Source organism: Mytilus edulis, chromosome 12, assembly GCF_963676685.1.
Source record: "Mytilus edulis chromosome 12, xbMytEdul2.2, whole genome shotgun sequence".
NCBI classification, from domain to species: domain Eukaryota; kingdom Metazoa; phylum Mollusca; class Bivalvia; order Mytilida; family Mytilidae; genus Mytilus; species Mytilus edulis.
The window spans coordinates 14,289,162-14,433,340 of record NC_092355.1 but is presented as its reverse complement, the minus strand read 5'-3'; the positions used below and the strand labels follow the sequence as shown (position 1 = coordinate 14,433,340).

The following is a 144,179-nucleotide window of genomic DNA, read 5'->3' as shown; positions in this document are numbered from 1 at the left end:
TGTGTAGTGATATTTGACACATTTCTATGATAAAAAAATTACTGAGCTGAACCACTTGTGTTAATTCAGACAGTAAGGGAACACAGAATAAATGTGTAAAAACTATGTCGCTATTAAATGTGTTCAAAGTATTAAATTTTTAAAGAACTTATTGTGTCAAAAATTTGATTTTTTACCATGAGGAGCCACATCGCAAAAGGATACTCGGGGTTTGCTAATTTACGGGAAAATGAATCACACTTCGTACCCCGAAATGTCTCAGCTTCGAAAAAGCCATCATACATATACAAGTTTTTGATATGGGCTGAGCAACAGAAGAAAACGTTACCATTGCCGCCCATGTAAAAACAATTGCGCATATTACCCCATATCTATTATACTCCCAATACTGTGGGTCAAATTTGTTAGCCAGCATGACAAATTAAAAATCAAAGAATTCAATTGTATATACTAGTAATCTAATATAGGACAAATGTGTTGTTTAAAAATTGCACCATTCCTTGTCCCATTGTTTTCCACAGAAGTAATAACATCAATAGTTAACAAGTTCAAGGTCGAACCCGATACCGGTATCAATTATATGTATATGTGACATGTAGTTTACGAGTTACCGGTAATTCTATAAATTCTTTCTCAATCAGTAGAACATAGAATTATTCCATTGAATTAATTGTTTTATATCTTGATATATGTAACTATTCAACAAATTCGTTTTCCCACATCATTTTAACAATTTGCTTGGTTAATCAATTACAAAATTAAAATTCAGTGGGTTTATTGTAGTACAAAAACATGTATGGGTTTAAACAGACAGAATTGAAAAGCATAGAAAAATGTGCACCTTTCAATGACAATATAAACTGTTGACAATAGACATTTAGATATTGTTTATTCTTCTGGGAATTTTGTAAGTTAGCTTCTCCTTATAGCTATTCAACATTTTGATATTGTAATTTATTACACTGCTTCACTCTGATCCTCCTTCATAAGACCAAAACAAATCAATTATTGTCATGGTTTATATGCTATGAATGTTATAAGGGCTGATGAATGTTAAAATTTTTGCAGGTGTCATACCCTTTTAAAACCTTCACTTACAAAGTTATTGAATTCAGATGAAAAACCTTAAAGGTATCAAACTTATTTATCTTTCAATTCTGAACTCCTGTAGGGTTGAAGATATAAGGAGATTTATTGTCCGTACCAATTTAAATTTAAGAATAGATTCCATGGATCAGTATATAATAACTTTAACAAAATTCTCCAGTGATGTAATCAATATTTTAGAATGAACATGTATCTGATTTATTGAAGTAGGAACTTAAGTTATTAAATGATAACAAAGATACATTTGAAAATGTCCCAAGAAAAATTAACAAATAAGAATATGAGAATAACTTATATTTATGTAAGGCATCCATACAACTAACAACCACGTGTTAACTGAAACAGAATGACGCAAGTTTCAATACAATGTATGTGCATTATTAGAAAATAACCTCCATGTATTTGGTAAATAAAAGTGTGTGTAAGCAATTAAAACAAGAAAAATTTTGTCGTCTACAGCATGGACCTTTCCTCCTGATTTATAGTGTGAACAGAAAGCCTGTGTTTGCCTGTAAAGTTCTACAATTTAAAAGTAAACGCTAAAAGTTATATTTCTAACATTTGTACAATTTTAATATGAAACACAAAAATGGGAACACAATCAACAGTGATATAAACAATAATTAATTTCAAGAAATTAGACAATATTGATACAGCTCTATAACTACATTAATAAATTCATCATAGATACCAGGACTAAAGTTTGTATAAACGCCAGACTCACGTTTCGTCTACAAAAGACTCATCAGTGACGCTCGAATCCAAAATAGTTAAAAAGGCCAAATAAAGTACGAAGTTGAAGAGCATTAATATTGAGGATCAACATTCCATATTTCATTATTAAACGTTTTTTCTCATTGTCTAACAGCAATCACGCGTCATTCTTCATTTTAAAATTAATTGCACGAATTGTAACATACATGATGACACACGTTTCCACATTAAAGTGCACAGGCATAAAAAAAAAGAGTAAAATTTGATGGTTATCGTGTTTTCATGATCATAGCGAAAAATGTAATTATAAGTATTGAATGCATCATTTAGTACTTTTAAAGGGTTGTAAAGGTGTTGACAGTGCGTACACTTCTTTAATGAAGCGCTTCCGTGCTTCATACAAAATAAACTTCGGTCAACGCTTTTGCACCCCCAATGGATTTTTAAAAAAGATGCATTCAATTCTCAAGTATACTGAACTTTAGTGTAAACGTTTCGGCCTTTTAAACTTTTTTTGATTCGAGCGTCACTGATGAATCTTTAGTAGGCTCAACGCGCGTCAGGCCCAAATACAAAGTTTCAATCCTGGTATATATGTTGAGTTTATAAACGTATGTATTATTGACCGATCGCGGGATAAAACAAAATCCTGAATTAAGGAACCATCTTTAAAGGCATCTAATAAATTGCATGCGCTATTAGCTAAACATGTGGACAAACGGGTGACTAAAAATACCAAAAGGAGATTTGAAACGCATGAATCGAAAATAAACTAAAAAGGCCAGGGGAAAAGAAAAAAAGTAAACAAAACACAGCAAATTCAAAACGGAGCCACACGAACCCCACAATAAACTTGGGTTGATCTCAGCTGCCTCGGGAAGAGTAAGTCGATCCCATTACACAATGGAGTAGACACACATATCAAATTGTGTACTCAATTATTTCTATCATGCAACACACGATACCGGAATCAATTGATAGTCATGTACTAGCAGTGAATGAAAACAACCGTTCAAAAACTCGAAAGAGACACCGACAAACAAAACTGTCACCATCAACACGTTATGCGACAGGAGAACGTAAACAAAAGAATTTGAAATATTTGATAATTAATTGATGCACAGTGGTGTGGACATAAATATCACACGTGCATCAATTTAAACCCTAGTATTTTTGTAATTTTCATTTAGGAAAAATTTATGTTTTCACAGAAAAAGTCTGAAAAGTACAGTTATAGCTTAAAATTTCCGAAGAGAATTTATATCAGTATATTTCATTTTGACAGTATTCAATTTTGGTTTACATGAGGTTCTGAATGAAAATAAGTGTATATTAAGAAAAAATATCATTATATCAGATTTTAAAGGTATAATAAGAGATGTATTACAAATTCTATTTCATTTTGAATCTAGTAAATTATCACAGTTCAAGCAGTTTTAGTTTTTTAAGATTTATGAACTCAGAAAATGTAATATCCGTCATTGACTACATTAATTGTAACACTGCGCGTATGGATATGTTATTGTTATTGAACCTTACATTTACATATGATTTATTAAAGTAGTTCCTAAAATATAAACAGTGGTTGTTGGTGCGGCCAATACGTAACATTTATATTGATAGTTAAAAAGGAAGTTTTTTATACATGATTCGTAACACAACAAATGATTTGTTTGTTAATGTTTGTGTCATTTTGGATTTTTTGTGGATAGTTGTCTCATTGGCAATCATACCACATCTTCTTTTTTAAATGAGGTATGTTGATAAAACTAACTTGATTTACGGTGACATGAGTAACAACGATATCACTCAGATTACAATTCTAACTTGACAGGTAACTTTGTATTTAGCCTATATAATACTTATTTAGCCTTAAGAATTGAAAGGTCAGTTTATCCCATTCAAACAATAGAAGTTGATAAATTTGGCTTCATGCCATTTACCTTGTTCAAAATTTAGGTCACTTTATTGTTATTGTGATATTGTTAAAATAAAAAAGAACCCTATATTCTGACCAATACTTAAAATTTGTGCATCTTGATTTAATTGTTCAAAATCTGTTAATGTTGAATATTTGAGGTTATTTTCGGCCTTTTATTTGCATGTGCATCATAAATGTTTCCTTTGCTTCTAATCAATACATTGCTTCAACAGGTCGAGAACTCTAGATTTTCTGACGTCAGAATATATTTGCATAGTAATTTCCAAAACACAAGGCCAATATGGCCTTGAAAAACTTACCAATCGATTCAATGAACTGCTATGCATTGGTGGCTACTACGAGTAAACTACTACTTAAAACTCGTGGAATTAGTGGGAAAACAGTCAACTGATATATTGTCTGGGACTCTCATTACCAAAGTTTTCATTCTGAAAATATATTTAATGTAAAATATATAACGTAATCTTCAATTTGCATGCTCAGATTAAAAAAATATTGTTTATTGGCTTCACGATTCGACTTTCTTTTTCGCCTTGCAAAAGTAATTGAACCGGTTTTGTGCATTGTTATGAATTAAACCTGCATTAATTTCACTACATAACACAGTGAAATATACAATGAAGTGACCACTGTCCAGTAAGAAAATCATTTGAGCTCTTTTAAACCTGTATAATGTCATTCCAAAATCATTTCATTTCTGCCTAGAAAAACACGAAAACTTTCATTGAAGCACTTCTTTCTGTACTGAATGTGTATTTTTTTTTTTATCAGGACCTGAACTAATAGTAAGAACATCATAGTATTCAGTATGCTAAAAATTAGTATTATGAAAACGGCAGGGGCGGATCCAGTCATTTTAAAAGGGGGTCCTAACCCTGGACAAAAGGGGAGGGGGTTCCAACTACATGTTCCCATCCAAATGCACTGATCGTCCAAAAAAAGGGGGTCCATCATCCGGAACCCCCGCCCCTGGATCCTCCACTGAGCGGGCACGGTATATAACTCAATACATTTTTTATAGTTTCGTCCATCGATAATATCCGTTTGTTGCTAATTTTTATTATCACAAAATATACCTCAGAGGTTTTTTATCGTTCGGCTGCTGTCCTGTTGACATATGTAAAATATCTTCAATATTTAAAGTATCTGGATCATAGTGGGTGCCATATTACATTTTTTTCTTTCTAAAACGTGCTTTGTATATAGAAATAAGAAGATGAGATATGAGTGCCAAATGAGACATCTTTCCAACAAAGACATAATTTAGTAAAGTAATCAGTCATAGGTTCAATGCTGAAAAGTAAGCTAATAATGACCCAAAAAATTACTTGTGTAAAACAATCCAAAAAAAAGAAGAAAAAACGGCCCAATCAAATATATAAAAGGACAAGAAATCTATCCCATCAAAAAAACATATATATTGTATAGGAGCCTGTATTTCAGTGGTTGTCGTTTGTTTATGTGTTACATATTTGTTTTTCGTTCATTTTTTTTTATATAATTAAGGCCGTTAGTTTTCTTGTTTGAATTGTTTTACATTGTCATATCGGAGCCTTTTATAACTGACTATGCGGTATGGGCTTTGCTCATTGTTGAAGGCCGTACGGTGATCTATAAATGTTAATTTCTGTGTCATTTTGGTCTCTTGTGGACAGCTGTCTCATTGGCAATCATACCATATCTTCTTTTTTATTATAGATACAACGCTGCAATTTTCAGAAAACGTATCAAATTTTCCACCTTGTCGCACATACATATGGATAAAATCAATACAGCTTATTTCCTAATGCATGTAGAGCAAAACTTTTGTTAGCTTGCTTGCTTTGCTTGTATATTGTACAAAATATAAAATATACAAATTAAACTATGCCTATAGTATATATTGTTTAAAGATGTCAATTTTATTTTCAAAGCTTGTATAAACAACTATGCAAACAAAGCAAGCAAGCCAACCAAAGTTTTATTTTACAGGTATAAGAAATCAGCTGTAATGATTTTATTCAGTTTGGCAAATGTCCGAGCCCGTTAAAAAACGAATAAACTGAAACTACAGTTGCTGACTTCACTACCTTCAATTAAGGTAAGGGAACAGTGTGGAAGTCCCATATACTGAAATGTAAAAAACAAAAATATTTATAGACTTTGTTAACACTGCCATGTATGTAAATATTTCTTGTTTGTCTCATGGGTAATTGTGTTTTTTCGCTGTTGTTTCGTTGCTGTCTGGTGGACAAATACATAAAATCTCTGTGCCATTATCAAACATGTTAATGGCTATTTATCGGGTAATTCAAACCCTTTTTACTTCGCATAGAAACAACTCTTCGTTAATCTGAGCATGGAAGTTATACTTTTTATTGTATAGCAATATAATATTTCCCACAGAACGTAACCAAACGTTAGGGTGCAATAAATTCTAATATTGCACTAGTGCAATAAATCTTCAAAATTCATGACGTCATCAACGTTTAAATCTTGGTTGAAACCAATTTTTACTTTCAAATATTATATTGCTATACAATAAAAGGGTTATTGCATGAATATTGGGGAATATTGTCCCTCGTGCAATATAAAATTCTACTCGGGACAATATTACCCAATATTCATGCAATAACCCTATAATATCACCAACTATAAACGAGGATACACAAAATGAAAAACCAAGCGAAATTGTGATTCCCGCATTGCACGAAAAAATGTGTTGTATGTCAGTAAATAACACGTGTTCTTGGTTGATTGTAAACACGGAGTAGTCCGTCATGCATTGTGACTCATTTAGTAGATTGGTCAAAAACCTAGGTCAACATAATTGCGTAACATAAGTATGCTAATTTATGCATTTCCATATAAGGTAGTGGTCCCGACCTGTTCAATGTAATGTCATTTACTGAGGAAAATAATCAGTATTGAATGTACTAAAAATGATGGTTGAACATTTTTACGTATATTCAATGTTATATTTAGAAAAGTGGTCTTAACCTATATTGAGCTTTACTAGTTGTTAATAAAGAAGCGATAAATGAAATGATTATGGATATATCAACATTTTATAAGTAATGTTCGATTTTTTCATTTAGTTTATAAATCAAATCCAGTGATCAAATGTGTAATAATAATTAATTTAAGACGACGATATGTGTTCGTCAATATATTGATATATTGTGAGAGGTCAACCGTATAGATTAAGTTTTAAACCAGTCAGCTTATTAATTGTGTGCATGCACACTACATACTCCTTTAATTCAACATATTGTAGAAATGGCCCAGGTGTTGGCTAAACCAGGAGATGTACGACATAGATTTTCTATATAAGCAAATTCAACCATGACTAACTAGTTTGATTTAAATGTTACCTTTGCTTCTTATCAAGATATTGACTTAATGTAATAGCATTTACTGAATAACAAAAAATAAGTATGGAATGTACTAAACATTATTATTGGACATGTTTACGGCCATTTAATGCAATATTGTGTAATGGTGGTTTTAAACCTGTTTGGGGCTTTGCTTGGTGTCACTAACGATGAATGTCATCGAATATGGATAAGTAATGTTTGATTTTTTCATTTAGTTTATAAATCAAATCCAGTGACGAAATGCGTAATTATAATTCATTTGTAACGACATTATGATATATTTTGAAAGGTTCAACTCATAACTTATTAAATTATTTTTAAACGAGTATGTGAAGTATGAGCGCACTATAAACTCCTTTATTTCAACATATTTTAGAGATGGCACAGGTGTTGGCAGTACCAGGAGATGTTAGACATGGATTTTCTTAGGTCAATTTAACCATGACTTCGGCCGAATTACTGGAATAGCAGCTGCAATAAAGGGAAACATTTTATTATGTGACTATGTTAAAAAGAAACTCATATTAATTGATCCACTGGGAAATTATTTACAGAACATTGACGTAAACAGTGAACCATATGATGTGGCTATCACAAGTCAAAATATAGGCTATGTAACACAACCGAACTCTAATTCTGTCCTTCAAATAGACCCTGACAGAATGATTATACCCAACAAATCAACATGCAGTGACTTAGATACAACTGTCTTTTGTGTGTCTGCACCCAAAAAACTGAAGGACAAGTTTCATGTTTTCTAAGCATGAACAAACGTAAAGTATATATTCATTCGTATGCAGTTCCTCTCTTTTACAATGATATGTAAGTTTTTGTCAACATTACATCTAAGTGTTCATTGGGTAGACCTCGTTCCCCCGAATCAATTTCAAAAAGAGAGACTTGAGACAACTATCTACAAGACAATAAGCAACTTTATCTTATTCATTAGTATTAAGCAACAGCAACCAACGACAACTAAAATGTGACTGGATTTATTATGTCTGTTAACGCCAAACTACCCTTTTTCCCTATCAAGTCACAGTTGATTGTTTCAACAAAATATTAAGACAGGAGTTGAACAATACGTTGGCTTGATTTTTCAAATTTGACGAAACACAAAGACACATGGTACCGTTTAAATACATGTAACAGCTAGTACAAAATCAAATAAATTTTACAAAAAAATGACTAAAAATGACATTCACTACACACCCAGCGAATTTTCTATAATCACTCAAAAAAATCAGGACATTGTGTACTTCTAAATATATATATAATATACTTATTACGTTTATTTTCGGGTTATTTGCAGAAAAGAACACAAAAAAAAAGCTTACGCTTTAAGATATTATCATTAGTTATTTAAAAAATAAAATAGTACCTAACTGAAATATTGTGAAAAGCTTATTTCAATGAGATAATTATCCTAATTTGAAGCGGTTCTGCTCTTCTTAATATAATTTACATATACAACAGTTGGTCATTAAGTGGTATGAGTTAAAAATGCATGTCCTTACCGTTTTTCTTTTGTTGTCATGTTATTTGACATATTTTATATTTTGAGTACGAGCGAATCAGATCAGTGTTTAGTTGTTATTATTATACATATATAATGTTTGGTAGGTTTAACGTTCTAGAAGAAAGACTTGTTAAGAATTGACAATGAGGGTCGGTTAAACAAAACTTTACGACAAAAGAGATGATTTCAGCTTTTAATTGTGAACTTTCCATTTCTAAGTAGCAACATTCCAGCAGCACCTGCATACGGCGTATATATCTCCCCATTAATAAGATATTCCCGTGCTTGCATTTCCTATCACGATTTTCTTGAAAAAAGGTTACTGCTCACAAGAAAGCTATTAAACCAAGAGTTCCAAATGGTGAAGTTGAAATCATCCCTTCGTAAATTTTACGGACGCCATCACGAGTTGGTTGACCGTTATGGAATAACCGTTTCACAAATGATATCGGATATGTTCCTTACGTCGTACCTAAAATCCCCTTCCCTTTCATGATTGTGACCTACCGAATTAGACTATTTACCGGATTTGTAATCACATAAGCAACACGACGAGTGCCACATGTGGAGCAGGATCTGCTTATCCTTCCGGAGCATCTGCGATCACCCCTAGTTTTTGATGAGGTTCGTGTTGGTTATTCTTTAGTTTTCTATGTTGTGTCATGTGTACTATTGTTTTTCTGTTTGGTCTTTTTCATTTTTAGCTATGGCGTTGTCAGTTTGTTTAAGATTTATGAGTTTGATTATCCCTTTAGTATCTTTCGTCCCTCTTTTGTTATAAACAGGCTTGAAAACTGTGTAGTCAATGCTCATATTAATTCTTGCCGATACCTTGCGCTACATGTTCACCTTTAAACAATAACACATATCGGTGATCTTTATAAAGGTGGAATGCAGAACATACATACATTGCAACTGGAAACTATATATAGCATATAATATTGGCATCATTAAAGGATTCCACCCAGAAGTTGTTAAGTATTAGTAATAATTATTATGCGGAAAACTAAAATGGTATTATTTCTAGTCAACACCATTTATTTCTGTATACAGTTGAAGTCTTTGATTTGTCGTTTATGTAATGCCGGAGAAGAAATTGAATCTTGTTCCTTTTGTAGTATATATAGTATATATATCATGTATATTACACACAAGTATAAATTTAAATCACCGTTCAACCTTTTTATACGTATACATGAGACACATCAGGGACGCTCTAATACAAAAAGTTAAAATGCCCAAAAAAGTGCGAAGTTAAAGAGCATTTTTAACATTAACCGAAAGACAAAAATAAAAATCCCAAACGCATTAGACTTGCAGGTCGAACAATGGGTGTTGGCGATTGCCAAAAAAAATTCACTAAATGTTACAAAATGGATCTAAATTATAATTCAATATCAATTAGAAAAAAATGAACTTTCGGAAAAAATGGTACATCACAAACAAAAAGTGTAAAATTAAGTATACCATATCCCGATTACCGACAATCGTTTTGGAATAACCGTTTCACAGATAATATCGGATATGTTCCTTACGTCCTCACTACAATTCCTTTCCCTTTCATGAATATGACCTGCTGAATGAGACTATTCACTTGATTTTTTATAACATGAGCAACACGATGGGTGCCACAGGAGCAGGATCTGATTACCCTTCCGGTTCATCTGAGATTATCCGTACTTTTTGATTGGGTTCGTGTTGGTTATTCTTTAGTTTTCTATGTTGTGTCATGTGTACTATTGTTTGTCTGTTTTTCTTTTTCATTGTTATCCATGGCGTTGTCATTTTCGATTTATAAGTTTAAATGTCCCTCTGGTATCTTTCGTCCCTCTTTCATTTTCTATTCAGTGATGTTAGCATTCGAAATGATATTTGACCTTGATTTAGGGAAGACTCTTGAAAAGATAAGATGTTGATGTTATATTTGTATTTAGAGAATTTTTGGATTTTTTAAATTTTTTATTATTATTCCAACAGCTTAGGAGCAGCATCTACAAGGAGAACTCCTATTGGTTCACGTGTTGTAAAGTTCCTTGTAGTTAAGGTAGCACTACAGTCTAACAATGATTTTTTGAAGATATTTTTTTATCACATAATTTTGAAGTTAGTACTATTCTGCACAGTTTGTAAAAATCCCAAAGTCATTATCATATTGCAACAGGGAGTAAATTGATAATTGACTTATGTAAATAAAAGCACATGGTAATTAATCTAAATATATAGGCATTTTTGGAAGAGGATGGTCTAACTCTTGATCTTTTTATGAACATGTTTTTTATGCACACTTCTCTTAATGTTCTAACTTATTTCAGATATAGTTTATTTCTTTTTTAAAATTCAAATGAAAATTATTCTTTATATATTGAGAATAAAGATGTTAAACATTGATTATATGCAGCTGGTCAATCATGTAATTCTCTTATCTTAGACTGTCTGGAAAGAGGCGGAGCTTTGTCTATCTTTAATTACAACATTATAGATATTGGTCAAATCTGTGACGTCAAACTCCCGCCAAATACCAAGTTAGTGTTAGACAGTTCACATATAATGCAAAATTTACAGCATTAGAGCATCAAAGACACAAAGTGTGTGGTTCTATTGATATAGTAATGGTATCAGAACACTCCTGGGATGTTCCCAGTGGAATTTGTGTATTTATATTGACTTTATAGAGGTGTTAAAGGGGAAATTCAGTTTTTAGGTCATTTCTCAGAACAATTTTTCATGAGAATTGTAATGAAAAAATGAAAATAGAATCTTTATGGGAACCCCCTTTGGCTTGACTTTGATATATATGATTAAAGGGTGTATTTTATACAATACCGTGTCCCAGTTTTTGGATAATATGCTTCTAAATGAATTTATTGGTCTCCAAAGATGAAAGGTGAAATGAGGTTTGGAACCCAGCAGTTAAATCAATATATCTTCTTACTGGAGGCATATATCAAAAATCTAAGACACGGTTTTGTTGATTTTATATGGTTGATTAAAGGGATGAAAACAAATTTTTACTACCATTTGACATGAATGTGCCATTTTGATCCAAGTTGGAAGACCACTTTTTTGGCAACTAATGAGCTATATTTTGAGATTAATCAAACCAAAAATAAATTTGTAAATAGATTAAGAAAGAGTTATATTTCAGCTTTAAAATGAGTTAAAGATTTTAAAAATCCATCGAGTAGTTTTAGAGAAATTAATCTTTAAAGACTGTTGATCGGAGTCAAAAAAATTCTGACTGTAGTGCTACCTTAATGAACGTTCTTTCTTATCTTGTTATGGCGGACAAAATGGTATCATGTGTATCAAGTCTGACGAAAATATAGTAAATTGTAACGAAATTTCTAGTATTGACACTATGAGTATACCAACAGACATATGCCCTGACGACTATGACCACATCTATGTCAGTGGACAGGGATCGAACAACATACACAGACTAACAGAAAGTACTGATTTTGCAGATTGGAAAGTATTAAACATACCATTGCATTCACACCAAAGAATCAAGGAACCTGTCGCCTTGTGCTTCAACAAAGATTATAGTAAACTGTATGTTGTCAATGAATGGGGGAAATCCGTTTTGATTTTTGATGTTATTTGATGATCGACCATAATTAATTTGGATTACTTTTTACTTGTAGAGTAGATATCTAAACGACGAGTTCTTTCAGATTTGTATGCAAACTTCGACAACTGACCTTGAACTAAAATATCTGAGAAAATGAATAAAGTTTCACAAATCTACAAAAATAATTAAAAAAAAGGAAAAAACTACAATACTTTTTTTTTCTATTCCTTATAAAACTATTCTATGTTGATTGTTATTCTAATAAAAACAGAGTCGTAAAAACGGCAAAACTTTAGATATTTGTGATTTTATACAAATAATGAACATCCAGTGTGATCGAAATCCAGCAAAATTATTTATCTCAAACCAGTGGAATTGGCCGTTTTCAACTTGCAGTTAGTTGAGACACATATTTTGACTTATATGTTAATGATCACTGTTTATTTGAGGTGAAGAAGGTCACACTCACTTTTCTTATGGTATGACTGTTTTTAATTGTATATACCATATACCATATACATTTATGCACTTATCCTATCTCCATGACAAATATGTTGTTGTCCCAGCAGATAAAGCCCCAATCAACTTCGTTTGTGTGTGTAAAACTCATTACATTAACTGCTTGATAAACGAATAAGGAATTGACAATGCACTTGGAAACTCAATGTAAACCCTCACGACACCAACCAAAGAGAAAATCCTGAATTATCATAGGTCAGTTTTATGTTCCTTTCGGAAATTCAACAAAAGATGAAGAACTGAAGCATCCATCACTGTATCAAATACCTAAAGTGTCCTTGCACACAATGATATATTGCTTGGTCTTCCAAGTGCTCTAAGAAACCTTTTTTCTGAATTATTTACTTCTATTCTATCAGCAATCAAAGCCGGGCTTCAAAATTATTGTGAAACGGCCTATTCTAGAGGTGGCGCGAATCAAATATGGATACTAAAATTCAAGAGATCTTATGGAGTACATACAATTTTACTCGATCTTTCATGTGCAATAGTTTTAAAACATTTGACTTTTCTACACTTCACACAAGTATTCCACATTCCAAACTAAAAGACAAATTGAAAGAGTTGGTATTTCTTCGTTTCATAAAGAAATACTGGTCATCGTAGATACAAGTATCTTGTCTTATGGAGGGATTAATCCTACTTTGTAAAGGATTAATCTGATCTAAACAAACAAATTCTCTGAAACAGACATTATCAAGATGCTTGATTTCTTGACTTCTTGCCGACTTGTCTCTTTTTTATTATGAGGCTGACTTAGACGAAACACGCGTCTGGCGTACTAAATTATAATCCTGATACCTTTGATAACTATTTACCGGATATTTTTATGACATGAATAAAACCGACAGGTTCCACATGTGAAGCAGGATCTGATTACCCTTCAGGAGCACCTGATAACTTCCTACATCAATGAATCATTTACCATACTAATGTGAATGGCAACATTTTGTAATGAATTTTTTGGTTGCTATACCATTTCAACAAACTGTTTTACTATACAACTATTCCAATTAGAAGATTTTTTGCAGTCTCTTAAGAAAAGATTTTACCTTGTATCCATGTAGTATTTGTATAACATTATATAGGTAATAAGAAGATGCGGTTTGAGTGCCAATAAGACAACTCTACATATAAGTCACAATTTGTTAAAGTAAACCACCATAGATCAAAGTACGGTCTTAACGCGAGGCCCTATAATTCATACCGAACAGCAAGCTATAAAGTGTCCCAAAAAAGACTAGTGTGAAAACATTCAATCAGGAAAAGCAACAGACTAATCTATAATATAGAAAAAGACAAGAAACATCTATGAACCACATCAACAAACGTTATATAACATCATGTTTCTGACTGAGGATGGATGCAAACAAATGCAGCAGGTTTAAACGTATTAGTAAGTAGGTAACGAAATTGATATGGGTCAAAATGGTGTATTTTCTATTTCAAATCAATAATTTTGTAGACTTTCTCAGGTCGAACATTATATTGTCTTAAATACGAAAATGTAAGTACAAAAAACTATACAAATACGGAATGACAGGTTTTTAATATTACAGCAAAACTTTTGGCTGACAAATTATTCGTTATTGCAAAATCTTGAACTTTAAATGTCTTATTTTCTCTCTACCAAGTATACCCCTATTACATATTAAAAAGTGTATATGTCATCGTTATTGAATTGATAAGTTATTATTAGTTACCTTCAAACTGTTTCCTTTTTTTTTTTTATAATAATTGATTTCCAATTAACATGAATAATACTAACTCGATTCTTTATTATGACTTTTTAACCTTTTTGATTCGTATAACATGCAATTTGCTTACTCAATTTCAATCCTGGTATCTTTTTTTAGAGTATATCTATTTGGTATATTCGGAATGAAAAAGTGTGTTGCTTATTAATTGTAGCTCAATACATATACATGTTTTATTTAGATAGAATATGATTTATTTAGTTTTATCATATTTGATTCCTTTTGTTTCTTTTGATACCCTATAGCATATTACATGTAAGTTCAAACTTGATTATTTGTGTTTATTATGACAATATTACTAGGACCAGTTATTACCGAACCCAATATAGATTATTGATTTTTCAATATTTTGTGTTTTAAGCACCTCTTTTTGGCTATTTCATGGATGCAAGTTTTTATTGGTAGAGGAAGCCAAGGTGCCTAGAGTAAAACCACCGGACTTTGATAGGAAAAGTGACAATCCTAGCCAATTAGAGGCGAGTGCACTCGCATCAGCAGGGCTTAAACTTACAACCTTAGTGTTGACTGGCAAGTGACTACAGAAGAGGCCCTATTCTCATTGAATTGTAAAAAAGTTTCAATGTTTGTTTTTGTTTGTCTCATTAGATATGATATGCATGTCATAATGGTTGACAAACCTTACCATTTTTCCTTTTTGTGTATTATATCAGGATTTTGTTTCAATTATTCTAATAAAAAGGATAATTAACAGAAAATAGTATGTTAATAGTACTCCTTCTATTTTTGAATGTGTTAATGTAATTACTGCTCTCAAGACTTATATTAAAGGAACAATGATAAAGTAAAATGAAAAAGTAAGAATATATTCCTCAGATCAGTAAATATAAACTACAACCAGTAAGATTCAGACGGATTCAGACTGTTCGAGAAAAAAATCCATACAGTCCAGTTCAAATATAAGTCATTTCAGCCTTTACGGGTTTGTGGTGATATAATAACTATGTCATGTGTTTAGTGATGTTATCAAGATTTTAATATGTATATAAATTTTCTTGAAGTAAGAACTACAAGTTAATAAATGTACACAAATATTAATAAATATCTAAAAAACAAAACAACTTTCTCACTGAGGTGCTTTTTAACATGAAAACATATCACATTCATTACAAACACTCAACAAATCAGCAAAAACAACCCATGTGACCTTTATAAAAAGTCATGTGATAACTTAAAAAAATAACATCATGAACATTTATTCTACAGAACAAAAACATTATAATTGCATTTCACATTTAAATTTAACAAGTATCACTATTAGACATTTGCGAAAACTCGCATACACCTACGATTAGGATTAAGATTACACTTACAGGTAACATTTAAACTTTGGTCGTCTCAAAATGTGAATACAAACTGTCGATTTAAACCAATGCTATCTCTTTTATGATGATTTTAAATGTTGAACAATTGAGTTTTCAAGCAAAATATGTAACTATAATTAACATATTTAATATTGGTCGTTGTGTTAAACTATAGTTTAAGTATGCAATACGTTGAAGGCCGTACATTGACTATAGTGGTTTACTTTTATAAATTGTTATTTGGATGGAGAGTTGTCTCATTGGCACTGATACTACATCTTCATATATATTTTATATGAAGAAATGAACGAACATCATTTCATAAAATGATTTGACAACTGAGATTTTTTTTAAGGAGAATGAGATTCAACAAGTTGTTGTTTAAGAACTACGTGTATATATATAATATTTTTTTCGTGGTAATTCCTTTCCCTTTTGGTAAATTTTTATAATCTTTAACTTTATTTCAATCGAGAAAACAGTTTTGTTTACGTTTCCTCTATCAATAAACATTCAAAAGTATACGAAAAAAAACACAACCTATTTTTTGGTGATTATATTTGTGTCGATCTTTCAAATATAGAATTTGAACTATAATTCATCATCGTCAGACTCTGATGAAGAGACACCAAGACTACGTAGCAACTTGGGAACCTTTTTCGTAAAAAACTTGCTGTAGGCCTCATGGTTTTTTCTAATCAAATTCATGAGCGGCATTTTTTAGGGTTTTGGTTTTTGTAGCTTGGCCCCCTTTGCCGGCTTGTGGTTGCTTTATTTTCTTCTTATTCGTGTCGTCTCGTTCTTTTGGTTCCTCTTTTAGTTTTTCCTGCTCTATATTTTTGTACTGGTGTAGCATTGGTTTTTGTTTTGTTTTTTTTGGGGGGGGGGGGGGTCGGAATTGGTTTAAGTTGCCCGTTATTATTATCTTCAGATGATAGATCCTCAAGTATCTTATCCCTTTTGTCATTTGCAGTTGATTGGCCAGGGACATTTTGTTGATTTGGTTTTTTTTATGCAACTATTGTAGAGATCTTGTGCATCGGTTGTCAGAATATGGATCTTTTCCTTTACTGTGTTAATTATTTTGTCCCACGAACACGGGTGTGTCTGATATGCCCTCAGCATAAGTAATAACTCCTGGTCAGATACTGCGACAATTTTCTTTTTCCGTTTAAGGAATTGAGGGTCCAGCAAAAAAAGGTCAAATAATTAAAGAAATATTAAACAAGAAACTGTAAAAGTTCTCAAAACCCGGATATATTTTTGATAGCAACGCTAGTTTGTTTAAAATTCTGATTAATATGCAGAGAAAATGTAGAAAGTTAAGTAGACTTGATAACCCACTAAAGAGTTAAGGATGAACACGCAATCGGAGAATTAAAAAATTATAAAGTTATGGGGACTTTGTGGAGCATCCAAGACAGCGATTAACATCTGTTGCGACCATATGCGCTGCCTTCGTTTGCCGCCGTAAAGACTTAGTTACATAATTAAAAAATCATTTTACTATGTATCTTTAATTAGGTCTTTCCACTTTTCTGTGGAAAGACCTATTGTTTTTCTTCTGATTATTTTTTTTTTTTTTTTTTTTTTCTTCCGCCTAATTTTGTTCTTGCGATAAACATTTGTTTCGCAATATGTCGCTTAGATATTTGGTATATGATATCGAACAGTTTATGCACTTTTGAAATTTACCCTGCGTAAACGAATACTTTTCTTTGTAGGAGTTATCTCCCCAAACACTGTTTTCCTTGTTAGCGCATCTCCTTCGCAACCGTAAAAGATTATGACAAATTTATTTTACAAAATTGCTCGTTATATCCTTCGCATGATTTGTCCTATTTTGACCGAAGCGATATGACCGCTCCATATGAGAGTTATTTCCCCTTATGCATCTGATATAAGTGATATGAATTTCTATCTTATAAATCATAAGTGATAGAGACCTAGGATCTTTTGATTTGAGGTCCTTGGTCCCAAAAAATGAAAATTAGGTCAAGGTCAAAGGTCAAGGTCATATTCTAATATTTGAATTTGGCTTATTTTCACATATATCCAAAGACTGTATAAGATATCAACAAATTATTTTTACTAAATTGTTAGTTGCGACATGTCGTAAGATGTAAATTTTGATTGCAAGCGTACGTTGAATGTAAAAGGGAGTTTTCTCCCCTATTGTATTTAAAAATACGCGTTTGGTGATATAACTCATTAACTAAATATAATAAAGACCTATGGTCTTTTGATTTGAGGTCCTTGGTTTATGACCTTGAAACTGATCTCAAGGTCATAGCTTAATTTGACGTTCTAGATTTTGACCTTTGCTTTTATTCTATATGTATACATGATAAAGATATACAACTTTTAGAAAAAGATATCAAACCATTTAACCTTGTAAAAAACAACCGGAAGTGACCTTTTGTAAACCGGAAATAGCTATTTTTTTTGTACTTTTTAATATAAAAGTATATAGAACCAGATATTTTTGGAATCAGTGTCAAGTAAATATTCAAATATAATCGGAAGTAACATTTTTCAAACCGGAAGTAACAAATTATCTCCCTTATTTAAAAAAAAATGTATGGAAACAATATATTTTTGGAATCAGCTTACTAGGAGCTATCATTTGACGATTGAAATGACATTTTAAACTTAGTTTCACAACTTTTCATATCAAAATACATTGTTTTGATGGAAAGACCTTCAATTGTTTTCTGAACAATTGGTTTTTAATTGTTTTTGTTTTTTTTTCATTTTGAGATGACCCTATGTTTTTCTTAACTGTAATCGTAAGTCTAAGGTGTAATCCTAGGTGTAGACCTAGTTTCCGCAAATCTCTATTTAGAACTAGCTATGTTAGTGTTGTGGACTGTTTCAAAATGTGACATTTTTGTAGTGTGGACTGTTTCAAAATGTGACATTTTTATTTAAGTTGTCCGCTGATAGATATTTGTTTTCATTAAAATCATGATCTTGAGTTATTAAAGAATACTATCTAAACTACTTAAGAAAAATGACTATGTAATGTAACGAATACAGAGAAAACATTTAAAATGCTGTAAAGTTTCATTTTGATTCCATACATCTCTCTAATAACAATATACAATGTAAGTTATAATAGACATTTTGAGACAGTCCAAGCAAAATGAACAAATGTGCAATGGAGAATAACTTCAATTTTTAAATAAGGCATCCATACTTTTAATGACCATGTGTTCACACAAAAACAGCAGGATGCAAGTAATCTCTTGTTTGCACACCAAAAAGATAAGAACACTACATCATTGGTTGAATGTTCATTGTTTAAAATGTTTTGAATTAATCATAACATTTTGATGTTCGCTTTTGAAAGTATTTATCATCATCTAGAATGCATTAGTTTCAGAAAAGGCAAATTATGTGCATTGTTAGAAAATAATCCTCATGGGTAGTCAAGGTTATTAAAACCCCTGTAGTTAGTAAATCAAATTGTGAAACATTAAGACACAGGAAAAGTATGTACGCATTACAAAGAGTTATCCTTATTTCTAGTGAAAAAATCATGTGTTCTAAAAAGTTATAAATTTATTTCTTGCACTTTAAAAGAGAATTATGAACCAAAAGTTCTTTTCGTATATAACATTTGTTATCTATCAAGTTATAATTCGTCGAATGTTTTCGTTTTGTAAAAGTAAATTGTATTGCAAGTTAAACTAAAATGCGCATGACTTTAGGTGTTGATATTTTTTTATAAATAAGCCTCATATACATGAATACTTTTTGTATATTACCATTATAAAATCCTATGTAAACCGTGCCTGGATGGAATGTGTAATTAAATTAACTAACAAATGATCAAAAACGTAAATGTCCTTTGACGATTAACAGACCTTAAGATTGCATTGGCCTTCCTATATCGTCATATATTTGAGTGTTATCTATTACCAAAATGAATACAGCTAAAATCAATAGTTATAGATAAAGAAGGAAGTAATTCTGATCTGTGACGCAACAAATAAGGTATGTATTTTAGTAAAATACATTTTTGAAATAAAACTTTAAAATCTGTACGTTGAATGTTTTTTTTTATAGTTTACACCCCCAGTTCTATTGTTATACTTCATAGTATCATTTTTCTGAAACAAGTGTAAACTGGACTTTGAGCACAGGGTGTGGCGAGTGGAGTTTCTATAAATTCCTGTTTATATATCTCGTAAACAAAGTTCATTGTTAGAATTTTTTTTTTTAATAGCATTAACATCGTAAGAAATTTCTTATAGTGTTCACTTCAAATTGCTGGGTTTTTTTTAAATTCAAAAAGCGAAAAAATATTTAACATCTATTTCAAATACAAAAATATATCATCAAAGTTGCTTGAAGGTAAAATATGTTATCCCAGTCATATGTCTCTATTCTAAAGCATATTTATATAAAAAAAAAAACAAGAAATGTCACTTCCGAACCCAATCATCCCGCGTTCCCCATTGACCGTTCCGGGGTGGAGGTTCTGCGTGTTGGACACGACTTTAACTTAAACGATCAATACATTTGAATGGTGAGACTTCCCTTATTTTTCTTGAATTGATGGTTTGATATTGTAATTAAATATGCTTTCGGGTTTTTGTCTCATTTAATGATCAATGTTAACAAATATAGGGTTTATAATCGAGTGTAAGTTTGATATACACCTCGGCCGACGCGGTTTCTTATCCCGACACACCTATAGCTCGGTGAATAACTATTACAGATAGTGGAAATATTATTCATCGTATATATTATATGCATACTAGCACATGTGTACTATTGTTTTTTTGTTTGTCTTTTTTATTTTTAGCCATGGCGTTGTCAGTTTGTTTTAGATTTACGAGTTTGACTGTCCCTTTGGTGTCTTTCGTCCCTCTTTTTTTGACATATATGTTTACAAACAATGATAACAGTACATAGCAGAATTACCAGTACAACAGACGGACCCCATCCATCACTTACATCAGACTCTTCAGAACAGATTTACAAAAAACTCTTTGTTTTAAATTCCAAGAAGCTCCTGTTAAAAGTTCTCAATTAATAAAAGAAAAAGCAGCACTGCTGGTTCGTATCGCCGGGTCAATTGTTTGTCTTAAAACAAGATATTTTTATCTACAGTATCCGAAGCTAGTTTTCCGTCTGAATTTCTTTTTATATTCACATATCACTTTTATTCATAAGTTAGATAAGCTTTATTCTTATCTTACCTCCTATACATTAAGAGGAATGTGATTGGTTAATAGCGACCTCGTGGAGACCGTGTATACTCAATATTAGGCGGGGCTTATTTCAATACACGGTTAGTAGTGAATTTACAACTTAGGCATTGTTTGATTATTAAAATGTATTAAAAGATCTGTTTAATATTGTTATATCAATAGATATTTGTCGATTACATTAGTTTTTTAGTGCAGACCAAATGAAGAAGGTTCTTAAAATTGAACACTTGAACACTTTTTATACAGAAATAAGAAGATGTGTTATGATAGCAAATAAGACAACTTTAGTCTAAATTCAACAAATTAAGATAGTCGGTAAGATATATTCTTTACATAGTGTGCTAGTGACCTAATATAATATAAACAGAGTAAGTAAATTTCATATGGAGTTCGAGTTTCGCTCTCACTTCATATGTAATTTACTGACCCTGTATATATCATATTAGGTCACTAACACACTATGTAACTAATAATATGGCGCACAATACAAATTAGTATTTTTATTCATAAATTAAATGATCTTTAATTCATATGACTCACAATACAAATTAGCATTTTTATTCATAAATTACATAAACTTTAATTCATAAGACACACAATACATGCAATACAAAATAGTATACTAAAAAAGTGATTACATGCATTTCAACGTCCCCGATGAATAAGGTCTAGCTGTCACGACCAACGGATTGCTGGCAAAATCTTCTAAGAAGCGCATGACAATTTAACTTTAATTGTGTCTAACTTGTATCAATGAAAGCACATGTTTACTTCAAAAATCAGGGATCGTCGAAGTCAGCTGATTAGCTCATAGTAGACTATGACTATGAATATGTCCGACATTTCAAAGTAATACAACTTGTTTTGTGTTTGTTTGCTGTTTATAGCGCTTCAAACACTGAGGAATGTCCTATTTTGAAGCCCAATGTATGTGGTTTCAAATGCAGGAGATGACATGTTTCCATGGGAGAATCTCAGATCAACGCATGGTTTGGTTTTATCAGTTAGATAATCTTTGTTTACTCTTTGGAGCAGGATATGCTTACCCTTCCGGAGCACCTGAGATCACCACTAGTATTTGGTGGGATTCGTGTTTTTATTCTTCAGTTTTTTTATGTTGTGTCATGGGTACTATTGTGTGTCTGTTTGGTTTTTTTCATTTTTAGCCATGGCGTTGTCAGCTTGTTTTAGATTTATGAGTTTGACTGTCCCTTTGGTATCTTTCAATGAAGTGTATCAATGAATCTTTTCGGTTTTTGTTTACTTTTTATGTTGTATGTCAGTTTACAACCTCAGAGAGGTCTTAAGAACCAAAACTGATACTCGGGATAGTGTTATGGTTGATCATTGTAGGTACACATTATATTTTTATCTAATTTCGTAATGTCAAAAAATGTACAAAATGTATATGTCAATAATTATTCCAATAAAGTCACTTACAAATATGTTTGTCCAATTATTTTAGGTATGGCACAGGTATTAGCAGTACCAGGAGATGTTAGACATGAATTTTCTGACATAGGACAATTTAACCACGACTTCGGCCGGATTACTGGGATAGCAGCTACAATAAAGGGGAACATTTTGTTATGTGACTATGATAAAAAGAATCTGGTATTAGTGGATTCTCTTGGAAAACATTTAAAGAAGCTTAACTTAGACAGTGAACCGTATGATATTGCTATCACAAGTCAAAATATAGGATTTATTACACAACCAAAATCAAGATCCGTCCTGCAAATCGACCCAGACAGAATGGTTGAACTCTTCCATGCAACATGCAACCAACTAAGCACTACTGTGTTGTGTGTTTCAGCAGTCCCAAATACTGGACGGGATTATACAGACAAAGTTCCTTGTTTCTTTGGTGTTAATATACATGGTTTGATGACCGCTGTTTCTGTCAATTACGAGCAGATGTAAGTTTTTATCAACAATTTGTTTTATATGTGTAGACAGCAAACGATGCTACATACAACAAATGTCTTCTTTGAGAACACACAACCTTATATTTAAGCGATTTGAAGGTACAATGCTACTATGGTGTAATGTCCATAGGTCACCAGAGTAAATACAACTTCTGAAAATTAACATGATTGGATCCAACCGAAGTCACTCAATGACTAAAAGGTGTATAAAGCCTATTTTTTAATGTTAAGTTCGGAAGCAGTCATTCTTCGTTTTATGAAGAATTTTAAAAAACAATGTCCAGATTTAGTCGAATATTATATACAAGTTTACATGATTCCCTGGTTAACATTTAGGTTAATATTATATTACAAGAACCAACATGTTATAGATTAAATTGTTCTGATTTTATTGTACGATGATCCGTAACTTTTCTTTGATTTTACGTCCTTATTGTTTTGATTCGATAGTAAACAAAATACATGCCTGGTATTTCGGAATTTTAACCAGCGTATTTTAATCTGGTAAAATCAATATTCTAGCGGGATATGCATGCTTAAAATACTGTGTACATTAGCTATTGCAGCTTATAGATCTTCAATCATAAAAAACGCTACTTTATCAAGTGACTTTGGTTTTTCTATTACCAAGTTTAATATAAACAGCTAGCTGTTATGAGTCGCTGGTTTGCCATTTTAAGATTACAGATATATCTCAATATTGTCCAGCAATATGTTTTTGTCCATTTATGGTTAAAAACAAATTTCAATGCTTGAAATAATCAATTCATTATCACTGAACTAGTATATATTTGTTTAGGGGCCAGTTGTAACTTGTGTTGAATCTCTTAAAACATCTTGTATGGTGGCCAGTGAGTCAAGTTTTCACCAGAAACCCTACAAAATGGACGTCATATATAATAGAGCAATTTCATTCAGCCTTTAACGAAGGACAAAACAGATATCGTATGAAAAGAAAAAAATGTTCCTTTATTTGATTGCATTCAAATAGGAAATCAGACTGCTTCAGTTATGTCAGATAAAGGAATCGACTCAGCAGATCGGAACAAGGCAAAACATACAACTAACACAGCATACATTTCTCATAGTACCTATCTAAACTAAAAACTTATTCATATTCAAATACATCATGTCTAGCTAGATGAATACCGTACGCATACACAATATTTAGGTTTAGATGTCATGTATAGTCTGAAAAATGCCTCACTTAAAGTATAAAAATTAAGAAAGAAATAATTTGTTGAAATCTGAATATCACTACCAGACGGTTCAGTTTCTGTATCATCTTAACAAAAAATAACCGATACAAAAATCTACTTGAGTGTTAATTTGGCAACCTTTAAGAATAAATTCATTTTAATGATAAATGATATTTCAAAGAGTGAATTCACGTTAATTGTATACACACCGTAAAATTCAGACACAGCAAAAATTGACCACCACAGCATGTTAAACTATTAAAGAATTAAGTAATCATTTTAAAGCGATGTTTTGCCACGATATCCTACGCTGGATCTTGTAATACTTATATATGTATGCATGTTGTGTTTACATGATTTTTTTTAGATTTTTTTTAAATTCCAGTAACCTTACAGACATATCGAAAACAAGAGACGTAATTGGTACACGTGTTTTAAAGTTCCATACAGTTGATGAAGATTCTTGCTTATTGTGTACAGGCGGTCAAAATTATATCACGTATAACGAAAACTGGTCATGTCGAGGTAAGAATTATAACATTGCCACCATAGATACACCCACAGACATTTGCTCTTATGACAACGGTCACATCTACGTCAGTGGACAGGGATCGAACAACATACACAGATTGATTTTGGAATCAAAAACGTCGAAGATAGAATATAGCAAGGGACGTACAAGAAATATACGGAAACAGGATTATAAAGTACTAGATATACCATTGCAGTCACACCATGGAATCAATGAACCTGTCGCCTTATGTTTTAATCAAGACTATAGTAAACTGTATATTGTCAACGATTGGGGGAAATCTGTTTTGATTTTTGATGTTATTTGATTATTGCATACAAATACAAATGTTTTGTTCAATATAATATTATACCTTGTATATATCAATAGGCTATTTGTAAATTATGCTTTGAATCTAAAAATAATATTGCAATGATAGTTCCCGCAAAGGTATGCATGCTATATGTTCAATATATTAGCAATGCGTAATCCACCAAATAAAACATAGCAAATCAGTGGAAAGGTTCATCTTGAACTAGCAGATAAGAGGTATTGATTTATGTGTAAGCCTAACTTATAAGTTTTAGCTGAAGAAACATTGTCATCATGCATGTATCAAAATATATAAATCTTTACAAAGCGCAAATAGACAAAATCTTGCTCTTAATGATGTTGGCTACTATTTTTAAAAATAACTAGCTTTTTAAAAGACTGTTATAAATTGAAAGTATATAAATAAAGAAACTAAAAAAGCAGAAAAAAATGAAGGATCCGTGTGATTGTTTTCCAGATATAAGCCGTTGAAAATCTGGCGGGAAGTACTTCTCTTTAGATTTTTCTTTCACTTAACATGCTTAACATTGGTACCTTTCTTGTTTAAAAAACTATGAAAAAATAACAAAGATTTCATTAGATTTTGAAATATGGCTTTTCAAATAATATGTGATAAAAATATGAAAAGAAAAGTAGGGTTAGTGGGCATTTTTTTAAACTCATTTTTGTTAATACATGGATAAAACCAGAGGATTCTGAAAAACTGGCAAAAATTCAAAAAGTAGAGGAGCAAACATCCTTAATTGCTGTGAGTTGTCGTTAGTAACCAAAAATCATGTGTTGACAAATCGTCCACAATCAGGACTGGGTAATACATGTATGTATTGTTGATTATGTTGTATTCAATAATAAAATGGTTCGGAAGATGTGTAATATGTTCTCAATTGACATTTCGACAACTAGTTGTTAATTTGTGTTTCTTATAATTATTTTAAAAAAATCAAGCAATAAATATATTAATGTAATTAATCGGACTTTAATTCAGCATAAGTATACTAGTACTGTTTACGTATGTTAAATTTGTATAATATTTTGACAACTGTAAGGATTGGGGAATATTGCTATTTTTCCGAAGAATTACGAGCAAAAAGGTCCTTATTTGGCCCAAAATTACTGCAAATTCAAAAGTTATAATACTTATTCTTAGAATGCTGAAAACTTGACTAATGTACAAGGTTTTCAGAAAAATAAAACAAGATTGGCATCGAACAAGTTACCATGGCAAAACATCATGACTTAATTTGCATATTTTGTAAAATTTTGTGATTTTCCTTGTTTTTAATGTATAATTTAGACTAAAAAAAGTATGTGCACACCCAAGAAACATATTTATATATGGTGAGATTATGTCAAAAGGTATAATAAAGTTTCTGTTAAATTATTTTGTTGTTTCTTGGCTACGCATGATGTTTCCACATTGGAAATAAAGATAGAAAACTGCATAAATCCTGTATTTTTCATCATTTTTGTGAAAACATTACATATTTTGACGTCATTGTGGCGTCATCAGATAAAAATCTTTACTTTATGTTTTTGTTTATGTTTCTTGATCCTATGCATTTCTCAACAAAATGTGCCAATTTGAAATAGTTATAAAACATTTTATTTTCTTGGGCCAAAACCAGGCCGTAATGCCCCTACTTCTAGGGTCTTATAATGGTCCTTTTCAAAACTACCTTCTACAGAAAAAAGCAATCAATTGAGATTAAAATATGTCCTTCAAAAAGAATATATTAACTACTTTGGTCCTTAATTATTTTGAACGATCGAAATATGATTTATCTGGATAACCTCTTTAAAAAACATGGAATATATATTCAAAAACAAAATGCCTTACATCTTGATAGCCGACTCATAAGGCACCGTCATACATAATGCAAACCACTTTTATTTGGTTTGGGAAACTAGTATCTCGTATCTGCCCTGTCTCTCAATCATTATGTTAAAATAATCTAATTCATTTTGTTGCCCTTTATGTTGTATTTTACCTGACATTTTTTAACTGTTTAAGTAGTTTTCTTTTTATAACAGCCATACAAATGTCAAACAAATTGTTTTCGTCTGCAACAGTTTTCTTTTTGTTTATTGATTTCTCTCTCCACGAAAACGGTACACAATAAAAGAAAGAGAGACGGCTTTATTGTGATGACTGTAAGACAAATCACATTGTTTTGAAAGAGGGACGAAAGATACCAAAGGGACAGTCAAACTCATAAATCCAAAACAAACTGACAACGCCATGGCTAAAAATGAAAAAGACAAACAGAAAAACAATAGTATACATGACACAACATAGAAAACTAAAGAATAAACAACACGAACCCCACCAAAAACTAGGGGTGATCTCAGGTGCTCCGGAAGGGTAAGCAGATCCTGCTCCACATGTGGCACCCGTCGTGTTGTTTATGTGATTACAAATCCGGTAAATAGTCTAATTCGGTAGGTCACATTCATGAAAGGGAAGGGGATTGTAGTTACGACGTAAGGAACATATCCGATATCATTTGTGAAACGGTTATTTCATAACGGTCAACCAACTCGTGATGGCGTCCGTAAAATTTACGAAGGGATGATTTCAACTTCACCATTTGGTTTAATAGCTTCCTTGTGAGCAGTAACCCTCTATCAAGAAAATCATGATAGGAAATGCAAGCACGGGAATATCGTATCAATTGGGAGATATATACCCCGTATGCAGGTGCTGCTGGAATGTTGCTACTTAGAAATGGAAAGTTCACAATTGGAAAGCTGAAATCATCTCTTTTGTCGTAAAGTTTAGTTTTCAATCGACCCTCATTGTCAATTTCTAGATGTAAGTCAAGATATGAAGCCGACTTAACTGTATCTGTAGTATCCTTTATCTCCAATTCGATGGGATAGATGCGTTCCACATAGTCACCAAATTTTGAATTGTTTAGTGAAAGAACGTCATCTATATAGCGGAAAGTGGAGTTAAAGGATATTGCTAACTTCTTATCTTTCTTCCTAAGAAGTTCCTGCATGAAGTCAGCCTCATAATAATAAAGAAACAAGTCGGCAAGTAGAGGGGCACAGTTTGTTCCCATTGGGATGCCGACAGTCTGTTGAAAAACACGTCCTCCGAACGTTACAAATATGTTGTCAATCAAGAAATCAAGCATCTTGATAATATCGGTTTCAGAGAATTTTTTGTTTGAATCAGAGTGATTCTTTACAAAGTATGATTTATCCCTCCCTAAGACAAGATACTTGTATCTACGTTGGCCATTCTTTTTTATTAAGCAAAGTAATACCAACTCTTTCAATTTGTCTTTTAGTTTGGAATGTGGAATACTTGTATAAAGAGTAGAAAAGTCAAATGTTTTAATACTGTTACAAGATGAAAGAGAGTTAGATTGTATGTACTCTAAAAGATCTTTGGAATTTTTAAGTATCCACATCTGATTCACGCCACCTCTAGAATAGGCAGTTTCACAATAACTTTGAAGCCCGTCTTTGATTGCTGATAAAATAGATGTTAATAATTTAGAAAGAGGTTTCGTGGAGCACTTGGAAGACCCAGCAATATACCGTTGTTTGTAAGGACACTTATGTAGTTTAGGTATCCAATACAGTGATGGAAAATCCAGTTCTTCATCTTTGGTTGAAATACCAAAGGAACAAAGAACAGACCTATGATTATCCAGGATTTCCTCTTTGGTAAGTGTCGTGAGGGTATATGTTGAGTTTCCAAGTGAATTGTCTATACCTAATTCGTTTATCAAGCAATTAATGTAGTGACTTTTACAGACAAAAACGATGTTATTTGGGGCTTTGTCTGCGGGGACAACAACATATTTATCATGGAGGTCGGATAAGTGTTTAGCAACATTTGGGTCTTTAAAGATTGACGTAGCATGGGCATTGATGGACCCATTCAGTTTCTTGATTCTGATTTGTATTAACGACCTCACTGCCTTAATCCATTCGGATAGAGTGTCTACGTCTTCCTTTTCACGTTTAGCCCATTGCCTGGCATAATCCTCGACTGAGTCCATCAAAATTTTAAAGTTGTATTTCCAATTGATGGATTTAGGCTCACGATATTTCGGACCTTTCGATAACACATTTCGTAGAGAAGTGTTATTAACAATGTTAAGGTCACCGGTAATAACGTGGCCAGCAGGATTATATATGAATTGGGAACTAGCACAAGTGCAATCAGGAGGTTTAGACTTGAAGTCGTCAATATCGAGATTCTGCAAAACGCGTTTGTAATTGAAAATTTTAGTTGCAATAGGTTTGGTATAGGTATAAGAAATTATTGGTACAGACTGGTCTTTGAAATAAGGAGGTATTTTCGATTGAACTAATTTATGATGAAGGATATTGCCTAGGTTGACGCCATCGAGACCTTTATTGGCAAAGGAAAGATTTAGAAAAGATCTTTTCTCTTTTTCATCTTTTCCAATGCGAACTGGCTTGAAAAGTCTGTGACTTGCAATATCCGAAATTATAGCTTGAAGTTTGTATTGGTTTGAATGAGGGTTTGTAACAGTGGATTCCAAACATAAATTGAACAGAGAATTAAGTTTTGAAAGGGGTAATGAATAAAGTTTCGTGCGAATGTGATGAATACCTAACGGCTTTTGTATGAATGACAGCAAGTCATTAATAGAGACACCATGCAGAGAAGGTGATGTATAATGACGATGACCATGACTGCGTCTACGTCGAGGAGTCGAGTTGAAAATATTCATCACATTCACCGAGTTACACGAAGGACTAGATAGAATACCTATACCATCAATTTTGTCATTGCAACCATACGGTGTTGCAGTTCCCAATTGTCTAATCCAGTAGTCTTCTTTTTGTCTACGGAGAGTCGTTGAAAGATTAGGATTGTTAGAGCTATGGTATATCTTTTCGATAATGCGAACTGTCATAGAAACGATGGAATGATCGGGCTGATTGAAATGCTGGTATAGAATGTCGTTAGCATTGAGGTTAATGTCTGATCTATGACCGCACATACGTTTGTTTAGCCTTCCTTTCGTTTCACCGACGTATACCAAGCCGCAAAGGTTGCACTCTAATCCGTAGACGACATTTATCGATTTACAATTCAGATCATCGTAACTTCTGGTAAAATATGACTTCTTGGTCAAATTGCTAGTGAATTCAGCATCTGTAATTAAAATAGCACATGTTTTGCAGCCTTTGGTCTCACATTTTGAAATGCGACAGTGTTGTACTGTGTCATCAAAAACCAAAATGTCTTTAAGGAGAACTGAACGTGGCTGTATATGTGTAATATTGCTATTGTCACTAGGACGATGATCTGAATGAGTCGTGTTTGAGATATTTGTCATGTCTGGTGATGAGGGGACACCTGCCATATCAGACGACACCGTGTCCATGGTGACGTCTGTTTCGGACCTTTTTATACTGGGCGACGTCCGAGCCAGTTTCCTGTTTGATCTTCGTAAGTTCATGCAATTGTAGTTTTGCTACTGGGCGGATGATGTCCTCGGGGACAAAATGTCCACCAGCAGAGACATCAACCCAGTGGTAATAAAAGAGGGACGAAAGATACCAAAGGGACAGTCAAACTCATAAATCTAAAACAAACTGACAACGCCATGGCTAAAAATGAAAAAGACAAACAGAAAAACAATAGTATACATGACACAACATAGAAAACTAAAGAATAAACAACACGAACCCCACCAAAAACTAGGGGTGATCTCAGGTGCTCCGGAAGGGTAAGCAGATCCTGCTCCACATGTGGCACCCGTCGTGTTGTTTATGTGATTACAAATCCGGTAAATAGTCTAATTCGGTAGGTCACATTCATGAAAGGGAAGGGGATTGTAGTTACGACGTAAGGAACATATCCGATATCATTTGTGAAACGGTTATTTCATAACGGTCAACCAACTCGTGATGGCGTCCGTAAAATTTACGAAGGGATGATTTCAACTTCACCATTTGGAACTCTTGGTTTAATAGCTTCCTTGTGAGCAGTAACCCTCTATCAAGAAAATCATGATAGGAAATTGCAAGCCATACATTTAGCTAAAACAACATAGATGACCCTCGAACCGATGACCTTCAATCAACAGTACCGTTTTGAACAATAAAACCTACCAATATCAAAGAGTAGACTTAATGTGACGTTTTCATTCAGAACAAATCAAACCATGCAACACGATAAAGATCTTTATTGACAACATGGATTGAGTTCTATTTAAATTACAAATAAGATAAGCCTCGATACACATACATTGGTTTTACAAACCAGGAAGTAATTAACACGATATGTTACGAGCACGATAAATAAGGTAGACAAATTTAACTTGATTTGAAATTTTCTTTTGTTTCTAGTCAACATATAATTTATTAGATCATGTCATTAGGTTACTGAAGTGCGTATCAAAATAGTTTAAACCTACATGTATTTACACCACTGGGTCGATACCACTGCTGGTGGACGTTTTGTCCTCGGTGGTATCCCAAGCCCAGTAGTCAGCCCTTTGGTATTGACATGAATATCAAGTATATGATCATTTTCATGAATTTACTGTTTGCAAAAGTATTAATTATTAAAAAAAAACTCAGGATTTTTGTATCCCAGGCAAAGATTACCATAGCCGTATTCAACACAATTTTTTTCTGCAATGCTATTTAAATTTGGGCTTGTTTGGATCTGAGCGTCAATGCTCAGTCTTATGAAGACGAGACGCACGTCTGGTGTATCAAACTATAAACCTGGAACCTTTGATAATTGTTCTCTATCTGGTTTTGTTAGAGTATGATGAAATAACATAACTGAAAATGGTTCAAAACCTTTCAATTGTTCATTGGTTTTTGTTTCCTTCTTTTTATTATGCAATGAGTCCATGATATCTAATGAAAAAGATAGTTAAAAAAAATGTTCTACCAAACATTGTAGAGATGGCACAGGTGTTGGCAGTACCAGGAGATGTCAGACATGGATTTTCCTATGTAGGCCAATTCAACCACGTCTTCGGTCGAATTACTGAAATAGCAGCTACAATAAAGGGGAACATTTTGTTATGCGACTATGATAAAAAGAATCTGATATTAGTTGATCATCTTGGAAATTATATGAAGAAGCTTGACATTGACAGTAAACCAAATGATGTGGCTATCACGAGTCAAAATATAGGCTATATTACACAACCTAACTCCAGATCTGTCCTACAAATTGATCCTGATAGAATGATGATACTCTTCAAGGCAACATGTAATGAACAAAGCACTACTGTGTTTTGTGTGTCAGCAGTTCCAAATACTGGACGAGATTTGTCAGGGAACGTGTCATATGTTATCTTGGCGTTAAAATTCATGGCTTTTCGTGTGGAGTTCCTGCCAATCACGATAAAATGTAAGAATTGAATTCCACAAATATTCTACAGGTCTTTCATGTATATAATCTGGTAATATTATATTCCTTTACATGTGGAATGCAGATTTTAAGATGACACAATAAAAGGATCATAAATGACCAGATTGAAAGGTTTATTAAAGGTTTGCATCTTAATCTATGAAGAAGCAAGTCTGAGTACCCTCCCGGAGCACCTGATATCACCCACAGTTTTTGATCTAGTTCATGTTGCTTAGTCTTTAGTTTTCTGTTTTGTCTTCTGTATTATTATTTGTCTGTTTGTCTTTTTTTATTTTTAGCCATGACGTTGTCAGTTTATCTTCAATCTATGAATTGACTGTCCCTCTGGTATCGTTCATCCTTCTTTTTCAATATTTTCTAATGAAGTCTTATTTTTTAATTGTTAATGATTAAAATGAAATTATAAAAATTCAAAGATTATATCGAAAGTAAATCCAGTAACCCCAAAAAAATCAATACTTACTGGTCTATCAATATGATTACAATGCAAGGCCATAATTGTTGGTGTCTCCTCGGATTTATTCAAGTATTACCCTTCACACGAAGGGGACTGATGATCTTGTGAAAAAATACATTTTGCAGTCGAGCTATGCATGATGTTCATTTAGTACATATAAAAAATGTGGAATTATTACCATTGAGGCATTTCTTCACAAGAGACTCAATGACACAGAAATTAACAACCATAGGTCACCGCACGGCCTTAAGCAATGATCAATGTCATACTACATCATGTACATAGTCAGTTACTGTTTTTAATTAATAGAACTGGTTATCTGGAAGGTGACGGCTTGCATTTGATACTGTGTAAATACACAGTATCAAACTCAACATTGTTTTACATATCATCAATTATCGAAATGAACAATGCATACGCAGGTATTGCTGTTATTTCATATACTTGTCGATGGTAAATAGTTTTAATGAAAAAATCTTAAAAAAGCTGCCTCAATATTTCTAGGTATCAATCTTTGTTACCGTTAAAGTTTAATTATCAAATACTTCTCAAGACTTGATATGTGTTGAAATATGATTAGTTGGTATAGCGTGAATAAGAAAAATATAAGATACAAACGGACTTGGATAAGTCAGCGTACAGCCTTCACAATGAGGAAAACACATATTGTAAAGTTATCTATAAAGGGCTCCAGGATGTGATACAGCTAAACCAAGAAAATCTACGACATGACTTATGCTAAAACAAACAAAAAAGAACAAAAAGGGACAGACACGGCAACCAAAGATTAACAGGCTCTTGGCTTTAGACATCCACATGATAAGTGTAGCGGGGTTGGTCATGTTTGTGAGAACTGACACAGAAACACATCACCATCCAGCTTTTTCCCTAACCCTGGTCATTTGGTGCAGCAGCAAAAATTGTTAGAATTGAAAACATGCAAGTCAAGAGCTACACGAAGCATAAAACACAATTTGCAGAACTAATTTTTTTCTATGAAAGCAGTTTTTTTAAACAAAATCGACTTGGTTTTTTTTTTTGTTTCTTTTTTCAGTAACCTCACAGACATCTCTACAACTTCAAAAGAAATTGGTTCATGTGTTGTAAGGTTTCATATACTTGCTGACCAGTCTTTTTTATCTTGTGCAGGAGGTCAAAATTATATCGCCTATAATGAAGGATGGGGTAATCATAGAAAGATTATCAACAATATTGCCACCATGGATACACCGACTGACATATGTTCTGACATCAACGGTCACACATACGTCAGTGGACAAGGATCCAACAACATACACAGACTTGAAAAGTATTCAAAAATCATTGACAATTCATACTCTAGGAGAGGACAAAAGGTACATGATTGGAAAGTATTAGACATACCATTGGACTCACGTCATGGAATCATGGAACCAGTTGCCATGTGCTTCAACCATGATTATAGTAAACTGTATATTGTCAACGATTGGGGGAAATCAGTTTTGATTTTTGATGTAATTTGATGATTGACTAAAGACTTTGGATTCAGTATTATGTATGGGGTAGTATTTTTTGTAATATTCTTTGGCATACTAAACTACAAAATCTGAATCTTAAACAAAGTATAAATGTTCTTAGACTTGCATACCAACTTCGGTATAGAATTTAAATAAATGAAATTCTAAAAAAAAATGCCTTTTTTCTGTTCAATATATTATTTTGTGTTGATTGCAATTCAAATAAATATAGCCAGGAAAACTTTAGATATGTGAGATTTATTTTCTATATGTCTTGTTTTACTTCCATGAGATTACTATGGTTAATGTAGTTTATAAGAGTTTCTTAATATTTAATATCATACATAATGAATTATATAATAGCATAATGTAATATATACTAGTAGTTAAACCGACCGTGCACGGGCTGTATAGCCAGTCAAGGTAGTTAAAAACTTCCATGCGTTGTAGTAGTTAACTGCTTATGCGAGTTCAAATTTTAAAAACGAGAAAAAAGTATGTGAAGTAGCAGATTCCTAAACTATCATCAACTAGGTATGTCAGTTGTAGTTAATTATCAATTCCCAATTCACTACAACTTTGGCTATTTCTGATTCGAGCGTCACAGATGAATAACTTATACATAAAACGTATGTCTGGTGTACAAGATTTCACTCCTGGTATCTTTGATGAGTGTATCTACTAATGAGTACATCCGGAACAAAATAGTTTATGGTTCAGTAATTATAGCTTGATATATTTATATGTTTTATTCACATATAATATGATATATTGTGTTTCATCATATGGAATTCCTTTTGTTTCTATTGAATTCCTAAAACTAAAGGTCTATTTGCATATTCAACGAAGGCCATAAACTGGATCCCTGTTTTTTTCACTTATTGCTTCCCTTCAGTGCTGAGATTTAGATGGTATGGCGGATCGACCAGTTTACCAAGGACATTCACCAACATTATGACGAGAATAGAATTATGACAAAAATCTGTATTACTTTGTATTACAGATCATTAAGTCTGTTTTCTTTCTCTCTGTCTTCTTTTATAGTTTTTGCTCAAAACACAAGAAGGTATAGTTTTTGCTCAAAACACAAGAAGGTATAGTTTTTGCTCAAAACACAAGACGGTATAGTTTTTGCTCATAACACAAGAAGGTATAGTTTTTTCTCAGAACACAAGAAGGTATAGTTTTTCCTCAAAACACAAAAAGGTATAGTTTTTGCTCAGAACACAAGAAGGTATAGTTTTTCCTCAAAACACAAAAAGGTATAGTTTTTCCTCAGAACACAAGAAGGTATAGTTTTTGCTCAGAACACAAAAAGGTAAAAAACATCTTTTTTAAGGACAATCACTCCTATGAAGAGTCACAGTCTATTAACTATATCATCAAATGTTTACTTATTATTCAATCTTGCCTTGCTGATCAATGTTGTGGTTTAAAGTGTCTTTTTATATTTTATAATTTTTATGATCTAAGGAAAAACGAAAAATATAACAATTATATTTACAATGTAAAACTCATAAAAATACACTAACTCCAATCATGATTTGACAGACGATTTACTCCATTAATTCTAGTTGAAGTAAAAATAGTATATATAATAGTAGCTGTAACTTAATTTACAACAGTTTCTTGTTAATTTTGACATTTTTACTGGGAAGACTATTTACATTTTGATGTTGCTAAATAATAAGTATACTGCTTTACTTTTTTCTTATACAATTATAAAACTGATTCAACTGTTGGCATCTTAAATAGGTTATGCATATTGTAAACGATGATGAATTTTATCATTTCTTGCAGGTTGTCATATGAGGGCTCTTTTAAAAAAAAATCATAAGAAAGGTATTTAATTCCGATTGAAAATAACCCTACAAGAGATTAAACTGGTTATTAACTTTCCAATTCTAAATGAATTGAGTGTTACTAAGGAGGTAACTCTCTTAATTACTTGTCCACAAGTTATCTGGGATCAGTAAATAATAACTGCAACAATTGTTTAGTGATGTTATCAAGATTTTAATATGTATATTAATTCTTGAAGTAAGAACTACAAGTTAATAAATGTACACAAAGATTAATAAATATCTAAAAACAAAACAACTTTCTCACTGAGGTGCTTTTTAACATGAAAACATATCACATTCATTACAAACACTCAACAAATCAGCAAAAACAACCCATGTGACCTTTATAAAAAGTCATGTGATAACTTAAAATAATAACATCATGAACATTTATTCTACAGAATAAAAACACTATAATTGCATTTCACATTTAAATTTAACAAGTATCACTATTTAGAGCTAGCTATATAATTAGTAGTGTGGACTGTTTCAAAATGTGACATTTTTATTTAAGTTGTCGGCTGATAGATATTTGTTTTCATTAAAATCATGATCTGAGTTTGTAAAGAATACTACCCAAACTACTTAAGAAAGATGACTATGTAATATAACGTATACAGAGAAAACATTAATAAATTCTAAAAAGTTTCATTTTGATTTCACACATCTCTCTCATAACAATATACAATGTAAGTAACAAAAGACATTTTGAGACAGTCCAAGCAAAATGAACAAATGTGCAATGGAGAATAACATCATTATTTAAATAAGGCATCCATACTTTTAATGACCATGTGTTCACAAAAAACCAGCAGGATGCAAGTATAAATACAATTCACCTTTTCAGAATCTAAAGGACTGTGGCTAATCTCATTGTTCGTACACCAAAAAGAAAAGAACCTGATGTCATTGGTTGAATTTCCATTGTTTAGAACATTTTAAACCAATCACAAATTTTTGGTGTACGTTTTTGAAAATATTACACAGAATGCATTAGATTCTGCATAGGCAAATGATGTGCATTGTTAGAAAATAACCCTCATGGTTAGTCAAGGTTATCAAAACCCCTGTAGTAAGTAAATCAAATGTGTGAAAAAGATTAGAAAAAGGAGTAGCATGTAGGCATAACAAAGTGTTTTCCTTATTTCTAGTGAAAATATCTCATATTTCCTAACAACGATACAATATTTTTTCTGCAATTGAAATGCATGTTACCATATAACATTTAATGATATACCAAGTTATGACCATCAGCAGTGTTATAATTCAGATAATTCAATATTGTTTTTGTCTTTATATTTAGGATTAATTTAAAATATTATTTTGTCACCATGTGTGTATGTGTGTTTGTGCCAAGATTTCACTCCTGTACAAAGCCCTTATGTAAAAAATATTTAGCCCCCCTCCCCCCCAAGTGATAACACATTGTGCAGGAGTTCTAAACAGTCAGGTTCAGCTTTCTACTTTTGCTTATTCTAGTTCTAGCTTCAATTCAAAATCTCTATTAACTATAAATATTGTATGGTAGAATTTGACAAATCATATTCCTTATATATTGTAAAATTTTAGGAATCTGCAGCTATAAATTATAAAAATAACAAAATTTAGACCAAATGTTCAATCCCTTTTTTAAATTAAGTATGAAATCAATTTGTAAAACACAAAGAGAACTGTCAAAATTAGTTCCAGTTGAAGGGGAATGCTAATATTCTGAAAGGTTTTAATATCAAAGCTTGATTATCACAAGCCACACATATGCAATATGTTTCTGTAATAATTTTTAAGGAAAATTTGACATGCTTTCTTTTAAATATGCTGCATAATGCAAAATTGTGTTCTTTTGGGTTGTGTCGACAGAGTTATGCCACATTTCATTGAGTCCTCATAATAGTAAAACTAACTAAACAAAGTGCTATCAAGCACTGTAGAATAGATTGCTTTTGCTTATCAGGAAATTTTAAGTTAAATATGCATATGCATTGGCAGTGAAGTATTGTAGAAATTACGGAACAAATCAAAGATGTTAGTATTTTATTTTAATTCATTCAGACCTATGTCCATTTATTTGGAAAGAATGAAATGATAGAATAAAACAAACAAGGATAAAAATATACATTACACTATGAAGTGACTCACTTGACATAAAAAATAATACCAGACACAATCATATAGCTTGCTTAGAAAATGAGTGTTTATATATATGTATTATGTTTAAAAAGACAAAGTATTGATGTATATCGAGTTTATATAGTATAGATACCCCCAAACTGTAGTATAATTCTTGAATGGGTAAATGTCCACCGTCAAAATCAATCTTGACCTTTATATTATGGTCCACTTGACCTTTATATTATGGTCCATGACATTGTGTTTAAATTCAAAAAAGATTCTGTCAGGTGGAACATTTACTATCATCCTGAAATAAAAGAAACACCCAATTAAAACTAAGGGGAATAATTCTTGATCAGAAAAGTCACATCTTAAAATAATAAGTTAATTATAGAAGAAACTTCAAAGTTTATCTATCTAGTCAATTTAAATTGTCTATCAGTGCAATGTTTTTAAGAGAATTATATTCCTACTTATACTTCAAGTTAAAATATATATAATAACCGAAATGTGTCAATATTCTATTCCACATGGTGTATATTGTGTCATGGTTTTTTTAAGATATGCAAAAATGTGTTCTTCTGAGTTATTCTCCTTCTTCCTGTACTTATAATAGCAAAATAAACTAATCACTGTGCTTGATAGTGCTGAAGAGTAAAAATTGCTTTTATTGAGCATCTAACTAAAAATGTAATATGCATTGGAAGGCAATAATTTGATCTTGAGATAAAATTATAGTTGGTTCAATGATCTGGAGATAATAATTTAGTTGGTTCAACTACAATTATAACTTGAATATCTGAGTGTATATCTATTGAATGAATAGAATGTTGTTATCAGTGCACTATGTTTTGTCTATCTCAAACTAGTAATATAAGTTTGGAAAATAGAAAACTATCAAGCAAACCACATGTAGTCTTTGACTGTAAAAATGCATCTTAAACCCAAAAACAAAGAGGAGGGGATTATCATTATTCCAAGTAGATTCTCAAATGATTGTCACTGAATATTATAGTTACATGGTTAATTCTTGAACTTCATTGGTTTAAAACTATTTATCAACAACTGAACCCAGATTGTCGCAGATTGACATGTAAAAATTGTTTCCCACTCAACAATTTGTTTTCTTCTTGTACACATCAATTGATTGTAGTGTATGAAATATTTTATCAAATGAACAGCTGAATGTTAAACAACAGCTTTGTTTCAATATTTTTGGAAAAATAGTAACTCAAGAACTACAAAAGTGTCAACCAACTTTCAATGCATCAGAAGTGTTATGGAGAAATATATTGAGGTTTAAGAAAAAAAATCATGATTTTTGATACAATATCCTTAGCTACAGAATAGATAGGTTTTAGATATTTTTGGTTTTCAATGTTTTCAAATTTGTAATTGAATTGTAAGTCAAACATGTAAGAGTGTTTATAGTTAACACATGTTTAGTTATTTATAGTCAGGTCGGTTTGAATGGGGTTTAAAGTTTAATGCACGAGTCACAAAGTGAATTCAGGTAGTTTAAAGTCATTCAAGCCATTGCAGTTAAAGTGACCAGTAGCACTTTTCCATTTAAATAATATAACAATTTTATTTTATTTATTTTCAGATTTGTTGACCTTTAGTATGCGGTAACTAGTACCAGCTAAGAATGTTCAGTGTATTTGCACAAAAACATTGATTTCATTATACAAATACGAATAATAAAATGTGCTCTTGTCTCTGCAAGTGGCGTCTCCCATGTGAGAGTTTGTGGTTATTTGATAAATATTTTATATTCGTTATACTATATTAGAATTTAATCTATTCTATAATCTTCAAGTCAACTTTCAAGGACTATATATGTGACATAGAAAGTTCAACTTATTCTTCAATTCATTTTTGCACCAAAGGGAGATAATTTGGAGTGTTTTCAATGATAAAAACATTTTAAGTCATCTGGATACAAAACAAATTGATTGTTTTGGTTGATTTTTGTACCATATCATAATGTAACATCTAATAGTGTAATAAATAAAATTTCTAATGTAAAAACAAATGTTTAAATTTTTGTTGAAATGTTTGTACCATCAAGTCTCCTCAAGTGAACCAAGTTATCATTCCTCCAGCATTTTCCACAATGCACTGTAATAATACTATAACTATTGATACCGATCCTAATTTCTAATTTCAAACATGTCTCAGATTAAAAAAAAACACCAAAAATCATGAAATAATTAGATTTGTAAGAAAGTGACAATGCAAATGTATGAAAAAGATTTTTTTCATATGAGCTAATAAAAAAACATAGTCTTGTTGGGTCAGAGGGCTATTTGTTTCATTAAACTATGCACAAAAGTTAGTTTCCTTCACAGGCCAACTGATACAGAGTTCTGTCTAGGCAAACTGATACAGAGTTCTGTTCTTTGAACACAATTTTTTTCTAAATTGTGCATAATCCTAATAATCATAATAAAATCTCTGTTTTGCCTGATAGTTCTCTAACCTTTTCTCCCATCCCTTAATACTAAACATTTCAGGATGTCAGTTTGTACTATACTAGGTCTTTCTTTCTGAAGTCTTATTTTCAAAGTCCCCATCCATCAAATATTCTTTGATATAGCATCTACATATACTGTGGATTCATTAATATGGATACTAATTTTTGTTGATTTTGTGGGTGAAACAGGGGAACAACAAATTTAAATATTCAATGAAACACAAATTTTCTACAGAAATGTATGCAAACTTTTCCAAAAACCATGAACTTAAATATCCACAAATATGCAAGTTTTCCTCAATCCATGAAAATTGGTACCCCCCCCCCCCCCCCCCCCGAAAAAAAATAAATCCACAGTATCCCCATTCATGTCTAAAAAAGCCCTACATACAATATATATTCATTTACGTATTTAAGTAATTGCTTAAGCTTGTAATGCCACAAAAATGTCCAAAATAGAACAAATAATAGGAATTAAAATGTGTATAAATTTTAAAAGGTACAATGTGCTTAGAGCTAATCATAGAATTATGTGAAATTGCATAACTTTCGACATCTCAAGCAGTGATTAAAAAAAGTTTAAGGCTCAAGTAAATGAAAATCCTTTCTGTGAAAATTATTTAAAAAAAAATATTAATCAAAGATACATAAGCCAAAGAAAAGGTTGAATGTAAAACAATAAATAAATAAAAACATTAAAACTACCTGTAACTGTGTATTTATTATTATAAGTGTGGCACATAACTTCATGGGTATAGGTAAACATCAAATTCAAGTTTTCAGATCAAATTTCCTATATTGTTAAAGTCACTTAAGGATGTACTTTTTTAGGATTTTTTGTCAGATGTTCAGATTCCTTGATTTTTCTCCTAAGATACAGGGTAAAATATGTTGCCCATAGCATTTCCATATATAAGAATTCAATAGCTCATAAAAGGGCATTTTCCCAAAATTAAGCAGATGCTTAATTTCTTTTCTTTTGATTTGAGACCCCAAAAAAATATATGGTAAAAGTTAAACCAAATCAGTCATATCCCGCCAATTTAAACAAAATATCTCGAAAAGGATTGAGCGCCTGGCATAATCAATTCATATGTTTTAACTAATTTTCTGCCTTAATTAATGCTTTTCTCATTGTCTGCTCTATGGTCAGGTTGTTGTCTCTTTGACACATTCCCTATTTCCATTCTCAATTTTACTTTCTGACATAGTATCAATTTATAATTCAAGATTTTTTTAATTTCACCTAAGTACATCCTTAGTAGATATGAGAAGAAGTGGAATGAGTGCCAATGAGAAAACTCTCAATTCAAGTCACAATTTGTCAAATGTAAACTATAAAATGTCAAAGTACATCCTTCAACACAGAGACCTTGCTCACACCAAACAGCAAGCTATTATGGCTTGTATTAAAAAAAGTTAAGAAACCACGAAATTAAGTATCCACATACTACAATTTTTCCTGATCCAGTAAACTGGTCCTACGAAAACAAAATGAATCCACAGTATTTAGATTTAAAAGTTGATCACGTTAACACATGTGACATGGTGATGAAAGATTAGTATATATAATGCTTGATGATAATCAACAGTTACGTATAAAGTCTAAATTTGAATTATGTTGTATAAGTAAAAAAGGGAAATTTCTAATATGTATAAATACTACGATCGCAGATTATTATTATTATATCCACTGTCGAGTGAAGTAGTTGAGCCTTTACGTGAATGTCCTAACGTTGATGTTGATGAGTGATGACCAACCAATGAGGAGCTAGTAAACAACTTGTACCAGCCAATCACAATGTTTGTTAAGTCTAAGTGGTCCAGTAGAATTTGTGCCACTCCCATGAACACTTTACGGTCCATTCTGCCATAATCTCCCCACACAGTGACCTATAAATTAGAAAATACACACACATTAACATGGTGTTATGTGAAGATTTTCTCACTTACTATACCCAAGATCAAAATATAATTTTTGGCATCTAAACATCAAGGACAAATATGTCAAACCATTTAGCATAACCAGATGAAGCACAGCGCCATGGATAAATAAAGAATCTAGGAGTGGTAGCTATTGTGAATATTATGTTACAAAAAAATGTTACAGACAGACAGAAGGATAGAATTGAAAATCATCATTATCGAAATATATACCTGTATTTTATTATCATAAACAACATGCGGCTGTCCCAAGTCAGGAGTCTTGTATGATTTGTAATTTTATTCATTTATATATTTCGGAGTTAAGTATGACGTCTATTATAACTAAACTAGTACACATTTTTGTTTAGGGGTAAGCTGAAGCACGCCTCCTGGTGCGGAGGACAAATTGGTGGCCTTTAGCTTTTTCTGCCTTTTGGTCAGGTTGTCTTCCCTTTGATACAATCCCCATTTCCATTCTCAATCTTAAAATTTGAAAGAAACACTTGTTGAAGTTCTCAAGTTATTCCAAAGAAACAAGTTCCTTTTTCCAATCAATCAAGGAATTCCTGATTGGTAGAAGCATATTATGTTGAGACACAAGTAAAATCTTACCTGTAAAATCTTTCCAATATACTGTTCTGTAAACACTAACTGTTGTTGGTATAGAGGGTCAAGGGTCCTTCTAGCCACTATTGTCTTCTGTTTTTCTATACAGTTCTTGCCATCTATCAAATATACTTTTACATAGGGGGCTGAAATAAAAAAGGAAAAGTCAAAACTTTATATAAACTATCAAATTTTACTTATGGAAATTACCATTGATAATCTAGTTCCCCTGTTCAAACAAAGACTGAATAAAAGTTTATCTAGCTTTGAAACTTCAGTTTTTGCAAATTGCTATGCAGATGTCATTTTTTTTATTCAAGTTTATGATAAATAAATAACTAAGAATTAATAACTAAGTTTGCATTAAAAATAAATTTAGCCTACAGAAGAAATGCTATTGTCAAAAGTTGACACTTTGTAATTAATATTTTATTAGTTTATCAACTTTATGAAATAAATCCTTCTTCTACAAACAGAAACTTTTTGCAATAACTTCTACCAAAATTGTCTTGTTGCCCAATCCTTTATTCAAAATCCTGCATACAGAACTGATTCCCATATAAAACAGGCTAAAGAGATGTATATCTTTTACCTGGTAATATCTTTGCTCCTTGCTTTGACATCAATCCACGAGCCCTTATAACTTCCACCTCAAGGTGGCCTTTCCTATCATACAGGCCTAACTGTATCTCTCCTAGACAGGGTGATCCTAATACCTGTCTGCCAACTAGCTGGGCAGGACCCAGACCTTCAATAAACTCTCCAAACTGTCCCTCTGGTCCTAATCTCATCCCTGTAGGCAACCATACACTGAAAAAGTATAAGTAGTCTGTTGTAGTAATATTCAGTACATTTAGTACACACTAGAACACACCCGTTATTTTAGTATTAGTATTGTCATCTGATAAAGTCATGCCGATTATAAGATACACAGTTTTTCTCTGCTTTCAAGTCTTTCTGTTTGAACCCGTCGAACTGAAACAATAATATTAATTATTTGGAAAACAAAAGGTCCTGGAATGGAGTATTTTTTAATCAACAGAATTGTCCTATATAAGTTATAAATAAAGTTGAATTCTTTGCTTCGCTATTTTACGTCATGCCCACTAACAAATTGAAAACTGTACCTATACGCCTTATTTTTAGTCAGATTTTTAGTATTCGTATTGTTATCTTAGAAAGTCTTACTGATTAAAATACTACAATAGGTAACAATTTGACAATTTAGTAGTGTCAACCCTGTGGTTATGACCAGTGTATATAGCATATTAATCCTGAATACAACGTTTGGTGGTGCGCCTGTCAGATGCGGAACGTACAGATAAGGTAATAGGTAACAGGTGAATATACTATTGGTATCGGTAGCGGACTCGACCCGGAACTTCTTAATTATTGGCAATATTAATTACGTGGAAAACAAAAGGGCCTGGAGTGGTGTAATTTTTAATCTACACCTTTGTACTATATTAGTTATATATAAAGTTGAAATCTGTGATTCGTCGTTTTTACGTGATGACGGCTGACAAATTGGACCTCGTAATTTTAGTATTATAGATATTTTCATTGAAAATAAGTATACATCTACTATAAAATCGTGCTTAATGGTCATTCAAACACACTTCAAAAATAAATACCGTGAATTCAATTATTTTTCGTGTGTACAAATTTCCATGGATTGAGGTAAACTTGCATGTTTGTGGATATTTGATTTCGTGGTTTTCCTATAGTCTGCAAATAATCATTCATCAAATTTTCTAATTTGTTGAACATTTAAATTAGATGTTTCTCTGTACCCAGAAAATCCATGAAAATTGATATCCAACGAATAATTATAAATCCACAGTAATGATGCTCTAAATTTTTTAGACTTAAATGTTGAGAAAATCACTACTTTTGATCAAGTGTGTCTTTGTACACATAGTCTCTTTATTTGCCTTTTGTGAACATCAGTCATTTAAACCTCCCTTTTCCCAGGCCACCCACAATAGGCAAGTAAAGAGACTATGTCTTTTCTATCATCTGTTGGGTGTAGGCTTAGAAGAGAGGTAATATGACTACTAACACACTACCAATGTTCCCTATTCTATCATCTGTTGGGTGTAGACTTAGAAGAGAGGTAATATGACTACTAACACACTACCAATGTTCCCTATTCTATCATCTGTTGGGTGTAGACTTAGCAGAGAGGTAATATGACTACTAACACACTACCAATGTTCCCTATTCTATCATCTGTTGGGTGTAGACTTAGCAGAGAGGTAATATGACTACTAACACACTACCAATGTTCCCTATTCTATCATCTGTTGGGTGTAGACTTAGAAGAGAGGTAATATGACTACTAACACACTACCAATGTTCCCTATTCTATCATCTGTTGGGTGTAGACTTAGAAGAGAGGTAATATGACTACTAACACACTACCAATGTTCCCTATTCTATCATCTGTTGGGTGTAGACTTAGAAGAGAGGTAATATGACTACTAACACACTACCAATGTTCCCTATTCTATCATCTGTTGGGTGTAGACTTAGAAGAGAGGTAATATGACTACTAACACACTACCAATGTTCCCTATTCTATCATCTGTTGGGTGTAGACTTAGCAGAGAGGTAATATGACTACTAACACACTACCAATGTTCCCTATTCTATCATCTGTTGGGTGTAGACTTAGCAGAGAGGTAATATGACTACTAACACACTACCAATGTTCCCTATTCTATCATCTGTTGGGTGTAGACTTAGCAGAGAGGTAATATGACTACTAACACACTACCAATGTTCCCTATTCTATCATCTGTTGGGTGTAGGCTTAGAAGAGAGGCAATATGACTACTAACACACTGTATATTTAAACTGTACATTCTTCATTATTCGTAGGATACCAAATTTCATGGAATTTATGGTAATCCAGGAACCATGTATGAAAATATCCAAAGGATTACAAGTTTTGTATAGAGAATTTATGCAGACTTTTGAAAAACCTCGAAATCAAATATCCACGAAAATGCAAGTTTTTACTAAATCCACAAAAATTGGTACCCACAAAAATAAATGAATCCACAGTATTTTATATAGGGACTTGGATGGAGACTTGTCTCATTGGCATTTATACCACATCTTCTTAAATCTATCCATAGGTTTTTATCTGGCCTACTTTGTGTGAGGAGGGGAGTCTGTCTAATGAATACTTACAAACTATCAGAATCACTACTAATGCTCCCTATACTGCCATTTGTAGATTCTTTACTGGCCTGATTTATATGAGGGGGAGGGGCCTGTCCAATGAATACTTACACACTACCAGAATCACTACTAATGCTCCCTATACTGCCATCCGTAGATTCTTTACTGGCCTGTTTTATATGAGGGGGAGGGGGTCTGTCTAATGAATACTTTACACACTACCAGAATTCCTTCTAATGCTCCCTATACTGTCATAGGTAGACTCTTTACTGGTCTGTTTTATATGAGGGGGAGGGGTCTGTCTAATGAATACTCAAACACTACCAGAATCACTACTAATGCTCATTATACTGCCATCCATAGATTCTTTACTGGCCTGTTTTATATGAGGAGGAGGGGTCTGTCTAATGAATACTTACACACTACCAGAATCACTACTAATGCTCCCTATACTGCCATCCATAGATTCTTTACTGGCCTGTTTTATACGAGGGAGAGGGGTCTGTCTAATGAATACTTACACACTATCAGAATCACTACTAATGCTCTTTATAATGCCATCGGTAGATTCTTTACTGGCCTGTTTTATATGAGGGGAGGGGTCTGTCTAATGAATACTTTACACACTACCAGAATCACTAATAATGCTCCCTATACTGCCTTCCGTAGATTCTTTACTGGCCTGTTTTATATGAGGGGGAGGGGTCTGTCTAATGAATACTTACACACTACCAGAATCACAACTAATGCTCCCTATACTGCCATCGGTAGACTCTTTACTGGCCTGTTTTATATGAGGAGGAGGGGTCTGTCTAATGAATACTTACACACTATCAGAATCACTACTAATGCTCTCTATACTGCCATCGGTAGATTCTTTACTGGCCTGTTTTATATGAGGGGGAGGGGTATGTCTAATGAATACTTACACACTACCAGAATCACTACTAATGCTCCCTATACTGCCATCAGTAGAATCTTTACTGGCCTGTTTTATATGAGGGGAGGGGTCTGTCTAATGAATACTTACACACTATCAGAATCACTACTAATGCTCTCTATACTGCCATCGGTAGACTCTTTACTGGCCTGTTTTATATGAGGAGGATGGGTCTGTCTAATGAATACTTACACACTACCAGAATCACTACTAATGCTCCCTATACTGCCATCGGTAGACTCTTTACTGGCCTGTTTTGATATTCTGTTAGAGAGGTGGATATCACCAGAGGTTCGTACTTCCTCACTTCTTTGTACACTACTTCTCTTTTTACTCTCTGAAATAAAAAGTAATTTATGTAGTTAAAACATTTTTTTTTTTCCAATTTCAGGGCTTATTTTGCAGAATTTATTTCTATATAGTCACCTCTAAGTCTTGAAAAGTGTGCCTGTGTTAGGGAAAATTGTTTTGCCATAAAAATCACTGACACTTTTTTATAAATTTTTAATCACATTGATCCATTAGGCATGGTCCCTTTCACTGATATTCTAAAAGAAACAGCCAAACCTGGATAATATGACTGTTTTGAAACAAAACAAACAACAGGATTGACACCTAGTGTTGCTATGTCATCCAGTGAGCATTCTAGGGAATTGGATGCAAAAATGCCTTAAATAAATTTAGTTTAGTTTAAACATATTTATTTATAGTGGATTGGGAATTGGGAAACAAGTTTTGCAACTTATATTAATCCCTTTCCACTTTGCGGGTGTGAGTGCTGCCTTGTAGCGGCATAAGCCTGCTCTTTTTCGAAATTTACAAGGGTGTCTTTAACATACCAGAGATATGGCTCTCTCTTAACACGGGTCAGCCATTTATTGTCCCCTTCCGACGGACTATCATCGTTTCCTCAAGACCATACTCACAAATGGTGTCAAGGAAGAGACGAAAATTCAGTCCCTGAAATTTTCATCCCAGACAGAAATCGAACCAGGAACCTTTGTGTTAGTAGTTCGATGCACTAACCACTACACCACGGCTCTAAATAAATGGGGTCACAGATGATGTCCCCGCTAGCATATAAGGCTGTAAAGGGACATACCTCAAGAACTTTAAAAGTGACACTTCCAAAAATTGAACTTAGACTCAGTTTTGTGGTAAAAAGCATAATATATACATTTTATTACAAACTCAAGTTAAAGAACCAAAACAAAACAATTTTTTTTCATTTGTAAAAGAGTATAACCAAAGTAATCACTGTGCTTGTAAGCACTGAATGGTAAAGATTGCTCCAATTTATCATTATGAAGTAAAGTTGAATATTGCATTGTATAAAGCATTGGTTGTAGTTGATTCAACTACCATTCTGGACAAAGAAAGATAACTCTAATTTTCAAAGAAGACTTTAAAATATTTTTTGAAAAAAAAGGTTCAAAACTGCTTTAATCATCAGTGGAAGCTAAGACAAAATTAAACATTGAATTGTATAAAGCATTGATTGTAGTTGTATTTTGAAAATTGCTTGATTAATATTTTAAGAAAAAAAAATGGAAAAAAATGTGTTTGTAAAGAGCACAACTCTAGAACAGTAAAAGTGACAGCACCAAAATTCAAACTCAATCTGTATATTTTTTTGTAATAAGCATTGTGTATAATTTTCATAACATTTGGTTGAGGCAAACTTAAGTTAGAGAATGGAAACAACAAAAATAGTCAATATAACCATTTGTAGAGGGGCATAACTCTAGAACAGTAAAAGTGACACCAAACAAAATTCAAATTTGATCTGTGTTGAGTGGTAATAAACATTGTGTATAAGTTTCATAACATTTGGTTGAGGCAAACTAAAGTTAGAGAACAGAATCCAACTTTGGGACATACTTATGTAAGTATGTAAAGACTGACAATGGTAAAACTTAATGCCCCCTCTGCTGCGTAATTAAAACTTTTAAAATTTTGGGGGGAAAATTCGTAGAAAAAACAAACACCCACTCTAATTATTTGACTGCCTCCCATGCCCCCACCACTATCAATTTATATTTATAAACAGCCTTAAGGATATATCATACCTGCCAGCTGAGTAGCACTATTACTTTTCCACGGTAGATTGACAAAGTTAGCCATCTTATTACTAATACTTGTTCTTCTCCTTGATCGACCTTCAGTGACTGGTGCACTTAAAGCAGAGTCTGACAAACTGCCATCTGACTTTTCATATCCTCCTTGACCATCATTACTACCAGACCTGGCTACCTGTTGTCGTCGCTGCATTGTGGTAGACTTACTCTCCATCTTTTGGGTAAATTCACTAAAAATATATTGATAATTCTTTCATTTTAAAAAGGACTGTATGTTATATCAGGTCATAGTATAATTCTAAGAATACTTAGAATTGTGGTCATGGTCAACATGAACTTCTCATATATTAAGGGAATAGGATACAGTTACAGGGGAGGTAATGACGTTGCTAACGTAAAATGTTATTTTCACGACGTCAAACTGTGACATATCGGGAAAAGATGCATTTTTCGACTGATTTTTGGATTTTGTCTAATGCTTAGTCCGTTGCTGTGTGTGTTACATTTTAATGTTGTGTCAGTGTTCTCTAATATTTAATGCGTTTTCCTCAGTTTTAGTTTGTTACCCTGATTTTGTTTTTTGTCCATAGATTTATGAGTTTTGAACAACGGTATACTACTGTTGCCTTTTTTATCATTCAAACTGATTTAATTTGAAAACAAGTGCATGGACCCCTATTTTTTAAAACAACTTTTTGTTTCATTTTGCAGGGAGATTATGTGGACCAATATGAGTTATTTCTGAATAAAAAATGCATAAATTTTTAGAATACTTATCAAATATAGAAATTAATAATTATTTAACAAAAACAATTTGTGCTTATCTTTTAAAACAAAAAAGTTATGGCTTTCTTTCGAAAGTAAAAATACGGCCACAAATCCAAATTTTGAGTAAATATACAAAATTTCGACCTCATTTAACTAAAAAAAGTAGCACATGAAGGTATATTTTCTATTACATATTTGATTTAATCAGGCAAAAAAAAGCCTATATGGAAATGTTCATCAAACTTTAAATACGGGACCAAAACTGTATTGTATGCCCTTAAGTAATTCAATGACAAAAGAGTAAGAAGATCTAAAGACCAAAGCATAACTTGTCATATATTGACCCCATAATGATCATGTGTACACAGTTCTAAAGACCAAAGCATAACTTGTAATATATTGACACCATAATGATCATGTGTACACAGTTCTAAAGACCAAAGCATAACTTGTCATATATTGACACCATAATGATCATGTGTTTACAGTTCTAAAGACCAAAGCATAACTTGTCATATATTGACACCATAATGATCATGTGTACACAGTTCTAAAGACCAAAGCATAACTTGTCATATATTGACACCATAATGATCATGTGTACACAGTTCTAAAGACCAAAGCATAACTTGTCATATATTGACACCATAATGATCATGTGTACACAGTTCTAAAGACCAAAGCATAACTTGCCATATATTGACACCATAATGATCATGTGTACACAGTTCTAAAGACCAAAGCATAACTTGTCATATATTGACACCATAATGATCATGTGTACACAGTTCTAAAGACCAAAGCATAACTTGTCATATATTGACACCATAATGATCATGTGTCCACAGTTCTAAAGACCAAAGCATAACTTGTCATATATTGACACCATAATGATCATGTGTACACAGTTCTAAAGACCAAAGCATAACTTGTCATATATTGACACCACAATGATCATGTGTACACAGTTCTAAAGACCAAAGCATAACTTGTCATATATTGACACCATAATGATCATGTGTACACAGTTCTAATGACCAAAGCATAACTTGTCATATATTGACACCACAATGATCATGTGTTTACAGTTCTAAAGACCAAAGCATAACTTGTCATATATTGACACCACAATGATCATGTGTACACAGTTCTAAAGACCAAAGCATAACTTGTCATATATTGACACCACAATGATCATGTGTTTACAGTTCTAAAGACCAAAGCATAACTTGTCATATATTGACACCATAATGATCATGTGTACACAGTTCTAAAGACCAAAGCATAACTTGTCATATATTGACACCATAATGATCATGTGTACACAGTTCTAAAGACCAAAGCATAACTTGTCATATATTGACACCATAATGATCATGTGTACACAGTTCTAAAGACCAAAGCATAACTTGTCATATATTGACACCATAATGATCATGTGTACACAGTTCTAAAGACCAAAGCATAACTTGTCATATATTGACACCATAATGATCATGTGTACACAGTTCTAAAGACCAAGGCATAACTTGTCATATATTGACACCATAATGATCATGTGTACACAGTTCTAAAGACCAAGGCATAACTTGTCATATATTGACACCATAATGATCATGTGTACACAGTTCTAAAGACCAAGGCATAACTTGTCATATATTGACACCATAATGATCATGTGTACACAGTTCTAAAGACCAAAGCATAACTTGTCATATATTGACACCATAATGATCATGTGTACACAGTTCTAAAGACCAAAGCATAACTTGTCATATATTGACACCATAATGATCATGTGTACACAGTTCTAAAGACCAAAGCATAACTTGTCATATATTGACACCATAATGATCATGTGTACATAGTTCTAAAGACCAAAGCATAACTTGTCATATATTGACACCATAATGGTCATGTGTTTACAGTTCTAAAGACCAAAGGATAACTTGTCATATATGGACACCACAATGATCATGTGTACACAGTTCTAAAGACCAAAGCATAACTTGTCATATATTGACACCATAAAGATCATGTGTACACAGTTCTAAAGACCAAAGCATAACTTGTCATATATTGACACCATAATGATCATGTGTACACAGTTCTAAAGACCAAAGCATAACTTGTCATATATTGACACCATAATGATCATGTGTACACAGTTTCAAGTTGATATAATCACAACCTCATACTATAAAACTTCCTTAACCTGATATGTGACTGCCTGACAGTTAGACTAATGAACATCTGCGCCACTAATTGAGGAATTCTAATTTACAGAAAAATTAATCACACTTAGTACCCTGAAATATAACCACATACGTGAAAATGTCTAACCATCATACATACTTAAGTTTACGATATGGACTGAGCTAGAGAAGAAAACGTTACTATTACAGCCTATGGAGAAACAATTCACAAGCCATCATACATACCAAAGTTTACGATATGGACTGAGCTAGAGAAAAAAACTTTACTATTACAGCCTATGGAGAAACAATTGGGCAACAGACAGACAAACAAGAACAGAAACATAATGCACCCTAATATTTAAACATTATGATACATTATGTATAACTTTTGTTTTAGACATTTTTTCTGATGACTTTGAATTTAACTTTGAAAACTTTTTTCTTTTGGTCTACCACTGAAAAATAATCAGACTTGCAAGAATACAGCAGTTTTCAGATACAATTTAATAGATTGAAACAATACAAAACTAAGCTTTTATCCACAACAAAATTTGTATTTTTGTTTTTAAAAAGATAGAAGTTCACAAAATGAAATTTTAAATGTTACCTGAATTTTCTTTGTGGTCTTTCTGACTGTGTAGACATGTAACTGTTAATACTGACTTTTGAAACTTCAGACATATCACTAGTTTCAGATGCATCACTGCCGATATCATCAATTTCAGGACTGAATTCTGAAAAGGAAAAAACATTTTTAATTTTACGTAATATATAGTATACTGTAATTTTGAATTGGTCCATCATGTTCATAGTTTAATTCTATTATTACCGAAACTGAAATCAGAAAGGTTTAAAAAAAAACCAAAAAAAACAGCACATTTTAAATTTTGATTACGTTATGTAAAAACAGCATTTTCAGATTTGTCCATTGTTCAACGATTGAATCCCTGAATATTGCTATATCATTGTTGCATACCCAACATATTCTTCAATTCATAGTATTGATTAACATTGTTTATAATTGTTAGGGTAGAACACTCATATACAAAAAATACTAAATCAAAAAATAAATTTCTCTACCTTTTCGTTTGGATCTGTGACCTCCAGGATGAACTCTGGCAAACTCTCTTCCTCTTTCCCTTTCATAGGAAAAATCTCCTCGGTCATAGGATGAACCCCTAGTTCTATCGCGACTGCTGGAGTTACGTCCTGGTCGGTAACCCTCTGAATCTGAAATGCGCCCCCTACGAGATTCTGAATCGGACCCAGGTGATGGTTTGATTCTCATGCGAATTTGCTGCGCTCTTTTTTCAAGGTCCTGTGTCACTGGAAAATTAAGCCAAAAATCTATAAGAGAATTAAGAGTATGTTCATAGCAAAAACCATGAAACAAATAATTTTATAATATCAAATAAGTATGAAATACCAACATTTTTTTTAATATCTGTAGTACATGTTTTATAACAAATTGAATTTTAGAATCGATAAACTTTTCCCTTCAAACAAATTTGGTTTGATTGATTTAACCCTATTCACTTTTTTTTTGATAAAGTTTTAAAGGAGTTTTTCTTAAGTTCACTATCCTTTTGATGTCCTCCAGTTATTTTTTTAATTTTAGAAAGGACTCCCAACACCTAGACATTTAAAATGTTGATATAAGATACAAATCTCCCTAGACAGTTTTTGTGTTCTTTAGTGGCAGTATTCATCCAAATGCAAGCATCAATATCAAGCTTCCTTTAGTAGCAGGAGCATCAGTGGCCAAGTGGTCTAGAAGTAGTCAAACTACTACTTTATCACTGGCCTGCTGTTAGCACTGAATTTGTGAGTTGGAATCAAGCATGTTGCAGATGCATTCATCACCAATCTTAGTTAATTAGGATAATTAGGATAATTATTTTTTCTACCAAAGGCCATAAGTTCTATCCTGTCACTCTGGCTTCTACAAAATAGCACAATAGTGCTGAAATAGGTGCTAAATACCAATCAATCAATCAATAAATCAATCCTATAGTACAGTCAAACCTGATTAAACCGGACCCTGAATAAACCGGTTTCCTGTCCATTCCGGCCGAAAATGAAAGTCCCATATTTTTCCATTCAAAGTCTTTGTTAAAATACGATTTGTAAACCGGACCCTGTGTATTCCGAATTCCGGTCTAATTATGAAGTCCCAATACTCTTAATTACATTAATTATTACCTGTCAAAACCGGTTTGTCTAATTAATTTTAATGATCGATATGCAATCAAAACATATTTGATATTCAATTAGTCGGGTGTCAAACTGTGAACCTACAATCGTACAGTAGTTAGCTGTATTATTTATTTAAACATTATAAATGTGTCAATTAAACGAAAAGACACACCGAATATATCTCGGATTGAACTTACGTTTTAGTAAACTTGGATAAACAAATTAAAATCGCGGAGTAAGAAATTCACATCATGATTTCGAAATCCTGGGTTCCCTGTTGTGAACCCCTAAACAAATTACCTTGATAATGAAAAACACCCGGATGACAACAATCAATGGATATTGTACACTGTACGACAACGCTTCGAAAGTGATGAAATTACGTTTCATAATATTCTGGCTTTTTAATCTGCCATTCCAACATTTCAAATTATTGATCATGGGAGTAAATCAAAACTTTCGTCTTACAATCCAAACAACGCGAGCAATTATGATGCAAATGCAAACAATGAAAGTATTTTAATTTATCAGATATAATTTACAATCAGAGAGAACTTTTACATGCAAAATGTCGGACGTCACAAGTCATTAACTTCCGGTCAAAACGGAAACCTGAATAAACCGGCTCACTGTCCAAACCGGCCCTTTTTCATAGTCCCGTAGCCGGCCGGTTTATAAAGGTTTTACTGTAGTAAACATATTTTGACACAGCTTTTCTAGCCCGATGTATCTGCTGTCTTTTATTACTTTGTTTAAATAATTGGTCATTCTGTTTAGTCAGTGTTTGTTGTTAATAAATTGTGTGTGTGTGTGTGTGTGGATCCATCACATCAAAGATGCATGTGAAATAAAGTTCAAATATGCAGTGAATGACATGCTTTTTACAATAAATTCATGATAGTAATATTTAAGTGTAGGATTTGAAAATTGCATACAAAAAATATCCCCCACACATTCCTTTCTCCATAAAAAATTTGCAGAAACACAAAAATTGCTTGATTTTGAAATGTGATAACTTCATTGCAAACCTTTTGTTTAGATGTCAGTGAAAAATCATATTCAAAATAATGCAACCATTTCCTACCTTCACTTTGCAAATATGCTTAATAATATAAAGATATATCAATTTGTTGTTTAATTTCCATTATAACTTTATATATATGTCATAATTCAGAATTCTTCAATAATAACATGTTTCTAGCTGTGTATACCATCCCTGATCATGGTTGAAATTTTAAATGTTGCAACAATATGAAAATAAAAAGTTCTGAAAACCTAAATGAATTTTCAAAATTATACAAAAAAAAATATATTTGATGTCTAGATATTTGGCAAATAAGCAGTAAATTTCAAATTTAAAAAATGCTAGTGTACTGGATTCTTCCACACTGGTTAATTTCCTGACATTACAATCCTTTTATTACATCTGTAATTCTATAATAATACCTGTATCCCCTCTCTAATATCACCACAGAACCTATAAACTATAATACGAACCTCTATAAACTATAATTATACCTTTATCCCCCCTCTAACACCACCACAGAACCTATAAACTATAATAATACCTTTACCCCCCCCCCCCCCCCCTCTAACACCACCACAGAACCTATAAACTATAATAAGACCTACCTTTATCCCGACTTCTGAGCTGTGCCTCTAATGGTATTGATGGTAATTGACGTTTTTTGGGTGATGGCGTACTGGAAGGTGATGTTCCAACGAGCCGAACTGGTGAACTTGAGGTTCTATAAAAAGATGAAAGTAAAGCTCATATTGAGGTGTAGGTGAAATTAACATAAGATCAAAGTGTGATGTGGGAAATTTTTTCAAGGGGTTTATATTTTGTGCTGATCTTGCAATTAAAATAAAAGCTTAAAAATATCACAAAGCTAAAATATAATTTTACAGATTACCAGAACAACGTTTTGCCCAAGACATTACCATATTATAATAATCTATTTTCATGAGATCATGATATTGTCAAACAAAATGTCATAAAATAGTCATAAATGGTTTGGTTTTATTTTAAACACAGTTGAGTTGCCTCCCCTTCTCTTTTAAAAAAACAATGGTACAAATGTGACCTTTATTATGTCATTTAGGGTTAGCTTTTTTCAGCCTACTTTTGGTAATTTGTAACAAGAATGTGTCCCCAGTACACATATGCCCCATCCGCATTATCATTTTCTATGTTCAGTGGACCGTGAAAATGGGGTAAAAACTCTAATTTGGCATTAAAATTAGAAAGATCATATCATACGGAACATGTATACTAAGTTTTAAGTTGATTGGACTTCAACTTCACCAAAAACTTCCTGGACCAAAAAAATTAAGTTGAAGTAGGACAGATGAACCAATGGATGATCGAACCGACAACAGACGCACAGATCAGAAAACATAATGCCATAAATGGGGCATAAAAATGCAAAATAAGCTTTCAGAGACTGTACTATGTTGGATTTTGGTTTTTTTTTCTGCCATATTTGTTTTTCTTCGTTTATTGTTTTAGAATATATCAGGCTGTTGGTTTTCTTGTTTGATGTTGTTAACATTTTGTAAATTCATTTGGTATTTTCATGAGCTATAACACAGTTTGAATTTTCTCATTTAAGGCTGTACAGTGACCTATTGTTGCTAACACCCATATTCTTTTTTGTTCTCCGATGGATTGTTATCTTTTTGGCAATCAATATAACATCCCCTTGCTTTTACATTACCAGGTATAAAGTAAATCACATGACCATCAGCTGCCTTAATGTAAATCACATGACCATCAGCTGGCTTACCTAGCAGGAGACAGTGAGCGAGATACATTTTCAGGCACATGGTGAAAAGCTGAAGGAGACCTTGATCTATGACGTGAGCGTTCTGGTTCTACAGGAACTGGTGACCTTGACCTGCGTGAACTTTTATCACCAGGAATGTTGAGAGTTTCTCCTCTACGCGATCCTCTGCTTCTTTCATTTAAATCTTCTTGACCTTTAAAATATCAAACAAGAGAATATTTCAGATTTATTGCTTGAACAATGAAACTTTATAAAGATAATGGAGCTGACAATTATTATTGTAATTTCGATAAAAGTCTTGCTAAAAACAAACACTTTTGATATAACATGCTAATATAATATAAAGTCTGTACTTCTATTCTATATATTCAGGAACTGTTTTGGTGTATGCCGCAAACTATAAAATATTTAAGTGGGTGTTACTTTCTATAACATTTAATGGTCTGTTGATCATTTAAAGCTTCTTGTCTGCATTTCAAAATTGCTGTCTTGGATCATTTAAAATCTGTAAAAGCTGGTATGAAATTATAAATATTTTTAAAAATATTTTTTAAAATAAAGATTCCCCAAGATTTGTCCTACCTCTCTATGGATAGATTGAGACTAAACAAAATGTGTCCATAGTACATGAATAGAAATGTCCACCTAGCAATATCATTTGTATGTTCAGTAGACTGTGAATTTGGGGTTAAAACTAATTTTGCATTCAAATAAGAAAATTCCCTATTTTTGTGGATACCAATTTTTGTTAATTGATTAAAAATTGAATTTTTATGAATGTTTAATTTAATTTTTGCAAAAGTTTCCATATAAAGGGTCATCCATAATTGTCAACCATTTTCCAAAGTGTACAAAACATACACTTTTCAGACCCCCCATCCTCCCTAAAAAAGTGTACATCAACCATTTTCAGATTTCAAGACAAGAATCAATAATTCTTAATAAAAAAAAGATCCTGTTTATTATAGTTTAGTTTAATATAGAAATTTGCATCCAAAAAAAAAACTGAAACATATCTGACTGTTTTATTTCATTTGATGAAAAAAAGCGTAATGTAAAAATGTTGATTTTTTAACCCCCTCCCCCCAAGTGTACGTTTTGTACACTTTGGAAAATGGTTGATAATTATGGATGACTCCTAAGTATAAAGATAATTCAATTTTAATTTAAAAGAAAAGCTACTCAGGGGATTCATTTATTTTCGTGGGTACCAATTTTCGTGGATTAAGGAAAACTTACATGTTCGTGGATATTTAAATTCATGGTTTTGCGTAAGACTGCATACAAGCCTATATGAATTTTGTAATTTGTTGAACATTTATTTTCATGGTTCTTCTGTGCCAAAGAAATCAACGAAAATCGGTATCCCACAAATAATTATGAATCCACAGTAAACATGCAATTATAGGTATAACAATAGAAAATTCATTTTTTTTTTTTTTTTTTTGGTTGATATTTTCAATTAGACAATGAAAAGTAAGTTGATGTGTTTAATTATTTCTAAAGTATTGACATATATATATATCAAATAGAAAAAAAGAACTGAAAAAGACCGACACCACAATATGAAGCTTAGGAATGGGAGATAACTTGTGTCTGCAAATTAAAAAAACAAAAACATTCTAAGCCAGTGACAGTAACCATGGTGAAATAGTTAACATGGAAACAAAGTCCATCAAGCCAAGCTCTAACTAATGAAATAACATTGATTTTTGCCATTTTCTACCTGGGGACTTTTTTTCATAGGGAGAAATTTGCTCCCTTCCGAGGCCTCTGAGCTCACTTGCATCCGAGAAATCTTCACTACATGGTGTCGGACTTGTCGTGCCTATTGAACTTTCCTCATCACCTCGTAATAAATAATTTGCACCTAACAACAAAGATTTTCCATCAAATCTTGATAAAAGTTTCAATACATAAAAGTTGATACATATTTTCATGACTTAAAATTGTATATGACCATAACCAATTAGTGTTAAGCTAAAACTTTGATATATTCTAAGCAGTATATAAAGAGAATTCTTGAAATAGCTATACTCTACAATGAATGTATACCAAACAATTTCATATATTTTCCTGCAACATAATTTGAATAATCATATATTCAATATTCTTCTTACAAAATAAAGGTTCCCTTGCTAATATTTCTATTTTTAAATGTGTGAAGGTTCTTGATATTATAAAAAACTTCTTTTTCTAGCATATACTGAAACTATCATTCTTTATGTCAACTGGTTTATGAAAATGTTCTGTTGAATGCATTTCAGAAAATAAAAATACAAATGGAGGTTCCTGGCTTGTTATTTCACACAATATTGCAGCATTTGGATGATTTGTACAAATAACTATCCTGAATTGAATTAATTGTACAAAAGTTATCTCCCCCTGAATATTAATTGTAATAAATCAGTTGAAATATATACTTAGGTAAAATAATTTAAATAAATTCATTTCCAAGAAAATTTATCTGTAAACTTTTGTCTCTACAATTGCAAATCCTCAAAAACAAATCCAAGATGGCAGCTTTAAAAAAAATGACTAGCTGGATGCTTTTCTACCTTAAATCATAGATTAAATAACTAAAATCCTATTTTCTACTTTTAAAGAACATTTTTAATGTTAAAGCTGAACAAATTAAATTTAAAAGCATCTTTCTACTTTAAACTGACTTTTTGTTATGCAAATTTCATTTATGGGGTCATAAAAATCAACAACAAAAAATATCATTTTCTACAAGATTTTTTTTAACTACTCTAAATTTACAAGAATTAAGCATGCTAATTACCTGGTATAACGCCAATGCTGTCATCAATGTCAAACTCTGACACATCGCTATCACTGAGGCCACGGGAACTGGTAGGGGGAGATAAGTGACGATGACGGAGATCGTAAGGATCTTGACTGGATTTCTACAAATATCAAAAAACCTTGTCAATAGTTGAAGACAATTCTGCAATAAGTAAACCTCTTGAAAGTTCTTAATTAATCCTTTTTCCAAATTATATTGATTATGATTAAAATAACATGTAGTTTTTATTTCACAGCTATTCGACAGTAAACAATTTATTTTGATGAAAAAATCTTTTATGGTCTTTTGTTTCACTTCTTTGACCAAATGCTATCATGTCTGGTGAGGTCAAGCAGAAAGAACATAGCCTTTTTTCAGATTACCAAACTATATGCCTACTCAATATCAAAACTTTATTACAGACATTGAATATGATATTTCTCAAATCAGCTGAATTAAATTTTGAAAATCTGATAAAATGGTCCAAATACATCTAGTTGGATATTATTTTCAGTGGCAGATCCAGCCATTTTAAAAAGGGGGGGTTCCCAACCCAGAGTAAAGGGGTGTTCTAACTATATGCTCCCATTCAAATGCATTGATCGGGCCAAAAAAAAGGGGGAACCTGATCGGCCAAAAAAAAGGGGAGGTTCCAACCCCCGGAAACCCCCCCCCCTGGATCCGCCACTGATTTTTCCAGTGAAAATTCCATTGGAATATCAGAAAAAAACTTCATTGGAATACCACTGAAAATCCCATTCAAATACCAGTGAGAACTCCTTTGGGATACCAGTAAAAATTCCATTTGGGGTACGAATGAAAAATTCATTGGGATTCCAGTGAAAATTGCTTTGGGATACCAATGGAAATTCCATTTGGATACCAGTGAGAACTGCCTTGGGATACCAGTGAAAACTTCCTTGGGGTAGCAGTGAAAATCACTTTGGGATACCAGTAGAAATTCCATTGGAATACCAGTGAGAACTTCATTTGAATATCATATAAAATTATTAGACTTACTGTTCTGGGAGATGACTGTGGCAGTGGTATACTGGAGTTGTCATGGTGACTAAGATGGTACCAATAAGGATCATCAATCATATTGGCTGTATTCAAATCTATAAGCACCTGGAAATATAAGATTAAAAATAAAATCTGAAAATACCTATTTTTTATCAAACATTTTGTCAACTTATATATGTGCTCAATACTTAATGTTAATTCAGATATGTTTCTCAGGTTTTCATATTTGAGAAAATTGCAAGAAGACAGGTTTCACAAAATCTAAATACAGCGATTTAAATTTAAAAAGCATCACTTGTATGCATCATATCCTGAATTTGCAATAATTTAATTCAAATTTTTGTCTATCATTTGTCTATTGTTCAGTTGATAATTCTCCTAATTTTCTTATTTCCCCAAAAATTGAATTTCAACAATTCTGTTTAGATTATGCTGTTCTCTGTACCTCCCCTATAAATCAAAAAGCACCTTAATCGTTATTTTTATGACATTCTCCTTACCTCCACAATAAATTGACTAACACCATATTTTTAATAATTCAGCTGTTCTTCTCACCTCCCCCATAAATTGACTAGCACCTTATTTGTTCTCATTATGACATTCTCCTTACCGCCCCCATAAATTGACTAGCACCTTATTGGTTCTCATTATGACATTCTCCTTACCTCCCCCATAAATTGACTAGCACCTTATTTGTTCTCATTATGACATTCTCCTTACCGCCCCCATAAATTGACTAGCACCTTATTTGTTCTCATTATGACATTCTCCTTACCGCCCCCATAAATTGACTAGCACCTTATTTGTTCTCATTATGACATTCTCCTTACCTCCCCCATAAATTGACTAGCACCTTATTTGTACTCATTATGACATTCTCCTTACCGCCCCCATAAATTGACTAGCACCTTATTTGTTCTTATTATGACATTCTCCTTACCGCCCCCATAAATTGACTAGCACCTTATTTGTTCTCATTATGACATTCTCCTTACCTCCTCCATAAATTGACTAGCACCTTATTTGTTCTCATTATGACATTCTCCTTACCTCCCCCATAAATTGACTAGCACCTTATTTGTTCTCATTATGACATTCTCCTTACCTCCCCCATAAATTGACTAGCACCTTATTTGTTCTCATTATGACATTCTCCTTACCTCTCCCATAAATTGACTAGCACCTTATTTGTTCTCATTATGACATTCTCCTTACCTCCCCCATAAATTGACTAGCACCTTATTTGTTCTCATTATGACATTCTCCTTACCTCCCCCATAAATTGACTAGCACCTTATTTGTTCTCATTATGACATTCTCCTTACCTCCCCCATAAATTGACTAGCACCTTATTTGTTCTCATTATGAAATTCTCCTTACCTCCCTATTTGTTCTCATTATGAAATTCTCCTTACCTCCCCCATAAATTGACTAGCACCTTATTTGTTCTCATTATGAAATTCTCCTTACCTCCCCCATAAATTGTCTACCTCCTTATTTGTTCTCATTGTGACATTCTCCTTACCTCCCCCATAAATTGACTAGCACCTTATTTGTTCTCATTATGAAATTCTCCTTACCTCCCCCATAAATTGACTAGCACCTTATTTGTTCTCATTATGACATTCTCCTTACCGCCCCCATAAATTGAATAGCACCTTATTTTTTCTCATTATGACATTCTCCTTATCGCCGCCATAAATTGATTAGCACCTTATTTGTTCTCATTATGACATTCTCCTTACCTCCCCCATAAATTGACTAGCACCTTATTTGTTCTCATTATGACATTCTCCTTACCTCCCCCATAAATTGACTAGCACCATGTTTGTTGTAATCCCATACAGTAACTTCCAGGATATGGTCTCGAAAGTCTGATTCTTTTATTGGATAATACATAAATGTTTGATTCCAGGTCGGGTCGTTAGTACTTGCAATGGTTTTCGTTCTTCTTTTGCTTTTCTCACTGTTAATAAATAAAGTTTAAATAAGAAGGTTAATCAACTCAAATCAAATACATTTATTGAGGTACAAAAAATAAGCAACAACAAATTTCTAACATTTTGATGAAAATAAAGAGGAGAAAAAACAAGAGGCTCTCAAGAGCCTGAATCGCTCACCTTAATTCTTTTGGTTAAATCTCTCATCAATGATTATTTTGGCTTTTCAATTTATTTAAATGTTTTTTTGGATCGTCCTATTTTCTTCAAAAGCCAAAAAAAATAATCATTTTCTCCTATGTTCTATTTTAGCCATAGGAGCTATGTTTCTTGACATACAAGGAAATAAAATATAAAATTTATACTAGATACTCTGAAACTCATTTAGCCTAAGTTTGGCTGAAATTGATACAGCAGTTTCAAAGGAGAAGATTTTTTAAAGTAAGTCAACATGATGAACAAATTGTGAAAAAAGTCTTTAAAGGGCAATAACTCCTAAAGGGGTCAATTAACCATTTCCATCATGTTGACTTATTTGTAAATCTTACTTTGCTGAACATTATTGCTGTTTAAAGTTTATCTCTATCTATAATAATATTCAAGATAATAACCAAAAACAGCAAAATTTCTTTAAAATTACCAATTCAGGGGCAGTAACCCAACAACAGGTTGTCTGATTCATCTGAAAATTTCAGGGCAGATAGATCTTGACCTGATAAACAATATTATCCCATGTCAGATTTGCTCTAAATGCTTTGGTTTTTGAGTTATAAGCCAAAAACTGCATTTGACCCCTATGTTCTATTTTTAGCAATGGCGACCATGTTTGTTGATAGATCACAACTTCGGATACAATTTACAAACTAGATACCCTAAGGAACATTCAGTTAAAGTTTGGAAGTATTTGGCCCAGTAGTTTCAGAGGAGAGGAGAAGATTTTTGTAAAAGATTACTAAGATTTACGAAAAATGGTTAAAAATTGACTATAAAGGGCAATAACTCCTAAAGGGGTCAACTGACCATTTCCGTCATGTTGACTTATTTGTAAATCTTACTTTGCTGAACATTATTCCTGTTTACAGTTTATCTCTTTCTATAATAATATTCAAGAAAATAACCAAAAACAGCAAAATTTCCTTAAAATTACCAATTCAGGGGCAGCAACCCAACAACAGGTTGTCTGATTCATCTGAAAATTTCAGGGCAGATAGATCTTGACCTGATAAACAATGTTACCCCAAGTCAGATTTGCTCTAAATGCTTTGGTTTTTGAGTTATAAGCCAAAAACTGCATTTGACCCCTATGTTCTATTTTTAGCAATGGCGACCATGTTTGTTGATTGATCAAAACTTCGGATACAATTTATAAATTAGATACCCTAAGGAACATTCAGTTAAAGTTTGAAAGTATTTGGCCCAGTAGTTTCAGAGGAGAAGATTCTTGAAATAGTTTACGACGACAGACGACGACAGACGACGACGGACGACGACGGACGCCAAGTGATGGCATAAGCTCACTTGTCCCTTCGGGACAGGTGAGCTAAAAAATATTAATAAAGGAATGCAATAAGTATGCGTATGCATAACTTCAATGCTATCACAGCTAAAGTTTTCAATGGTGGTTGCCTCCCTTGGACTATTGAAGAAGAAGATATTTACATAGCAAAAATACCGTCATAATTATAAAAGTAAACAAAAGGTTCACCTTGGTCTCACCAGATCGTACATAAATTTCTAGGCTGATTTAACAAAATAACTGTTAAATTTATTACAAAAAATCTCTTGTTTTATTCTGCATGTGAATTTACAAATATTTTTCATGGTTATAAAAGCAGACCTGCTAAATATCCCAATTTATAGGCGATATCCCTCAATAAAAGGTGTAAACCTGAATTTTTTAATTATCTATTGTTATAACTGAAAGAAACCAGAAAGTGCTACAAAAATCTCATCATTTATTGGTTTTAAGTTCTGCAGTCCAATTTCAGACAAAAATAAGTAAAAATAAACATAATTTTGTCAATTACTGTAAATTTAGATTTTTTTTACCTGCAAATACCAAACTTATCTTGCCACATTTCAAAAACATTGCAAACATCTTTATTAACATTTAATGGGTGGTGTTTTGTTCAGACAGTTAACCTGTTGGTTTTATTTTCAAAAGCCAATGTTTTGAATTTTGTTAAGGGGCCAGCTAAAGCCTGACTACAGGTGCAGGATTTTCTTGCTGTGTTAAAGACAAACTGGTGGCCTTCGGCTGTTTTCTGCACCTTAGTCAGATTGTTGTCTCTTTGACACACTCCCCGTTTCCATTCTCAATTTTATTCTGGAGTCTTAGTACATAAAATTTCTACGACTTTTCTTTAAAATTTCCTACACAGTTACAGGCTGACTCACCTTCTGTCTGGCAGTAGATATAACTTGCAGTATGGATTACGGACTTTGCCTTGCTCCGTAAAGGGAAGACCAGCAGCACAAATGATTGTTACTATCAGTTCAAAACTTTTATGGTTGTACCACATTTTCAGCTAAAATAAACGTATGTAAGATGTTTTAAGAATTTAATAATAAACAAGAGTGCACACACTGAAATGTCTCGCCTTCTTTACTAATCATTGATATTATGTTGATACTCCTAAATATTAAGCTTTATTACGACTGTCACATAAACTTAACATGAACCATGAAAATGAGGTCAAGGTCAGTTGAACCATATGCCAGGCAGACATGTACAGCTAACAATGCTTCCATACACAAAATGTAGTTGACCTATTGCTTATAGTTTAAGAAAATAGACCAAAACACAAAAACTTAACTTTGACCACTGAACCATGAAAATGAGGTCAAGGTCAGATGACATCTGCCCGCTAGACATGTACACCTTACAATCATTCCATACAACAAATATAGTAAACCTATTGCATAAAGTATGAGAAAAACAGACTAAAACACAAAAACTTAACTACAACCACTGAACCATGAAAATGAGGTCATGGTCAGATGATATCTGCCCGCTAGACATGTACACCTTACAATCATTCCATACAACAAATATAGTAAACCTATTGCATAAAGTATGAGAAAAACAGACCAAAACACAAAAACTTAACTATAACCACTGAACTATGAAAATGAGGTCAAGGTCAGATGACATCTGCCCGCTAGACATGTACACCTTACAATCATTCCATACAACAAATATAGTAAACCTATTGCATAAAGTATGAAAAAAACAGACCAAAACACAAAAACTTAACTATAACCACTCAACCATGAAAATGAGGTCAAGGTCAGATGACACCTGCCAGTTGGACATGTACACCTTACAGTCCTTCCATACACCAAATATACTAGACCTATTGCTTATAGTATCTGAGATATGGACTTGACCACCAAAACTTAACCTTGTTCACTGATCCATGAAATGAGGTCGAGGTCAAGTGAAAACTGTCTGACGGGCATGAGGACCTTGCAAGGTACGCACATACTTAATATAGTTATCCTATTACTTACAGTAAGAGAGAATTTAACATAAAAAAAAATCTGAACTTTTTTTTCAAGTGGTCACTGAACCATGAAAATAAGGTTAAGGACAATGGACATGTGACTGACGGAAACTTCGTAACATAAGGCATTTATATACAAAATATGAAGCATCCATGTCTTCCACCTTCTAAAATATATATCTTTTAAGAAGTGAGCTAACACCGCCGCTGCTGCCGGATCACTATCCCTATGTTGAGCTTTCTGCAACAAAAGTTGAAGGCTCGACAAAAACTGTGGATTCCTTATAAATGAATATATTGAATACCAGTTTGCATGGATTTTGTAGGTCTAGGTAAACCAGTCTTCACTTAATGTTGTTATTTTAGCAGTATTTTTAACATTGTCATATAAATGGGAGGTTTGGCTAGCCATAAAACCAGGTTCAACCCACCAAATTTTTCATGAAATGTCCTGTACCAAGTCATGAATGAGGCAGTTGTTATAAAATTGTCCGTTTCTATGTATGTTGGTGTTTGTTTTTGTAGCAGTTTTGTATTTTGGTTGTTCCATTGTTTTCCTCTTGTAGTTGATGTGTTTCTGTCAGTCTTGGTTTGTGATCTGGTTTTGTTTCAATCAATTGTTTTTATAACAATTGAACAGTGGTATACTACTGGTGCCTTTATTTATTCACACTAGATCTTTGAATCTACATCCCCCCAGAGATTATGTTGGCCTGTAAAGATGAATTTTACAGGCTCTGGTGGAATTTTACAAGCATGGGCTGCTGGGCCTGTAGCTGAGTGAGAAGACTGGATAAACCATTTATTGAAATTGATATGTGTTTGTATGCAGACTTTGAAAAATAGTACAAAATCAAATAGAACCAAATTTGCTAAAGCCATGAAAATTGGTACCCTGAAAAAATAAATGATTCCACTAAAAGCATACCGGTAATAAAAATTTCAGATTTTTTAAATTTAAGGATATTACAAAAATTATGATAATTGAGTCAACAATGTAGGCTTTATTGAGTGGCTTCGCATAGTTTTTAAATTTTGGTTAAATATATGGTTATAGTAATCTTACTTGGAACCAAGAATCTACTAGTAAACCAATGAAATGATTTCTAAAAAGTAAGGAATCTTCTTGAAAGTAATAATTTCTAATTGGTGTTAACTGGTGTCTTCAAGTCAGCATGAATAAGGAATAAAAGTTGATTTTCTACAACTATTCACTTCAATTTTTCTTTGATATAAAGAAACCAATTTATGAATACAATTATACCTGTAATTTTCCAAGTGACATCGGTGACTGATGACTTCTCTGACTTGTTGAAGAAGCAGGGGACATAACTCTTAGATTTGGTCTGTTTCTGTCATTTGAATCCTCTTTGTAACCTGAAAAATACATTTTGACCAATTACGGCATAATCCCTGGTACATTTTTAATTCACTGAAACTTCATAAAGAGATTAATTTCTCTCAGAGTTCATTTCACTTATATTTTTTTTTATTTTGAACTTGAGTTTAATGGTTTTTCAAAAGTCTGTATACAAGCCTATAAAACAACATTCTTAAGGGACATATTAAAAACTATTTATATTAATTTAAAAGAACTATGCTTGTCTTTCAAGATATCTTTAATTACAATTCTTAGAATGCTGCAAAAAACAAAAAAAAATAACTCCCCCCCCCCCCCATTTTCCCTTCATTTATTCATTACAGGATAAGACCATATGATGATTGGAAGCCTTAAACAAGGAAAGCAACGTTGAAATATATAGAGGTTCAAAAACTGTTTCTTGATGTGTTGCTTTATTTTGCATTTTCAAATTTTTAATATGCTTTCATATTTAGCAAGGTTAGATTATCTATTTCTTTATATTAGAACTGAAGACATATTTTGCAGATTTTATTACAAAATGTATAAGCTATCTATGTTAGTTTTCAGTTTTCAAATGTTATGCATATATATTCAGCTTTGTTAGATTATATAGTTTATTTATATTTTAATAAAACCCATTTTTTCAGAATTTCATTATGAGCTTTCAATGTTATTTTCAAGGTTATCAGTTTTGTTAGTAATCAAAAGCTAGAATACACAAACATTATTCGTTTAGTAGTTAAAAGAAAAATGCACATAACTAAGCAAGTTCTTACCGGTTTCCTAAAAAAAAGAAAACATAATATTATCAACAGAAGACATACTTTGTAACTTTACATTTATCAAAAGAAATATTTTGCAAATTTTATTCTTTATAATTCCTTTATAGAGCTTTCCTATTTGCCCAAGGTTTTCTATTCATGCATTGTGATGGGAATTACGTTGTTATAGCTCTCTCAGAGAAACTGCAGATTATTTACATATGAAGACCTACCTTTTATGTGGTCAACATGGACCCCTGGTGGTACTTCACCATTACTGAAAGTAAAAAGAAACAACAATTTTGTAATATCAGTTACTGATTATATCAACTTTATATTTGTATTCTGTAGTAAGCAGGAAATTGTGTACCAAACAAACTTCCATTGGTCAGTTCTATCTTAATTTTACAGAAATAGTGAATAATTTCACAATTTATTGATCTATCTTTCAATTTATGTATTACTATTTAGATATTAAGGTCCCAAAGTCATTCACCTCTCACCTCTGGGTATTTAAACACAAAATATAAGAATCTGTTGTCAAATTATTTTGTTTTTCAGTGTATAAAAATTTAAATTCCAAAAAATTTAGATCTTTATGTAGCATGGCAAAACATGCTTTTTACAGATTTTATACACAACAAGAATGTGTCTCCAGTACACGGATGCCCCATCCCCACTATCATTTTCTATGTTTAGTGGACCGTGAAAATGGGGGTTTATCTCTAATTTGGCATTAAAATTAGAAAGATCATATCATAGGGAACATGTGTACTAAGTTTCAAGTTGATTGGACTTCAACTTTATCAAAAACTACCTTATCCAAAAATTTTAACCTGAAGCAGGACGAATGAACGGACGAACGGACCCACATACCAGAAACCATAATGCCCCTCTACTATCGTAGGTGGCCATAATTAACAATGCAAGTGAAAGCTTTTTTTATATATATATATTGGTATTTTTGCTCAATGATTAAACTTGTATATTATTTTTTTTCTTTTTTGGTAGCTGATTTGTGTTATGATTTTGTTAAGATATGATATGCTCTTTATAATCAGACTATACAGATATACATGTAAATAAATCTTATCTTTATCAGTTTAGTTTTTTTTATTGATACAATTGAAACGTTTAAAACTGATGTTTATAGCAAGTATAAAGATACAATAGAGAGTATGTTTACATGAAGCCATACCTGACACTTCTATGCACTATAAGTTCTACTTGTGGTTCTTGTTTAGATTCTAAGATAATGTCATGAACTTCCTCAAAAGTAGCTCTCTGTAAACATCTACCATTCCATTCAACCACTTCATCACCTAAAAAAAAGAATGTTGGTTTAAAATACAAAAATGTCCTGTAGAAGAAGAAAATTGTGTACATGTGTGTTTGCATATATATTCATCTTTGTTAGTATAACTTTTTATTCATTCAATGCATGTGTGCCACTATCTTTAATAAAATTTGTCTTGCAAGTTATACCATGTGGTACCAGTATTCTATAACAGATTAAAGGAGGTGAGGGAGTCAGGAGCCTGTAATTCAGTGGTTGTCGTTTGTTTATGTGTTACATATTTGTTTTTCGTTCATTTTTTTATACAAATAAGGCCGCTAGTTTTCTCGTTTGAATTGTTTTTCATTGTCTTATCGGGGCCTTTTATAGCTGACTATGCGGTATGAGCTTTGTTCATTGTTGACGGCCGTACAGTGACCTATTGTTGTTAATATCTGTGTCATTTTGGTCTTGTGGACGGTTGTTTCATTGGCAATCACACCAAATCTTCTTTTTTATATGAGGGGGTTAAAACATCAATAATACAGCAACAAAAACTAAAAGACATTGTTAAGGTGGTACCTAACACTACAGGGAGATAACTCTGTAAAATCAGCAGAACGTTTTAATGACGTTGTGTTCTTAAGGGAATATTTAGCTCTCAATGATCAAAATTGTAGTTTGTCAAACTGCTATATAACCAGTGTAATTTTTCTGATTAAATGGTTGGTTCAAAGTTTTTGAAATTTTCATATTTTTGTTAAAGGATCAAAGTAAATACTTTGACAAAATTTAATGAAAATTAAACGAGCCAAATTAATTTTAGTTAAAGTGTTGGGTACCACCTTAATCAATCTATTTAAAACAAAGACCATGATTCTTCCCAAGCACTTAGACATCATTCAATAATTAAAACTGACCACCACATGAATGACAAGTATTTTATAGTGCTGAAAGTGGCTTTAACACCCAACAATTAATCAATCAATCAATGGTATAGTGTTAAAATTAATGAAAATATGGTTAATTTATTGATGCATTGATATTACGAAACATTGTCATTGATATTTCTGTACTCCAATGATTTGCCAATAATATGTGTCTAACATAGTGGATATAGATGTGGTGGTGGATCAACATTAAATATTTTTCTACTCTAAATGAGGTTATCCCAAAGTGGACGGTGAAGATTTTCTGGGAAGGTAAGGTAATGGACCAAACGCTTACCTGGTCGTAAATGCCCTACAGTATCTGCTATGCTGCCTTTCTTGACCTTTGTAATGAAAGCACCAAACTGACCAGCATCTGTCCGTCTGCCACCAACAATCTTTAAACCTGTAAGTAAACCTATAATGGCATTCAAGGTGTAAAACCTCTGAAGGACTAGATAAAACACAAATTTTATATTCAAAGAAACATATATTGAACAATTTGTCTAAAAGTACATTCTAATATATAGCCTCACAAATCTATTTATATATGTAACAAAATTTTCTGCAATATTTCATTTCAAAAACTACTGCATTCTGGGTATCATTTTTAAGAGCATACTCCCTAATTTTGACTTCTGAATGACAGCGTCTTACACAATTAATGGATCTTCAACAAACAATTTGTTGCTTTAACAGTTATTTGTATGTTTGCTGTTTTGTGTTTTCTTTCTTTGTATAAGGTCAATATCTTTTTGCACAAATATAAAATTGTATTTCATGTTTATATAACCTTAAACGCTCAAAGGGTTGGAAGCTAATAAAATTACTTATCTTTTATAAATTTTAAGGTCATGTATGAATTTTAAAGCAATGATCAAATATTCCTTCTTTTTTTATTAGATTGTGCTATTTGCAGTTGTTGACCATTCATTTGATGTGTTTGAGCTTTTGATTTTGCCATTACATTAGGCATGTTAGGGACCGGACCTTTCGCTTTGAATTTTCCTCGGAGTTCAGTACCTTTGTGATTTTACTTTTTTTGTAGAGGAACTTTTCCCTCGTGTATAAATAAAACTCATAAAAACCTGCCTGCATTATCTAACATACCCAGTATGGCCCCAGAATCATCTTGACTGCCACCCTCCAAGACTGTCTTCTTCAATATCATGTGACCTATCCATCTACGATTATCTGCTGACTTTTGCCACGTCACAGGGTGCTAAAAACATCAGATTTCACGTTGAAATTAGCAAACAACAATTTTTAATGGAGAATGTACCAAAAAACATAGTGTTTGTTACGCTAATATCAATCTGTGCTGCTTTAAAATTTGAACAGTAAACAATGTATGCAATACTGTAAACAAGCCTTAATTTTCGTGTATACTTTATTGATGGTCAAAATAAATATAAAGAACATCACATTTTCTTGTATAAATCTAAATCTTCCATTATGACCTCATGTAAGAAGGCGACCATGCATGACGACATCACATAAAAAGATTACATCTATTTGCAAATCATTGAAAACGAAATTTAAGTTTGACTGCATATAATTTTAAAAGAAATAGAGAATTCTAACATCAAATCATGTGTGCTATGATACTTCTGCACACTTGAGTGACTTGACAGATAAATTTAATTTGATTTTTGGTATTTTAACGCCATTTTTAAGCACCGCAGTTAGACTATTTTGTGGCCGCCAGTTTTTATTGGTGGAGGAAGCCTGAATGCCCAGAGAAAACCATGATCTTGGATAGGAAAACTAACAATCCTAATCAATTAAGATTGGAGTCGAGTACACGAGCGGGGTTCAAACTCACAACCTTAGTGTTGACTGGCTAATGATTACAGTAGTAACTACTTAGACCACTCGGCCACCGAGGCCCCTAGATAAATTTTAAATCTACAGTGGAGACATATTACATTACAGTGGTTCAATAATTCAATATAATACATATTATACTTATGCATAAAAAAAATCTACACTTCAGTTTCGATCATAAAAAATAGTATTTTCTCTTTTGGATAAAATAATGACTACGATATAACACTTAAAAGTACTTTTTGAAATATTTGATCTTATTTCATGCAACTACACATATATTAATTTTCATACACATAATTTCAAGTTGATTTAATCTTTTTTAATTTTTATAATATCACTGAAGTAAGTTTCAAATAATATTGTGTTCCAAGTTAACATTTCAATGTCAATTTCAACCATGCATCATAAAATTTCAATATTACTTTTATAATATCAGAGCTGTGTCTGATTGAGATCAACCTTGTGAAAGCACACATTTACAGGTACATGGTCCCAGACCACAATTATTTCGTAGTGCATTTCTTTTAGAACATAAATGAAAATTAAAAAAATCCCACATGCACTTTCTCAAAGAAATTTTTACAGTGTGTTGTACTACTTTTGGGACAAATTATATCAAAATTATAGAAAACTTCATCAGCTCTATAACTCAAAATATGGACAATTTTATGTTTCGGGTGTCTTGAAATCTTTTGACAGCTTCCGAAGTGCTAATTTTTAACCTTTTTCAGCTGGACCAAATCACTACTTTCCTTTAAAATTCTGGACCCAAATTTTGTTAAAAGTGTAATTTCACCCCCTACTTGCAATTAAACATGGAGAGAAATAAATTTGGAAGGGGTATAAAAATTAATGCCAAGTAACTCACTGTCAACACTAGGGACTATATTAGTGAACAATGAAAATCAAGGGACGACAATTGTGGTCTGGGACCAGAACTCTAAGACTATAATTGATTTTAGAGCATTCAAACACATAATATAAGATGAATTTGTGTCTGTTTGGAAGTGAACTCATATTAACTCTATTTTCAGTTACAGATATTGCACAGAGTTTTTTTTATTCAAACCAAAATAAATTAATAGATGTAATGATATTCATTTACACAAGGTCGATTTCTTTCCGACACAGCTCAAATCATAATCATCTTCTTAACAAAGTAAGTTAAGTAATGCATACAAATACAACACCTTTGAAACACTATAAAATTAAATTAATAAAATAATTACAACATCTACAAATACAACAATCATAACAATAGAAAATAAAAGTAAAAAACAAGACAAGAGAAATCTATCTATTCAAATAATTATCATTTATAACATAAACCGCACATGTTATTTGTTTATATGTTAATATATATCCACATTACAGTTTTTAGAATTAGCTAGTGATTCTGCTGTTTTGACATTTCAAACTGGTCTAAAATGGACAATAACTCTTCCAAAAGCAGACTACTTATTGAAGAACCATAAAATACATGAAATATGACAGCATGCTTTCTTAATTGTAAAAGAAAAATAATAATGACATACCAGTGCTTGTTTAATAGATTTTGGAGCTAATATATAGCCATAGTCTTCCCTTGAAGTATGTATTATTATAAATCTCTTTTGGGCTAGTTTAAGAAAGTCAATCAAATATTTTCCTGAACTTCAAAAAACTGAACAAAGATTTCATTAAAATATGCATAATAAATTTACAACATTTACCAATCATCTCAGGTACAAAGCTGATTTCTTGTAGGGGCGACATTCAAGACATTGCATTATTCATTTTCAAGTGTAAAGGGAAAAGAACACAAGAAAGGTAAAATAGTAGGGAAGTAATTCACTTTGTGCTTGAACTGCCATTTTTATTTTGTGCTTGCACTGCATTCTCTCACATACAAAATAGTGTGATTGAATTGCATTCTATTACATAAAAAAGGTGATAAGCTAAAACATGATAAAGACATTAAAAAGATTTAAATTTGTATACAAGGAAATTTTGTGACTTGTTATCATGGTTATTGGAACAACTCTGAACTTTTTCTTCAATATTTGCTTCAAACTTGAACTTATAAATATAATTCTATATACATACAACTTCAAGATGATATTCTTTTGTTATTTTTATAAAATTCATTTTTTTTTTAACAGCTAGCAATTTGGTTTCTGCACACATCTGAGTCAACATACAAACATAAGGGTTAAGGTAAAATTGAAAATACTTAAAAAATAAAATGATAAGAAATATTTTTTTCCATATTCTTTTGAAATTTCCTGGTATACTTTTTTTTAAAGACAAAGATACGATATCAATGTACCTTTGAACTGTCTTCATTAAGAGTTTGTGAACTACTCGAGTGTCCCGTGTCTATACCCGAATCCTTTAAAGGCTCGCTGGAGAAATCAGCTTTGTAAAGACTTGATGAATACATTGAAGATATGTACACATGCTTTCGCTGAAACCCTGGAAACAAAACTTAAAATAATCAAAATAAAGAAAAAGAAAAAATAACAGGTGTGATTTCATCAACTTTATATCTGTAGATTCTTAAATATTGCAAAAAATATATTCATATCCCTACTTGTCGTATTTTTTTCCTTCATTCTAATCATGCTAATAGTGAATTTGGAACCAAACTAAGGCATATATGTAAGGAGGCGTTTCCAAGATGTGATCCAATGTTGCCCAGAAGTTGTATTTCAAAATAAAAAGGAAAACTGTGACTGCATATAACTTAGGGTTTCCTTAAAAAATAACTTTATAAATAAACAATTTCGATATTGGATAAGAATCTACATTTTAAGTCTGATTCAAAATAAAATAGTTGCAGATTGCCATAACATATATCACCATCATTATGCATTGTGTACTGATGATTGGAAGAAAAAGGCTTAAATAGCTCATAATAGATTTTGAAAGAAAAGCAAAATAACCATATGATGATAATGGAAATAGTAGAGTATTTCTGCTCTTATAAGAGCGATTTCTTATAAAGCGAACAACACTTTTTCAAAAAATCTTTTAAAGAAAGTCTTTAAAGGTCACGGCACCCAATAAAAATCTCATTGAGACTAAATTGAAAAATGGAACTAGAATGGTAATCATCAATATAATCAAAATCTTCTTAAATATTTTCAAACATTACAAAATTGACAGTTTTCTGCTAAATAAAAATAAAAAATAAAAATCTGAATATTATCTTTTAGATGATAATAACTATGTAATCTCAGTACATAATGCATAATATTTGATGATATTTGATATTATTATATGTACAATACATTAAAAAAAAATCTAAGCAAATAAAAAATTGTCTATAACAATGAAGCAAAACCGGAGACACCAAGACACTTTTAATATATATATATATACTGACATTCACCCAGCATGACCTGATTTTTAACCTTTTACTTATGATTTTTATCTGTCACCCTGTTTGGTTTGTGACAAACAAAAGAATATAATGATGAAATTATTAAGCGTGAAAGCCAAAACTATCTTTTTTTTCATATTTTCGTATTCACATATTCACAGCTGAAATTGAATGACGAGTCAAGACTGTTATATTCTTTCTTTGATTTGTAATCATTTAAAGTTTGGGGATCTGTGGCAAAAAACACACTGTCAAAACCAAATTGAAAAAAAGTAATTATTCTAGTTTTGGAAGTGAAATGACGTTATATTTATTTTCCATGGTTATTTGAGCCTTTCGAACACTGTTACCTTGTTTACCGTGTTTATCGTTTCACAAAATCATAATGAACCAAAATATTGACGGTGTGTCCCCCAATTTCTAGTAGCATTATTTCATTGATAAATAGTTGGAGAGAACATTTTGCATGTCAAAAGTATCCTTAAGAACATCATGGACTATATTTCAAAACTGATCTATGTCTATATATAGCTATTTACAAATTAAATTTAAAAACAAATTATTCTGCTTTTTTCTAAGACCAAACAGCTTGGTAGATTTATCTTAGGTAAAAGGTTAAAATATAAGGATCTGTGGTTAACATAGTACCACATGCTGTCTGACTCACCGACAGAAACTTTTTGATTTTAGCAGCAAGAATTTCGTCTTTTCTCCATCGTTCATCGCCCATATCAAACTCGCCTAATATATATTATTCATTTTATCATATAACATACTTATCATATCACATACATGTATTAAAAAGTACAAAAACAACATTGTTGAATATTTGTCATTTGCGGGAGCAGATCCAGCCAATTTTTAAAAGGAAGGGGATTCCCAACCCATGATAAAAGGGGGGAGGGGTTCCAACTATGTGTCCCCATTGAAATGCATTGATCATAAAAAAAAAAAGGGGATTCAAACCCCAGAACCCTCTCCCTGGATCCCCACTGATTTCATGAAAGTAGAAAGTAGACTGATTCGAAGGCCAAATAAGAATACATTTGTGTTTCTGCTAATAAACTTATTGAGAACAAGAATGTGTCCCCAGTACACGGATGCCCCATTTGACTATCATTTTCTATGTTCAGTGGACCGTGAAAATGGGGGAAAATCTCTTATTTGGAATTAAAATTAGAAAGATCATATCATAGGGAAAATGAATACTAAGTTTCAAGTTGATTGGACCTCAACTGCATCAAAAACTACTTCAACCAAAAACTTTAACCTCTACCAAAAACTTTAACCTGAAGCGGGACAGACGGACTAACGGACGAATAGAAGAATGGACGCAGAGACCAGAAAACAAAATGCCCATAAATGGGCATAAAAAATATTGGGGGATGTGGCTCTCCTGAATTTTTAAATTTCATAGATGCAATGTACCACATAAATGTTTTGGTTTTTTTTTTGTAACTGAGAGCTTAATATTCACCTCCTTCTTCATTTGTTTATCAAACTAGGTCAAATGTAGGTCAAACATCATGCAGACAGTTTACAATAAAAAAAAGAATCTTCAAAATTGCAGCTAAATAACATTAGGAAAATTTACTTAACTTCACGAATTTGACCTTAAAAGGCAATGAAAGATTTCTTAATAGCTAGTGAATGTTCTAATCCTTGTATGCAGTTAAAGAATTTCACAAAGGGAAGGTTACAAAACTTAAGTAACATCCATAAATTCAGTTAGAGTGTTTCATGAAGGGGAGATAATTTAACTCTAGTAATAATATCAATAACTTTTTCACTTATTATACTTTCACTTTCTTGTTCCTTGCCACTTGAACAAAGGGGAGGTAATAAAACTTAAAGTTATATCTATAAATGCAGTTAGAGGGTTTCATTAAGGGGAGATAACTTAACTTTAGTAATAATGTCAATACCTTTTTCACTTATTATACTTTCACTTTCTTGTTCCTCGCCACTAGAACATTCTGGAGTTGATCGGATCTCATCATCAGAACTACTAAGGGAATGTTGACGAGTCTTTTTACCTCGTTTATTTTTATGAGGTTTCGGTGGTGGTGGTCGTGAAGTGTCTGAAGGATCTGAACTTAATGAATCATTCCTTAACATAGTTTCCAGTTTGCGACTACGTTTGTTTTGAGAGTTTCTGCCGGTAGCAGCAGTACTGGGATCTAAGTGTTGTTTGTCGTAGCTGTAACGTACATTTTCATTATTGTTTTCCATTAATGAAGGGGAGTCACTAGTTCTTTCAATACGTATATTGTGGTGTTTGGAAGAAAGACTTTGAGAAGAAGAAGACACACGTTGATCATAAATATCGTCTTTTCTCCGATCACTCGGAGTTGGGGATCGTCTATCTTTTCCAGCACTTGGAAGCCGATCCCTTGGGTGTCGACCACTAGGGTGTCTTTCACTTTTTCCTGTTTGGACATTGTCCCTATGATGTGAAGGCATGTGTTGTTTATTTTGAGATTCTCCCCATTTGTTTTGTGCATAGTCTTGGTTTGACTCTTGGTAAGAATTTGTGGTATGTTTATAATGGTCATCTCTGCTTGTACGACCCTCTCTAGAAGATCTACCAGACATACTTTCCTCATTGTTGCCTCTGAAAAGATTTAGTGTAAATATAATTATGACAAAATTTTGATTTAGTTAAAAATAACATTTTTTTTTAGTTATAGCCATCATCTAATTATATGTCGTCTGCAACTGCTCCTTTACATAAAGTAAGACAATGGTACTTAATTTGATATTCATTAAATATATGTTTTTCAAAGATCAGCTAGAAAATATTTTTTTCATCATACTAACAAAAAACCATAATCCAAAACAAGAATGTGTTCATAGTACACGGATTCCCCATTTGCACTATCATTTTCTATAATCATTGGACCAAGAAATTGGGGTAAAAAATATAATTAAAAAAGTGGCATTATTAAATTAGATAGATTATATCATAGGGAATATGTGTAATAAGTTTCAAGTTCATCTTAAATTCATCTTCATCAAAAACTACCTTGACCAAAAACTTTAACCTGAAGCTGGACAGATAGAAGGACAAACAAACAGACAAATGGACGCACAGAAAACATAATGTCCCTCTACTATTGTAGGTGGGGCATATAAATTTATGATTTAATTGAATGTCAGGTATTTTTCAAATATTGACTGCCGCAAAAATTCATGTTTTATAACAATATAATTTCCCCACAACCAATTCTTATTTCATAGAGTCAAGGGAAACAAATTAAAAAACATCTGATAGGTAATTAGTACATATTTAACTATTTAGTTTTTTAATTTTGCATGAGAAATTTGAATACCTCACCTAATAAGCTACGTATAAGCATTTGTCTACCATTATCATGATTGTAGAATATTAATTGATTCAAATTCCAAACTTTGCTCTAGCATGTCTAGGATTGACCTAATTGAATAGCCAATTGACCTAATCGTTTGGCCGATTGACCTATTGACATTTGCATATCAATCAGTAATTCTGGTTTGTGACATCATATATTTTGACTAATTATCAAATGTTAAAAAAAAAGTGGGAAAACACCACTTACTATGTAATGAAGTAATAAGAATGAGCATGTGATATAGGTCACTGTGTCAAGTTTGATAATCAATCATAATGTACGTATGTTAGTTATTTGAAGTTCAAAAACATTAATTTGAAATATATAATAAGCCGGTTGCTGTTCAAATCAAATTAGAATCTGAAACATGAAGCTCATCATATTTCTATGTTTTTCACGCGTGCACATGTGATTAAAACTACAGTCGTAAATACATAATGGATAAATTTGTCATTTATTTTATTTTTTTTTATCATGAAATTAGCACAATCTTGATTGCTTCACGAGTTTTTTTTGTTTCAAAAATATATACGATAGAGATGATTCAAAATATATGAAAAGTGTATATGTTACTAAGGTCTCATCTACCCTGGGAAAGGGATTTCAGTGGCACCCTGAGGTGGCAATTTTGCTAAAGAGTCAGATTAAGGGAGACAGGGTAACATGCCCACATCTAAGAGAGATACCAATATCTATGGTAAAATATAATGTATAGAATTTTTACTCTTTTTTTAGTTCTTCTCCTATCATTGCCTAGAATAAAGTTCCCCTTCTGTTCTAAATCGTCGATCCAAATCTTAAGCTTCTAAATAAAAAAAAATTGTTTAGGGGACAGCTGAAGCATGCCTCTAGGTGTGAAATTTTCTTGTTGTGTTTAAGACCCATTGGTGGCCTTTGGCTGTTTCTGCTCTTTGGTCGGGTTGTTGTCTCTTTAACATATTCCCCCTTTTCCATTCTCAATTTTATTGTTTACTTCTACCTGCCGGCATTATTATAATAATACAAACAAAATAAAATCATTACTATTTACACAATACAGTGTAGGAGTAAGGTTTATGTATCCAATATATTGAGAAACTTATAAATCCAACATTGATTCATTAGATTTAAACAAATTCATCACAACTACAAAAAAGATTCCGAATAATCAATAATGGTTACAACCTCTTTATATAATTCATTTCAAGGTAGAGTATTTGGATTTAGGTCAAATGATTGCAAGTCTAGGTTTTTGGTAAGGAGGGTAATAGTCTCATTCTTTTAAACAGTTAAATTCCTTCATCATGTTAATTGAGAATATGTCGATTATACATTGTATTTGTGATTGATGTACATGATGTATACCTTCATTCCAATGCAGAGAAGCTCAGTGACAGAAGGGAAAAAAAGTAGGGGCAATAAAAACCTTATTTGGCCAACGAAATTGCTGCAAATTTTAAAGTTACAATATATACATTTAAATTTAAACTACCTAAGATACCAGCTTTTCAGAAAGTAAAAATAAATTTCACTTTTAACAAAGTTACCATGAAATCAAACCATGATGAAATGTATATTTTGAAAATTTCAGACATACCTGAGACGAGATTTGTCATGTGACATGTCTCTCCGACTGTCCCTTTCGTCACCAGATCTATGACTATCCTTCTTATCGAAATGTTTCAATTCATCAGTTGACCCTCGACCTGTTGATGCCTCACGAGATCTACTTTGAGAAGACCCATAACGATCACCATGCCGATTTTCTTGCATATATCTCCTATCAGTTTCTGATAATCTCGATTCGCTATGATGTCTAGGAGCAGCTGGTGAACGATCACGACCTCGACCTTGACGTTCAGGAATTTGGCCTCTTTCTCGTAACTTATCCTTATCCATTCCTGGATTGGTTCTATCACTAAGTCTTTCTTTTGATTCACTATGACTTTTTTGTTGAGCATCCAATGAATACTGCCGGTTAAACTTCTCCCTATGTTGACTTCCTGTCCGAGAAATAGGTCGCTTATCAATGTTTTCCTTTTCTGAACTTTGTCCACTATCAGAGTATTTTTCATGCATTTTTGCTCGTTTTTCGTTAGGCGGGCTAACGTCAGTTTTGATTGAAACTGTTTCACTGCCCGACGGAGTTTCAACATCAAATTGCACTGGTTTTGCCATTTCACCGTGATACCACTGACCTGTTTTGGCCAAAATTTCTTGCTTTTTCTTACACATATTACATGCCCAGACATGCTGTAAAATAAAAAAGATTGTTATAAATCTTTATATCAAATAACATCCCTGTCATTGCCTGTAGAGACTGTACAAATTATCAAAATACAACACCAACACAGATGTGCAATCAAAATAAAAACATTAACTATCAGAAATAATTTTAAACAAACCTTTTGAACATTTATGATATTCCATTTAATAATGAAGTTGTCAATCACTTATAAAATTACATATTTCAATACAAGTTCTCATCACCATTCATTGTTAATTCTACATTTCAACAGATATGTAAAGTGTAAAAATTAAATCATGGCATTAAACCTATCAACTGGCATAAGTCTACTATTGTAAAGTAGGCCCGAACTTTTTACAAAACAAAAAAAACCAGAGCAAGTTTATAGTGTTAAGCCCAAGAGTAAAGTATTTCACGATTTTACTGTTTCTCGATCAGAATTGTGTATGAAATACACGTTATCTACTCATTAACAAATGTTTCCACCTACCGAACATCTTATGGGAGATCAAATTACCGTAGTTCTACATTTCATGACATGAAATTTACAAATGACTGAAAATAAATTTCGTAACTTTTTATTTATCATTGAGATTAACAAAACACTCTTAGCACACACTGAAATGTTTCTCCCCGCTTAATTACTGATCACAATTAAATCTATGTTCAAAATCTCCAAGATAAATCTATATCTAATACTATAAGTAAATGTATTACATGAACTTAACATTATCAAGTATTCATATAAATGGGGTCAAGGGCATTTAATGTACCAGACAAACATACACTGTGCAAATTACATTTACAGCCGATTTCATTGAGTATGTAGGCAAAGGTAATATCTTTGGTAAGCTTGCTTGCTAGCTGAACCGCAAAATCATTATTAGGTTAGGTTAACTACCCTCCTTTAAGAGTAGACTGAGTGTGACAGATAACCAATCTATATGTCTGTTGGACTAGGCTACCTCAAAAGGAGGGTAGTATACCTGACCTAATAATAACTTCACGGTTCAGCTAACAAGTGAGCTAACCAAAGATATTACCTTTGCCTACACACTCAATGAAATCGGCTGTAACAATTATCAAGTTGACAAATTGCTTGTACATGTAGTATCTTAGTACTATAATATAAGACTTTATATAATGTTTGCATTTAACCTATTTATCAGAGATTTTTATTACTAACAACCTCCTGCATGTTTCAGCATTGATATAGTTTTAACTTTTAATAAAAAAAAACAACGCTGGTTCAGTATTTAGTATAAAAAAAAAATTGATAAAAAAAAGTTGAATGCAAATGATATGGACCTACAAAGTCTTATATTATAGGACTATAGTAGTACCTGAGAAACTGGCCATATCAAACCTCTGACCTCAAAATTTAATTAGGTAGGTTATTGAATTATCAAAAGCCAAGTTATTGACAAATGAAGATAATTATGGAATCAATCAATGTGTTTGACATATGGACAGATCAACAAATATTCAAATTATCCTTTCCAGAAATATATGCAAGGGTATTACAGTTTAAACATCAGCCATACATTTCTAAACCCTTGGAAAGTTCTGGATCTCAATAGGCAGAATATTTCATTCAATTCAACATAACAATACATATATCAATGAATTTCTAAAGTGTCTACAAATACTGGAAAAGCGTTATACTTCAGACATTACATAATCTTCCCGCCTATTAATCAATACTCAAATTAACCTTTGAGATGGTCCAAATATCATCTGCATCATGTTCAGATGAAGGTTTAATGAATACTTTTGTTATTATCTCCCTTGGGTGACATAAAATTCTATAATTTGCTGTCTGTTTGTATGCTAGATTATCATATTTAATATTTTCTATACCCAATCTTGACCCTGCTGTGAACCCTAGGGAGTGGTAATTGTTGAAGTTGTGTAACTAAGGGAGGTAATTTATTGATTGGGTTGTATAAGAATTCTAGTAATTATAAGTTTTACGAGCATGGTAGATGGTATGTTTCTTATCTAAACTTAGTGTCTACATGTGAAATTAATGAGCTATAAAGATGTAACCTGCTTTTGGGATTATAGTCCCAAATAAAAAAAAAATATATGGTCTGCCCATTTTTGGTAGAAAAATCGCATGAGCAAGAATGAACAAGACATCGCTATTGAATTTGTGTCTTAAGAAATGTATTATGTAAGTTTCAGATAAATATATATAGTATATATTTAAGGAATGACTGTAATATTTTTTCTGTCTATAAGAAATAACATAAAAAATGTGGTGCACACTGAATAACGCGTGTAGCGGGTTATTAAACAGTGTGCACCACATTTTTTATGTTATTTCAAATAGACAGAAAAAAATTACAGTCATTTCTTATAATTTAATTCTAAATTCCATTTTAAACCGTAGAAACCTTGAAAAAACGTTGATGACATCACAGTCACATGACTAAATTATGTCTATGGTCTGATAACAAAATAACGTCAGCCAATCAGAAGACGCGTTACATCCAAAATTAAATAATTATGCAATATTTTTCATTTTATCAATTTTCGAGTGTCGATCAACACGAAGGGTTAACCTTATTCTTTCCATAATAAAATCTCACCTCATTTAACATTTCAACTTTTCAATTTTGGGGAAAAAAAGACCAGATAGTAAAATAAGCAGTTAATTAGATGGAGAGTTGTCTAATAATAAGGCCAATGACAATCATACCACATCTTCTTATATTATTAGATATAAGTACAGTTAAAGAACACATTCTGAGCACTATATATTTGGCAAATTGCTATTACAACCCATTTTGGTGGATAGTTGTCTCATTGGCAAGCATACCACATCTCTCTACTTTTAAATTATAGAAATACTTTGATAATTCTGTGAAAATACAATGTGCCCACAAAAAATGGAATTCAAAGTGTGCTTTTTTATACTTAAGTTAGATTACCAGTAGCATATCATCATGTTTGTGCAGTTGAAAGATATGAAACAACTAGTTATTTAAAAGACTAAATGATATCAGATAACACAATTATTTCTTAAATATACGAGTGCATTGTTTGCCAAATAAACCAGTGCTGCTACACTAAATGATCGATCTGGTGTATTCTTTATAAATTCTCACTATAAAAGTTATATAACAGTCTGGCATCTCTTGTTACAACTCTCTCTCTTGGGAAAGATGACCTTGCACGGTTAACTTTGGCTGCTCTGTTTTAATTTCTCTTTTACCTTCTCAAATAACAAAAGCATTCTGTGTACTGACTGGCCCTTAAATTCCTTGAAATCAACTTTAATAATAAAAATAAATTTGATGATCGAATCATAGTTGGCAACCCACATGATATTCATGACACATTTTCCTATACTTTATGATTTATTCAACAAATTAAAATTGGTCATCCTACACTCAACATATGGAATTGAACATGTCTAGATGATATTGAAGGGTTTATATAGTAGCTTTTATCAGGAACCAATATTGCATGTATTAAATTCAGGAACTCTTACCTGCATTTATAAATTCAATTACTGAACAATGGACATGATGAGTAAGATTAATTTAAAGTTTACATTTCACTAAATGCTTATTAGTGCATATCAATAATATGGTATCAATTTTTCATATCCATTTTTTACCCATAAAAAATTTGCCCCATTATAGCTGATAATCACATCATTATAAATGCATTGCAAATAATTCAAATTTTTGAAGTTTTCGATGAAATTTAGTATAGAATACAATATAAATGACATTTCAGAAGTAATATTACAAAAGTACATCAAAACAACTTCTAAAAATTTTATATATATCCATCATGCATCCTATTTCAACCTCAATTGTAATGCAACTGTCAAATTGTTTTGTTTTTTTTACAGATTTTAGCAAAAGGTCGTCTTTGCACGAAAAAGTGTCAAATTATCTTTTTGTCATTTGTACACACTCTACTCAGAATTTAGTTAAAACATTCAATTAAGAATCTGGAAATTTGTTTTATAAACTGATGCATCATTATTGAAGTAAATATAGGGGGATAACTCTGTCATCAATGGGAGATAACTCATGCATAACAACTCTGTCAAACTCATGCATATCTAGGGAAAAAACTTACACTAGCAGTAGATGAGCTTTGTACAGGTTTAGGTTCTTCCATTCCAGGTTTGGTCGGCTAGATGTCCAGAAAGAAAGAAGAAAGAAGGAAAAATAAGACCAACACCAACACACACATATATATAATAACATTTTGGTAAGCATATACATATATACAGGGTAAAGAAGTAGGAATGTTTACATAAGAAACAAAATGCTTAATTAAATTCTTCATTATCATTATTCTTCAATACTCTGAAATTTATGATCAGAATCAACTTTGATACAGCCCAAAAAATAATATGTTAAAATATCCATTTTGTAAAACCTTTCCCAAAGATATTTTCAAATTTCCAAATGGTGTAACTTGACAATTATATAGTAAACAAATATGATTCAATGGTAGAACGTACTTTAAGAATTTAAAAAAATAAAAACATTGGAAACAAGAATGTGTCCAAAGTACACGGATGCCCCACTCGCACTATCATTTTCCATGTTCAATGGACCACGAAATTGGATAAAAAATATAATTAGGCATTAAAATTAGAAAGATAATATCATAGGGAACATGTGTACTAAGTTTCAAGTTGATTTGACTTCAACTTCATCAAAAACTACCTTGACCAAAAACTTTAACCTGAAACATGCACTTTCATTTTCTATGTTCAGTGGACCGTGAAATTGGGGTCAAAAGTTTAATTTGGCTATAAAATTAGAAAGATCATATCATAAGGAACATGTGTACTAAGTTTCAAGTTGATTGGACTTCAACTTCATCAAAAACTACCTTGACCAAAAACTTTAACCTGAAGCGGGACAGACGGACGAACGAACAGACGGACGGACGAACAAACAGACGGACAAACGGACGGACGTACAGACCAGAAAACATAATGCCCCTCTACTATCGTAGGTGGGGCATAAAAATTTGGTATAATAAAAAGACAATTTTTTTATCTACAATATTGATCACGACAAAATCATCAGAAAACAGTAATCTTTCCCCCAAAATTGCACCAATTACATGAACGAATTTACTATTTTTTGTTGCTCGTACTGGACTTTGTACCAGGATGTCCATACCAGATATCAAACAAGAATGTGTCCACAGTACACGAATGCCCCACTCCCACTATCATTTTCTATGTTTAGTGGACCGTGAAATTGGAATAAATTCTCTAATTTGGCATTAAAATTAGAATGATCTTATCAAAGGGAACATGTATACTAAGTTTCAAGTTGATTGGACTTCTACTTTATCAAAAACTACCTTGACCAAAAACTTTAACCCGAAATTTGCACTATCATTTTCTATGTTCAGTGAACCGTAAAATTGGGGTCAAAACTCTAATTTGGCATTTAAATTGGAAAGATCATATCATAGGGCACATGTATACTAAGTGTCAAGTTGATTGGACTTCAACTTCATCAAAAACTACCTTAACCAAAAACTTTAACCTTGAAGCGGGACAGACGGACAGACGCACAGACCAGAAAACATAATGCCCCTCTACTATCGTAGGTGGGGCATAAAAACCTTATAGATCAGATAAATCATATAATGTATATTTGAAAATTCCATAAATGACCTTGTAAGTTTAGATCCATTTGAACAAGTGGTTTCCCTAAAGAGACACATAAAGTTAAATTGACAATTAAGAGCTTGCTAAAGGAGTGTATTAATTCATCTCTGAATCACATGTGTAATATTAAAGTTTTTCAAATCTTTTGATTACATTTTAAAACATTTTGATTCTGATACTAATTTTTTTATAAAAACTTGATTTTATTGTTTACAATATATCACATTCAACTAAAGCATGCTATGAATGAACAGCAGCAAATTTTTTGTCCAGTTCAGAACCAGTCTACAATTAGCAAAGGGAACTAACTTGTGTTAAAAGTGTATAATAAAAGAATCAAATCCGTAATAAACTATTTTCATATAACCGACTCTTTACTCCGGTTTATATTATTTTTCATCGGGTTACCTACAACATCCTGGTACTCAGTCAATTGAGAGCAACATAAAGAAGTAACATCAGACATCAGTGTTTTCCTTTTTTCACTAAGGTAAGGTGGGTGTTTTAAAAAAATAACTTGCAACCGGGTGGTTTTTTTTTTTAAATGTCCAACCTTTTTTAATTTACTGTGGGTGCACGTGGGGGTCACAGAAATAAAGATTAGTATACTATTCACATTTAATGGAGTTGAACAAACATAAATAGAAGTAGTCATATTAATTGTCAAATATTCTTTGATTTTATTTTTCAAAAATTTATCTCTTTTATCTCTTCTTTCATTTACAATTTTATGCATCAGCATGGATTTAAGGCCTTTCGATCCAGGTTTCTGTCCTGTTTCTTGCTTTTGTGCCGTATTTTTGGCACACAGAACAGTAGTATCCTTCCTCTGTGACTATAAGTCATTTGAAGTCTTGCTCATATTTGTCTTCACTTGCGTGTCTTTTCCGTTGTTTGGTTGATTTTTGTTCAATTTCCACAACTTCAACATTACTATCAATTTTATTTAACTTATTTGGTCTAGTATTTTCTTTATCATCATCGTCATCTGCCTTTCTTTCCCTCGATTGATTAATTAAAACATTATTTTTTTTTATTTATTTCTTATTATTTTTATTTTATTTTTCTCAGGAATTTTTTTTTCTTCCTTCCTTTTTCACCTTTTTCATATTCATATATTTATTACAGAGCATGCCAGTATTTATATTTATGTATTGTTCAATAAGTGTATTATGTCTGTAAAGGGAGACAGATTTGTAAAAGCAAATTGCTTGTTTCTGAATCCTTAATATTATTTCATTGTATAATATGTTTAATGTGGATTTATCTGAATAAATATTGTTTAAACTAATAAAAACATTGAAATTTGACAATTGGACGCCATCTTTGTCAATGAAAACAAGGCGGGATTAGTATTCAAGTTTTAACGGTACGGAACCGAAAAAAATCTGGATTTTGAAAAAAAAGCCGACCACCTCCTAAAATCGAAAGGTGGTCGGCTTTCAAAAGAAGGTGGTCGGCACACCTGGCTTAAATGCCGAATGGAAAACACTGGACATTTAATTGGTGTGATTTGAGGAGAAATTTTACTATTTTCCAATGAGTTTGTTGTGTAAAGAAAATATAAAACAGTCTATTTTCCCCAAGAATTGTACCGATTAAATGTTTGATGTTACTTCTTAATGTTGCTCTTAATTGATCAAGTACCAAGAAGTCATAGGTAACCTGTCAAATACAATATAAACCGGCATTAAAAGTCTATTGGCAAATAGAATAAATTAATATAATACATTCATTCATCATAAGATTTGATCTACGGGTATTAAATTGCAAGTCACATCATTACTATGTGTTGAATGCACTGCATATTAAAACTGAAACAATTTATGAGAGTTGGCATCTCTCCCGTGAGACTTAAATCTCATGCATTTTTCATCACTTATCATGCAAGATCACATAACAGTGAAAGGAGACTTTTACCCAGACAAGCTTTAAAAAAAAACGTGAAGACAAATGACCTATTTTTGAATTCAAAGCAATATGTATATAATATAAAAACTCAAGCAGACTCCCACGAGAGCTGTTCCATGTATGATAGAGTGACAGAATTCATAAAAGCACAAAATTAATTTTAACAGCAAAGGAATAAACGAATTGACATTTTTGGACCATGTTTTAATTGTTTTTGAAACATTTTATGTTTAGTTTTCTGGGAATTCTGTTTTTAAAAAAAATATCAGATCACAATAAATGAAATGAAAAATAAAAGTATTGTATTTTTTCATCTCAAATGTTTATGATTATATATAAGTTTCACTGTGATTTTATTTGAAAAAAAAAAAGATTCCATACTTGACAATTGCAATGTACTTTCAAGTATTAAAGTTGCAGACTTGTATTTATAATATAAATTTGTTAAATTTATTGTCTATATATGGAGAAACCTTAGGACTAATTCTGGTTTACTCATAGACTTATTATATATTAGATATAAAAAAAGAAGATGTGGTATGATTGCATATGAGACAACTCTCCGCAAGAGACCAAAATGACACACAAATTAACAACTATAGGTAACTGTACAGCCTGATCCAGCAATTCAAACGAGAAAACTAACAGTCTTATTTATGTTCAAAACAAGAACAAAAAACCAAAAGGTAACACATAAACAAACAACGACCACTGAAATATGGAGTATAAACATGAGGTCACAGTAATTTTAGAAATAATTTCCCTTTTCTAAACCTTTTACAAATAAATTTTACATTTTCCAACCATGCATATATATTTTAAATATATTACAACTGAAGTCAGAATTTATTTTTTTACATTTTTCACACAAGCATTATTCATACCTTGACAAAGAAATTGAAATTGGAAATATTTGCTAACAGATTACATATTTTCCAATAAACAAACGGTGAATATTTTATTCATTTTTTGTAAATAATTAATTGATGAGAAATACCGAGAGAACAAATCTTATTATAATTACTCATTAACTGTAAATTTATACCCAACAATTTATTTATTATTTTTGTTGTGTTGTAACATGTTAATATGATGCAACACTCTACAGAGACTCAATTTAATTGAAAGGATAACAGTTACTGATTCATCGTATTTTAAGACAAATATCAAAAGTCCAAATTGATTTACCTAATGTCTATTTTATTAATTATATTAATATTCCTAACTAGAATCATCAATGACATCACAAGGGAAGTAGGAATATGGTGTGTAAAAGACCATTATCATATTATCGACTTTTGACCCGGAATTTATATTTTTTTGACAGGTTACCTACTCTGTGGTAGGACATCCTGGTACTCTGTTTATTATGAGTGACCAAATGAAGTAAAATCAAATATATGAACAGCACAATTTTGGGGAAAATTATAATTTTTAAGATGTCAGATTAAGTCAGGTATAGAAGGCATTTAAACAGTTAACTTTCCGTCAAATTGTACTGATTAAAATCTTGAATTTACTAATTTATGTTGCTCTTACTTGACCAAGTACCCTGATGTCCAACCACAAAGAAGGAAACCTGTCGAAAAACATATATCCTTTAGTCAAAAGTCGGTAATATGAAAATGAACTATTTGAAAAATTTCCAAATTGACAAATTCAACTACACAAGAAAAAGACTAATGCTTTTACTGCGCAACGGATATTTTCAGTAGGGGATCCAGGTGGGGGGGGGGGGGGGGGGGGGGGGGGGGGGGGGGGGGGGCAAAAGTCTCATGTCTCTCAAAGTTTATATATCTCATTTCACTAATTACTGTCTTTTACACAATTCTTATATAACATAATGCTATGAAGTTATCAGCAGGTAAGTTCTACAATACATGGAAGCAAAAAGGGAGCTATAATTGACCCTTACCATCGGATTTTACAGAATATTAAACATGCAATGAATATAAAGGGAGCTAACCCTTACCATTGGATTTTTCAGAATACAAAACATGTAATAAAGAGAAATTGAGCGGACTCTTCATATGGAATGTTAAAGAATACATTACATTTCAAAGAATACCAACTCTTCCAATGGGGTGTTACATAATTACAAAACATAGTTACAAATACAAACCTTCTGTTTCAAGGCTATGCGCCCACCACATCTTGCACATGACCTCAGCTGACAGTAGTGACATCTATGTCCCACTCCGTCAGCAAATTTGGTTTTATGACATATCTGACACACTGCACCGGTGTCTTGTTGAGGTCCTCCAACTTTCTTGGCCTCCTCAGAGATTTTACCAACAGACTGAGCATAAGTGTCCAAATCCAGCTTCATCTGCCTAAAATGACAAAACAGAATTGCAAATATTTTTTTGTACAGAATTTAGAGATTCCTATAGCTACTGTAATAAGTTTAATGAATAGGACTCTGACTCAGTGTACCCCAAACTGTGTCTGACCGACAAAATGTCAGGTAAAAAATCATTCGGTCAGACAGAACTTTTAAAACATTTTGATTGAATATATTGTAGAAAAGTTCAAATTTCTCTTACTTTCAGTCAAACCCTTAAAACAGTTTGACACAGACTGCTGGCTTACTCAAAACAATCCAATTTTTCAGAATCTAATGCATTCTGAGTAATATTTTGAGAAGCTTGTATACTGAATTATTTTGATTGGTGAACATTAACCCAAGTTGCATTACAATTTTTGGTTTTGAAAAATTAGTATGGTCCAAATTGTAACTTGGATGGAGAGTTGTCTCATTGGCACTGACATACATCATCTTCTAATAGTATATCTATGTTAATTCAAAGTTATTAAAGGGTAGTCAATTTGAAACGCTTTGTTAGTAAAAGAAAATGTACTGGCATATTTTGGACAAGAACTGTCTGTATTCCTTTAAAGCACATGAGCTGTGTTCTGCATTTTAGGAAAGGTACGCATTGAAACTGTATTACTGATGATATTTTTAATACTTTTTTGAGCTGTGTATAATTTTTCAATTGCCATTTTAATTATTATCGCTTTTTCAGGCAATCTTCATTTAATTTGCAACTTGTCTAATGACTTTAGATGAATTACGATTATTTAATTGTGGAATTCTGTGTCAGTGTGGTGCTCCTCTTAAGAGTTGTCTACTTAATTGTTTTAGTGGATAGCACAGCTTAGGTCTCAATGATCTATCTTTTACTCATTGATAAAATACATGAATTTCTCTGATGGCTAGTTAATCCACAACCTAATTCTGGCTGAGATGAGGGGAAAAAAAGATTTTTAAACCATGCACTGCCATAGGTCAACTCTTAATGGATAAATTCTCTACACACATACTATATGTATATTCACACTATTACACAATCAAACAGAAAAATCCAATATTTAAGAATCGGTAAATTACAACATGAGAATATTGTCACTGTTTGTCCAATTATAATGACTTTATTATAGGGAAGTAGAATTACAATGCAAACAATACAATTCTGTAAAAAATCACTTGAAGTGGTAATTTTTCAAACAAAATACTGGTCATTGCGGCATTCATGATTCGCTCACAAATATCTCTTTATATATTCAATAGATATAATTTGACAAGGTCTTATCTCAGAACTATCAATTCCCCAATTACCATCGAATACCATATATATGTTTCAAAGTGGTCATGCAACTTCACACCAGTAAAAATGATTTTTTGAGTGAAACCCCCAGTTATGTACTGTAATATAAATATTTATATAGTATTTAATATAGAGTATTCTCTTACAAGCTCTAATACACCAATACACTAGAGAGCTAGATATTGATACAAATAATCAATAGAACATCAGAGGCTCTATAAGGGTAGCAAATAATCAATGGTGAAACTTCTAGGTATTAAGTTGGATATAATCAGAGGCTCCATAAGGGTATAAAAAAATCAATGGCCATACTTCTAGGTACATTTGTAGTGCAAAGAACATTGGATATCATCAGAGGTTCTATAAGGGTAGCAAATAATCAATGATTATGCTTCTAAGTATTTTGTAGTGCAGAGAACATGGGATATATATCGTCAGAGGCTCCATTAGGGTATCAAATAATCAATTGATATATTTTTTAGTGCAGAGAACATTGGATATCATAGAAGGCTCCAATAAGGGTATATCAATGGCTATACTTCTAGGCTCCATAAGGGTATCAAATAATCAATGGAGAAACTTCTAGGTACATTTTAGAACAAAGACTTTGGATATCTTCCGAGGCTCCATTAAGGGTATCAAATACATGTAAGCAATGGCTAAATTTCAAAGTATTTTGTAGTGCAGAGAAAATTGGATATGATAGATGGCTCCAGTAAGGGTATATATATCAATTGCTATATACTTCTAGGTATTTTGTAGTGCAGACTGACATTGGATATCATTGGAGGCCACATAAGGGTATCATATGATAAATGGCGAAACTTCTGGGTATTTTGTAGTGCAAAGAACATTGGATATCATTGATCAGAGGCTCAATAAAATGTATCAAATAGTCAATGGCTAAACTTCTAGATATTTTGTAATGTATAGAGAACATTAGATATCATCAGAGGCTCCATTAAGGGTATCAGATAACCAATGGCTATACTTGTAGGTATATTTTTGTAGTGCAGAGAACATTGGACATCATGGGTGGCTCCATTTAGAGTATCAAATAATCAGTGGCTATATGTGTAGGTTTTTACAATGTAAAACAGATGCATGTTCTTTCGGAATCTGCACAGGGGAAGTTAAAGTTATCTACTTTTCATATAAAGCCACTCATTTTCATTTGAATATGCTGAGTCATCATTAAATGATCTTACTGTAAATTTGTACATGTACATCTGATGTCTTGATGGTTATGACCAATGAAAAATAAGTGATGAAAGATAATATGACAAACTGATATATTAATATCAAAATTGAGAATAGCAACGGGGAATCTGTTAAAGAAACAATGAATGCAACAAACTGACCAAAAAGCAGAAAACAGCTGAAGACCACCAATGGTCTTTAAGGGGGTTCGCGGGTCTAAATCATTTATATAGGATTTCTCTATATTTTTCTATAAATGAACTTTATCTTATAGTTAATAGAAAAATTAAATAAAAAAGTGGGGTCACCGTTCATTTTCGCTCACAATCTGCCTTCGAAAGAAGCATACATTTTTGTAAAGGTGTTTTTTTTCTGTTGAAGTAATAGGAGAAATAAAGTTAATATCGAAATAAAAAAAGGAAATTTATTACAGAACTCGCTCAAATTTTACAATAATTTAGTTTAAGTACAGCTTATATGGAAATTATATTAAAAAATATAGGTCACCGATGAGTTAAAAAAGATATTTCAATTTTAAAGCCAAAAAATGGCATTTTTCCACCAAAGGGAGATAATTTGGAACTTTTTCAATGATGTATTCATTTTAAAAGTCATCTTGGGCCAACACGAATTGATTGTTTTGAATGATTTTTGTACCATATGATAAAATAACAACTACAAAAGGTAATAAATAAAATTTGTAAAGAAAAACAAATGTTTAATTTTTTTCTGAAATTTTTATACCCTCGAGCCTCCTTAACACAGCAAGAAAATCCCACACCCAGACTCACGGGCATTCAGCTGGCACCTAAATAAAAATGTATTCTACATGTAGTTCAGTGAAAATTATATATTTATGCTGCTAGATCCTCTTAATGCAACATAACTTTCATATAATTACTACAAACTTGAACCTCTGATGATGGAGTTTTTTACTGACCTTTACTGGCTATACAGCCCTCACACGGTTGGTCTATCTTGAATCTCCATACCTCTACACCATTAATAAGAATTCAGAATTGGTATTTGGGGCTTCGAATATAAACAGACACAAATTGCGCAAGTTCATGTCTTTCTCTACTGTTTAAGATGTTTCTGTATGAAATCTTCATCAAATTGTAGCAACCAATAGCAGAATGCACAATTTATTATGTAGATCTTTTAATATATATATAAAGAAGAATGTGTCCATATACATGATATACGTAGTACACAGATGCCCCACTTGGACTATCATTTTCCATGTTCAGTTGGCTGTAAAATTGGGGTCAAAAATCAAATATTACATTTAAATTAGAAAGATAATATTATAGGGAACATGTCTACTAAGTTTCAAGTTGATTCGACTCCAACTTCATCAAAAACTTTCTTGACCAAAAACTTTAACCTGAAGCGGGACAGACAGACAAATGGATGGACAAACAGACACACATACCAGAATACATAATGCCCCTCTACTATCATAGGTGGGGCATATAAACCATTAGACACAACTCATTTAAACAACTAGGTAAAATAACTCACCATGAAGTTAACCATGGGGACACAACAGGTCAACCCATGTGGACAGCCACTAGAAACAAGAAAATACCCGGTACTTGATCACATTTACTTGGCAGAAAATAATGTATATAATACATGGACAGAGTAAATAGTTTTCATGTTCTATTTCAATGCAAAACATGTACTGCATGTACACCAATCTTACCTTGTTTTTAATTTAAGAATTAATGATTTACATTCGAGTCAACCTGCGGTCAATCGACGTGTAAATGTAAACGATGTCATGGAACAATTGGTTTGTATTCTACATGTACTGTGACATAATAAAATATGCTTTGTTACAAAAGAAATTTACTGGAAAGTGCAAAGGTACTTAAATTGTCTATCTCAAATCCAGAAGCTGATCTATTATAAAGTCAACATATTCATGATATTAATCAATCTAAAATATAACCATTTGTTTGACTAGGCAAACACATTTTTTTTTTCATAGTTTGGGGGAAAAGCATAAAAATGATGTTGAACAGAAACTATTTTGATGAAAGTGTTTTTTGGACAGATTCTCTATTTGAACATGTGGGTACCAGAACCAATCATTGTACATAATTATTCTAATGTTAATGATCTCAAGGTGAAGGGGAGATAATAAGTTAGTGTATGTGAAAATCTGTCCAGCACAAGGTTAAACAGTCAACATAACACTTCAAAATAAGATTTGATTTTTTTGATTTTTTGTGTTTAAAAGCCACTTTTAAGCACCGCAATAAGGTTATTTTGTGGCGACCAGTTTTTATTGGTGGAGGAAGCCAGAGTGCCCAGAGAAAACCACCGACCTTTAATAGGAAAACTGACAATCCTAATCAATTAAGATTGAAGTCAAGTGCACCTGCACGAGCGGGGTTCAAACTTACAACCTGACAGTGCTTCAATATACAAAATGATATAAGATATAAGTTCCATATACATGATATGTGTTTGATGAAGTTTAGCATAGCATTTTTTGGTCATTAAAGTGTATAGTAGGCCATTTCATAGCAGAGACCAGAATTCTTCCTGGCTGATTTACTGTCTCGTTATTCAGCTTTACTCAGCATTTAAAATTTGCCCTTTTTGACAGACTTCGATGCTACCAATCAAATTGCAGTACTATTTATCGTTGAAGTTTCCTCTTAAACATATTAAAGATAGGATAAGTAAGTCGTGTAGCTATATATATAGGACTTACTTTATTTTTTACAAGTTTTTGGCTTGATGACTGGTTTATCATATAAGAAGATTTCATTACTTGTTATTGTATAATGATTCATTACTATAAGTGCCTATAAAAACAAAAAAATAAAAAAATTAAGACGTACGAAATAGGATAGATTTATAAGGAAACCGGCCTTTAACATAAGTATACATGTATTATCCTCTACAGTACTGTTTTCATTTATGTCATAAGAAAATGTAATACAGTGAAACCTGTTTAAACCGAACCTCTTCGGGACTGAAGATTTTGTTCGGTTTTGGCCAATGTTCGGTTTTATCAGGTTCACAACGCATGCAATTTGATATGATGGTGCTTTAGAACATGTTTGGTTTATACAGGTTTTCGGTTTATACAGGATTCGATTAACCAGGTTTTTACTGTATTGAAGTATGCTTAACAAAATTAGCTCTCCTATAATTTGATGACACCTTTGTTTGTACTATTGTCTTTTAAACCTGTAACTGTTGTCTTATTATTTCCTCCTTAATAGGCCATCCACACCTCTTCATTTTTATGTAAACCATTAAGTACAGTTAGTGCCATATCAAAGTTTTGACACCATTTAAATGTTTAAAGTGAAAGTTAATTGAATTTTTATATAATTTACAAATCTGGACTGAATAATAATTATAATTGTTGCTTTTATTATAAAGCACTTACATGTACTTGTACATTTTAAACTAGGAGTAAGGCAGCAACCATTTGATTTTCTGGGGGGGGGGGCTATGGTTTTTTTTGGAAAAAAAAGTTTGTTTCCAGTTTTTGGAGAAAAAAATAATTTGTTTTTGATTCTGAGAAAAAAAAATTGTTTGTTTCACCCCCAGCTGCCACTATATGTAATGCTAAAATTGAAAGAAAAAAATTGTTTTCGACTTGTTGCGAAAAAAATAGATTGTTTTTCGCCGCAGGCGAAAAAAAGTTTGTACAGAAAAAAAAACCATAGCCCCCCCAGAAAATCAAATGGTTGCTGCCTAACTGTGATAAATGCTAATTTTTTTGACCTGTTGTTTTTTTTTTAAATTTTAGTCATTATCTTGAATAGAGAGCATGCATATATATATGTTAAGAAAAAATTATAAATTGTAGAATCTAAATTTTCAATAAAATACTTTTTTTGTTGCATTCATCATGTTCATTGCAAATATGTGAAAGAATAAGAAATACATAAATATACATGTACAAATGTACATAAACATGATAAATTAGAAGTTTTATTTTAAATTCTTGTAACTGTCTAGTGACATTACTTGTGATCATGGTACATTTTTGTAATTACAGCTTTTCTTTAAATACATGTACTATCATATGATTTTGATGGTTACATAATTCATCAGTCCCACATTACAATTTGATCCAATAATTTCTGAATATACATCAGTTTGAATTAGAATTTCTAAAATTCATTGATATTTTCTTGTCTTTTCGAAGTGACAAGGCAGGGGGAATATTTAATGTTAAGTTTTTAATTCCACAATTAACACATACATGTACAATTAGTATGTTGTAGTGGTTAATTTTTAATTGAAGACTCTTCAATTCGTATTCAGGCATTGAGAATCACAGACCTATATCAATTGTTAACTTTTTATACATTATGACTTGGATGGAGAGTTCTCTCATTAGCACTCATGCTATATCCTCTTAACAGTATGCCAGATAATGCAACGTTGCAAGAGGCCAGTTCAGAATAGGAAGTTAGTTGAATCTGTCATGTGACTTCCATCACCACATGACTAAAATGTAGTCATAGTCGCATCCATCACTAAATGCACATGTTGAGCATGTTGAGCAAACAGGTGAAATATTTGATCTTATACCATGTATACTGCACAAAATTTTTAGAAAATTAGAATCCATGTGTGATAAGTTGATCAGTCGTACAGGAATTAGGATTACCTACTTGCAGAACATAAATAGTCTTGAACTTCCTTTCAGAATGATGATTCTAAAAGTGCTTGCAACTTTAATAGAGCAGGGATACATATAAAAGATATATATATAGATTGATACCTTAAAAATTCTATATGGTAATTGGCATCATAAAGGTGTGCGATATTGACAATATTTACCAGTGAAAGACATCAGAGAAATTGCTTAGGCAGTGAATCCTTTAAAGCAATGTATGTACTTTTTTCTCATAAACATAATCATGATAATGAAAAAATATACTAACTTCTGTGTAAAAAATTAAATGACATATATTTTCACTAGACATGCTGATTAGGTGAGGAAGAAATTGAACTACATGTACCTGAAATTACATCCACTGAAATAAAAGTAGGTTTACACTGTTATCAGGCAGCCTGTTGATTGTTTAATATATTACAAGGGAGATGAAAAAACCATTTGTTCTGTTTATCCAAGCATTTGTATTGTAAGACTTCACAAATCCTTGGTTTATCTTACATCAAAACATGTTGCTCGATTAACTTAAATGTACATTCATGACATTTGTTAACTAAATAATGATTTCAAGTACTATAATGCATTTGATCTTAAATCTTAAATCGTATTGCTATACACGGTTATTTTATATTTTTGAACGATTTTATAAGATTATTCTGTAGTAATCTGATGGTTGGAAACATAGTTATCTTTTCTGAAAATAAGTAGGTTCTACATACATGCACTCCATACAAGACTACTTCGGACATTAATGTGTTATTTTTGTGATGTTTTGACTGTATTTTATACAATTTTACTAGTAAAAAAATGTAGACCTTACAAACCATTGAACTGTGCTTTTATATCACAAAGTATGGCTATCTTACATGGATAAAAATCAAGAGGACAAAACCTACACCCTCCCCCTCTTTTTTCCTTTTGAGACCCCCAATATGGCCGTCTAAACAGACTGATTTGTATACCTAATCATATCTTGTTCTTTATCCTCCTCCTCTTGTTGTCTCCTGATAACATCCTCAATAATCTTCCTCTCTGCCTCGTCTAGATGGCTGAGGTCTGGCATGGGAGGCAGGGATGGTCGTCTAGTTGTCATCCTGACGAACTACGATGCTCGTCTCGGATTCTGCTGCTGGGGATGCGATAGATGTAACTGACACAATATTAGCCAAGATTTTCTCATTTTAACACAGTCTGCCAGTTCATGAAGGAGATACGGTGTAAAATTAGCTCACATTGTCTATGGTTTATGACCTCCATCGATGAGAATGCATCGTCCTTTCAACATTTTTGATGTCATTACTTATGCGACACTTATTAAATATGAACCAGTTAATTGTCCAATAAAATCCGAGGATCTCCACGCGTCACGTATCGATCCCCAGTTAACCTATTGATTCCTCTCTGTTCTGTCCGATTTAAGGATTTATAGGATAAACACTTATAGAATTTATATTAATGTTCACAAAAACATTGCAGTTTAAGATGTAGACAATGCGGGTCATATTTTTGAAGCCAAGAAGAGTCCAGAAAACGTGGGGTTTGCGTGTTCCGAAAAAAAGGCGTCGTTGACTACGGACCGTAGTCGGTTTAAACATGTGTAAATTACGGCGCACCTGCCAAGTGACTTCCTTAATAATTAATATTCCTTGTTTGTTTAGCATGTCAACTTGCAATAGTTGATTATATTGGTATTATGTTATGATGAGCATACTGGTTAATAAATATATAATGAGTATTTACTGGAAGAATTATAACTCTATAACATTATTATTTCTGGTATTGTGTGAGTGACTTTGTAAACGAAGGGGATTTTACAAATTCAGTGAAGTATTTCAGAACCTTTAAAAAATTGCCAGTATATATATATGCAATATAAAAGTCTATAAAAAGGACCAACCAGCAAATTTACTACGTACAGGATCGTCTAGAATAGGCGATACTATGCAGATAAGGAAAACATTATATCAGTCTAAAAATTTGCACAACGGTATACTGATATAAGATCACGGCCGACACTCGGCTAACCGAGAGATTGGTCGGTTAATCTATATTGAGTATGCGGCTATATCGGCGGTTGGTCTGTTAATCGGGTTGGCTAAAGTCTGTTAATCAGGTGTTATCGAGAAAATCATTGAAAGTTCAGCATGTTTCATAGTATAACTTTCTAAATATATTTTCATCATAAAAAGTATTCATGTCTAACAAAACAATTCAATGTACTGAATTCAGTGGTGTAATTATTATTTTTCTAGCTTCGATGTACGATCTATAAAATGAAAAGGCGGGTTACTCATCAATAAATTTATACACATTTTACACACATAAAATGTACACAAAATGACACATTGGTTAAATTTTCTTGCATTCAATATTTTGAACATCGATAAAAGAAAGGCATTATGTTTGTTAACCATATCAATGATATCATTGTGTGAAAAATCTACACGAAAATCTGTATTTTGGTGACATAAATAAATTTTTATTTAAAACCTGGTCTGTTAATGGGTCGGATGTATAAAACTCGGTCTGTTAATTGGTCTGTTAAGAGTTATGAATGGCAATAAAAGTATAATTTTATTGCTATATGGGGTGTTATCGGATCAAATGAGTAGGCTCAAGACGAGCGGCTAAAATATACGGAAACACCACATGAGCAATGAAACATAGCATATACGGAAACAACACATGAAATTGAAAATTGATAAAAATGGTTTCAAAAAGTGTAATATTAAAGTAATATTAATTTCATCCAAGAATGATCGCATATATCATAAAATTGAGAATGGAAATGGGGAATGTGCCAAAGAGACAACAACCCGACCATAGAAAAAAACAACAGCAGAAGGTCACCAACAGGTCTTCAATGTAGCGAGAAATTTCCGCACCCGGAGGCGTCCTTCAACTGGCCCCTAGACAAATATATACTAGTTCAGTGATAATGAACGCCATACTAATTTCCAAATTGTACACAAGAAACTAAAATTAAAATAATACAAGACTAACAAAGGCCAGAGGCTCCTGACTTGGGACAGGCGCAAAAATGCGGTGGGGTTAAACATGTTTGTGAGATCTCAACCCTCCCCCTATACCTCTAGCCAATGTAGAAAAGTAAACGCATAACAATACGCAAATTAAAATTCAGTTCAAGAGAAGTCCGAGTCTGATGTCAGAAGATGTAACCAAAGAAAATAAACAAAATGACAATAATACATAAATAACAACAGACTACTATATAGCAGTTAACTGACATGCCAGCTCCAGACTTCAATTAAACTGACTGAAAGATTATGATAATTTCATCATATGAACATCAGGCACAATCCTTCCCGTTAGGGGTTTAGTATCATACCATCATAACATATATGAGAAGAACATAACCCGTGTCATGCCAACAACTGGTTTTTGAATAAATGTGTTTAGTTCCGATGCAAAGACCCTATAAGTGAATCAATATTAACGCCAAAATATGCAATCTTTAATGACCTGACAACAGTATTGTAACTATATCCCTTCTTAATAAGTCTATTCAAAGGTTTTGTTGATTCTGCTTAATTATCATGTATGACACAAATTTGTCATCTACATTGGTAACCAATATATATAAATCAGAGATAAACGTCGTAATGTAACTACACACCAGTAAGTAAAATATATTGGGATGACAAAATATGAAAAGAAAGAAAGAATAATGAGTAAGAGAAACAAAATGTAGAAAAAAATGACATAACAATTTAAAGAGTACAGAAATCAAACAAAACCCCCAATCCGGACCCTCATGGTATACACATGTGGATGGAAACGCAGAATATAGAATAATATATAAGGACAGTAGAGAGTGATACATTGCTAAAAACGAGAGAAAAATAATACTTGTTTAAGAATACACACATGAAACACCGATGGCTGTTGAAACAGTAACGGATTGCTCTGTACTTATATTGGTGACAAATTCGAGAAGTTTACATGCGGACAGGTGGCAGGTTAATGCCATTTTGCGTTTTAGCGCTTTAGCGTTTTCGCCTTACATATTCTATATGGCGGAAACGCGAAATTGCGAAGTCGAAAACGCGAAATGCGAAACCGATTTCTCGTTTTCGACTTCGCGTTTTCGCGTTTTCGACTTTGCGATTTCGCCTTTTCGCTATTTCGCGTTTTCGCCCTATAGAATATGAAAGGCGAAATCGCGAAAACGCGAAAGGGACTTCTCCGGCCACCATAGACAATTCTGTAGTTCTCCTCTGCACTTGTGTAGACAGGAAGTAAACGGAATAAAATTAATTGAAACTTAAAATAACCAAATGTAGCTGCATTCGCTCCTTTCCGTTTACTTCTTTAGAGTGATTTGTAAACAACCTATGATTAAGTAATAGAAGAAAAGAACCAATTGGATGATGCTGACGAATTAGGGTTTAACGTCCAGTGACAAATATCATGTTTATATGTGAACGAGAACACGTTATATGTACCCTGTGTTGTATTAGAAAGACACTTTCAGTCGGAATTGAGAACGTGCTACTTCAAACAGACACAAAACTTAAGGCTGATTAAAAACGTCAATGAAAAATTCATGCATATTCCAGAGGCAAATACATATCACGCTATATTGAAGTGACACACCCTTCAATAAAATACAAAGAAAGTCAAAATAAAAATGCTCTTTCTAGAATACTGTGGCACCGTATTGTCATTTGTGTTTACTCAGGAACATCTCATTCTTAAATTTGTCGTGGCTAAATAACTCTTAACTGACACAATTTCAATTGTCTAACCCATTAACAGACTTTATTCCCATAATTTTCACTAAAACGTGGTATTATTCACGTTATTTTACAATTATGAAATATTTACTAATGTCAATTTATTTTTTAGAACCACAGCTCTATTTTTTGTCCTTTAAATGATATCTAAATTTGTTTGTTTCGCCTTTTATTCAAAAAATTGCTATGCGTATAAGCATAAATACTACATACTTGCGCGACGCCTTTTAGTTTTACTGAAAACTGCGCAGACTAAGAAATGTTTTTACAAATGCAAAATGTTCTATCATAGATATCATTTTGTCAGACACTTTTCTTTTTTTGATTTGGTTCTTATAACATGCCAAAAATCTGTATATTTAATAGAGTTTAACATTAAATTAAACGTTTTACTCTTAACAGACGTATAACCAACCCGATTAACAGACCAATCGCCCATATAGCCGCATACTCAATATAGATTAACCGACCAATCTATCGGTTAGCCGAGTGTCGGCCGTGGAACTCTCTGGGACGTTACGCACGATGTTCGGTTTAGTAATCAAATCAAATCAAATGAAATATGTTTATTTCCTAATCAAAGGTCCTTATAGGCATATCAATTACAAACAAATAAATCATAATAGTAATGGTAACATTACTCGACGTCGTTTTTCTATTATTTCAACCTACTTCTGAATAAACCGTCAAAGCTTTGCATCTTTTTTTCAATTGATGTTTAACTTTTTATTTAAAATAGACTGTTAACATGGCTGATTATATATTTTTAACAAACAAACTTTATTTCATCATAATCTTAACTTATCGGAAGTATATATTTCAAATATTTGTCACTGTCCAACGGCATATCAATTGTTGCAAAATAAATAATCTTCTATGATGCTCATGATTCCGTCATCACAAGTACATGTATCTATGTATAGACATACACATCGCTTGGAGACAACCAGTACAGTACCAAAGCTGCGTTGTGCTTCCAGAGTAAACATTTTATCCACCCTCCTTCATCTGTAGTTTTCAAACTGCAGTTATCGAATAATTGCGGTGTCTTTTTATTCGTACTATCAACATCTCAAATATGTGTCTTTCAAGAACAAGATTAAGAAAAATGATCCTCGTTCGAGTCAATGGCAACAAGAGCTACTATGTATCCTCTGCTTGATCTGTACTTAATTTCATTCTAAGATTTTGGAATGAAAAGGGCAGTTTTGAATTATTGATTTGATTTCTAAATTAAAAAAAAAAGTGGTCTACAGTCGGCCTTAAAATAGAATTACTATTTTTCACATGCGCTTGTTTGTCAAATGCGGTGGACATGCCTTTAAGTGTATCGTGAAACAAACATTCATACTAACAGACATTTTAATGTTATACTTGGCTCCAAAAACTAAAGCTTTAGTATTATTAAAGCTTGTGCTATACATATACTTATCTTAAAATTTTGGGTAATATTTGAAAAAATGATGTGTAAATTAACTCATGAGAATCGCGGGGTTATAACAAGAGAATCATGCTTGGCAATTTTTTAACCATACTACACGCCTTTAAAACACAATTCTTTTGCACTAAAAGTAATTAACCCATTGCATGATATTATTGTTTTTATTCGAAAAACTTTGACGCCTTTATGATCAGCAAATGGTTTACAAATTAAACTTTAATGAAGTCAAATTTTTATTGTTCATTTATTACCCTTAAAAAAAAATATTAAAAAATGTTCTCTTAAAATAATACCATTACACAGATCATGATACATTTTTAGTCAATGGAAAATAAAATTATATATTTTGTATAACGCCGGTAACGTTGACGTTTCGTGCAAAAATCGTTCAATTTGGACGTGGTAACATTTTGGTGAGACATGGAAACCTTGATGGACATTGATCAAAACTTTAGCATTTCCATAACATTGAAGGCTTAAACAGATATTGAAAAATATTACATTTCAGTAATAACATTTTTTTTCATAGTTCAGTTGTTTGTAACAAATTTAAAATACCCTTAATTATCATGATACTGAAAAATCTTGAACAATGGGTCTATGGTAACATTTAAGGGAGACATGGAAATTACTGGGAAAAAAATAGAATGAGAGAAACTATGTTAAAAATAAAAATATTTTCGTAAAATTCAATAAAATCACATTTTCGTGTAGAGGTGGCGAAACCTTTCCTATAATTTATGTGAAAATGTTATAATATCAAAATGTTTGCTTTCTTTTTTGTGTACTTGAATTTTCAAGTCTTACAGCTCTATGGAATTTCGAAAATGGCCGCTAGATTGTGAACAGACTTGATATTTATCATGACCGTTTCACATCATAAATATGATCATATTATATCCCATATGTACAAATTTTATCGAAATCCATTCAGTAGTTTGTATTTATTTCCTCGTTTATATTTGGATGGTTGGTTCTTGTTGTTTATACGTCTTACACGGTAAATATGGCACTATGGAATCATTGCTGAATCATGAAATAAGACATAACATTTTATTTATTAAAATCAGATTTTATTTAATTTCGATTCAAATAAGAAATACAGACAAGTTACTATATTTAATAATTCGTAGACTTGATTTGTTTTCGTCCTACTTATTCATCAGGAAATGGTCAAATGAAACATGGACCGAATACCGTGCGTAACGTCTGGGTTTGGGATATTTAAAACCTATTTAAAGCGGATTTATGATAATATTTTTTTTGTCTTTAACGGAATAGATTAATTTAATGTTCACACAAATTTAAAATGTAATAAGGATAATGACACCGATGGCTGTATATTTATCAAATCTCCTCTTTTGTTTATTTAATTTTCAGTTTTATAAAGTTTTGATTTTTACATTTTTTATACTTTTATATTGAACACATTTAGTTTAGGTGAGAACATATGTTAAGGAGACCTTCATCATTAACGTTGTTATTCCAATCTTTGGTTTAATTGTTTGGCTAAGGAAAGTGTGCATACTTAAAAGTATGATAAAATATATATGCCATGTACAAAAATATATATGTACCTGATGGTTGGCATATTGGCATTATCTTTTGTAAAGCTGTGAAACATTTTGTCATTTGTTTTGGACTTGGTTTGATTCAAATATGTAAAATCTGTTTGTTATAAACAAAAACTGTAAACAAAATATAAGCCTATCCTAACGTAGTCAACAGTAGACGACGTCATCCAAACTTTATCATGAAAAATTAATTAAGGTAATTCAAAATTTTTGTTGCTTTCAACAAGGATTTGTATAGTTAGTCTAACTATTTCAACATGCCTTTTTTCACTTGATTTGATTGGTTTGATTTTATAAACTTTACTGAGACGAAAAGCGCGTCTGGCGTATTAAATCATAATCCTGGTACCTTTGATAACTAATTACAATTTCTGAGTTTTTATAAAATTACACGATTTTACAAAATTAAACTTTTTAAATATTTATAATCCCTGAAACTTATATATGAGACTGTTTGGGTCAAAAATAAGTCGATGATCTGAAGTTAGTCGATTTCGAACTTTAGCGCGGTGAAATTTTTGTTCGTTTCTTTTTGGTACTGGATAAGAGAGCAAAAGGTTAACATCAAAACTATATATAAAAAATAAGGAGGTATGGTATGACTGCCAATGAGAAACTATATATTCACAAGAGTTCAAAGTTGGTGCTGGCATTATCATGGCATGCACCAAACGACCTCCTACAATGAGAAAACCCATACCGCATATAGTTGACTATAAAAAGCCTACCAATGAGAAATGTGAAACAATTTACTCCGACCGTGCGAGGGTTGTAAAGTCAGTTAAGGTCTTGAAAACACTTCCATCATTATGCTTGAAACAATTCAAACAAGAAAACTAACGTCCTTAAAGAAGCATCAATAGAATTACATGCAAGCGGACATCCTGCTACTCTGAGCTGACAAGATGCAGATGGCAATAAAAGAAGGATGACCAGTCAGTATTTTATAATTGCCTTTTCAAATTAGCAAAAGATGAATGAAATGTATAATGTTTCTTAAGGCTGAATATCTTCATGTGTCATTGTTTTTCAATGTTAGATGCTGCTGTATTTCAGTCATGCCTTGAAACTTGGAAACGGGTATTTGGTTTTGATTTTGAGCTTGTATGCTTTCTATGAGCATTCTATTAGTCGTTCCTTTGAATTTGTTTCGTTTTGTTTCTCCCTATACAATTTTCGTTTCGTTTTCGTCATGTTTGTTCTGTTTCGCTATGATTTATATCATGCTTCGTTTCGTTTCCTTTCGCTATCTTTCGTTTCTGTTCTGTGTCTTACTGTACACGGACCCCGTTTTGACGTCTGGTCATCAACCCCAAATAAAGATTTGATGCGATAATTTCTGAATTAACAGTTAAAATATCAAATTCTGGTCTATAAAAGTGATAATAAAAAAAAAAGGTTGCATTTCCTGATAACGTCATGCACAGATATTTATTAAAAAACTTTACCATTTGATGATATTCTGAAATAAAGATATCACGTTCCTTCGAAGTCTTCCAAATGTTGATTATTTTTTTTTAATTGCTTTTTGTCTTGTACCTATTTAAGGAATTATTTTTCTGCCTTTATCAGACATAAATAAACGATTTAAGAGTACACTATACGTAAGTGATAACCAGTAATAAATGTATAAAGCATGTTTTCCCTGGCTGGAATCTAAATCTCAATCACTACACATCCAATGGATTTAATGTAAAGACAACATGTTTAACCCCGCCGCATTTTTGCGCTTGTCCCAAGTCATGAGCCTGTGGCCTTTGTTAGTCTTTTATGATTTTTTCATTTTAGTTTCTTGTGTATATTTCTGAGTTTAGTATGACGTCCATTATCATTGAACTAGTATACATTTTTGTTTAAGGGCCAGCTGAAGTACGCCTCTGTATGTGGGAATTTCTTGCTGCATTGAAGACCCATTGCGGGCCTTCGGCTGTTGTCTGATCTTTAGTCGGGTTGTTGTCTCTGACACATTTCCCATTTCCATTCTCCTTGAATTTAAAAAAAGTATATATATCGACGGAACGAAGGACCATACTTTTGCACAAATGCTTATATATATATATATATCCAATGGCGGTACTTTTTGTAAGGAGGCCGCTCCAGTCACGCGTCAGTGATTCCCTATATAATCAACAAAAATGTTCCCACGAAAAGGGTGCCGGGGCAGCCAGTCCCTACCCCAACCCCCACCCCGGATCCGCCTATGATATCCATTGCATTACACGGGAGGAATTGTGCTTAATTTCCATATGATGAAGACATACTCTTTCAATCAGTTTATTTGAGGTCTGTAGCTGTCATGTCACTTACTGCTAATAGTCCTTTGTTAATGTATGTATTATTATAATTTTGCTTGGTTTCTTTTGTTACCTTTTCTGACATAGGACTAGGACTCCTTTTAAACTGAGTTTTGCTGTGCGTATAGCTGTGTGTTCGTTAATTCTACATTGGCTTGACGTATAGGCAGAGGGTTGAGATCTCACAAAACATGTTTCATCCCACCTTTTGCGCCTGTTTCAAGTCAGTAGCCTCTGGGCTTGATAGTTCAGTCTTATATGTTTTGAACTTTTAGTTCAGTTAAATTTTTTTGGAGTTTAGTATATATATGACGTCCATTTCCACTGAACTAGTACACATTTTTGTTAAGGAGCCAGCTGAAGTCAGCCTGCGGGTGCGGGATATTCTCGCTGTGTTGAAGACCCATTAGGCTGATTTCTGCTCTTTTCAGTTTTGTTGGGTTGTCTTATTTACACATTCACCATTTCGATTCTCAATTTTTATTATTACAAAATTATAATCCTGGTAGTTTGATAACTATTTATTAAGTTATGTTTTAATTTATTTTAAAACAAATCAATGTTTGACTGCTGATACAATTATAATATCCAAAGATGATACTACAGTTCCTTTATCACAAACGCGTTTTTTTTTTTATTTGTCTATACAACAATTAAGATTATTATTGTAAAATGGGAGGTAAAATTGTCAAATAAGGGATAACAAATTTGTCAATGAGCAAAGCCCATACCGCATAGTTAGCTATAAAAGGCCCCGAAATAACAATGTTAAACAACTCAAAAGAGAAAACTAACGTATAACAGTCCCTTTAAAAGTTAGATTTAGTGACGTGACATGGTCCGGAAACAAAATGGAAAATGGCCTTTTATCCCGCTAAATGCAATGAACTTAAAATTTTAAAACGCAAACCTATACGAGAGTACACACTGCGCATGCATGGCATCATCCTTCAAGCTCTGAAATCTGATAAATATCTAGGTTGTACCATGCATCAGTTCAGACAGGCTTTCCCGCAATATACACATCAACGCATGCATGGTTACCAGCGGGAAGAACAGAAGTGAGAAAAGAATTGTTCTATGCATAACAATAACATTTTAAACACTCATACATTCAATAAATGATAGCAAGCACTGGCATGATAACATAAAACGAAATACTAGGTGGAATGTCATCACTAGAAACATGAACATGCATGTTAATGTCTGTATCATTTTGGTATCTGGTGGACAGTTGTCTCATTGGCAATCATACCACATCTTCTTTTTTATATGGATACACATAATGCATTTTTTATTTATTCTGTGTAGATTAGTTTTCATTTGAGTTGGCAGAACTGAAAATTATATATTCATCTAGACTTTACCTTTTTCATTAATTGGGGCGAGTTGGCATGAGAAAAAAACAACGGGATTTAACCCTTTTCACAAATGGCCATTTTTTTTTTTAACAAATTGCTTTGCCGAGCACAGCTGGATACAACCGTAGAGGTCCAACCATGAACAATTGGGATCAAAATGGACACAATATTCGCGCTTGATACAGGTCTGAATTTGGATTGTTATTGAATATTTGACACATCATAATAGCAGAGACATATAATACAATTGGCCGTTATATAGACTCTACTAGAGTTGCCAATCTCTTGTATTATATGTCTCTGATAATAGGTTTCTGACACAGATAAATTGTAGTCAGAGAACTTAGAATTGGTTATATGATTTGAATTTATATTCAAATTTTTGCTTTTGTGCTATACACTATGCTGTTGCGAATTGACCCGTCTCCCCCTAAAAAAATACCCCCTTTTTTGTGGCTTTTGTGCACTATGCTGTTGAGTATTTACCCCCCCCCCCTTTTTTTTAAACCCAAAAGAAACCCTTTTTTAACAAAAATTATATTTGAAGAACATTTTCTTTTCAACTTCTGAAAACTGAAATGAGAAAAAATTAACCCCCCTCCCATTTCCCCCCTCAAGATATTGTCAAAATCTCAATTTAAATATCAAATGGAGTTTGCAACCATAATTACCCATTTATTTAATACATCATAAAAGTCTTAGATTAGAAAATGACATACATAATCATGGCTAAAATTAATATTCCTTAATCAGCATTTTTAATACTAACTTCTTCAAACAAATTGACAGCTAGTCATCTCAAGAAAATATAACATTTCTTTATACATATTTCAAACGCAGTGTAAGGGAGGTAATCCAAACGTTGTATTTGGATTACACCCCTTACCCCTTACACTGCTTTTAAATTCTTTAGTAATTGTCCATTAACCAGGAAACCCTTGTTTTTCTCTTATTTGTCCCTAATTCCTAAACATTTTGAGCCATACCCTCCAAAGCCAAGCCTAACCATCCCTTTGTGGTATCGAAACTTGTAGTATAATATCAATGATCCATACATTGTTCCACAAGTTATTATCTTGAAACTGAGACTACTATAACACATCTCAGCTGGAAACTAGAAAAAAATACTTATTTGAGCCCCTTATTCATAAACTGTTAGGACAACTAAATTCAATCCCAACCTTCCTTTTGTGGTTATAAACCTCGTGTTAAAATTTCATAGATTTCTATTATCTTATACTGAAGTTATTGTCCGGAAACCAAATGTCTTCGGACGCCGACATGATACCAATATCCGCATAAAACTACACATTGACCAATAAAACATGAAAATTAGTTCAAGGTAAGATGGACCCTGCCAGTCAGACATGTACAGCTTACAATTCTTCAATACACCAAGTATAGTTGACCTGTTGCTTAACTCACATAAATTGGAAAATTTGCAATTAGAGGCCGCAAGAATAGTAACCGGTCTACCAATATTTACTTAAACTTGAACTTTTTATTATGAGGTTAGATGAAAGAAGAAGGCGAAGAAAATTGCAGATGTTTTATTACATGAACAAAAAGCATGCATCAGAGTACCTATGTAATCTTGTACCTCCGTGTGTACAAATTGCGAAATAGTTATGATATTATTGTTCCATTTTGTAGACTTTCCCTTACTACTAAATCGTTTATTCCCTCTTCAATACGTGAATGGAATAAACTTGATCCAAAATTTAGCAGTGTCGACTCTATTTCTAAATCTAACAAAGAATTGAACAACGATAGTAGACTAAGTAGAAACGTTTTATGCGTACGGCCCGAGGAAATTGAATATCATATTAACGCAATTGCGATACTCCGCTTCATTCTTAAACCATGACCTTTTTTCGAGCTAATATTATAAATGATCCTTCTTGTCATTATGGGTCAGATATTGAAGATATCCATCATTACTCAGTCTTCGTTTGTCCAAAATACAATTTATGTAGAAAACCTTATTTATTCAATATTTTTTATTGGCTCTTAAATTACAATTAAACTGTGTTTTAGATACAAAACTATTAATTTACAGCTGTTGGAACTTTCGAAAGAACAAACTATTCAAATTTTCAAACATGTTAAAAATTTCATAGAAAGGACAAACAGACTACTTGTGCCTCCTTAAAGCGTTATTGTTACTGGAACGTAACATCAGTGCCAACACACACGTCATCATCACCGAATTATATGACTTTTCAAACTTTCTTTTTCTCTTCTTTCTCTCTCTCTTCTTTTTTCCTATGATAGCTAGTACCCTGCAGGCACACTCTGTTGAATCAACGTTGAATCTTTGTTGATTTTAGGTTATACATTGATCAACAAATATTCAACATTGATTCAACGTTGACAATGCAACGTTGAAATTAGTGCATTGTTTCAACGTTGAATTAACATTGTGTTGAAATACCAACAATGAATCAACGTTGGCTAAACAATATATAAAACCCAGTAGTTGTGGATACCAGAATTGTCAAAAAAAGTAGTATTGGCTGAGAGTATTGGACACATTACAATTATTTTTAAATTGACAACGATATTCACATTAAATAAAATATTTAGTAGATTTATCACTAATTGTTGTAGTGATTATAGAATAACACCTAAAACAATCAAAGTGTATATATATATTAGCATTACTGATTAATCATGAACTTCGAACACCAAATATTGAAATAATAGAAAATTCCAAAATTTCACCCCACCCTTAAACATTAGACTAGTAATAGAACCAGCGTATATATAGGATCATACAGTGAATATAAAATTAAATATTATGTGAATTTGTGAATAACCCCTTCCCCCTTAAAAGATCCCTCCCCCTTTTTCCTTGATTTCAAATATCTTGTTTTCATTTCTTTCTTTTTTTCTATTCTTTTTATCAATTCAAAGAGAAAGCCGTATACATCAGTACATAAACAATGGTTGACAACTTGTAATATAAACATCGGATAGATCTATTTAAATAACGATTTAAATTTTCGCGGCATTGTGACATTTATATGCGCATGCGCAGTTGTATTTGTTGCCAAAGTTTGAATATCCGCTAACGAGACAACAAGTGATTTCTGCAGAGTTTTTATCAATATCTTTCCTGTATACAGCTTTGCTTTTACATTTTTATCGTAAGTATTTATATTAATTGTTGTGATTAAGTTATCGTATTTTAGAAATGTGAGCATATCGTGTAAATTGTTGTTATGAAACAGCACTGAAAAGTTGAAATTTTACACGTAAAAAGGGGGGATGTTAGGACAATTTAAGGATTGACCTTAGGATCAGGGTAGCATGTTACCATTCCCAAGATATCTTGCAATGTATCATGAATTTTTATCATTGACTTTTTGAAATCATGTGATTGAATCATAAGTAAAAAAAAAATTAATCGCATAAAAAGGGGGGCTTGTTTACAACTTTGGGATGGAAAGGTAAGAAGCTAATTATATATGCGATTAAAAATTTCTTTTATTATATGTTCCCAGGATATTAATTGCGATCAAGTTATGATTTAGTATTTATGATTTTCGTGCAGATTATACCTTCTAGTCTATCTAAAAGGAAATGTAGTTGAGACCTTATGCTTTTGATTTATACCTTAAAGTAATATCATTATGTAGTTATTAATAGTTAAATGTGTTGAACAGAATTAAACTTGACAATGATACAACTTTTGATTTTGTAGATGTCATCATGAAGACCTAGATGGAATCACTGAACAGCAATTCAAGTTTCGGACAAAACAATGAACTTTCTAAAACTGGCTGTAAAAAGACAAGATGTGAGAAAAACAGAAGTTGAAGTTTCACTATTAATAAATAAATTTATTTTAATTTTATCGTATTGAATATTTCTCTATAATCAGTGGTTGGACATTAGAATACATGGGGTAGGAAGTGTCCTAACAGCAAACTTTGTTTTATATTTTGATCAGTCACATATTTCAAATAGACATTGAGCAAAATTTGTGTATTAAGGGTTGTGTGCTTTCGAAATCAATATTTCTCTTGGATGAAAATTTGTGTTGTTATAAGCATATTGTAAAAAGTTAAAACAATCTTGGTGGTTAAATTATGGTTCGCAGGAAATCCCTCAACACACATATTTGTTATTCAGTTGATTGGTTGTTATCATCATCATGGTCAAGCCATGCTCTCACCATGCTCACCACACGAATGTGGTCACTCAGTTTTATTGTTGAACATTACTGATAGAATTTAAATTGGCAGTTAATGGCATCTACATTGTATTCAAAGTTTTGTGCACCCAAACACTTTGTATTGTTGTACCTATTGTTAAAAAGACAACCATCAACCAAAGAATATTATTTATATATCTTTGGGTCACAGTCTTCAACAATGAGCTAAAGCCCACACCATGACCATGTCAAATATAAATACAATGACTTTATTTAAAGTTAATCAATTTTGTTTTGAGATTATTTTTCAAACTTGGGTCTTATGGAGCAGTTATTGGATCAGGTTTCCTGAGGCAGAATATTGATATGGCATTTTGCATGTTGAGCGCCTTGAGAAGACAATAGCTTGAATATTGCTACAGTATAAAATTAAGGACTGCAAGACACAAAAAATACACGATGAATGAAACATTAGTTTAGGTGGAAACACAGTTGAACACAACCACTAACCAATTTTGATTCCGTGTTGAATACTAGTATTGTATTCACCCTGAATTCAAATTAAGCTATTGGTTGAAAAAATGTTGAAGCAACCATTATTCTATATAGATTCAATGTTGAACATCAACGTTGATTCAACATAGGATTTCAACGTTGATACAAATTTGCAAAATCTAATAATAATTCAACATTGATTCAACATAGAAAATAAACATTGATTCAATGTTCAATCAACGTTGTGTGCCTGCTGGGTATTATATTCTATAAACTGTTTGCTTTATATCATTATGCATTTCCATTATATTATACTATATCATTGTAATTTTATATTGTATTATTAAGAAGACTTCAGACTTCATAATTTGCTTAAAGTTTAAGAAAAACAGACCAAAACACAAAAAGTTAACACTGAGCAATGAAACGTGAAAAGAGGTGAAGATCAAATGAAACCTGCGAGACTGACATGTACATCATAAAATATTTTCATACATCAAATTAAGCAGACCTATTGCGTATAGTATTAGAAAATCAGACCAACACACAAAAAGTTAACTATGACCACTGAACAATAAAAAGGAGGTCAAGGTCAAATGACACCTGGCAGTTGGACTTGTACATCGTATCATCATTCCATACACCAAATATAGTAGACCTATTGCAAACAGTATAAACAAAATCAGACCAAAACCCAACAAGAGTGCACACGCTGAAATGTCTCGCCTTCTTTACTAACCATTGATATTTAGTTGATAGCTATTAATATAAAGCTATATAACTATCACATAAATTAAACATCATCAAAGAAAATGAGGCCAAGGTCATATAAACCGAAAGGAGAAATACGTGTACAACTTAAAATCATTTAATATACTAAATGTTGATGACCTATGGCTTATAGTTTTTAAGAAACCAAGATTTAACCAAGAAAAACTAAACTATGACCAATGAACCATGCAAATTATTTTATCAAGGTCAGATGAACCATGCAAGTCAGATATGTAGAACTCACAATCCTTCCATACAACAAATATAGTTGACCTATTGCTTAAAGTTTAAGAAAAACACACCAAAACACCGGAAAATGAACCGTAAAAATGAGGTCAAGGTCAAATAAAACCTGCGAGAATTTACATACACCAAATACAGTAGACCTATTGCATATAGTATTAGAAAAAAACCGCAAAAAGTTAACTTTCGACCACAGCACTATGAAAATGAGGTCAAGGTCAGATGACACCTGTAAGTTGGACTATGTACAACTTACAATCATTCAAGACACCAAATATAGTAGGCATGTTGCATACAGTATTAGAAAATCAGACTAAAACAGAAACACTTAACTATAACCACTGAACCATGAAAATGAGGTCAAGGTCAGATGATACCTGCCAGTTGGACAAGTGCGCCCCGTCTTACAATCCTGCCATACACCAAATATACTAGACATATTGTTTATAGTATCAAAGATATAGACTTGACCACCAAAACGTAATTCCTTGTTCATTGATCCATGAAATGAAAATCACGCACATACCAAATATAGTTATCATGCTACTCAAAATAAGAGAGAAATTTACATTACAAAAAAATCAACTTTTTTTTCAAGTAGTTACTGAACCATGAAAATGAGGTAACACTGGTCATGTATTGGTCGTGTAAATTTTGTACCTTATGGAAATTTGATGTAAACGAACAAAAATAAAAAAATATAATATTTAATTCTAATGGAAAACCCTATTGTAATTATTTTAAAGAAGAAAACGAGCATCTTGAGACTGTTAAATTTTATTGTTACCTTGGAATATCTATAAATTGTTCAGGAAGTTTAAGTGATTAAAAAAAACTTCTTATGGAAAAAGGAAGAAAAGCTTAGTTTAAAATTTAAAAAAAACAACGCCTCTTTATATAATTCCTGCAAAATGCTTGACTGAAAATTATTTGATACTTTAGCTGTTCCAATAAATCTTTATGTGAGTGATGTTTGGAGTGTAAGCCAAGTGTTCAAAGATTCAGATCCATTTAAACATTTACATATTAAGTTTATTAAAGAAATTTTAGGGATACAGTGCAAAACAACAAATGTAGCATGTTTAACTGAGACAAACAGAACCCCTTTCTACTAAATTCAGCTTTCATCTATAAAATTTCTAAACCACATTGTGAACTGAAAAATTAAATTTCTTTTATCATACCAAAAGAATTAGAAAAAGGCCCCCATATATTGAGATATGTAAACTGACCGATCAGTTTTCAGTAAATTTAAACAAAGTGCCCATTCCCTAGCAATTGAACTTGAAGGGGACGTTATCATCGTGACCAACATTGGAAGAAGTAAACGCATGTGCTTATCCTGTAACAGAAAAGAAATTGAGGAGGAATACCATTTCTTGTCAGTCTGCCCATGCTATACATCATTGAGGGATACCTATATACAAAATATTAATAACAAGGCCGTAGGTAGGCATCTTATTTTAGTGAGGCAAAATAATTGAGCCGAGCGAAGCGAGGCGAAGCGAGGCGAAATTTTTTTTTTTGGGGGTATGAAATGAATGGTGAAAAATCATGCTTTCTAGGCATTTTTAAAGAGTTTGATGTTTTGAATTTGGACACTTTTTATATATTTTTTTTTATATTTAAAGACTTGTACTAATTAACACCAAATTTTTAACAACTTTATTTAGGGTTACACTAAAAACCTGAAAGTGGACCTGAAAAGACCTGAAAATATACGACTAAAATTATTCAAATTGCAATAACTTTTTTATTATTGGATGGAATTTCTTCAAGTTGGAATTTTATTAATTTTTAATATTCAGATTTCATTAAAATTAAAAAAAATTAAATAAAAAACAATTTTTTGATGCAAAAAGTTGGACCTGAACGGAGAAATGAAAAGACCTGAAGGGACCTGAAAATCTATGTCTGACTAATTCTAACTACAGTTACTTTTTTAATAATTATATAGAAATTAAGGTTGAGACAGAACAACAAATGACTATTATATTGATATATAAATATGTATAAAAAAATAATCAGTGTCGAAATTTTAGTGAGGCAATTGCCTCACTTGCCTCAATGGTAGCTACGGCCTTGTAATAGAGATCTTAATTTCAATTTTATTAAATCGCAGTCAGATATAACACTGAGGCATATCACTGCACTTTTTAATAGTATAGCAGTCTACCAGTCATTATAAAGATCACCATAAAGTATATATCAATGATGTTTTTTTTATTGAGAACATCTGTGTAACTTTTGTTACTCTTTATATGTAACTATTTTTTTGTATCCTTTTTTTTGTTTGTTCATGAACATTAATAATGTGTTAACTGTCGATATTTATAGTCTTTTTTTTTTCCTTCGCTGTGAATACCACTGTCTCACAGTTCTAATATAATTATTACTATTGTCAGTTTATTGTTTTAATTTTGTATGACATAACCACTTAATGTAAATGTGTTTGTGCTAATAAATATTGTCTATTCTCTATTGCATAAAACCAAATTAAATTAATATTTATTAGTGGTTGAAAATCCGTATTTCATATCGTATCCATTCCGTCAACTCTATGTTTCCACATTTATTTTATTTCGACAAGATCCGGGAAAAAATTGGAAAGTTGCAATACTTCTAATTTGTCATTGACGCATTCATTCATATTTACCTCATTCAAAACAGATCATAATGGCAGAAGCACCAGAAGAAATATCACCAGAGCAGACAGAAAAAATAATCCAATTTCAGGTCAACAAAGTGACATAAAATCTCTAATTTTTACTGATGCTGATCAGGTCCATTTCAAAACAACTGCGTCATCATTCACGATAATTTCTAGACAAACTTATCGGTATTAGTTAAATAGTTAAGATAATTTCAAATATTTCAATTTTGCCATTAGCGTAATAATTGAGGATCAGGCTTCCGAAGTGAAAAATGTCCTGTTTCGAGGATAATTTGCCTATACACCTTATCACTATACTGACATCATAAAACAAACTATCTGACGCCACAATGGAAAAGTGATTTTTGTATGTGTCAAAAGTTCAAGCGGCTGGGTCAGCCAAGATTAGCCATAAGGTGGATTGCCAGTATTGGCCTTTCTTCTGTCTCTTCTGTAGTCCATGTAGATAAATAAGCTTTAATGAGAGTTGGCATAGTATATCTTTGTCTCATGCCTCATGGGTTTTCGTACTATTAAGAATGCATTTTGACAATTTCCATTGAAAAAGCATTCATAGTATGAATTCATATGACATAAGAAAACAAATGATCTGACATGTCTGACAATAGAAACAAGGACATAACATTAATTAGCTTTTAACTAACATAAAGTTATCCAGTTGTTCATCAACTTTTGATGAATAATAACTGCTGGGAGTGCATATAATAAGATCAAAAGAATATTCATAAATATTTTACATAGTTTGTGTGAACATGTGAAAGAAATCCAAAAGACCACTTTCGAGTTCATCCATCACCTGTAAAAACTCGTCAATTATGACAATGTTATGAATGAAGCACTATGTAATTTTTTTCTGAGCCCTCTACAATGCTCAAACTTATCATGCTTATCAGAAATATACAGATATATACAAACGTAACAAGCAACACAACAGAGGACCTACATATAACTGTAAACATCAGTAAGCAAAGGCTTGACTCATTGGATAATTACAAATAACATTTCATTTTGATTTATTACATTCACACAATGGATAAACAGAAAGATGTAGAACACATGTTTTTACAGCTAAGGCTTTGCATAATACACAGGTCATGGAGGTTCAGCGTCCAAAAACAGTAAATCACTTATCAAACAGGTACTTGTAAAATAAAAAAATCAAGAGTCCTTTGAAATGTGTTGGAAGTTTTAATGATATAATTGTATATTGATTGATGAATTTTGTCCAGAGGATTGTATACCATATAAATGATATAGTAATTGTCATTGCCTTTGTCCAAAAAATCAAACAATGTCTTTGCAAACTCTGTAGGGGGTCATAGTTATTAATAGTTCATAATGTTTTAATTATAGGACATGACAGGGATAGATGATTTAGATAGATGTCAACAGATTTTACAACAGCATGAGTGGAATATTGAGGTTTGTAATAAGAATAAAAGGAGTGTCACACAAGTTGGCTAAGTTTTAATTCATTTATCGGTGTAATGTCTGCAGAGCAGGAGATCCTCATCTTGTCCTTTCATCATAGAGATATTAACTTTTAATTCAAAATTACAATGTAGTATTCTATAATTGTTTAAAAGAAAAACAGGAAATTACCAAAAATGTTAAACAATACAAAACACCATGTCAATAACCTATAGTCATAATAGTACTACTGTTCACATCATCCAAAATATAACAGTCAGGGGACTTAAGTAAGTGATTTTTAAAGTAGCAATTTCAAAGTTTTGTCACAAATTGTAATTTTGTAGTTTTACAAAATTTAAACACAAGTGATTATTTTGTACTACTTAAATAGGTGATTATTAAAGAAAGACAACTCTTGCTTCCAACCTTTATGGAAATAATGTTACTTGAATCAGTGATTTAGAAAATCACTCATTTAAGTAAGTCCCCTGACTGTATAAATAAGTACCGGTATATATATTCTTTCAGCCATCACATTCCAAAATAACTTTTTTTGATTTTTACAGCATGATCCTTATTATCATTAGCATTATTTTCATTGTGTGACATAATCATTGATAATCTTTATGCTTTCCGTGTTTTGTATACCTAATTGGGCCATGTTGTTTACAAACATATCATATGTATTACTGTGGATTCATTTTTTTTGTTGGATACTAAATTTTTTGTGGATTTCATGGGTACAAGAGAACCACGAATTTAAATGTTCAACAAATAATAAATTTTCTTTAGGATTGTATGCACACCTTGGCAAAACCATGAATTTAAACTTCCACTTACAAGCAGTTTTCCCTTAATCCATGAAAATTGGAACCCAAGAAAATAAATGATTCCACAGTACTGAATTATATAAGAATCAAGTTTGAGACATATCATAAAACATGCTGTGTACTACATTGACTGCAGGGACCATCATTTAATAATTTAATTTTGGATGTAACGCATCTTCTGATTGGCTGACGTTATTTTGTTATGAGCCCATAGACATAATTTAGTCATGTGACCGTGACGTCATCAACAATTTTTCATGGTTTTCTACGGTTTAAAATGGAATTTAGAATTAAATTATAAGAAATGACTGTAATACTTTTTCTATCTATTCGAAATAACATGAGAAATGTGGTGAACACTGATAAATAACCTGCTACGAGCGTTATTTAGTGTGCACCAAATTTTTTATGTTATTTCTTCATAGACAGAAAAAATATTACAGTCATTCCTTAATTGTATTCAAGTATAACTTTTATGTATGTAGACAAGTTACATGTCAATTACATATATACCAATATCAACTTCCACCAGAGGACATTTGGTTAAGAATTTATTTTCGCATCTAAAGTTTGCTTCATACAAATTGAATACTATATTTAAAAACATTTGTAATACTGCCTTTTTGGTGTTATTATTCTGAGTCTTAAAGAGAATTTGGGTCAAAATTTAGACTAAGAAGTGTTTTATAAATATTAGAAGATGTGGTATGAGTGCCAATGAGACAACACTCCATCCAAGTAACAATTTGTTAAAGAAAAACCATTACAGGTCAAAATACGGTCTCCAACACAGAGCCTTGGCTCACATCTAACAGTAAGCTATAAAGGGCCCCAAAAATGACTCACTAGTGTAAAACCATTCAAACGGGAAAACCAACAGTCTAATCTATAAAAAAAAATACAAAAAAGACTTATGGACCACATCAACAAATAACAACAGGCAAGTTATAAATTAAACCATTCTAAGTAGAGGCAGGTTGTAATGCAAATTTCACAGAGAGAGAATAGATGCCTAGATCATACAAACACCAAATTTCAAAATGTAAAGAAATATTAAGCAAACAAAAACAAATTATGGCATAATCATGACAATGTTTATATATTTCAGACTGCAGTGCAGGACACATTTAATGAACAAGAGGGAGTTCCTTCTGTTTATAGTCAACCTCCTCCTGAACCCAGAACACCTCCAGTTAACATTCAACCTTCAGATCAAAGGTCAGTTTGTACTCTAACTCAGTGATGAAAAATTTCTGCCATTTTGTGCCTTTTCTTGACCTTCATTTCAATTGATAACTGATGTAAAATGATATTAAACAGAATGTATGCCAACTGAACAGAAAAGAAATGTTATTTGGCAGACACAAATGAGACAAAGACTTAATGATACAATCAGAAATAATGGCATGTCCTATCAATTGTTGACAACTACCACATATTGCATACATTCAAAGAATTGAAAAAATGAAGACATATTAAATAATTAAAAACAAGTTCTGCATGATTAATTAGTTTTCTGTTAGACTAACTAATAGGTAAAAACTAAAGTCACAACAATACTGAACTCTGAGGAAAATTCAAAACCGAAAGTCCCTGTTAAATCAAATGGCAAAATCAAAAGCTAAAACACATTACAAGAATGGCTATAGCAACTGTCATATTACTGACTTGGTACAGGCATTTTCTGATGTAGAAAATGGTTGATTAAACCTGGTTTTATAGCTAGCTAAACCTCTCACTTGTATGACAGTCGCATCAAATTCCATGCGTGAACAAAACAAACAGAAATAAAAGGTAAACATATCAAAAATACAGCAGTCAACATTGTGTTACAATCCCAATCACTAAAAAACAAATATGTAACAAAGAAGCACAAAATGGCATTAAACCAAGCACATCAGCAAAAATTAAAGACAAGAATACACAAGTTAACCATAGTACAATAACACAATGGAGGGATGTACAAGTACAGAGCCACATCATATATTTAACAAAAAAAAGACATAAAAAGGCATAGACTAAGCACATAGCAAAAATGAAATACAAGCACCAAACAAGTTTTACAATACTGGTAGCTCAAAAATGAAAGACAAGAATACGAGAATATCATAAACACATGAAACAATTATGACAGAAGGTACAAGTACCACAAGTATCTTAATCACAATAAAAACAAACAAATATTTAACAAAGAAGCACAAAAAGGCATATATCATATTTAACAACTTCATTCATTATGTTCTTTTTTTAAAATTTTATTCATTCATGTTAAATGTACCCATAAATGACTGAAATACTTGAAGTACTCGGACCCCAACGTAGCAAGTATTGTTATGCCCCCTACCATTATAGGGACGGGGCATTAAGTGTTATCCTTGTCCGTCCCAAAATTGGTTTCCGTTCTCTAAATTTAGTGCCTCAACCAAATCTTATGAAACTCATACACTCTGCCTATTATCATAAAACACAGATCCAGTTCAAATTTTGTTGGTTCACTTTTTAAGTTCTCAAATTATATTTCTTTATAACGTATGTATGATAATGACATCAAACTAGAATACAGGCTAATTAGGTATAAGAAGATGTGGTATTAGACAACTCTCTCACCTAATGCAAAATTTGTAAAAGTTAACCATTATAGATCAAAGTACGGTCTTCAACACAAAGCCTTGGCTCACACTGAACAGCAAGCTATACAGGGACCCAAGAAAGACTTAGTATAAAACCATTCAAACAGGAAAACACTGAAAGTACTGATCTACTGATCTAATTACTAAAATTATCCATGTTTTTTCAAGATTAAGCATCAGTCATAAAATTGAGAATGGAAATGGTGAATGTGTCAAAGAGACAACAACCCGACCATAGAAAAAACAACAGCAGAAGGTCACCAACAGGTCTTCAATGTAGAGAGAAATTCCCGCACTGGAGGCATCCCTCAGCTGGCCCCTAAACAAATATATACTAGTTCAGTGATAATGAACGCCATACTAATTTCCAAATTGTACACAAGAAACTAAAATTAAGATAATACAAGACTAACAAAGGCCAAACCCAGTATTCATTATAAATGATTCATACATTTATTTGTCTTTTTGTATTTTCAGGGTATTTACAGTGGCTAGTAGAAGACCACAAGGAATATTTCAATGGACATATTTTTTTATGGCGTTTCCGTTTAGATTTGTTTACACAACTTTTACTGATATTTTAACATTTATTTGTAAGTAGCAAAATAATGTACACATTTTACAGAAATTTAAGCATTAGAAATGTGAAAGAAAACATATTAATTATCTTAGATCATTCTGTCAGCTCATTGTGATAATTTCTTCACCCTCTATTTCTATTCTATGAAAGATACTGATCAGAAAGCATTTTATGTCTTGATTTTTTACAAAGCTTTAACCCTGAATTAAAGAATAAACAGGTCTTTGATATTTCAATCATAACTCACAATTAAAATTCAGTTTGCAATATAAATGTACAGGTATGTATATTGGTATCAGTGTATAAAAAAGATGCTGAATTTAAATGCAAATCTGCTGAAGGAGGCAGATTTGCATTTGCATTTGAATTCAGCATTTTTTTGTTGATGTAATAATGTCGTATATTTTCTTTTATTTCAGGGAGTTTATTTCGACAAGATCCAAGGAGAAGTAAGTATAATTGGTTAACTTCCTATAGGCTGGCATACAAAATTGGATAAAATTCTGAAATTCAATTATTGATGAAAATGCAATTTTTGCATCAGGAAAATTGGCATTAGAAAATTATAAATTCCAAATTATAAGGCTTGATCAATACCAGAAATCTTTCACTCCAGCATTAAATGAAAAAAAAATAATCTATAGAATATAAATTTGAATATTGAAATAATAAGGGCCTTTGCATTAGAAAAAACACTTTTGATTGACCCAGTCTTCAGTATTGTATATTTATAGCTCTGTAATCTAATGTTCATTTCCAGATGTAGTAGACCCTGTTGGTGATGTTACTAGATTTATACAGACATATAATGATTTATATGGACAGGACCATCCAGTATTTTACCAGGGATCATACAGTCAGGTATTAAAAAGGATCATATTATCATGCTCTAGAAGTAAACTCGTCTTATAACACATGTACGTCTGTTGGTCTGAACGTCTCTCCGTACATCCCAAAAATAACTTTAATTTGCCTCCACAGAATGTTATGAAACTTATACATAATGCTTATTACCACAAAACACAGATCATGTTTGAATTTTGGTGGTCTCACTTTTATTGTCCTAGAGTTATGCCCCTTTATAACTGGATATAGCTGAATTTTTCGTTTGTTTATTGTATAGAAATTAATTCATGTTACATTATGAGACCTATTGTCAGCTCCTCATTCAATACATTTTGCCTCTATTGTAATGTGCCATACGGTTTCATATCTCATTGAGAAAAAAAACTTTTCGTTTACATTACTAAACAGCTATGAGCTATTTCTGACTAAGATATCCCTGTTATGAATATCAAGAAACAGGAAATAAATCAGCCATAGATAGGAGACATCTCATACATTAAAGCCTGATCATATCATATCTTTACTAAATGTAAGTACAAATGTAGCTCCTTTGACAAATAGGAAGAAATCCACCTAAACTGTATTGTATATATTATATTTTTTTGCAGGCTTTAAATGATGCCAAGAGTGAGTTACGGTTCCTGTTGGTTTATCTCCATGGTGATAATCATCAGGATACGCCAGATTTCTGCAGGTTTGTTATCAAATAGCTTTGGAAAATTAATTTACATTTCAATGTATTCAAAATATTGATTTTGACTACTATTACACAAAATCATCAAAAAATGTTTTATAGCTGCCCCTTTTTAAATATCGTGGCTCAGCCCCTAAAAACTGTATGATGATTTTTATTTTGCATATGATTTGGTAAGCTTTTTTGTGTATGTATTGCATTTTTGACTGAAAACCACGGATAATTTTGCTTGTATTTAATACATGTCACATGAAAGCTTCCATTTGATATTATTTGTTGACATTCTGATATTTTACTATCGGTTGGATGTAATTTAATAATTTTGATCTTACTACCATACCTAATTTAAATCTATACGTACAGCTCAATGAATAGGTATTTCATATACTGCAATAGTTTGTTTGATTTTGATGTTGAATATGATTTAGAATTGCAAATGATAATGCTATAAAAATTTTAAAAATCCAGTTTTTATACGACCGCAAAATTTGAAAATTTTTTCGTCGTATATTGCTATCACGTTGGCGTCGGCGTCGTCGTCGTCGTCCGGCGTCCGAATACTTTTAGTTTTCGCACTCTAACTTTAGTAAAAGTGAATGGAAATCTATGAAATTTTAACACAAGGTTTATGACCACAAAAGGAAGGTTGGTATTGATTTTGGGAGTTTTGGTCCCAACATTTTAGGAATTAGGGGCCAAAAAGGGCCCAAATAAGCATTTTCTTGGTTTTCGCACTATAACTTTAGTTTAAGTTAATAGAAATCTATGAAATTTTGACACAAGGTTCATGACCACAAAAGAACGATTGGGATTGATTTTGGGAGTTTAGGTTTCAACAGTTTAGGAATTAGGGGCCAAAAAAGGGCCCAAATAAGCATTATTCTTGGTTTTCGCACAATAACTTTAGTTTAAGTAAATAGAAATCAATGAAATTTAAACACAATGTTAATGACTACAAAAGGAAGGTTGGTATTGATTTTGGGAGTTTAGGTCCCAACAGTTTAGGAATTAGGGGCCAAAAAGGGACCCAAATAAGCATTTTTCTTGGTTTTCGCACCATAACGTTAGTATAAGTAAATAGAAATCTATGAAATTTAAACACAAGGTTTATGACCATAAAAGGAAGGTTGGTATTGATTTTGGGAGTTTTGGTCCCAACAGAATAAGGGGCCCAAAGGGTCCAAAATTAAACTTTGTTTGATTTCATCAAAATTGAATAATTGGGGTCCTTTGATATGCTGAATCTAACTGTCATGACTGTGTATGTAGATTCTTAACTTTTGGTCCCGTTTTCAAATTGGTCTACATTAAGGTCCAAAGGGTCCAAAATTAAACTTAGTTTGATTTTGACAAAAAATGAATCAGTTAGGTTCTTTGATATGCTGAATCTAAAAATGTACTTAGATTTTGGATTATTGGCCCAGTTTTCAAGTTGGTCCAAATCGGGGTCCAAAATTAAACTTTGTTTGATTTCATCAAAAATTGAATAAATGGGGTTCTTTGATATACCAAATCTAACTGTGTATGTAGATTCTTCATTTTTGGTCCTGTTTTCAAATTGGTCTACACTAAAGTCCAAAGGGTCCAAAATTAAACTTAGTCTGATTTCAACAAAAATTGAAATCTTGGGGTTCTTTGATATGCTGAATCCAAAAATGTACTTAGATTTTTTATTATGGGCCCAGTTTTCAAGTTGGTCCAAATCAGGATCTAAAATTATTATATTAAGTGTTGTGCAATATCAAGTCTTTTCAATTGCACAGTATTGCGCAATGGCAAGAAATATCTAATTGCACAATATTGTGAAATAGCAAATTTTTTTTTAATTAGAGTTATCTTTCTTTGTCCAGAATAGTAAGCAAGAAATATCTTATTGCAAAATATTGTGCAATAGCAAGATTTTTTTTAATTGGAGTTATCTTTCTTTGTCCAGAATCAACTTAAATCTTTGTTATATACAATATACAATGTATATTCACTTTTTACTACCAACTGATAAATTATAATAAATAACATTCAGTGATAACAAGCAGTTTTTTTTTACATCTTAATATTTTATGATGTATTTAAATGAGTAGTTATTGTTGCAAACTCCATTAGAAATTTTAATTGAGATTAGTTTTGGAATAAGGGAAAGGGGGATGTGATTAAAAAAATTGGGTTCAATTTTTCTCATTTGAAATTTCATAAATAAAAAAGAAAATTTCTTCAAACATTTTTATGCCCCACCTACGATAGTAGAGGGGCATTATGTTTTCTGGTCTGTGCGTCTGTCCGTCCGTCTGTCCATTCGTTCGCCCGTCCGTCTGTCCCGCTTCAGGTTAAAGTTTTTGGTCAAGGTAGTTTTTGATGAAGTTTAAGTCCAATCGACTTCAAACTTAGTACACATGTCCCCTATGATATGATCTTTCTAATTTTAATGCCAAATTAGAGTTTTTACCCCAATTTCACGGTCCACTGAACATGGAAAATGATAGTGCGAGTGGGGCATTCGTGTACTGAAGACACATTCTTGTTTTGAGAGGATTAATATTCAACAGCATAGTGAATTGCTCTAAGAGAAAACAAAAAATTTTAAGTTCATTAGAACACATTCATTCTGTGTCAGAAACCTATGCTGTGTCAACTATTTAATCACAATCCAAATTTAGAGCTGAATCCAGCTTGAATGTTGTGTCCATACTTGCCCCAACCGTTCAGGGTTCAACCTCTGCGGTCGTATAAAGCTACACCCTGCGGAGCATCTGGTTGATTTTGAAGTACCTATATTGTTTCTATTTGTGAAATTATTAAAATTTTCTTAAAATTTCTAAATTAACAGTTTTATCAAAGGGGCACTAGCTGTTAAAAACAAATTTGACCTGAAACTCTCATATATATTTGATTTATAACATACATGTACTATTAACACACATATCCAAATTACAATAAGTCTGAAATAAACAGTTTCAATGCATATACTAAATAATATATATATCAGAGTTTCCTGTGTATTTTAGTCTAGACACCATCTAATCAACTATAAAAAAACTGATGACAGTCACATAACAAAATATAAACATAAATATACATAGATAGCAACTTTGTGCAATTGGATTTTTGTATGTCTGTTTTATTTCATGTTTATAGGTTAAAGAAATTAGTTAACTGTCGTACTTACCTGTATATGAATGCAATTTTGTGGATCCAATTAGTCTATCAATTGAAATACCTTTGTTTCATATTCAATGTTGACATTCTTTTTCCATCAAATACTGAACACACATGAATTGTTTAATTTACCTCTAGGTTAGGAGTTATATTGAAGGTCACATGAATAGGAATTCAATGAGGTTGAATTATTCACTTGCAAGTGACAAAATTCAACCATACTGTCTGCTAAAAGGGAATAATCATTTCACTATTTCACTTTTAAATTCATTAATGATTGAAAAAAAAAATATCATATTTTAAATGTTTTATATGTCTTACAACCCCGGATGGAAATAGATAACAATAATTTTTTTTCTTCCGAAATATCATTTGCCATGTATTATTTATTTTCAGAAATACGTTAGGGAATAATGATGTGATAGACTTTATAAATAGTAGTATGTTATTTTGGTCCTGTAATACTAACAGTCCTGAAGGATACAGGGGTAAGTTAGTAGTGTATTTAATGCCACGTTCAACATTAATTACAATTTTGTGGCAGTCAAGTTTTACAAGTGAAAGAAGTAGAGTGCCCAAAGACAAAGATGACAGGAAAACTGGCTATCCTATTCAATTAAAATTGCAGTCGAAACCCACATGCCATATTATGAATTTTAACAACCTCAGGGGCTGAGACTGACCTAAGGGAGGGGGGCTCCAGTCATGCTTCAGTGATTTCCTTTATAATCAACCAAATTTTTCCCACGAAAGGGGGGCCCCTCCTGGATCCGCCTATGCATATAATAAGCTATAAAAGACCTCAATTAAAATGAGAAAACTAACAATCTAATTTAAAATAACACTATAAATGATAAGTAAATCAAGGAGAAGCATCAAATTACAGGGTCTTTCGACAGGCTCTTTCTTAAGGAATATAGAGGTTTTAAATATGCTTGTGTGAGCTGAACACTTCCTCTAACCTGGAACACAATAACAGCAATATACTGTAAAGGCCTAGACTGATCAGAGTTTGGAGGATATTGTTTAAAAAAAAGAAAAAGAAAGGATCATTTATTTGATTGATCATGAATGAAAACAGATATAGGGTGTACATAACCAGAGCACTTTCTTTTCATTAGAGAGGTATCAACTCGATATGGTACATCTGAAAAGCCTGAATTTAAACAATTTGTATGAATGAATTATGCTATAAAAATACAATGGATCCTAAAGTAAAACATTTTTTTCTCTTTTTCAGTTTCCAGAGCATTAAGAGAAAATACATATCCATTTTTAGCTTTAATAGTTTTACGTCAAAATAAAATGACAGTAGTAGCTAGAATAGAAGGTCCTATTGGTAAGTTTTAGTAGATATAAGAAGATGTGGTATGAGTGCCAATGAGACAGCATCCCAGTTACAATGTGTAAAAGAAAAACTATCATAAGTCAAAGTAAGGTCTTTAGCACGGAGCCTCGGCTCACACAGAACAGCAAGCTATAAAGGGCCCTAAAAATGACTAGTGTAAAACCATTCAAACAGGAAAACCAAGAGTTTAATCTTTATAAATAATGAGAAACAAGAAACACTTATGAACCACATCAATAAACGACAAATACTGAACATCAGGTTCCTGTATTGGACTGATGAAGTAACAATTTATCAATTTATCAAATGCAATAGAAAATTAAATAGTTACAATCCCTGTTTTCGCTCAAATTACTATGGCAAATAAAACTGTTCTTGAAAAAGCTGTTCTAAAAATTACATTGGAAGTTTTATTTTGAAAAGAACTGACTTTTTCCTCATTCTGGATAACACAAGCTTCGTAGAATTGTGAAATTTTATTGAATCACTGATAGGTATATATATTAAGATTTTCACCAAATCTTGATATTGAAATACAATAAGGTTGAAAATTCTGGATTTCTATCAAAGCTTGTTTATGATCAAAAGCTAGTATCCAGAAGTAAATTTTGTTAAAAAAACAAACCAGTTTATCTGTATTTTACTTATAAATGGACTTAGTTTTAATGCAAGTTAACATTAACTTCATTTTTGCATCCACAAATGTTTACTCTGTGGTTAAAATTATTGAAATTTTAATAATTTTCTTATTCCAAACTAGGACTGAAGCTTGCTTATTTTCAAAAGCTATTATCTAGGGGAAAAAAATATTTTCTGTTTTTCCATATATTATTCTTAAATGGACTTAGTTTTTAGTCGAGTTAACATTACAAACAGGCTGCAGTTAAAGTTTTTAAAACATTTATAAGATTTATAAACCATCCTGTTTTTTTCCAAACATGGACAGAAGCTTCTTACAATCAAAAGATACTATCTAGATTTTAGATGAAATTTTTTTAATATTTTTTCCCCCATATATATCTTAGATTGCAAAATAGTTGTCAAATAAATACATAAGATATTATACTTTGTCTGGCTTAATTTAAAGAAAAAAACTATATCAGAATCTGTGTCCTAAAAATTTCAGTACAAATGGTGATAGTAAAATACTATATAAGAAATAACAATGATTATGATAATGTTTTATTTTAGGACCGGTTGAATTAACACAGCGATTAGAAAGACTTATGAGTGAAAATGAAACTAGTCTCGTAGCAGCAAGAGCAGATAGGTAATGCAATCATTATTTAGGAAAGTCTTTAAGTCCCACATATTCTGACAAAGAAAAAATGAAAATCACACTTTATAAATTTCAGGGATTCAAAATGCTTTTCTTGATTTATCTTCATCAGGAACGCTCAAAGCTAAATATTTGAAAGCCAATGATATTTCAGTACCAACACAGTCGAAGAGCTGTATGACGAAAAAAGATCAAAACTAGAAAGCTATAAAATCTAAGGTCAACTTTGCCTCAGTGAGTTGGAACCTTAGTTTCTTTTAAATTTCTAAACCCAATTTAGTGTCAATCTGCCGCCTATAGTAGTATGATCTTAATGATAATTGTACATTATAATACTTGTCAAGGCCAAGGATGTATAAGAAGCAAAGTAGAATTCACCATGAATTTTTCAAAATGTTCAACAAAGTACGAATATCTATATGCTTGTATGTAGACACGAAATTAAATATTCATGAAAATATGATTTTCTTCTATCCATAAAAAATCATATCTGCGAAAATAAGTGAATCCACAATTTTTGTAAACCCTATACTATAAACCAACTTATATTCGCGACTCTCGCGAATAGACAAATATCGCGAATATAAATCGTAGCAAATATGTAAAACTTGGATTTTTTCTTACTAAACTACATTTGGTGAATTTGAGAATCGCGAAATTAAATCGCCGCAAAATGGGCTTAAAAGGACTGAATGCAAGGCTTCCAAAACGGTCATATATTCCGGTCATGACCGAAACTTTCATAAAAAGTCCGGCTGCTCTCAGCCTCAAACGGTCATATAGAATTGGTTTGCCACTTTTTGTTATTCAAGGCATTTTTCATAAAACGGTCATTTCAATTTTGACCAACTATCGATCATTAAAAATGTCCGTTTGGGGCTTTGGACATGTCCGCTTGGGCATACTATTTCACAAAGATATTTCGGTCATAAGTGGGTTTATTACAACAGATGCAGCAAATTTAAGATTCTTTGAAGTGTCTCAGTTAGTCTAATTCTCTGGATACATAAATGTACGGCTTGGTCTTTAGCTTGTGTACATCAATAAAAGGTAGAAAAAACACGTTTTCTTTTATTTAAATAACAACAAGCTGTCAAACAATTATCCCTTCAATAAGTTATATTGAAGCCATAAATCATTCACTGATTACAGGTTTGTTACCTTTGATGAGGTGTCCTTAGCTTGTCTTTATCAATAGAACTAATGATGCATAACAATGTACATAAAGGTGATCAGGTAACCAGGTCAAATATGTAAGCGTGTACGGAACAACATCCTATTTAATTACGCTTTATAGATATTATTTTAAATGAGCATTCAGTTTAACAAAGTTTCCTGATATTTAAAAGTTATTCTTCAAATAAGTATATTTATAAATGAATAATTATGATATCAGATATATATTATTTATTTGACACTGTACATCGTGTTAAATACTGGGGTACTATGAAGGGGAAAATTAATTGAAATATATCGTAAAAACACCAAGAAAAGCTTCGCTTGTGTATACCAAGCTGACTTGTCCAATGAATAAGAGGGGCGTTCTCTATTCTTGTTTTCATATTAAAAAAATGTTTTTACAATTAAAATCATAAAGAATAATATCCAATCATGACAATCTCTGACTCTTATAAAGACTTCGTCTGAAATAGAACTTTATAAATCTGCCATCATGGGCTAATTCTCTACACAACAGTATGACAACATACAAGTTCTTTTTCATGCTCTACTTTTTATCCGACCTGTTTGGTAAAATAAATCAGCTCAGCAAATCACTCCAGAAACGAGACTTGTCTTATGCCACCGTGAAACAACTAGTTGACTCTTTTCTTATGGCAATAGAGGCCGAGTACTTAACCGAACTTCCTTCATTTGGACCATTATGTACCGAATTTCTAAAATCAACAGAACAATCTGACACCTTCAAAACTATCACCTTTCAACGTAACCACCGTGACATTCATCTTAAGAAAAGAGCCGTGCAATGTACCCAATTGATTCATGATAACATTCGCGACCGATTTCCAGACAACAAAATTTTTGAAGCATTCTCTGTGTTTGAACCGTCGAACTTTCCGAGTAGTGTTGCCGACCTTCCTCGCTACGGTGAACAACAGTTAGAGTGTCTCGGGGACCATTATAATTTAATCAACCAAGAAGAACTACAAGTAGAATGGGGCATACTTAAGTATTTGATCTTCAATAACTATAAGGGACTTTCGTTTGCTGATCTGTTAACCGCCATTATTTCAAGAAAAGACCAGTTCCCTAATGCAATTTCTCTAATGGAAATTTCACGTATTTTGCCGGTTTCAAGTGTCGAATGCGAAAGGGTTTTTTCAAGGCAGAACATTATTAAGACAAAGCTAAGGTGTAGTCTGGGTATTGATTCTTTAGATCAACTTACGAGAATAAGCTTAGTAGGTGTAGATGTTAAAGACTTCGACCCTGTTCCTGCAATCCGCAAATGGCAATCCGTTCGTAACCGCCATGTGTATCAGAACAATGCATTCAGCAAGCTGATGAATGTTAGATCTTGAATTAGACTAAATGAACTGTAATCTTGTGCTATGATCTGTGCTTCTTTTCAATGATTATTGCTTGTGTTTGTCAACATTGTGCTATTATTGTTGTTATATGCTTACATAACATATCATGTTGTTATTCATTAAATTATCTACCAACTGAGTATGTTTTTATTTATTCCTTATTTTCTAAATCGGGTTTGAAAATTGTACAACGAAAAATGTTATCACTGTTCAGTACAAGGTTTAAAACAATATCCTTCATTGGGCCTCCTCAATGTTATCTATAAATACCGCATCAGTTGTAAATGTCACGTGGTCGGGTAATCAATACACAAAAAGAAAAGTATCCCTGTATCAAGCTGTACTACAATTAAAGCCAGTTGTCATCAACAGTTTAAAATACTATGGCCTTAATTAACAAGTTAACAAGTGTAGAGTACTCACAGAGAGAAGATAGATTATTTAAACACAAACAAAAACGAAAACATGAGAAAAGTCAGGTACTGAAGCTGACTGATTCAATGATGGCTCCCGATACACAGAAAAATGACACAATACTGAGGATGATATTTTATTTATTTTTAGAATAAAGACAACAAAACAGTTATAAATAATTTTATTGCATATAACACTTCTAATTACTTAGACACATATATCTTATGCATCCTCTCAGTTACATTTTTAAAAGTATCCAGCTGATCATTGACCGTCAAAAATATTTCTTTGTAAAATGTCCGGCTGTCGTCAGGAAATTTTGGAAGCCTTGACTGAATGCGAAATAATGTATCCGCGGAAATAAGTTGGTTTACAGTATATAAAAATGAATATTATGTGTAACATACTGTGTCTTACTGTTGATTTGAATACTTGTAGAGAAGAACGAAGTTTCAACCAAACTTTAAGAGCACAACAAGATGAAGCCTATTTAGAATCATTAAAAGCTGACCAGGAAAAGGTAACTTTGAATATGTTCCAATTTTTGTGACACCAATCCTGTCCTTTTTCCCTAGAATGTATATATAAACCTGATAACAAGGCTAATTGTAAGGTCACAAGCTAGGAAAAAAGGACACTTGACAAGAATGTAAACATCAATAGATAACTTTTACAGACCTTCAACAAGGAGCAAAACCTCAAAAAATAGGTTATATGGGTGGTTAGTCAATTTGCCTAAAAATATAGTGTGGTCTTCACTGTAAACAAAAAAAAAACATCTTGTACAATGTAATTTCCCATTGTTGCCAATATGATCCAAAAGCAAGCAAAATCGGGCTTATATAAGTAAGTCTTCTTTTGTAGTCTTTCAAAGGAATCTTACCAAATAAGTTTGGGTAGGCAGATAAAAAAAAAAAATCAAAATATCAGGATGTTAATGCATTTAAAAAGAAATCTTTAATAAATCTTAATCTTCAATAATCTTTATAGACTTTTCTGTTTTCACAATACCTGAAAATTGTTTATTTACAAATCACTTTTTTGTGTCATATTGAACTTTACAGGCCAGAAAAATCTTTTATAAACAAATTAACGTTTATTTTGTGTCATATTGAACTTTACAGGCTAGAAAAAGACAGGAAGAACAAGAGGAAGTTAGACAGATAGAGCAACAAAAAGAAGAAGAAGAATTAGAAAGACTAAGATTAATACAGGTTACCTCCCTTACATTATCAAACAATACTCACAATATATGTGTGATCCAGGGCTTCCAAAACGCTCATATATTCCGGTCATTTGTATAATGTCCGGTAAAAGTCCGGCTGGGCAAAGCATCAAACGGTCATATACTTTTTAGTTTCAAGGATTTTTCGGTCATTTTTTCAAAATTCATGATCTTTTTGACCCAACCTTTTGCCTTTAACATCAACACATTTCCGGTCATAAATGTGACATGATGATTAATTACTATCAAAATAACACCTAATCCAATACTATTAATTTTAATCGAGGCTAATTAGTAGTTGGACAGCTGAAATCTACCTGTTCAGGTGACAGGTGAACCATGTTCAGTACCGGACATCGTATAAATTGATCGGTCTATTCACAATTTTTTTCTTACTTTTCAGCGGTTTGTTTCTAATTGATTTAGTCCAAAAGATTAAAACATTAGAATTAAGTTTATCAACATGATTTGATGAAAAATTTAAAAAGGTTTTAAATGAAAAATCGTCAGAACTACGTCGTATGAACAAGAACATGTGTGTGCATGTGCACAGGTGGGAAATTTAATTATGCATCCTACATTTCTTCAAAAATGCCAAAAGTATCTAACGTTCATTTCAAGTATTTTGTTGAAGAAATAACGTGGAAAGAGCTTCTTCACTCAGTCGTGCTTTGTAAAACATACATGGATTTTACGTATCCGTTTATGGTCCATGTTTTACCATTGTCTAGTCAACATCCGGTTAGAACAATGTGAAAACGAAACTAAAGTTTTTACACAAATAAAAAGTCCAAGGCAGATATGCGCACGCTGATGTGCACACTTTAAATGATGCACTGCCAATTTAACAGTTACATCCGAACATCAAATTCATATCATATCAAAGTAAAGTTTAAAATCGTTTTTTTTTAATGTAATGTCAATCATTGGAATGGCCATCTGATTACCATAATTGCCTTTTGTGACTAAGTCTTAAGGAATTAAAAATCGGGATCAGATATGAAATGTCCGGCTGGCTCAAATATTTTTTGGAAGCCCTGGTGTGATCTAAGTGTTTTATCTACAGGGATATTAAGTCTGTCATGAGTTCAAATTCAGCTTGTTGCAGAGAGCCTTTGATTCTGATGTTTATTGACAAGGATCGTCAAGTTTCTTACCCCATGTATATCATGTACTCAGGCTACCTACACCAATAAAAACTGTTCAGCATGATATTCTCAGGAGCAGTTAAAAAAATTCCACAAAAATAGCAGTTATCTTCAATCCTAAAAATATTGGTATCGATGAAAATAAATGAGTCCTCTAAAAACAAAAGAAATCACAACAAATAGTACCATCAGATGCAAGGAAATACCTGAAAAGTAGCAAACATCCATTTACCATATATATTAAAATGCATTTTGTGACTATAAAAAATTAAAATAAATTTATTTGCAATTTTATATTTAGGCAAAAGAAGACAGAAAGGAAGTATTAAAAACTGAAATACCTGCAGAGCCTAATTCTACTGATCCTGATACAGTCAAAATAGTATTAAAACTTCCTCATGGAGCTAGGGTAGAGAGACGATTTTTGAAATCACAGTCATTAAAGGTATACACAGTAAAAATTGTATTAAAACTTTGTCATGAAGCTAGGGGGGAGTGAAGATTTTTAAAATCACAGTCTTTAAATCAATAATAAATAAAATTACAATAGAATATCTTGTTGTTACTGTCGGTCTCACCATGACCAAAAATGATGAGTCCCTGGACCCACCTTCTAAAATCCTTAGTGGGAACCATGAATTATGAGAGTAAAGATCCCCCTTTAAACACTGCTAAAGAAGAACACTACATATTTAGTTATTATTTGTGTATTTTAGTGTACTTCAGTTGAACCATAAAATCAAGTTACCAAAAATGTAACTTTTACTAAGGGGGTAGACCTTGGTTCAGGGAGATAACTCTTTATATCAGTTGTGCTTTTAAAAAAGTCAAGTTTCATCAAAGCATTTAAGCAATTACCTATAAAAACAGATTGGAAATACTCTTTGTAACCTAGAAGCTTAGAATATATTATATATATATATGAAAAAGGTTGACACAAAGGTATTGATGTTTTAAAGAGTAGTTTCCTTGAACAAAGGTCTACCTCAATAAATCAACAAAAGCCACGCTATTATCTTGAAAGCTAGCAAGTTGAAAATCAGACTAAGTGTCTCAGGGTTTCTATTCCTATCACATAACATATTCTTGTCCTACATTTGATGTTGTACTGGTCATAAAACAGCCATTTATAACACCAATCATTATCTTTAATCATTGTTGTGAAGAAAGTAATATTTTTTATAATTTTACTTTTTTTTTAAAATTATATTTTATTGAAATCTGTACATTTGTTAGTTGGAAAACTGGTAACGTTAACTTCCTTACCCCAGCCTAGTTAACATTAGTGAATAGTTGTTAGTTTGTTTTTGTATTATACATGCAATTTTCCATACTTAAAAAAATATATACCATGTCAGTAATTAATATTTTAGTAAATTAAGGGACATTTAAACTGATAAGTTAAAAACAAATTGACTAAAAGCGCCATGGCAAACAGTGAAAATTCTAAAGGAAAACAACCATATGTATACAAAACACAACATGAAAAAATAAAGACTTGAGCAACACGAACACCAACAAAAAACTGAGGTAGAACTAAGATGCAAGGAAAGGGTAAGCTGATCCTGTTCCACATGTGAAATCCATGGTGTTGCTCCTATAAAATATGTTGATACGTTATATCAAGTGATAAGGCAGCAAGCAAAAGAGACTTGGTCAGAAAATTAGTAATAAAAAGTAAAATCACAAAAATACTAAACTCTGAGGGAAATTCAAAAGGAAAGTCCCTTATCATATGGCATAAATGCACAAACACATCAAAAAATGGATTACAACTGTCATATTCCTCAATTGGTACAGGCATTTTCTCATGTACAAAATGGGAGATTAAACCTGTTCTTTAAGCAAGCTAAACCTCTCACTTGTATGACAGTCACATCAAATTCTATTTATATTTACAACCATGTGTGAACAAAACAAACACCTACGGGTGCGGGAGTTTCTCGCTACATTGAAGACCCATTGGTGGCCTTCGGCTGTTGTCTATTCTATGGTCTGGTAGTTGTCGCTTTGACACATTCCCCATTTCCTTTCTCAATTTTAAACAGACATAATAGGTAAAATATTAAAAAAACAGCAGTCAAAATTGTGTTATAATCTTAATCACTCTAAAAACAAACAAATATGTAAAAAAAAGAAAAATTACTGATGTCACAATTTTTTCTGTTTTAGGATTTATATCACTTTGCATTCTGTCATGAAGATTGTCCTGATGACTTTCATATAGTTACAAATTTCCCAAGACGGACTCTACCATGTGAACCTAAAGACGGTGAACCTGAACCTCCCACTTTTGCTGAAGCAGGACTTGGAAAAAATGAAATGTTATTTGTGCAAGATAACGAAGCATAAATTAGAAAAAAATAGATTGAAATTGAATTTTATGTTCAAGTGCAAAAGGAATCTGCAGAAATTGGAAGACGTGCATATATATAAGTTATTTGAGTAACCTTGACAAGATTAGAATTACAAAAAAAGTTTCGTTTGTGTTACATGTTGAAAGAATATATTCTGTTTGAATCAGGTTTGAGTTTGGAAGCAGCGGTGTTTAAATTGCCTCAAGCTTATTGAAACAAATTATGAAACTGAACATTTGGTAGTTATGCAGATTTGTAATGTGAATTTATTCTATAATAAGGGCTTTTCTCCCCAAAAAAGGGAAATTTAATCTTAAAAAGAAATCAAAAGTTTTTTTTTTTTTAAATGTGTGTTCATCAGTCATTCATTTATTATCTTTCATAAATGATATGAATTGGTAAAAAATACAAAATGCAAATATAAAGTAATGTGGATTCATTTATTTTTGTGGGTATCAATCATGTGGATTTAGGAAAACTTTCATTTTCTTGGGATATTTGTTTTGCCAATCTCTGCATACAATTTTTATAGACATTTTTTTCTTCGTTTAATATTTGAATTTGTGGTTCACATGAAAATTGGTATCCAACGAATAATAATGAATGCACATGAAATCCTGTTCTGTTCTTTAGAATATTATTACACTCAAAACTCCACTAAATATAAATGGTAACACTTGTGTTTTATCATCTTTTAGATTTAAAGGTTGTACTTTTAAACATTTTCATTTTTCTATCATATCTGAAGGACTGTGGCTTCTATTGGCTGTTTCAGATTCAAAGAACCATGGGTAATTTCATTGTTCGTTCATCAAAATGAAGAAAACGTCACGTTTTTGGTTGAATTTCTATTGTTTATGACATCTTTAACCAATCACAACATTTTGGTGTACACTTTTGAAAATATTACCCAGGATGCATTAGATTCTGAAACGGCAAATTATATTTGTGGATTCAGGACAAATGGTATTTTTGATGAATATTTCATTCTTTGTTTAACTTAGTTTGCATAGAATTCTACAGACAATTTGTTTGCATTGAACATCTAAATTTGTGGTCGACCTATGGCACACAAAAATCCATAAACAATATTTTCCCAGGAATAATAAGGAATCCACAGTACCCACATATTGTTTGCTTTAAAATATCTGTTGCTATGATCGCTTTATAAATATCAGTTTGTTAGATTTTTGGTTGAGATTTTGGAAATATCTTACCAAATAAATTAATAATGAATTTTGTGCTTAATTATAAATTGTTTTTTATGCTTTTTTGGTAACATATTATTTTTGTTCTTTTCTGTTGGAAGAACATTTTTTTGCAGGAAAGTAAGTCCATGTTTTATAATGTGAGCAGCGTTGGATAGAAATGGACGAAATGCACATATACATGTACACGTTTAAGACTTGGGTTGAATTTGAAACATGTAATTATAAAATAAAAGATGAATTTAAGTTTGTTTTTTGGGTTCTTTAACAACTGATTTACAAACAGTCACAGACTTACCATAGAGAATTTTTCAACCCAAAATAGGTTAACAGATTTCGAGGTCAATTTCTATCTATCAAACGCAGCACATATCATAGTATAATAATTCTGCATTTCAGTTCAAAATACACCTTTATTTGTTTTCAATGCACAATTGTGGAAATGAATATGCATTTAAAGAAAAATAAATCAGTAATTAATGTTTTAACATTATGATTATAGATTTAAATAAAAATTATTTCTAGTTTGCCTTAACAAAGTTGATTGAGAATTATTGGAGTACAAACAACACTTTTGTAAATTTAAAAATTATTGCGATGTTTTTATTATTGCGAAAAATGCAACAGTTATTATCTCAAAATTTTTATTTTTTTTTAATTTGAATTAAGGCCAACTAAAATTAATTAGTAGATTTTCATCCAAATTTTTGAAAATAATGGGGCGGGTGGGAGGGTTTTATTTTTTAAATTTTATTTCATATGAAACCCTTTTGTGACGAGTTCTTCATATATGCAAGTGTAATAATAAGCTTATATCATGTACAGTGGTATACACAAGTATGAGGAATCTTACATAATATTTCAAATCCTTAAATAAATATATCTAATTACGGCTTTAAAAACTTAACAACAAAAACGTGTGAGAAATACTCTCTTCAGTTAGACTACATGTACCTACACAAAATGTATTTTGGTTTCTAAACAATGGTTTGTATTACCATAAAATGAAGCAAATGCATTGGTATGCAACACAATTATTATGAGTACAGAATAAAATGAAAACTCAGAGAGTGTTGAAAATAATAGAGTTGGTACTTTATATGCAAGATGAAAATATAATTATCATGTAAAACATGAACTTAATAATAAAAAAAAGTTGTTGTTTAATGAGTCTTTTTGGGTGTATTGGGACATTTGCTGTTTGTCAACATAAAAAGACAGCCATGGGTAAAATCGAAGAGCTTGCATAAATAAAATGAGTATGTTAGTCGACTTTTTAAATTCAATAAACGGTCATAATTCTGACAAGTTCGTGCTTGTGTTTCAATATCTTTAATGTTTTCTGTATCAATGGTTTCCACGAATCTTGTGCTTTGGGTATCATTTACAGTTTAAATTTCCTGAGACAAAGTCATTGCATAAATAAAAAAGTCCGCAGTTTTCTAATCACAGAAATTTGTGACATACCGCGATTTGCAGTATTGGAAACGGCGTTTTTCTCGTAACACCAATATTTCATGTCATTCTCGTTATCAATCTTTACTCTCGGAAGGTGATGTTATCATCATAGAGCAGCGGAAAGGTCGACTTAATCATTTTGGTTAGATTTACTCGAGGTACCAAACCGAAATTTGAAACAGGAAGCATTGAATGAAACAAAATTTTAACGGTTACCGGTAACGGGAATGAACAAAATCCGGAAATCGTAAATTTTATAAAATAAAAAAATTCGGGGTGGGGCGATTTCAGAGGGGCGGGCGGGGATGAAAATCTATCAATTAATTTTAATTGGCCTAAACAGGATTTTTCTCAATATCAAAAAGATAAAAATTGCATTTTAGCCTAAAATGACAAAATTGTAGTAATTTTTGAATTTACAGTAAGTTGTGCCTCCAGAGTCACATCTGCAGAACTGCTTGGCCTACACACTTCAAACATTACATCGTAATTAGTCCCACTTTCTAACAGAAGTTTATGTCAACCATATTTCGTGGTCAATTGGCATCAATTAAAGTTAATGTCCAAATTAACCTTCATTAAGATTTGCATCCAATTTAATATATCAGTTGTTGTAGATAGTTTCCATTGATGTAATTTGAGTTTGGAGTTATTTCCCCTGATTTTGTTTCACATTATTTTCTTATTTGACTATGTGATACAAGAAAATCAGATAACATATTCTTCTTTTTGGTATACATAAAAGTTAAATTCAACTTTTTATTAGGTCAAGCAGTTTAATAGTATAATGAGTTGAATTTGATAGATTTATGAGGGAATTTGTGCATGTTGTTATCTAAAACAAAGACAAAGGGAACTAACTCTACCTCAAATTACATTCTCTAAATTTTTTATCTAAACTGACATCTTGGTATTATTTATGGTCATATGGTACTGTATATTACTGCAAGAATGAGTACTAGTGCATTCATGTAAATAAGAGCAAATAAGTTTGAGAATAGGTTACCAGTAATTAGGCCTGTGAAATTGCTTAATTTAACACCTAGGCTCATAAAAAACCTACTCCAGAATTAAGTGAAAGTTGTTTTAAGATACACGTGACCTCTCACGTAAGTAATTTAAATGAGGATGACAATGGTATCCTTGAGATGTCATTGTCTGTAGGGTTGCTGTCTCATTTAAGTAAACTTCACATCTCTTTATATTAAATAGAAATAGAAATATAAACATTCAGGGGGGACAAGATCACAAGAGAAAAATCTGTCCCTTTACACTTGTGGTTCTGCAGTGAATTATGTATCATATATAAACAATAATGTCTTAAAATAAGACTGTATTTTATTTAATAAATGTTTTTAAAGTAAATCTTAATGTTGTGTATTAACCCAATAACCTTTAACCAACAAAACATGAACTGGAGTCATTTATTTTCCTGGATGTTTGTCGATTAATATTTTCTTAGGTACTTTATTTAGTGGTCATGTAAATGCTGCTTTCAATCTATTGAAAATGTGTACTTCGTTTAACATTTAAATTTGTGGTTCAATAAAACCATGAAAATATGTTTACCACAGTAACCTCTAATCAAATATACCATTTACCAGTATATTGTACATAGGCAGCTGTTGTATGAAAATTTGGCCTGCTTTATTGCAATGACTGATCAAGATCAAATATTTAAGTCTTTATAAAAGAGAGTTGAAAAATACCAGAGGGGATTCAAACTCACAAGATGAAAATATACTGACAACGCTATGGCTAAAAATAAACAGACCAACAGACAAATTATAGTACACAAAACACAATTTAGAAAGCTTTAACACTGAGCAACACAAATCCCATGAAAAACTGGGGATGATCTCAAATGCTTAGGAAGTGTAGGCAGATCCTGCTCCACATGTGGCACCTGTCATGGTGAGTAGACTGTTTCATATGGACCTCACATGATCATTGATCAATGAAAATGAGGGTAAGTTCAGATACAATTTATCAGACACACATGTGAACCTAATATTCTATATACAAAATATTGTTAGAACTTTTACTTGTAGTATCTGAGAAACAGTCCTAATCACAAAAACCTTGATGTTGTCCAATAAGTCACAGTGGCAGATCAAGAAATTTTCATAAGTAGGCCTTTAAATCTACTCCTGAACCATGAAAATGAGGTCAAGGTTGTTAGTCCTACCATATAAACCTTACAACCATTCCACACACCAAATATAGGTGACATTGTTCTTGCTTCTCATATCTGAGAAACAGTCAAGATCATATGGACCCTTACAACCATTCCAAACTCCGAAAATATAGTTCACTTATGCTTAAATTAGGTCATTAGTTCTTGTTTGAATTGTTTTACATCATTCATTTCTGGGCCTTTTATAGCTGACTCTG

The 144,179-nt window shown here is 32.1% G+C and overlaps 2 protein-coding genes across 15 annotated transcripts; one reads left to right on the top strand and one right to left on the bottom strand.

Annotated features, from left to right (window-relative positions):
• Positions 1-36,338: 36,338 nt before the first annotated feature.
• On the bottom strand, positions 36,339-100,226 carry LOC139497258 (regulating synaptic membrane exocytosis protein 2-like). 13 transcript variants are annotated; one of them, XM_071285428.1, is made up of 26 exons: positions 99,850-100,209; positions 91,539-91,749; positions 85,942-85,998; positions 81,190-81,845; positions 78,168-78,856; positions 75,187-75,332; positions 72,159-72,270; positions 71,347-71,466; positions 70,042-70,165; positions 69,077-69,120; positions 67,984-68,096; positions 65,611-65,741; positions 63,074-63,239; positions 61,271-61,378; positions 60,248-60,371; positions 59,189-59,332; positions 57,463-57,655; positions 56,306-56,421; positions 53,558-53,824; positions 53,085-53,211; positions 49,503-49,741; positions 47,626-47,770; positions 43,897-44,114; positions 43,311-43,450; positions 42,494-42,665; positions 38,463-38,603 (listed from the first exon to the last, which is right to left on the bottom strand). In XM_071285428.1, the coding sequence occupies exons 1-26, from the start codon at positions 99,978-99,980 to the stop codon at positions 38,599-38,601; spliced, it is 4,698 nt and encodes a 1,565-aa protein (XP_071141529.1). In that variant the 5' UTR covers positions 99,981-100,209; the 3' UTR covers positions 38,463-38,598. The 13 variants fall into 13 exon arrangements, with proteins under 13 accessions (XP_071141536.1, XP_071141538.1, XP_071141529.1 ...); XM_071285435.1 differs by lacking the exon at positions 59,189-59,332 and having other exon boundaries at positions 36,339-38,603; XM_071285437.1 differs by lacking the exons at positions 59,189-59,332; positions 75,187-75,332 and adding an exon at positions 76,910-76,983 and having other exon boundaries at positions 38,242-38,603; positions 53,558-53,803; positions 71,347-71,454.
• Positions 100,227-118,549: 18,323 nt separating this feature from the next.
• On the top strand, positions 118,550-143,150 carry LOC139497262 (FAS-associated factor 2-like). Of its 2 annotated transcripts, XM_071285444.1 has the most exons (16): positions 118,551-118,718; positions 120,010-120,078; positions 122,008-122,117; positions 124,007-124,122; positions 124,529-124,558; positions 124,870-124,970; positions 125,564-125,649; positions 129,196-129,287; positions 130,040-130,138; positions 131,339-131,417; positions 134,828-134,909; positions 135,514-135,603; positions 137,064-137,207; positions 138,935-139,828; positions 140,143-140,996; positions 142,129-143,150. In XM_071285444.1, the coding sequence occupies exons 1-14, from the start codon at positions 118,659-118,661 to the stop codon at positions 139,112-139,114; spliced, it is 1,338 nt and encodes a 445-aa protein (XP_071141545.1). In that variant the 5' UTR covers positions 118,551-118,658; the 3' UTR covers positions 139,115-139,828; positions 140,143-140,996; positions 142,129-143,150. The 2 variants fall into 2 exon arrangements, with proteins under 2 accessions (XP_071141544.1, XP_071141545.1); XM_071285443.1 differs by having other exon boundaries at positions 118,550-118,718; positions 138,935-140,996.
• Positions 143,151-144,179: the final 1,029 nt, after the last annotated feature.

Excerpts from the sequence above, each read along its gene's own strand:
- LOC139497258 (XM_071285425.1), bottom strand. The coding sequence starts at position 99,980 with ATGACAACTAGACGACCATCCCTGCCTCCCATGCCAGACCTCAGCCAT. Across the intron at positions 75,333-78,167 it reads AAGTATAATAAGTGAAAAAG|GGTTTCAGCGAAAGCATGTG; the intron begins GTATTGACATTA and ends TTTTGTTTCCAG. Across the intron at positions 69,121-70,041 it reads ATAGTGCATAGAAGTGTCAG|TAATGGTGAAGTACCACCAG; the intron begins GTATGGCTTCAT and ends TTTTACTTTCAG.
- LOC139497262 (XM_071285443.1), top strand. The coding sequence starts at position 118,659 with ATGGCAGAAGCACCAGAAGAAATATCACCAGAGCAGACAGAAAAAATA. Across the intron at positions 120,079-122,007 it reads AGCATGAGTGGAATATTGAG|ACTGCAGTGCAGGACACATT; the intron begins GTTTGTAATAAG and ends TATATATTTCAG. Across the intron at positions 137,208-138,934 it reads TGAAATCACAGTCATTAAAG|GATTTATATCACTTTGCATT; the intron begins GTATACACAGTA and ends TTTCTGTTTTAG.